This window comes from Triticum urartu, chromosome 1 (assembly GCF_003073215.2).
Source record: "Triticum urartu cultivar G1812 chromosome 1, Tu2.1, whole genome shotgun sequence".
Taxonomy (NCBI): domain Eukaryota; kingdom Viridiplantae; phylum Streptophyta; class Magnoliopsida; order Poales; family Poaceae; genus Triticum; species Triticum urartu.
The window spans coordinates 47,677,793-47,821,971 of record NC_053022.1 but is presented as its reverse complement, the minus strand read 5'-3'; the positions used below and the strand labels follow the sequence as shown (position 1 = coordinate 47,821,971).

At 44.0% G+C, this 144,179-nt stretch overlaps 5 protein-coding genes, 2 long non-coding RNA genes and 1 other non-coding gene across 16 annotated transcripts; 3 read left to right on the top strand and 5 right to left on the bottom strand.

Annotated features, from left to right (window-relative positions):
* Positions 1 to 38,427: 38,427 nt before the first annotated feature.
* Positions 38,428 to 42,312, top strand: LOC125546028 (importin subunit beta-1-like). Of its 2 annotated transcripts, none has more exons than XM_048710137.1 (3): positions 38,428 to 38,718; positions 39,421 to 41,845; positions 41,932 to 42,312. In XM_048710137.1, the coding sequence occupies exons 2-3, from the start codon at positions 39,432 to 39,434 to the stop codon at positions 42,125 to 42,127; spliced, it is 2,610 nt and encodes an 869-aa protein (XP_048566094.1). In that variant the 5' UTR covers positions 38,428 to 38,718; positions 39,421 to 39,431; the 3' UTR covers positions 42,128 to 42,312. The 2 variants fall into 2 exon arrangements, with proteins under 2 accessions (XP_048566094.1, XP_048566083.1); XM_048710126.1 differs by having other exon boundaries at positions 39,416 to 41,845.
* Positions 42,313 to 43,144: 832 nt separating this feature from the next.
* Positions 43,145 to 49,467, bottom strand: LOC125546032 (rRNA/tRNA 2'-O-methyltransferase fibrillarin-like protein 1). 7 transcript variants are annotated; one of them, XM_048710171.1, is made up of 7 exons: positions 48,878 to 49,462; positions 48,530 to 48,565; positions 46,275 to 46,341; positions 45,061 to 45,100; positions 44,618 to 44,693; positions 44,457 to 44,536; positions 43,171 to 44,103 (listed from the first exon to the last, which is right to left on the bottom strand). In XM_048710171.1, the coding sequence occupies exons 1-6, from the start codon at positions 49,114 to 49,116 to the stop codon at positions 44,521 to 44,523; spliced, it is 474 nt and encodes a 157-aa protein (XP_048566128.1). In that variant the 5' UTR covers positions 49,117 to 49,462; the 3' UTR covers positions 43,171 to 44,103; positions 44,457 to 44,520. The 7 variants fall into 7 exon arrangements, 5 of the variants coding, with proteins under 5 accessions (XP_048566128.1, XP_048566121.1, XP_048566113.1 ...); XM_048710164.1 differs by having other exon boundaries at positions 44,468 to 44,536; positions 48,878 to 49,458; XM_048710178.1 differs by lacking the exon at positions 43,171 to 44,103 and adding an exon at positions 45,553 to 45,590 and having other exon boundaries at positions 44,517 to 44,536; positions 48,878 to 49,467.
* Positions 49,468 to 52,631: 3,164 nt separating this feature from the next.
* Positions 52,632 to 54,117, top strand: LOC125553567 (polygalacturonase ADPG1-like). The gene has a single exon (XM_048717362.1). It carries the CDS (start codon positions 52,789 to 52,791, stop codon positions 54,115 to 54,117), a length of 1,329 nt encoding a protein of 442 aa, XP_048573319.1. The 5' UTR covers positions 52,632 to 52,788.
* Positions 54,118 to 73,734: 19,617 nt separating this feature from the next.
* TRNAK-CUU lies at positions 73,735 to 73,807 on the bottom strand. The gene has a single exon. It is a non-coding gene; the product is annotated as a tRNA-Lys (tRNA).
* A 608-nt stretch (positions 73,808 to 74,415) lies between these two features.
* Positions 74,416 to 74,961, top strand: LOC125546027. Its single transcript, XM_048710109.1, has one exon. The coding sequence runs from the start codon at positions 74,523 to 74,525 to the stop codon at positions 74,760 to 74,762; it is 240 nt and encodes a 79-aa protein (XP_048566066.1). The 5' UTR covers positions 74,416 to 74,522; the 3' UTR covers positions 74,763 to 74,961.
* A 77-nt stretch (positions 74,962 to 75,038) lies between these two features.
* LOC125546011 (nuclear pore complex protein NUP98A-like) lies at positions 75,039 to 81,270 on the bottom strand. Of its 2 annotated transcripts, XM_048710096.1 has the most exons (10): positions 81,105 to 81,270; positions 80,174 to 80,266; positions 79,775 to 80,065; positions 78,638 to 78,712; positions 77,856 to 78,011; positions 77,098 to 77,447; positions 76,880 to 77,002; positions 76,692 to 76,805; positions 76,354 to 76,474; positions 75,039 to 75,680 (listed from the first exon to the last, which is right to left on the bottom strand). In XM_048710096.1, the coding sequence occupies exons 2-10, from the start codon at positions 80,262 to 80,264 to the stop codon at positions 75,124 to 75,126; spliced, it is 1,878 nt and encodes a 625-aa protein (XP_048566053.1). In that variant the 5' UTR covers positions 80,265 to 80,266; positions 81,105 to 81,270; the 3' UTR covers positions 75,039 to 75,123. The 2 variants fall into 2 exon arrangements, with proteins under 2 accessions (XP_048566053.1, XP_048566045.1); XM_048710088.1 differs by having other exon boundaries at positions 79,775 to 80,266.
* Positions 81,271 to 107,149: 25,879 nt separating this feature from the next.
* LOC125553503 lies at positions 107,150 to 119,563 on the bottom strand. The gene is made up of 2 exons (XR_007304103.1): positions 119,134 to 119,563; positions 107,150 to 107,448 (listed from the first exon to the last, which is right to left on the bottom strand). It is a non-coding gene; the product is annotated as an uncharacterized LOC125553503 (long non-coding RNA).
* A 1,315-nt stretch (positions 119,564 to 120,878) lies between these two features.
* On the bottom strand, positions 120,879 to 121,613 carry LOC125553438. The gene is made up of 3 exons (XR_007304070.1): positions 121,524 to 121,613; positions 121,057 to 121,149; positions 120,879 to 120,946 (listed from the first exon to the last, which is right to left on the bottom strand). It is a non-coding gene; the product is annotated as an uncharacterized LOC125553438 (long non-coding RNA).
* Positions 121,614 to 144,179: the final 22,566 nt, after the last annotated feature.

Genomic DNA, 144,179 nt, shown 5'->3' with positions numbered 1-144,179 from the left:
ACTCACATATATTCATGAAAACATAATAGGTTCAGATCTGAAATCATGGCACTCGGGCCCTAGTGACAAGCATTAAGCATAGAAAAGTCATAGCAACATCAATCTCAGAACATAGTGGATACTAGGGATCAAACCCTAACAAAACTAACTCAATTACATGATAAATCTCATCCAACCCATCACCGTCCAGCAAGCCTACGATAGAATTACTCACGCACGGCAGTGAGCATCATGAAATTGGTGATGGAGGATGGTTGATGATGACGACGACAGCGACGGATTCCCCTCTCCAGAGCCCCGAACGGACTCCAGATCAGCCCTCCCGATGGGTTTTAGGGCTTGGCGGCGGCTCCGTATCGTAAAACGCGATGAATCTTCCTCCTTGATTTTTTCTCCCCGAAAGTGAATATATAGAGTTGGAGTTGAGGTCGGAGGAGCTCCAGGGGGCCCATGAGGTAGGGGCCCGCCCAGGGGGGCAGGCGCGCCCCCACCCTCGTGGCTAGGGTGTGGGCCCCCTGGTCTTGATCTTTTGCCAGTATTTTTTATTATTTCCAAAAATACGCTCTGTGAAGTTTCAGGTCATTCCGAGAACTTTTGTTTCTGCACATAAATAACACCATGGCAATTCTGCTGAAAACAGCGTCAGTCCAGGTTAGTTCCATTCAAATCATGCAAGTTAGAGTCCAAAACAAGGGCAAAAGTGTTTGGAAAAGTAGATACGACGGAGACGTATCAACTCCCCCAAGCTTAAACCTTTGCTTGTCCTCAAGCAATTCAGTTGACAAACTGAAAGTGATAAAGAAAAACTTTTACAAACTCTGTTTTCTCTTGTTGTTGTAAATATGTAAAGCCAGCATTCAAGTTTTCAGCAAATATTATAGACTAACCATATTCACAATAACACATAGGTCTCATTTTTACTCATATCAATGGCATAATCAACTAGCAAGGAATAATAATAAATCTCGGATGACAACACTTTCTCAAAACAATCATAATATGATATAACAAGATGGTATCTCGCTAGCCCTTTCTGAGACCGCAAAACATAAATGCAGAGCGCCTTTAAAGATCAAGGACTGACTAGACATTGTAATTCATGGTAAAAGAGATCCAGTCAAGTCATACTCAATGTAAACTAACAGTAACGAATGCAAATGACAGTGGTGCTCTCCAACTGGTGCTTTTTAATAAGAGGGTGATGACTCAACATAAAAGTAAATAGATAGGCCCTTCGCAGAGGGAAGCAGGGATTTATAGAGGTGCCAGAGCTTGGTTTTGAAATAGAGATGAATAATATTTTGAGCAGTATACTTTCATTGTCAACATAACAACCAAGAGATGGCGATATCTTCCATGCTACACACATTATAGGCGGTTCCCAAACAGAATGGTAAAGTTTATACTCCCCCTCCACCAACAAGCATCAATCCATGGCTTGCTCGAAACAACGAGTGCCTCCAACTAACAAGAGTCCCAGGGGGAGTTTTGTTTGCAATTATTTTGATTTAGTTTGCATAAAGCATGGGACTAGGCATCCCGGTGACCAGCCATTTTCTCGTGAGTGAGGAGCGGAGTCCACTCCTCTTGAGAATAACCCGCCTAACATGGAAGATACGGACAGCCCTAGTTGACACATGACCTATTCAAGCATACAAAACAGGATATTTATTTGAAGGTTTAGAGTTTGGCACATACAAATTTACTTGGAACGGCAGGTAGATACCGTATATAGGTAGGTATGGTGGACTCATATGGAACAACTTTGGGGTTTATGGGATTGGATGCACAAGCAGTATTCCCGCTTAGTACAAGTGAAGGCTAGCAAAAGACTGGGAAGCGGCCAGCTAGAGAGCGACAACAGTCATGAACATGCATTAAAATTAATCAACACTGAATGCAAGCATGAGTAGGATATAATGCACCATGAACATAAATATCATAGAGGCTATGTTGATTTTGTTTCAACTACATGCGTGAACATGTGCCAAGTCAAGCCACTCGAATCGTTCAAAAGAGGATACCACCCTATCATACCACATCACGACCATTTTAATAGCATGTTGGCACGCTAGGTAAACTATTATAAGCTCCTAGCTAATTAAGCATGGCACAAGAAACTATGATCTCTAGTTGTCATTGCAAACATGTTTATTCATAATAGGCTGAATCAGGAATGATGAACTAATCATATTTACAAAAACAAGAGAGGTCGAGTTCATACCAGCTTTTCTCATCTCAATCAGTCCATCATATATCATCATAATTGCCTTTCACTTGCACGACCGAATGATGTGAATAATAATAATAGTGCATGTGCATTGGACTAAGCTGGAATCTGCAAGCATTCAATAAACAGGAGAAGACAAGGCAATATGGACTCTTGGTTGAATCAACAATAATGCATATAAGAGCCACTTCAACAATTTAATTATGGTCTTCTCCTATCGACCCCCAAAGAAAAGAAAAGAAATAAAACTATTTACACGGGAAAGCTCCCAACAAGCAAAAAGAAGAATAGGAAATCTTTTTGGGTTTTCTTTTTAATTACTACTACAAGCATGGAAATTAAAACTAGCTAAAAGCTACAACTAATTTTTTTGGTTTTTCTTAAGGTTTATTAAACACACAAGAAGAAAGCATAAGAAAAGAAAATGAACTAGCATGGATGATACAATGAAAAAGTATGAGCACCGACATCTAGCAATGAGTGTGTGAACATAAATGTAATGTCGGTGAGAAATACGTACTCCCCCAAGCTTAGGCTTTTGGCCTAAGTTGGTCTAATGCCACGGATGGCCTGGCGGATATCCAAAGTTGTAACGGGGGTCGTACTGTGATGCAGTAGTCATTGCATCGTGGGCTGCAGCTTGGAGGCGAGCTATCTCAGCTCTCCTCTTATACTCTTCCGCCTCCTCTCTAGTTATAGAATATCTCCCTTTTGCCTGAAAGTCAAAGAAAGTAGAAGCAGGGAGAGCGACGTGATAGGTGCGTCGTCTGTCAAAGATTAGTCGGTACTGGAGGAACTGATCGTTCCTCTCAACAAACTGATGACGAACCATAGCCTCATAATCCAAATAAGCAGGGGGCAACTCAATATCATCCTCACGTATGGTTATACCAAGAAAATTAGCTATGCGGGTTGCATCAATTCCACCGAAGAAATCTCCATCAAATCTATTAAGATGCAACCTGCGTGCAACAATGGCTCCCAAATTATAAGATTTATCTCCTAACACAGCACTCCTAAGAATACCGAGGTCAGGGACACACATGTGACATGCTTCATCTTTACCGTTAATGCATCTACCTATGAAGAGAGCAAAATAATGTATAGCAGGAAAATGAATGCTCCCTATGGTAGCTCGTGCTATATCTCTAGATTCCCCCACAGTTATACTAGCAAGAAAATCTCTAAATTCATATTTGCGAGGTTCACTAGTACTACCCCATTGTGGAAGTTTGCAAGAAGTGGTAAAGTCCTCTCGGTCCATAGTGTAAGAATTTTCATAAAGATCAAACAGGACAGTTTGAGAATTATGTGAAGATGAAAATTCAAACCTCCTCACAAAGGAGCTAGTGTGACGCCCCCGATTTGATCATACACTAATCATGCACGCAAATGTGTACGATCAAGATCAAGGACTCACGGGAAGATATCACAGCACAACTCTACAAATAAAATAAGTCATACAAGCATCATATTACAAGCCAGGGGCCTCGAAGGCTCGAATACAAGAGCTCGATCATAGACAAGTCAGCGGAAGCAACAATATCTGAGTACAGACATAAGTTAAACAAGTCTGCCTTAAGAAGGCTAGCACAAACTGGGATACAGATCGAAAGAGACGCAGGCCTCCTGCCTGGGATCCTCCTAACTACTCCTGGTCGTCGTCAGCGGGCATCACGTAGTAGTAGGCACCTCCGGTGTAGTAGGAGTCGTCGTCGAAGGTGGCATCTGGCTCCTGGGCTCCAACATCTGGTTGCGACAACCAGGTAGAAGGGATAGGGGGAAAAGAGGGAGAAAGCAACCGTGAGTACTCATCCAAAGTACTCGCAAGCAAGAAGCTACACTACATATGCATGGGTATCAAATGGAATAAGGGTATCATATGTGGACTGAACTGCAGAATGCCAGAATAAGAGGGGGATAACTAATCCTGTCGAAGACTACGCTTCTGGCAGCCTCCGTCTTGCAGCATGTAGAAGAGAGTAGACTGAAGTCCTCCAAGTAGCATCGCATAGCATAATCCTAACCGATGATCCTCCCCTCGTCGCCCTGTGAGAGAGCGACCACCGGTTGTATCTGGCACTTGGAAGGGTGTGTTTTATTAAGTATCCGGTTCTACTTGTCATAAGGTCAAGGTACAACTCCAAGTCGTCCTGTTACCGAAGATCACGGCTATTCGAATAGATTAACTTCCCTGCAGGGGTGCACCACATAACCCAACATGCTCGATCCCATTTGGCCGGACACACTTTCCTGGGTCATGCCCGGCCTCGAAAGATCAACACGTCGCAGCCCCACCTAGACCAACAGAGAGGTCAGCACGCCGGTCTAAACCTAAGTGCCCAGGGGTCTGGGCCCATCGCCCTTAGCACACCTGCACGTTGCGTGGGCGGCCGGAAGCATACCTAGCCTAGTAGGCGTTCCAGTCCAATCCAGCGCGCGCCGCTCCGTTGCTGACGTCACGAAGGCTTCGGCTGATACCACGACGTCGAGTGCCCATAACTGTCCCCGCGTAGATGGTTAGTGCGTATAGGCCAGTAGCCAGACTCAGATCAAATACCAAGATCTCGTTAAACGTGTTAAGTATCCGCGAACGCCGACCAGGGCCAGGCCCACCTCTCTCCTAGGTGGTCTCAACCTGCCCTGTCGCTCCGCCTCAAAGTAACAGTCGGGGGCCGTCGGGAACCCAGGCCCACCTCTACCGGGATGGAGCCACCTGCCCCTTCAGCCCCCATCTCCGAACAGTATCCCAGGTAAGGTAACTGTGTAAAGTATATTGTATATGCCCGTGGTCACCTCCCGAAGTGATCACGGCCCAGTAGTATAGCATGGCAGACGGACAAGAGTGTAGGGCCACTGATGGAACACTAGCATCCTATACTAAGCAGTAGGATAGCAGGTAATGGTAACAATAGTAGTAGCAAGGATAGGCTATGCATCAGGATAGGAATAACGGAAAGCAGTAACATGCTACACTACTCTAATGCAAGCAGTATAGAGAAGAGTAGGCGATATCTGGTGATCAAAGGGGGGGCTTGCCTGGTTGCTCTGGCAAGAGAGAGTGGTCGTCAACACCGTAGTCGTACTGGGTAGCAGCGGCGTCGGTCTCGGTGTCTAGCGAGAGAAGAGGGGGAAGAAACAATAAATATAATGCAAACAAATGCATGACGATGCATGACATGACAAAGTGTGATGCTAGGTGTGCCCTAACGTGGTACGAGGTGGTACCGATGAAGGAGGAAAACATCCGGGAAAGTATCCCCGGTGTTTCGCGTTTTCGGGCAGAGGAGCCGGAGGGGGAAAGTTGCGTGTTTGCTATACTAGGGATGCATGGCGGACGAACGGGCTGCGTATCCGGGTTCGTCTCGTCGTTCTGAGCAACTTTCATGTACAAAGTATTTTCATCCGGGTTACGGTTTATTTTATATTAATTTTAAAAGGTTTAAATCATTTTTTTAGGATTTATTTAATTACTTAATTCTAACATTATCCAGAACAGTACATGCTGATGTCATCATGACATCAGCATGTACTGTTCTGGATAATGTTAGAATTAAGTAATTAAATAAATCCTAAAAAATGATTTAAACCTTTTAAAATTAATGACATCAGCAGTCAACAAAGGTGTTGACTGGGTCACTGGCGTGTGGGTCCCACATGTCATAGGTATAATAACCAAATTAACCTATTAATAAGTTTAATTAGTTAACTAGGTACCTAATGTTTAATTAGTTTAATTAAACAGGATTAATTAAGTTAATTAATTTAGTTAATTAATTAATTAATTAACATTTTTATTTACTTATTACTAATTTATTTATTTTTAATTAATTATATATATTTTTATAAATCATTTTCGTTCTGGGTCTAGGCCCACCTGTCATTGGCACATGGGGGTGGGGCCTAGCTGTCATAGGCCCAGCGGCCTTAACGGGCGCTGGGTAGACGGGTTTCAGGCGCTGGGGCTGACGCCCATCCCGTTTGGGCGCGGTTGGGGAGCGGCGGCCACGATGGGGCGGACGGGGCTCCGGCGAGCCACCGAAGAGGCGGCGACTGGCGCTGGGGTGAAGGGCAACGGCCCTGTGGGCACCGACGGTCGCGGCCGCAGCCGGAGCAGGGCGGCGCGGGTAGCGGAGAGGGCCGTCACGGCAGATGGCACACGGCAGCGGAGCAGCAGTAGCTGCAGGCAGTGGTGGCGAGGCGAGTTGCAGGGCGAGGGCGAGGCCAAGGCGGACAAGGCGCGGGAGGGGGAGAGGCGACAGCGCGTCGCACGGGGAAGGAGCAGCAGGGGCGGGGAGCGCCGTGGGACGACACGCAGCAGGCGCCGGTCAGGGACGCAGAGCGCGGTGGCTGCGCGGTGGTGCGGGCGGAGCCGCGCCGGAGCAGCAACGAGCAGGGGGGAGGCGCACGAGGCTCGCGACAAGGAGGCCAGCGGAGTACGCGGGACGGCGCGTGCGGGGTAAGGCAGCAAGGGCGCAGCAAGGGCGGGGCGCGAGGCGCGGCCCCGAGCGGCATGCACGGCGATGCAGTGCGGGGTGGGGCATAGGAGGAGGGAGGGCCTCACGTCGGGTGTAGGGTCTAGGCAGCGGGGCTCGTGGGGGAGGACGGGGACGTCGTTGGCGTCGAGGAGGCAGGCCGGTGGGGGGGGAGCGCCGGCGAGGCCCAGGCTGGGAGGGGGCGACGGCGTTCGGCGGCGACATCGGGCGTCGAGGGCGCGGTCACCCCGATCCCGATCTGGATCGGGGGAGCGAGGGGGCAGAGAGAGTGGGGGCGAGTGGGGGAGTGGGGCGTCGTGCGCTAGGGTTTGGGGGCGTGGGGGCTAAGTGGTGCGGGGGTGGGCCGATTGGGGCCAGTTGGGCTGGCCAGCAGCTGGGTCGGCCTTTTGTTTCCCTTTTTTGTATTTAATTGTTTTCTATTTATTAGTTTTCTATTTTATTTTCTATATATTTTTGTTTTATAAAATATACAAGTAGTACCTAAATTAGTGTTACAAAATACCCCAATGCCACAAAAAGTTTGGTGACAAAATAAAATAGTTTAGTAATTTATTAATTGAAAAAGGAATTTAATTAATTGTTTTTGCTACTGTTTAAACCCTTATAGTTCATTTAAGCATTTTTTTAAAAGCTTGGTTTCTCCACCATAATTGCTTACGATTTATTTGAAACAACCCGAACATTTTAGTTTTGATTTTTGTTGCTTTTGTTGCTTGCTTTTCTTTTGAATTTGAATTTGAATCGATTTCGAACTAACGCGAGATTAGCAACCGTAATCGAGGTGACGTGGCATTATTAGCAGAGGTTACTGTAGCTTGATTATCCGGGCGTCACAGCTAGTGAGATAGTGGTACTGGCGGCATTTTTCTTCCTCGAAGCTCACAAGATCAGTGTTACGCAAATATGCGTTAAATTATTCCTTAATTCCTGCTCGATCCATGAAGTCCTCTGAAGGCCATTCACAAGGCCGCACTGGAGCGTCCCTTGGTGGCTCATCATCAGCATCACGCATTGCAAGCCTGGGTTCTTGTTTCCTTGAAGAACCACCTTGGTACATTTTCCTAAACATATTTCCTCCGCTGAAAAATTTCTGAAATTTTTAGTAACTTCAAATAAAAGTGAACCAAACTCAACAAAATTGATAGCAACTACTCCTACAAGTGCCTAGAGCCTATATCATGCATCAAAACTACTTGGAACCACATAAATTTGACATGCAAGCTCAAGAATAGGGTCACCTAAGCAGAAAAAATATGCAATGAATAAAGCACTAGAACAAAAACTAATTGGACCAATGGAGGAGTCACATACCAAGGAACAATCCCCCCAAGCAGTTTTGTGAGAGGTGCTTTGAGCAAGGAGATCGAAAATGGCAGCAAAATGAGCTTGGACTCGGGTTTGAACTAGATAATGGTGTTTGTGGGAGGAAGAAGGAGTGTGTGGGTGCAGGAATAAGTGGAGGAGGTCCACCGTGGGCCCATGAGGCAGGGGGTGCACCCAGGGGGGTAGGGTGTGCCCTCCACCCTCATGGCCAGGTGGATGCCCCCTGCTGTGTTCTCAGTGCCAAATATTCTCAAATATTCCAGAAAAATCATATTTAAATTTCAGGGCATTTGGAGAACTTTTATTTTCGGGGTATTTTTATATTGCACTGATAATTCAGATAACAGACAGAAAACACTATTTTTACTTTATTTAATATAAATAATAGAAAGTAAAAAGAGGGTATAGAGAGTTGTGTTTTCTAACTTCATCCATCTCATGATCATCAAAAGGAATCCATTAAGAAGGTTGATCAAGTCTTGTTAACAAACTCATTCCGAATAACATAGAACTGGAGAATTTTTGAATAACACTAGGTTACCTCAACGGGGATATGCACATCCCCAACAATAAGAATATCATATTTCTTCTTGACAGTAGGAAGAGGAAATTCAAAACCTCCAAAAATAATTGATGGAATTTTTCCAATAGAATTAATACTGTGGACTTGAGGTTGTTTCCTCGGAAAGTGTACCGTATGCTCATTACCATTAATATGAAAAGTGACATTGCCTTTGTTGCAATCAATAACAGTCCCTGCAGTATTCAAAAAGGGTCTTCCAAGAATAATAGACATACTATCGTCCTCGGGAATATCAAGAATAACAAAGTCTGGTAAATAGTAACGTTTGCAACCACAACAGGCACATCCTCACAAATACCGACAGGTACAGCAGTTGATTTATCATCCATTTGCAAAGATATTTCAGTAGGTGTCAACTTATTCAAATCAAGTCTACGATATAAAGAGAGAGGCATAACACTAACACCGGCTCCAAGATCACATAAAGCAGTTTTAACATAGTTTCTTTTAATGGAGCATGGTATAGTGGGTACTCCTGGATCTCCAAGTTTCTTTGGTATTCCACCTTTAAAAGTATAATTAGCAAGCATGGTGGAAATTTCAGCTTCCGGTATCTTTCTTTTATTAGTAACAATTTCTTTCATGTACTTAGCATAAGGATTCATTTTAAGCATATCAGTTAATCGCATACGCAAAAAGATATGTCTAATCATTTCAGCAAAGCGCTCAAAATCCACATCATCCTTTTTCTTGGATGGTTTGGGAGGAAAAGGTATGGGTTTCTGAACCCATGGTTCTCTTTCTTTACCATGTTTCCTAGCAACAAAGTCTCTCTTATCATAACGTTGATTCTTTGATTGTGGGTTATCAAGATCAACATCAGGTTCAATTTCTATATCATTATCATTGCTAGGTTGGGCATCAACATGAACATATCATTAACATTATCACTAGTTTCGGGTTCATTACCAGATTGTGTTTCAGCATCAGAAATAGAAATATCATTTGGATTCTCAGGTGTTTCAGTAATAGGTTCACTAGAAGCATGCAAAGTCCTATCATTTTTCTTTTTCTTCCTTTTAGAAGGACTAGGTGCATCTATATTATTTCTCTGAGAATCTTGCTCAATTCTCTTAGGGTGGCCTTCAAGATACAAAGGTTCCTGAGTCATTTTACCAGTTCTAGTAGCCACTCTAACAGCAAAATCATTATTCTTACTATTCAATTCATTGAGCAAATCATTTTGAGCTTTAAGTACTTGTTCTACTTGAGTGGTAACCATAGAAGCATGTTTACTAATAAGTTTAAGTTCACCTTTGACATTAGCCATATAATCACCCAAGTGTTCAAGCATATCAGCACTGCATTTTAATTCTCTACCAAAATAAGCATTGAAGTCTTCTTGCTTAACCATAAAGTTATCAAACTCATCTAAGCATGGGCTAGCAAACTTAGTAAATGGGATTTCAGCTTTATCATATCTGTAGAGAGAATTTACCTTTAATACCTGTGTCGGGTTATCAAGACCATGTATTTCTTCAATAGGTGATGGATTAAAACCATATATTTCTTCAACAGGCAGTAAATTAAGACCATGTATTTCTTCAATAGGAGGTAAATTCTTAACATCTTCAGCTTTAATACCCTTTTCTCTCATGAATTTCTTTGCCTCTTGCATATCTTCAGGACTGAGAAATAGAACACCCCTTTTCTTCGGAGTTGGTTTAGGAATAGGCTCAAGAGTTGGCTCAGGAACTGGCTCAGGAAGTGTCCAATTATTTTTATTTGTCAACATATTATTCAATAGAATTTTAGCTTCATCCGGTGTTCTTTCCCTGAAAACAGAACCAGCACAACTATCCAGGTAATCTCTGGAAGCATCGGTTAGTCCATTACAAAAGATATCAAGTATTTCATTTTTCTTAAGAGGGTGATCAGGAAAAGCATTAAGTAATTGGAGAAGCCTCCCCCAAGCTTGTGGGAGACTCTCTTCTTCAATTTGCACAAAATTATATATATATCCCTTAAAGCAGCTTGTTTCTTATGAGTAGGGAAATATTTAGCAGAGAAGTAATAAATCATATCATGGGGACTACGCACACAACCAAGATCTAAAGAATTAAACCATATCTTAGCATCACCCTTTAATGAGAACAGAAATATTTTAAGGATATAAAAGTAGCGAGTTCTCTCATCATTAGTGAACAGGGTAGCTATATCATTTAATTTAGTAAGATGTGCCACAAGAGTTTCAGATTCATAGCCATAAAAAGGATCAGATTCAACCAAAGTAATTGTATCAGGATCAACAGAGAATTCATAATCCTTATCAGTAACATAGATAGGTGAAGTAGCAAAAGCAGGGTCAGGTTTCATTCTAGCATTAAGGGATTACTGCTTCCATTTAGCTAATAACCTCTTTAGATCATATCTATCATTGCAAGCAAGAATAGCTCTAGCAGATTCTTCATCCAGAACATAACCCTCAGGAACAACATGCAATTCATATTTATTAGGGGGAGAGTCTTCATCATCACTTTCATCAATATTATCAGTTTCAATAATTTCATTCTCTCTAGCCCTAGCAAGTTGTTCATCAAGAAATTCACCAAGTGGCATAGTAGTATCAAACATAGAAGTAGTTTCATCATAAGTATCATGCATAGCAGAAGTGGCATCATCAAAAACATGCGACATATCAGAATGAATGGCAGAAGCAGGTTTAGGTGCCGCAAGCTTACTCAAAACAGAAGGTGAATCAAGTGCAGAGCTAGATGGCAGTTCCTGACCTCCCCTCATAGTTGAGGAATAAATCTTGGTTCTTGGATCTTTCAAGTTCTTCATAATGATAAGCAGATATAAATCTCAAGTGGCTCAAAGAATAGAGCTATGCTCCCCGGCAACGGCGCCAGAAAATAGTCTTGATATCCCACAGGTATAGGGGATCGCAATAGTTTTCGAGGGTAGAGTATTCAACCCAAATTTATTGATTCGACACAAGGGGAGCCAAAGAATATTCTGAAGTATTAGCAGCTGAGTTATCAATTTAACCACACCTGGAAACTTAATATCTACAGCAAAGTATTTAGTAGCAAAGTAATATGATAGTAGTGGTAATGGTAGCAAAAGGTAATGATACCAAAAGTAATGTTTTTTGGTATTTTGTAGTGATTGTAACAATAGCAACGGAAAAGTAATTAAGCGGAGAACAATATATGGAAAGCTCATAGGCAAAGGATCGGTGATAGAGAATTATGCCGGACGCGGTTCATCATGTAACAGTCATAACCTAGGGTGACACAGAACTAGCTCCAATTCATCAATGTAATGTAGGCATGTATTCCGAATATAGTCATACGTGCTTATGGAAAAGAACTTGCATGACATCTTTTGTCCTACCCTCCCGTGGTAGCGGGTCCTAGCGGAAACTAAGGGATATTAAGGCCTCCTTTTAATAGAGTACCGGACCAAAGCATTAAGACATAGTGAATACATGAACTCCTCAAACTACGGTCATCACCGGGAGTGGTCCCGATTATTGTCACTTCAGGGTTGCCGGATCATAACATATAGTAGGTGACTATAGACTTGCAAGATAGGATCAAGAACTCACATATATTCATGAAAACATAATAGGTTCAGATCTGAAATCATGGCACTCGGGCCCTAGTGACAAGCATTAAGCATAGCAAAGTCATAGCAACATCAATCTCAGAACATAGTGGATACTAGGGATCAAACCCTAACAAAACTAACTCGATTACATAATAAATCTCATCCAACCCACCACCGTCCAGCAAGCCTACGATGGAATTACTCACGCACGGTGGTGAGCATCATGAAATTGGTGATGGAGGATGGTTGGTGATGACGACGGTGACGGATTCCCCTCTCCGGAGCCCCGAACGGACTCTAGATCAGCCCTCCCGAGAGGTTTTAGGGCTTGGGGGTGGCTCCGTATCGTAAAACGTGATGAATCTTTCTTCTTGATTTTTTTTCTCTCCAAAAGTGAATATATAGAGTTGGAGTTGAGGTCGGAGGAGCTCCAGGGGGGCCACGAGGTAGGGGCGCGCCCAGGGGGCAGGCGCGCCTTCCACCCTCGTGGCTAGGGTGTCGGCCCCCTAGTCTTGATCTTTTGCCAGTATTTTTTATTATTTCCAAAAATATGCTCCGTGAAGTTTCAGGTCATTCCGAGAACTTTTGTTTCTGCACATAAATAACACCATGGCAATTCTGCTGAAAACAGCGTCAGTCCGGGTTAGTTCCATTCAAATCATGCAAGTTAGAGTCCAAAACAAGGGCAAAAGTGTTTGGAAAAGTAGATACGACGGAGACGTATCATAGGACAGTAGCAATTTTCCCTCAAGTGGATGACCTAAGGTTTATCAATCTGTGAGAGGTGTAGGATGAAGATGGTCTCTCTCAAACGACCCTGCAACCAAATATAAGAAATCTCTTATGTCCCCAACACACCCAATACAATGGCAAATTGTAAAGGTGCACTAGTTCGGCCAAGAGATGGTGATAAAAGTGTAATATGGATGGTATAAATATATTTTGATAATCTGAATAAATAATAACAGCAAGGTAGAAAATAGTAAACGGGCACAAAAACGGTATTTCAATGCTTAAAAACAGGGCCTAGGGTCTGTACTTTCACTAGTGCAATCTCTCAACAATGCTAACATAGTTGGATCATATGATTATCCCTCAAAGTGCAACGAAGAATCACTCCCGAGTTCCTATTAGCAGAGAACAAAAGATAGAAATTGTTTGTAGGGTACGAAACCACCTCAAAGCTATTCTTTCCGTTCGATCTATTCAAGAGTTCGTATTAAAATAACACAAAGCTATTGTTTCCATCGATCTATCCTAGAGTTCATACTAGAATAACGCCAAACCAAATTCATATTCATAATACTCAATCCACACAAAGAACTATAAAGAGACCCCAAAGTTTCTGTCGTAGAAAAGATGATAAAAACATGCATCAACCCCTATGCATAGATTACCCCAATATCACTACGGGAATCCGCGAGTTGAATGCCATAACATATATCAAGTGAATCAATAAGATACCCCAATTGTCACCTCAAGTATTCATACCGCAAGGCATATATCATGTGTTCTCATCTCTAAATATTCAATCCGACAAGACAAAACTTCAAAGGGTAAAGATTCAATTCATCACAACAAGAGTATAGAGGGGAGAAACATCATATGATCCGACTATATTAACAAAGCCCATGATATAGATCATGAGAGAGAGAGAGAGATTAATCACATAGCTACTGGTACAAACCCTCAGCCCCGAGGGTGGACTACTCCCTCCTCATCATGGTGGTCGCTGGGGTGATGAAGATGGCCACCGAAGATGATTCCCCCCTCCAGCAGGGTGCCGGAACGGGTCTAGATTGGTTTTCGGTTGCTACAGAGCCCTGCGGCGATGAAACTTCTGATCTAGGTTAACCCCGAAGGGTTTTAGAATATTTGGGAATTTATAGTCCAAAGAAGGGGTGTGGGAGGCGACCGAGGTGGGCACAACCCACCTGGGCGCGCCAGGGGGCCCTGGCGTGCCCTGGTAGGTTGTGCCCCTCTCGAGGCGCCCCCCAGGTGTAGCTCTGGCCCATTGGGTTCCTCCTGGTCCATAAAAAATCCACAAAATGTTTTGCTGTGTTTGGACTCCATTTAATATTGATTTTCTGTGATGTAAAAAACAAGCAAAAAACAGTAACTGGCACTGGGCACTAGGTCAATAGGTTAGTCCCAAAAAATGATATAAAAGTTGTTATAAAATGATTGTAAAACACCCAAGAATGATAAAATAATAGCATGAATACTTCATAAATTATAGATACATTGGAGACGTATCAGGCACATCCTCACAGATACCGATAGGTATGGCCGTTGATCTATCAGTAGGAGTGAGCTTATTCAAATCAAGTCTTCTATATAAAGAGAAAGTCATAACACTAACACCAGCTCCTAAATCACACAAAACAGTTTTCACATAATTCTTTTTGATGGAGCAAGGTATAGTTGGTATTCCCGGATCTCCAAGTTTTTTAGGTACTCCATCTTTAAAAGTATAATTAGCAAGCATAGTTGAGATTTTAGCTTCCGGTTTTTTTCTCTTATTAGTGATGATGTCTTTCATATACTTTTCATAAGGAGGCATCTTCAAGATATCAGTCAAGCAAGTATGCAAAAATACTGGCCTCAGCACTTCAGCAAAGCGTTCAAATTCTTCATCATCTTTCTTTTTAGTTGACTTGGGTGGAAAAGGCATAGGTTTTTGAACCCACGGTTCTCTTTCTTTACCGTGTTTTCTAGCAATGAAGTCTCTTTTGTCATATCTTTTATTCTTAGGTTGTGGGTTATCAAGATCAACAAGTGGTTCTATCTCAACATCATTGTCTGGTTCTTTTTCATTGTTTGGTTGAGAGTCTTCATGAACCTCATCATTATCTATTTCATTATCACTAGGTGAGTGTTCATTACCTGATTGAGTTTCAGCATCAAAGATAGAAGTTTCATTATCATTATCAGGAGGTTTTTCTATTTCAGGTTCACTAGAAGCATGCAAAGTCCTATCATTTTTCTTCTTCTTTTTCTTTCTAGAAGGACTAGGTGCATCAGTGTTAACTATTTGTGCATCCTGTTCTATTCTTTTAGGGTGTCCCTTAGGATAAAGTGGTTCCTGGGTCATTTTACCTCCTCTAGTTGCAACTCTAACATCAAAGTCATGTATATTATGATTCATTTCATCAAGCAATTCTCTTTGAGATTTAACAACTTGTTCTAATTGGGTTTGAACCATAGAAGCATGTTTTCCGACACCTCTAACATCATTTGAGATTCTAAATAACAAGTCACTCAAGCGAGCAATCATATCAGAATTGTATTTCAATTGTTTCATAACATTTGCATTGAAGTGATCTTGTTTTCTAAAGTAGTTTTCAAACTCATAAAGGCATTGACTAGGATGCATATTGTGAGGATTGTCATTATCACTGAACTTCATTAGAGAATTTACCTCTACCACCTTAGGCAGTGGTGGTGTATTAAGCCCATGTATTTCTTCAATAGGAGGTACATTTTTAACATCCTCGGCTTTAATACTTTTTTCCTTCATAGATTTCTTTGCCTCTTGCATATCTTCAAGACTGAGATATAATATACCCCTCTTCTTCAAAGTGGGTTTAGCCGGTGGTTCAAGAAGAGTCGAATCATCATAGCTTTTCAATATGTTATTCAATAATTCCTCAGCTTGCCCAACAACTCGTTCCCTGAAAACACAACCAGCACAACTATCTAGGAAATCCCTAGAAGCATCGATTAGTCCATTATAGAAGATATCAAGTATTTCATTTTTCTTAAGAGGGTGATCAAGCAAAGCATTAAGTGATTGGCAAAGCCTCCCCCAAGCTTGTGGGAGACTCTCTTCTTTAGTTCGCACAAAGTTAAATATTTCCTGTAAGGCAGCTTGTTTCTTATGAGCAGGGAAATATTTTTTAGAGAAGTAATAAATCATATCCTGGGGACTACGCACACAACCAGGAGCAAGAGTATTGTACCAAGCTTTAGCATCACCCTTTAATGAGAAAGGAAATAATTTGAGAATAAAGTAGTAGCGAGTTTTCTCATCATGAGTAAAAAGGCTGGATATGTCATTCAACTTAGTAAGATGTGCCACAACAGTTTCAGTTTCATAACCATGGAAAGGATTAGATTCAACCAAAGTAATTAACTCAGGGTCGACAGCGAATTCATAATCCTTATCATCAATAAAGATAGGTGAAGTAGCAAACTTAGGATCACATTTCATTCTAGCATTCAGAGATTTTTCTTTATACTTTCCTAATAATTTCTCTAAATCATCTCTATCTCTGCAAGCAAGAATATCTCTAGTTGTCTCCTCAATCATAACATAACCTTCTGGTACCTTAGGCATTCATATCTGGGAAGGCTAGTTCTAGCAGGTGTTTCAGGAGATTTAGTTTCAAGCTCATCATCAGATTCAACAACATCATGTTGTATTACTCTAGCAATTTGTTTATCAAGAAATTCACCAAGTGGCACATCATCATTAAGCAAGGTACTAGCATCATCACACTACTAGGGAAAAGCTTATAGGCAGACGCTTACTAGTAGCGCGGGTTTATACCCCTCGCTACTGCTATTTACTAGTAGCACGGGTTTATAACCCTCGCTACTACTAAGTTGATAGTAGTAGCGCGGGTTTATAACCCTCGCTACTACTGAGTGGTCTCTACCGTGCCCCTGGGACAATGCCATACTAGTAGCGAGGGGTATAAACCCGCGCTACTACTAAGTTGAGTAGTAGAGCGGGTTTATACCCCTCGCTACTACTAAGTACAGGGTTTTTTAACATCCCTGAAATACCCATCTCCTCCCCCAAATCCCTCCTCTCTTCCTCCACTCTCTCCATAAGCTCTCACATTGTCCTCTTGCCCATGCGCTCCTCCTCCTCCATGGCGTCGAAAGAGGCCGCCACCTCGCGCCACAGATGTCTAGGAGCTCCCAGGTCTTCCACCGGCGTCTAGGAGGCCGCCGCCTCACGCAACCATGCCAGAACACCTCACCACCGGTGACCAGCCCCGCTGCTCCCTCCATCTCCTTCCTCTCTCCCTCGGTTTTCTTTTTCACTCTCTCCCTCTAGTTTGATTCACCCTCCCATGTGAAGGAAATATTCCCTAGAGGCAATAACAAAGTTATTATTTATTTTCTTATATCATGATAAATGTTTATTATTCATGCTAGAATTGTATTAATCGGAAACTTAGTACATGTGTGAATACATAGACAAACATAGTGTCACTAGTATGCCTCTACTTGACTAGCTCGTTGAATCAAAGATGGTTAAGTTTCCTAGCCATACACATGAGTTGTCATTTGATTAACGGGAACACATCATTAGAGAATGATGTGATTGACTTGACCCATTCCGTTAGCTTAGCACGTTGATCGTTTTAGTTTACTGCTGTTGCTTTCTTCATGACTTATAGATGTTCCTATGACTATGAGATTATGCAACTCCCGATTACCGGAGGAACACTTTGTGTGCTACCAAACATCACAATGTAACTAGGTGATTATAAAGGTGCTCTACAGGTGTCTCCGATGGTACTTGCTGAGTTGGCATAGATCGAGATTAGGATTTGTAACTCCGATTGTCGGAGAGGTATCTTTGGGCCCTCTTAGTAATGCACATCACTATAAGCCTTGCAAGCATTGTAACTAATGAGTTGGTTGCGGGATGATGTATTACAGAACGAGTAAAGAGACTTGCCGGTAACGAGATTGAACTAGGTATTGAGATACCGACGATCGAATCTCGGGCAAGTAACATACCGATGACAAAGGGAACAACGTATGTTGTTATGCGGTTTGACCGATAAAGATCTTCGTAGAATATGTAGGAACCAATATGAGCATCCAGGTTCCGCTATTGGTTATTGACTGGAGACGTGTCTCGATCATGTCTACATAGTTCTCGAACCCGTAGGGTCCACACGCTTAAAGTTCTGTGACGATCGGTATTATGAGTTTTTGTGTTTTGATGTACCGAAGGTAGTTCAGAGTCGCGGATATGATCACGGACATGACGAGGAGTCTCGACATGGTCGAGACATAAAGATCGATATATTGGACGACTATGTTCGGACACCAGAAGTGTTTCGGGAGGTTTCGGACATATACCGGAGTACCGGGGGGTTACCGGAACCCCCCGGGGAGTATATTGGGCCTAATGGGCCTTAGTGGGAGAAGAGGAGGGGCGGCCAGGGCAGCCGCGCGCCCCCTCCCCCTCTAGTCCGAATTGGACAAGGAGGGGGGGCGGCGCCCCCCTTTCCTTCTCTTCTTCTCTCCCTTCCTCTCCTACTCCTACTCCTACTTGGAAGGGGGAGTCCTCTTGGGAGTAGGACTCCTAATGGGGCGCGCCATAGGAGGCCGGCCCCCTGCCCCTCCTCCACTCCTTTATATATGGGGAGGAGGGCACCCCTTGGAGACACAACAATTGATCATTGATCTTTTAGCCGTGTGCGATGCCCCCCTCCACCATAATCCACCTCGGTCATACCGTAGCGGTGCTTAGGCGAAGCCCTGCGTCAGTAACTTCATCAACACCATCACCACGCCGTCGTGCTGACGAAGCTCTTCCCGGAAGCTCTACTGGATCGTGAGATCGTGAGACGTCACCGAGCTGAACGTGTGCTGAACGCGGAGGTGTCGTACGTTCGATACTGAGGATCGATTGAGTGTGCGTAGACGACACTCTCCCCTCTCATTGCTATGCATCACCATGATCTTGCGTGTGCGTAGGATTTTTTTGAAATTACTACGTTCCCCAACAGTGGCATCCGAGACAGGTTTATGCATAGATGTTATATGCACGAGTAGAACACAAGTAAGTTGTGGGTGATACAAGTCATACTGCTTACCAGCATGTCGTACTTTGGTTCAGCGGTACTGTTGGATGAAGCGGTCTGGACCGACATTACTTACGCGGGACTGGTTCTACCGACGTGCTTTGCACACAGGTGGCTGGCGGGTGTCAATTTCTCCAACTTTAGTTGAACTGAGTGTGACTGCGCCCGGTACTTGTTGAAGGTTAAAACAACACTAACTTGGTGAACTATCGTTGTGGTTTTGATGCGTAGGTAAGAACGGTTCTTGCTCAGCCCGTAGCAGCCACATAAAACTTGCAACAACAAAGTAGAGGACGTCTAACTTGTTTTTGCAGGGCATGTTGTGATGTGATATGGTCAAGGCATGATGCTATATTTTATTGTATGAGATGATCATGTTTTGTAACGGAGTTATCGGCAACTGGCAGGAGCGATATGGTTGTCGCTTTATTGTATGAAATGCAATCGCCATGTAATTGCTTTACTTTATCACCAAGCGGTAGCGATAGTCGTAGAAGCAATAGTTGGCGAGATGACAACGATGTTACGATGGAGATCAAGGTGTCGTGCCAGTGACGATGGTGATCATGACGGTGCTTTGGAGATGGAGATCAAAGGCACAAGATGATGATGGCCATATCATATCAATTATATTGATTACATGTGATGTTTATCCTTTATGCATCTTATTCTGCTTTGATTGACGGTAGCACTATAAGACGATCTCTCACTAAAAATTTCAAGGTACAAGTGTACTCCCTGAGTATGCACTATTGCAAAAGATCGTCGTGCCGAGACACCACGTGATGATCGGGTGTGATAAGCTCAACGTTCTTATACAACGGGTGCAAGCCAGTTTTGCACATGCATAATACTTGGGCTAAACTTGACGAGCCTAGCATATGCAGATATGGCCTCGGAACACTAAGACCGAAAGGTCTAGCGTGAATCATATAGTAGATATGATCAACATAGTGATGTTCACCATTGAAAACTACTCCATTTCACATGATGATCGGTTATGGTTTAGTTGATTTGGATCACGTGATCACTTAGATGATTAGAGGGATGTCTATCTAAGTTGGATTTCATAAAGTAATATGATTAATTGAACTTAAATTTATCATGGACTTAGTACCTGATAGTATTTTGCTTGTCTATGTTGTTGTAGATAGATGGCACGTGCTGTTGTTCCGTTGAATTTTAATGTGTTCCTTGAGAAAACTAAGTTCAAAGATGTTAGTAGCAATCATGTGGATTGGATCCGTGATCTGAGGATTATCCTCATTGCTGCACAGAAGAATTATGTCCTTGATGCACCGCTAGGTGACAGACCGATTGCAGGAGCAGATGCAGATGTTATAAATGTTTGGCGAGCTCGATATGATGACTACTTGATAGTTTAGTGCACCATGCTTTACGGCTTAGAATCGGGGCTTCAAAGACATTTTGAACGCCATGGAGCATATGAGATGTTCCAATAGTTGAAATTAGTATTTCAGACTCATGCCCATGTCGAAAGGTATGAGACCTTTGACAGGCACTTTGCCTACAAGATGGAGGAGAATAGCTCAGCTAGTGAGCATGTGCTCAGAATTTCTGAGTACTAAAATCACTTGAATCAAGTGGGAGTTAATCTTCCAGATAAGATAGTGATTGACAGAGTTCTCTAATCACTATCACCAAGTTACTGGAACTTCGTGATGAACTATAATATGCAAGGGATAACGGAAATGATTCCCAAGCTCTTCGTGATGCTGAAATCGACGAAGGTAGAAATCAAGAAAAGCATCAAGTGTTGATGGTTGACAAGACCACTAGTTTGAAGAAAAGGGTAAAGGGAAGAAGGGGAACTTCAAGAAGAACGGCAAGCAAGTTGCTGCTCAAGTGAAGAAGCCCAAACCTAGACCTAAGCCTGAGACTAAGTGCTTCTACTGGAAAGGGACCGGTCACTGGAAGCAGAACTGCCCCAAGTATTTGGCGGATAAGAAGGATGGCAAAGTGAACAAAGGTATATTTGATATACATGTTATTGATGTGTACTTTACTAGTGTTTATAGAAACCCCTCAGTATTTGATACTAGTTCAGTTGCTGAGATTAGTAACTCGAAACGGGAGTTGCAGAATGAACAGAGACTAGTTAAGGGTGAAGTGACGATGTGTGTTGGAAGTGGTTCCAAGATTGATATGATCATCATCACACACTCCCTATACTTTCGGGATTAGTGTTGAACCTAAATAAATGTTATTTGGTGTTTGCGTTAAGCATGAATATGATTTGATCATGTTTATTGCAATACAGTTATTCATTTAAAGTCAGAGAATAATTGTTGTTCTGTTTACATGAATAAAACCTTCAATGGTCATACACCCAAGGTGAATGGTTTATTGAATATCGATCGTAGTGATACACATATTCATAATATTGAAGCCAAAAGATGCAAAGTTAATAATGATAGTGCAACTTATTTGTGGCACTATCGTTTAGGTCATATTGGTGTAAAGGGCATGAAGAAAATCCATGCTGATGGGCTTTTGGAATCACTTGATTATGAATCAGTTGATGCTTGCGAACCATGCCTCATGGGAAAGATGACTAAGACTCCGTTCTCCGGAACAATGGATCGAGCAACAAACTTGTTGGAAATAATACATACTGATGTATGCAGTCCGATGAGTGTTGAGGCTCGCGGCAGGTATCGTTATTTTCTGACCTTCACAGATGATTTGAGTAAGATATGGGTATATCTTCTTGATGAAACATAAATCTGAAACATTTGAAAAGTTCAAATAATTTCAGAGTGAAGTGGAAAATCATCGTAACAAGAAAATAAAGTTTCTACGATCTGATCGTGGAGGAGAATATTTGAGTTACGAGTTTGGTCTTCATTTGAAACAATGCGGAATAGTTTCGCAACTCACGCCACCTGGAACACCATAGCGTAATGGTGTGTCCGAACATCGTAATAGTACTTTATTAGATATGGTGCAATCTATGATGTCTCTTACCGATTTACCACTATCATTTTGGGGTTATGCATTAGAGACAGATGCATTCACGTTAAATAGGGCACCATCTAAATCCGTTGAGATGACGCCATATGAATTGTGGTTTGGCAAGAAACCAAAGTTGTCATTTCTTAAAGTTTGGGGTTGCGATGCTTATGTGAAAAAATTTCATCCTGGTAAGCTCAAACCCAAATCGAAGAAATGTGTCTTCATAGGATACCCAAAGGAGACAGTTAGGTACACCTTCTATCATAGATCCGAAGGCAAGACATTCGTTGCTAAGAATGGATCCTTTCTAGAGAAGGAGTTTCTCTCGAAAGAAGTGAGTGGGAGGAAAGTAGAACTTGATGAGGTAACTATACCTGCTCCCTTATTGGATAGTAGTTCATCACAGAAATCTGTTCTTGTGACTCCTACACCAATTAGTGAGGAAGCTAATGATGATGATCATGTAACTATAGATCAAGTTACTACCAAACCTCTGTTGGAAATATGCCCTAGAGGCAATAATAAATTAGTTATTATTATATTTCCTTGTTCATGATAATTGTCTTTATTCATGCTATAACTGTATTATCCGGAAATCGTAATACACGTGTGAATACATAGACCATAATATGTCCCTAGTAAGCCTCTAGTTGACTAGCTCGTTGATCAATAGATGGTTACGGTTTCCTAACCATGGACATTGGATGTCGTTGATAACGGGATCACATCATTAGGAGAATGATGTGATGGACAAGACCCAATCCTAAGCCTAGCACAAAGATCGTACAGTTCGTATGCTAAAGCTTTTCTAATGTCAAGTATCATTTCCTTAGACCATGAGATTGTGCAACTCCCGGATACCGTAGGAGTGCTTTGGGTGTATCAAACGTCACAACGTAACTGGGTGACTATAAAGGTGCATTACAGGTATCTCCGAAAGTGTCTGTTGGGTTGGCACGAATCGAGACTGGGATTTGTCACTCCGTGTAAGCGGAGAGGTATCTCTGGGCCCACTCGGTAGGACATCATCATATGCGCAATGTGACCAAGGAGTTGATCACGGGATGATGTGTTACGGAACGAGTAAAGAGACTTGCCGGTAACGAGATTGAACAAGGTATAAGGATACCGACGATCGAATCTCGGGCAAGTAACATACCGCTAGACAAAGGGAATTGTATACGGGATTGATTAAGTCCTTGACATCGTGGTTCATCCGATGAGATCATCGTGGAACATGTGGGAGCCATCATGGGTATCCAGATCCCGCTGTTGGTTATTGACCGGAGAACGTCTCGGTCATGTCTGCATGTCTCCCGAACCCGTAGGGTCTACACACTTAAGGTTCGGTGACGCTAGGGTTATGAAGATATTGTGTATGCAGTAACCCGAATATTGTTCGGAGTCCCGGATGAGATCCCGGACGTCACGAGGAGTTCCGGAATGGTCCGGAGGTAAAGAATTATATATAGGAAGTGCTGTTTCGGCCATCGGGACAAGTTTCGGGGTTATCGGTATTGTACCGGGACCACCGGAAGGGTCCCGGGGGCCCACCGGGTGGGGCCACCTGTCCCGGGGGGCCACATGGGCTGTAAGGGGTGCGCCTTGGCCTATATGGGCCAAGGGCACCAGCCCCTATAGGCCCATGCGCCTAGGGTTTCCATATGGGAGGAGTCCCACTAGTGGAAGGCACCTCTAGGTGCCTTGGGGGGGAGGGAAACCTCCCTTGGGCAGCCGCACCTAGGAGATTGGATCTCCTAGGCTGGCGCACCACCCCCCTTGGCCCTCCTATATATAGTGGGGGAGAGGAGGAACTTCATACACCAGCCCCTGGCGCCTCCCTCTCTCCCCGTTACGTCTCTCCTCGTAGTATAGGCGAAGCCCTGCTACTGTGACGCCCTGCATCCACCACCACGCCGTCGTGCTGCTGGATCTTCATCAACCTCTCCCTTCCTCCTTGCTGGATCAAGGCGATGGGAGACGTCTCCGTCGTACGTGTGTTGAACGCGGAGTGCCGTTCCGTTCGGCACTAGGATCATCGGTGATTTGAATCACGACGAGTACGACTCCATCAACCCCGTTCACTTGAACGCTTCCGCTTAGCGATCTACAAGGGTATGTAGATGCACTCTCCTTCCCCTCGTTGCTAGTCTTCTCCATAGATTAGATCTTGGTGACAACGTAGGAAAATTTTGAATTTGCTACGTTCCCCAAACAGTGGCATCATGAGCTAGGTCTATTGCGTAGATTCTATGCACGAGTAGAACACAAAGTAGTTGTGGGCGTTGATTTTGTTCAATATGCTTGCCGTTACTAGTCTTATCTTGATTCGGCGGCATCGTGGGATGAAGCGGCCCGGACCAACCTTACACGTACTCTTACGTGAGACCGGTTCCACCGACAAACATGCACTAGTTGCATAAGGTGGCTGGCGGGTGTCTGTCTCTCCCACTTTAGTCGGATCGGATTCGATGAACAGGGTCCTTATGAAGGGTAAATAGCAATTGGCATATCACGTTGTGGTTTTTGCGTAGGTAAGAAACGTTCTTGCTAGAAACCCATAGCAGCCACGTAAAACATGCAAACAACAATTAGAGGACGTCTAACTTGTTTTTGCAGGGTATGCTATGTGATGTGATATGGCCAAAGGATGTGATGAATGATATATGTGATGTATGAGATTGATCATGTTCTTGTAATAGGAATCACGACTTGCATGTCGATGACGAGACAACTTCAAGAAGACACGATGATGGAGATCATGATGATGGAGATCATGGTGTCATACCGGTGACAAGATGATCATGGAGCCCCAAGATGGAGATCAAAGGAGCTATATGATATTGGCCATATCATGTCACTATTATTTGATTGCATATGATGTTTATCATATTTATACATCTTATTTGCTTAGTACGACGGTAGTAAATAAGATGATCCCTCATTAAAATTTCAAGAAGTGTTCTCCCCTAACTGTGCACCGTTGCTACAGTTCGTCGCTTCGAAGCATCACGTGTTAATCGGGTGTGATAGATCCTTTTCGTTCACATACAACGGGTGTAAGCAAGATTTACACATGCAAAAACATTAGGGTTAACTTGACGAGCCTAGCATGTGAAGACATGGCCTCGGAACACAGAGACCGAAAGGTCGAGCATGAGTCGTATAGAAGATACGATCAACATGAAGATGTTCACCGACGTTGACTAGTCCGTCTCACGTGTTAATCGGACACGGCCTAGTTCACTCGGATCATGTAATCACTTAGATGACTAGAGGGATGTCTATCTAAGTGGGAGTTCATAAGATGAACTTAATTATCCTGAACATAGTCAAAAGGATTTTGCAAATTATGTCGTAATCTCACGCTTTAGTTCTACTGTTTAGTTATGATCCTAGAGAAAAAAATTAGTTGAAAGTTGATAGTAGCAATTATGCGGACTAGGTCCGTAAACTGAGGATTGTCCTCATTGCTTCTTAGAAGGCTTATGTCCTTAATGCACCGCTCAGTGTGCTGAACCTCGAACGTTGTCTGTGGATGTTGCGAACATCTGACATACACGTTTTGATAACTACGTGATAGTTCAGTTAAATGGTTTAGAATTGAGGCACCAAAGATGTTTTTTGAAATGTCACAAAACATATGAGATGTTTTGAGGGCTGAAATTGGAATTTCAGGCTCGTGCCCACGTCAAGAGGTATAAGACCTCCGACGATTTTCTTAACCTGCAAACTAAGGAGAAAAGCTCAATTGTTGAGCTTGTGCTCGGATTGTCTGAGTACAACAATCATTTGAATCAAGTGGGAGTTGATCTTCCAGATAAGATAGTGATGTTTCTCCGAAGTCATTACCACCAAGTTGCTAGAGCTTCGTGATGAACTATAATATATCGGGGACATATATGATGATCCTTGAGATATTCGCGATGTTTGACACCACAAAAGTAGAAATCAAGAAGGAGCATCAATTGTTGATGGTTGGTGAAACCACTAGTTTCAAGAAGGGCAAGGGCACGAAGGGATACTTCATAAAACGGCAATTCAGCTGCTGCTCTAGTGAAGAAACCCAAGGTTAAACCCAAACCCGAGACTAAGTGCTTCTGTAATAAAGGGAACAGCCATTGGAGCAGAATTACCCTAGATACTTGGTAGATAAGAAGGCTGGTTAGGTCGATAGAAGTATATTGGATATACATTGTGTTGATGTGTACTTTACTAGTACTCCTAGGAGCACCAGGGTATTAGATACCGGTTCGGTTGCTAAGTGTTAGTAACTCGAAATAAAAGCTACGGAATAAACGGAGACTAGCTAAAGGTGAGATGACGATATGTGTTGGAAGTATTTCCAAGGTTGATCAAATATCGTACGCTCCCTCTACCATCGAGATTGGTGTTTGCGTTGAGCATAGACATGATTGGATTATGTCTATCGCAATACGGTTATTCATTTAAGGAGAATAATGGTTACTCTGTTTATTTGAATAATACCTTCAATGGTCTTACACCTAAACTGAATGGTTTATTGAATCTCGATCGTAGTGATACACATGTTCATGCCAAAAGATAGTAATGATAGTACCACCTACTTGTGGCACTGCCACGTAAGTCATATCGGTATAAAATGCATGAAGAAGCTCCATGTTGATGGATCTTTGGGCTCACTCATTTTTGAAAAGTTTGAGACATGCGAACCATGTCTATTGGTGTATGTGCATGAAGAAACTCCATGCAAATGGACCGTTTTGTACTCGCTTGATTTTGAATCACTTGAGACATGCAAATCATGCCACATGGGCAAGATGACTGAAAGCCCCGGTTTCAGTAAAATGGAACAAGAAAGCAACTTGTTGGAAGTAATACATTTTTGATGTGTGCAGTCCAATGAGTGCTGAGGCATGTAGTGGATATCGTTATGTTCTTACTTCACAGATGATTTGAGTAGATGTTGAGTATATTTACTTGATGAATCATGAGTCTGAATTATTGAAAGGTTCAAATAATTTCAGTGTGAAGTTGAAAGATCGTCGTGACAAGAGGATAAAAGATCTATGATATGATCATAGAGATGAATATCTGAATTACGAGTTTGGCACAGAATTAAGACATTGTGGAAATTGTTTCACAACTAATACAGCCTGGAACACCATAGTGTGATGGTGTGTCCGAACATCATAACTGCACCCTATTGGATATGATGCATACCATGATGTCTCTTATCGAATTACCACAATAGTTTATGGGTTAGGCATTAGAGACAACCACATTCACTTTAAATAGGGCACCACGTAATTTCGATGATATGACACCGTATGAACTATGGTTTAGAGAAACCTAAGCTGTCATTTCTTAAAAGTTTGGGGCTGCGACGCTTATGTGAAAAAGTTTCAGGCTGATAAGCTCGAACCCAAAGCGGATAAATGCATCTTCATAGGACACCCAAAACAGTTGGGTATACCTCCTGTCTCAGATCCGAAAGCAATAAGGGATTGTTTCTGGAATCGGGTCCTTTCTCGAGGAAAAGTTTCTCTCGAAAGAATTGAGTGGGAGGATGGTGGAGACTTGATGAGGTTATTAAACCGTTGCTTCAACTAGTGTATAGCAGGGCACAAAGAGTTGTTCCTGCGGCACCTACACCAATTGAAGTGGAAGCTTATGATAGTGATCATGAAACTTCAGATCAAGTCACTACCAAACCTCGTAGGATGACAAGGGTGCGTACTACTTCAAAGTGGTACGTAACCCTGTCTTGGAAGTCATGTTGCTAGACAACAATGAACCTACGAGCTATGGAGAAGCGATGGTGGGCCTGGATTCCGATAAATGGCTCGAGGCCATATAATCCGAGAGAGGATCCATATATGAAAACAAAGTGTAGACTTTGGAAGAACTACTTGATGGTCGTAAGGTTGTTGAGTACAGATGGATTTTAAAAGGAAGACGGACAATGATGGTAAATGTCACCATTAAGAAAGCTCGACTTGTCATTAAGATGTTTTTCGACAAGTTCAAAGAGTTGAATACGATGAGACTTTCTCACTCGTAGCGGTGCTAAGAGTCTGTTGGAATTATATTAGCGATTACTGCATTATTTATGAAATCTTGCAGATAGGATGTCAAAACATTGTTTCCTCGACGATTTTCTTGAGGAAAGGTTGTATGTGATACAACCGGAAGGTTTTGTCAATCCTGAAAGATGCTAATAAGTATGCAAAGCTCCAGCAATCCTTCTGAGGACTGGACTAAGCATCTCGGAGTTGGAATGTATGCTTTGATGAGATGATCAAAGATTTTGGGTGTATACAAAGTTTATGAGAAACTTGTATTTCCAAAGAAGTGAGTGGGAGCACTGTAGAATTTCTGATTAGTATATGTTGTTGACATATTGTTGATCAGAAATGACATAGAATTTCTGGAAAGCATATAGGGTTATTTGGAAAGTGTTTTTCAATGGAAAGCCTGGATTAAGCTACTTGAGCATTGTGCATCAAGATCTATAAGGATAGATCAAAACGCTTAATAGTACTTTCAAATGAGCACATGCCTTGACGTGATCTTGAAGGTGTTCAAGATGGATCAGTCAAAGAAGGAGTTCTTGCCTGAGTTGTAAGGTATGAAGTTAAGACTTAAAGCTCGACCGCGGCAGAATAGAGAGAAAGGACGAAGGTCGTCCCCTATGCTTAAGACATAGGCTCTACAGTATGCTATGCTGTGTACCGCACCTGAAGTGTGCCTTGCCATGAGTCAGTCAAGGGGTACAAGAGTGATCCAAGAATGGATCACGGGACAGCGGTCAAAGTTATCCTTAGTAACTAGTGGACTAAGGAATTTTCTCGATTATGGAGGTGGTAAAAGAGTTCGTCGTAAAGAGTTACGTCGATGCAAGCTTAACACCTATCCGGATAGCTCTGAGTAGAGATACCGGATGCATATAATGGAGCAACAATTTAGAATAGCTCCAAGTAGAACAGTTATTTGGAATAGCTCCAAATAGAGCATGGTAGCTACATCTAGGAGATGACATAGAGATTTGTAAAGCACACACGGATCTGAAAGGTTCGGACCCGTTGACTAAAACCTCTCTCACAAGCAACATGATCAAACCTAAAACTCATTGAGTGTTAATCACATAGTGATGTGAACTAGACTACTAACTCTAGTAAACTCTTGGGTGTTAGTCACATGGCGATGTGACCTGTGAGTGTTAATCACATGGCGATGTGAACTAGATTATTGACTCTAGTGCAAGTGGGAGACTGTTGGAAATATGCCCTAGAGGCAATAATAAATTAGTTATTATTATATTTCCTTGTTCATGATAATTGTCTTTATTCATGCTATAACTGTATTATCCAGAAATCGTAATACACGTGTGAATACATAGACCATAATATGTCCCTAGTAAGCCTCTAGTTGACTAGCTCGTTGATCAATAGATGGTTACGGTTTCCTAACCATGGACATTGGATGTCGTTGATAACGGGATCACATCATTAGGAGAATGATGTGATGGACAAGACCCAATCCTAAGCCTAGCACAAAGATCGTACAGTTCGTATGCTAAAGCTTTTCTAATGTCAAGTATCATTTCCTTAGACCATGAGATTGTGCAACTCCCGGATACCGTAGGAGTGCTTTGGGTGTATCAAACGTCACAACGTAACTGGGTGACTATAAAGGTGCATTACAGGTATCTCCGAAAGTGTCTGTTGGGTTGGCACGAATCGAGACTGGGATTTGTCACTCCGTGTAAGCGGAGAGGTATCTCTGGGCCCACTCGGTAGGACATCATCATATGCGCAATGTGACCAAGGAGTTGATCACGGGATGATGTGTTACGGAACTAGTAAAGAGACTTGCCGGTAACGAGATTGAACAAGGTATAAGGATACCGACGATCGAATCTCGGGCAAGTAACATACCGCTAGACAAAGGGAATTGTATACGGGATTGATTAAGTCCTTGACATCGTGGTTCATCCGATGAGATCATCGTGGAACATGTGGGAGCCATCATGGGTATCCAGATCCCGCTGTTGGTTATTGACCGGAGAACGTCTCGGTCATGTCTGCATGTCTCCCGAACCCGTAGGGTCTACACACTTAAGGTTCGGTGACGCTAGGGTTATGAAGATATATGTGTATGCAGTAAACCGACCCGAATATTGTTCGGAGTCCCGGATGAGATCCCGGACGTCACGAGGAGTTCCGGAATGGTCCGGAGGTAAAGAATTATATATAGGAAGTGCTGTTTCGGCCATCGGGACAAGTTTCGGGGTTCGGTATTGTACCGGGACCACCGGAAGGGTCCCGGGGGCCCACCGGGTGGGGCCACCTGTCCCGGGGGGCCACATGGGCTGTAAGGGGTGCGCCTTGGCCTATATGGGCCAAGGGCACCAGCCCCTATAGGCCCATGCGCCTAGGGTTTCCATATGGGAGGAGTCCCACTAGTGGAAGGCACCTCTAGGTGCCTTGGGGGGGAGGGAAACCTCCCTTGGGCAGCCGCACCTAGGAGATTGGATCTCCTAGGCTGGCGCACCACCCCCTTGGCCCTCCTATATATAGTGGGGGAGAGGAGGAACTTCATACACCAGCCCCTGGCGCCTCCCTCTCTCCCCGTTACGTCTCTCTCGTAGTATAGGCGAAGCCCTGCTACTGTGACGCCCTGCATCCACCACCACGCCGTCGTGTGCTGGATCTTCATCAACCTCTCCCTCTCCTTGCTGGATCAAGGCATGGGAGACGTCTCCGTTCCGTACGTGTGTTGAACGCGGAGGTGCCGTCGCGTTCGGCACTAGGATCATCGGTGATTTGAATCACGACGAGTACGACTCCATCAACCCCGTTCACTTGAACGCTTCCGCTTAGCGATCTACAAGGGTATGTAGATGCACTCTCCTTCCCCTCGTTGCTAGTCTCTCCATAGATAGATCTTGGTGACACGTAGGAAAATTTTGAATTTCTGCTACGTTCCCCAACAGTCCAACCTCGTAGGTCAACCAGAGTGAGATCCGCACCAGAGTGGTACGGTAATCCTGTTCTGGATGTCATGTTACTTGACCATGACGAACCTACAAACTATGATGAAGCGATGATGAGTCCAGATTCCACGAAATGGCTTGAGGCCATGAAATCTGAGATGGGATCCATGTATGAGAACAAAGTATGGACTTTGATTGACTTGCCCGATGATCGGTGAGTCATTAAGAAAAAATGGATCTTCAAGAGGAAGACGGACGCTGGTAGTAGTGTTACTATCTACAAAGCTCGAATTGCCGCAAAATGTTTTCGACAAGTTCAAGGTGTTGACTACCATGAGATTTTCTCACTCGTATCGATGCTTAAAAGTCTGTCCGAATCATGTCAGCAGTTGCCGCATTTTATGAAATCTGGCAAATGGATGTCAAAACTGTATTCCTTCATGGATTTCTTAAAAGAAGAGTTGTATATGATGCAACCAGAAGGTTTTGTCGATCCTAAACGTGCTAACAAAGTGAGCAAGTTCAAGCGGTCCATTTATGGACTGGTGCAAGCATCTCGGAGTTGGAATATATGATTTGATAAAGTGATCAAAGCATATGGTTTTATACAGACTTGCAGTGAAGCCTGTATTTACAAGAAAGTGAGTGGGAGCACTACTGCATTTCTAATAAGTATATGTGAATGACATATTGTTGATCGGAAATAATGTAGAATTTTCTGGAAAGCATAAAGGAGTGTTTGAAAAGAGTTTTTCAAAGAAAGACATCGGTGAAGCTACTTACATATTGAGCATCAAGATCTATAGAGATAGATCAAGACGCTTGATATATTTTCAATGAGTACATACCTTGACAAGATTTTGAAGTAGTTCAAAATGGAACAGTCAAATAAGGAGTTCTTGCCTGTGTTGCAAGGTGTGAAGTTGAGTAAAGACTCAAAACCCGACCACAGCAGAAAATAGAAAGAGAATGAAAAGTCATTCCCTATGCATCAGTCATAGGTTCTATAAACTATGCTATGCTGTTTACCAGTCCTATTGTATACCTTAGCATCTTTCTGGCAAGAGAGTACAATAGTGATCTAGGAGTAGATCACTAGACAGCGGTCAAAATTATCCTTAGAGGACTAAGGAAATATTTCTCGGTAATGGAGGTGATAAAAGAGTTCGTCGTAAAGAGTTACGTCGATGCAAGTTTTTTACATCGATCTAGATGACTCTAAGTCTCGATCTGGATACATATTGAAAGTGGGAGCAATTAGCTAGAGTAACTCCGTGCAGGGCATTGTAGACATAGAAATTTGCGAAATACGTACGGATCTGAATGTTGCAGACCCGTAGGCTAAACTTCTCTCACAAGAAAAACACGATCACTCTTTGGGTGTTAATCACATAGCGATGTGAACTAGATTATTGACTCTAGTAAACCTTTTGGGTATTAGTCACATGGAGATGTGAACTAATCACATAAAGATGTGAACTAGATTATTGACTCTACTGCAAGTGGGAGACTGAAGGAAATATGCCCTAGAGGCAATAATAAAGTTATTATTTATTTCCTTATATCATGATAAATGTTTATTATTCATGCTAGAATTGTATTAACCGGAAACTTAGTACATGTGCGAATACATAGACAAACATAGTGTCACTAGTATGCCTCTACTTGACTAGCTCGTTGAATCAAAGATGGTTAAGTTTCCTAGCCATACACATGAGTTGTCATTTGACTAACAGGACCACATCATTAGAGAATGATGTGATTGACTTGACCCATTTCGTTAGCTTAGCACGTTGATCATTTTAGTTTACTGCTATTGCTTTCTTCATGACTTATACATGTTCCTATGACTATGAGATTATGCAACTCCCGATTACCGGAGGAACACTTTGTGTGATACCAAACGTCACAATGTAACTGGGTGATTATAAACGTGCTCTACAGGTGTCTCTGATGGTACTTGTTGAGTTGGCATAGATCGAGATTAGGATTTGTCACTCCGATTGTCGGAGAGGTATCTCTGGGCCCTCTCGATAATGCACATCACTATAAGCCTTGTAAGCATTGTATCTAATGAGTTGGTTGCGGGATGATGTATTACAGAACGAGTAAAGAGACTTGTCGGTAACGAGATTGAACTAGGTATTGAGATACCGACGATCGAATCTCGGGCAAGTAACATACCGATGACAAAGGGAACAACATATGTTGTTATGCGGTTTGACCGATAAAGATCTTCGTAGAATATGTAGGAACCAATATGAGCATCTAGTTTCCGCTATTGGTTATTAACCGGAGACGTGTCTCGGTCATGTCTACATAGTTCTCGAACCCGTAGGGTCCGCACGCTTAAAGTTCTGTGACAATCGGTATTATGAGTTTTTGTGTTTTGATGTACCGAAGGTAGTTTGGAGTCACGGATATGATCATGGACATGACGAGGAGTCTCGAAATGATTGAGACGTAAAGATCGATATATTGGACGACTATGTTCGGACACCGGAAGTATTTCGGGAGGTTTCGGACATATACCAGAGTACCGGGGGGTTACCGGAACCCCCCGGGGAGTATATTGGGCCTAATGGGCCTTAGTGGGAGAAGAGGAGGGGCGGCCAGGGCAGTCGCGCGCCCCCTCCCCCTCTAGTCTGAATTGGACAAGGAGGGGGGCGGCGCCCCCCTTTCCTTCTCTTCTTCTCTCCCTTCCTCTCCTACTCCTACTCCTACTTGGAAGGGGGGAGTCCTACTCCCGGTGGGAGTAGGACTCCTCATTGGAGCGCGCCATAGGAGGCCGGCCCCCTCCCCCTCCTCCACTCCTTTATATATGGGGAGGGGGCACCCCTTGGAGACACAATAATTGATCATTGATCTTTTAGCCGTGTGCGGTGCCCCCCTCCGCCATAGTCCACTTCGGTCATATCGTAGCGGTGCTTAGGCGAAGCCCTGCGTCGGTAACTTCATCAACACCGTCACCACGCCATCATGCTGACAAAGCTCTTCCCGGAAGCTCTACTGGATCGTGAGATCGCGGAACGTCACCGAGCTGAACGTGTGCTGGACGCGAAGGTGCCATTCGTTCGGTACTGAGGATCGGTCGATCGTGAAGACGTACGACTACATCAACCGCATTGTCATAACGCTTCCGCTTATGGTCTACGAGGGTATGTAGACGACACTCTCCCCTCTCATTGCTATGCATAACCATGATATTGCGTGTGCATAGATTTTTTTTTGAAATTACTACGTTCCCCAACACCATGTCCATCCCCGTGCAGGTCGTCGCCATGGACGACCAGGAGCTATCTGAGATGGTCGGGAATAGGTGCCCCATGCCGCTGCCTTGCTCTTCCATAGAAATGGGCCCTCTCCAACAGCCACCGCCGGATCTGGTCTGCCGTTGCCCGTTCATGCCTCCGGCGACCCCAACCATCGCTGGATCGAACCACTGCTGCCATTGACAACACGCACGGGATCGAGATTTTTTTAAAGTAATAGTAGTAGTGCGGGGTATAAGACCCGCTACAGATAATTAGTAGTAGCGCGGGTGGCACCAGCGCTACTATTACAAGTTAGTTGTAGCGTTGTAGTAGTAGCGCGGGCACATGCGCTACTACTAGCTATTTATCCCGCGCTACTACTAGGCTTTTCCCTAGTAGTTTCATAAGCATTATCCATAGCAGAGGTAGCATCATCAATAACTTGCGACATATCAGAATTAATAGCATGTGGTGGTGGTGCAAGTTTACTCATAACAGAAGGTGAATCTAAAGCAGAACTGGATGGCAGTTCCTTACCTCCTCTCATCTTTGAAGGATAAATTTTAGTCTTAGGATCCTTCAGATTCTTCATAGTGATAAATTGGTAATAATCCCAAGTGACTCAACAAATATAGCTATGCTCCCCGGTAACGGCGCCAGAAAAAGGTCTTGATAACCCACAAGTATAGGGGATCGCAACAGTTTTCGAGGGTAGAGTATTCAACCCAAATTTATAGATCCGACACAAAGGGGAGCCAAAGAATATTTGAAGGTATTAGCAACTGAGTTATTAATTCAACCACACCTGAAGATTAATTATCTGCATCAAAGTGATCAGTAGCAAAGTAGTATGATAGTTTTGATAATAGTAGCAGCAGTAATGATAACGGTAACAATGATAGCAGTAATTTTGTAGCAAGTGTAACAGTGATGATAGCAGTAGTAACTTAGCAAGAACAATATAGGATAAATTCGTAGGCATTGGATCGGTGACTTGTTGGATGATATTCATCATGAGACAGTCATAACCTAGGGCGATACGGCACTAGCTCCAGTTCGTCAATATAATGTAGGCATGTGTTCCGTAAATAGTCATACGTGCTTATGGAAAGAACTTGCATGACATCTTTTGTCCTACCCTCCCGTGGCAGCGGGGTCCATATTGAAAACTAAGGGATATTAAGGCCTCCTTTTAATAGAGAAACGGAACAAAGCATTAACACATAGTGAATACATGAACTCCTCAAACTACGGTCATCACCGGGAATGGTCCCGACTATTGTCACTTTGGGGTTGCCGGATCATAACACGTAGTAGGTGACTATAACTTGTAAGATAGGATCGAGAACATGGATATAATGGTGATAACATAAACGGTTCAGATATGAAATCATGGCACCGGGCCCAAAGTGACAAGCATTAAGCATGGCAAAGTCATAGCAACATCAATCTAAGAACATAGTGGATACTAGGGATCAAGCCCTAACAAAACTAACTCGATTACATGATGAATCTCATCCAACTCCTCACCGACCAGCGAGCCTACGACGGAATTACTCACTCCTGGTGGCGAGCATCATGTAATTGGCGATGGAGAAGGGTTGGTGATGATGAAGAACGAAGATCCCCCTCTCCGAAGCCCCAAACGGACTCCAGATCTACCCTCCCAATGAAGAACAGGAGGTGACGGCGACTCCGTCTCGTGGATCGCGATAATTCTTTCTCACTGATTTTTTCTAGAAAAATAGGATTTTATAGCGTTGGTTTCAGGGTCTGTGGGGCCACCAGGTGGGGACAACCCACCTGGGCGCTCCAGGAGAGGAGGGCGCGCCCTGGTGGGTTGTGCCCACCCAGGTGCCCCTCTCCGGTAGGTCTTGGCTCCAGAAATTCTTATTTATTATATAAAAATTCCTCGCAAAGTTTCGTTCCATTCCGAGAACTTTTATTTCTGCACAAAAACAACACCATGATAGTTCTTCTGAAAACAGCTTCAGTCCGGGGTTAGGTTCATTCAAATCATGCAAATTAGAGTCCAAAACAAGAGGAAAAGCGTTAGGAAAAGTAGATACGTTGAAGACGTATCAGAAAGAAATAGCAATAAAACTGAACGATCATTATGCTAAGCTAACGAATGGGTCTTGTCCATCACATCATTCTCCTAATGATGTGGTCATGTTATCAAATGACAACACATGTCCATGGTTAGGAACATTAACCATCTTTGCTCAACGAGCTAGTCTAGTAGAGGCTAACTAGGGACATGGTTTTTGTTTATCTATTCACACATGTATTTAGATTTCCGATCAATACAATTCTAGTATGAATAATAAACATTTATCATGAATAAGGAAATATTAAATAACAACTTTATTATTGCCTTTAGGGCATATTTCCTTCAGATTGAACCCATTACAAATCACCTCTCTCATTGCAAGAAAAATCAATCTAGTTGGCCAAACCAAATCAATAGACCCGAGAGAAATACAAAGCTATGTTAATCATGCATAAAAGAGTTCAAGCAAGACTCAAATAATATTCATAGATAATCTGATCATAAACCCACAATTCATCGGATATCAAATAGATCTCCAAGAATACCGAGGAGAACATTGTATGAAAGATCAAAGAGAGAGAGAAGAAGCCATCTAGCTACTAGCTATGGACTTGTAGGTCTGTGGTAAACTACTCACACATCATCGGAAGGGCAGCAAGGTTGATGTAGAAGCTCTCCGTGGTCGAATCCCCCTCTGGCAGAGTACCGAAAAAGGTCTCAAGATGGGATCTCACGAAGACAGAAACTTGCGGCGGCGAAAAATATTTTTGATGTGCTCTCTAGTCTACGGGGAATATTGGGTATTTATAGAAGAAAAATTAGGGTTGGAAGTAACACGGGGGGCCCACAAGCTTGTGGGGCGCGCCCTACGAGCTTGTGGCCATCCCGTGCCCTTTCTGGCCTTCTCCGAAGCTTCCAGGGTGTTTTGTGATCCAAAAAAATCATCAAAAAGTTTCGTTTCGTTTGGACTTCGCTTAGTATTGATTTTTCGTGAAGATAAAAACAAGGAAAAAACAACAACTGACATCGAGCACTAGGTTAATATGTTAGTCTCAAAAAATAATATAAAATAGTGTAATAATGCATATAAAATATCCAAGATTGATACGTTGGAGACGTATCATCCTTGTCGCGTCGTATGCATGATCTTGTTCGCCGAGAGCCTCGATGCTCAAACCTCGCTTGGGCATTCAAAGTTTGTAGTGGCTCTTTCAGTATCTTGTACCTTTGTTTTTGTGTGTGTCTCTTTGTTTGTTTGTTTTACTTTTGAACTTGGATTTGTTGCTCGATGTTGTGGTGGTTACTTTATACTTCCTCCGTTCCTTTATGTAAGATGTATTATTTTTAGCACGGTGACCAAGGAACATAATCGTAAACATGTTTCGACGAAATTACCTTTGGCAAATTTGTTGGTTAGTGGCAAGTAAATCAATTAGTCCAAGAAAGTAAGAGATACATGCAATCGAGAGAGAGATATTTTTCTTCTTCTGCTACAAGGAGAGATATAGAAAATTAGGAGAGAGATAGTTTCCCTTTTTCTGGAGGGCTAACAAGAGAATTATGAGGAATTAGAAGAAATGCACCTTACATTTTGGATTTTTATCAAAAAAACAAATACACCTTATATAAAGGAACGAAGGGAGTAATATAAAGTAGGGTAACCCTTTTTCATAAAATCTATGCAAGGGTTCAACGACGATGACCGCGGCTCTAGAGAGCTGATCGTTACTTCGTTAGGGGCACGTGCATGAAGACTTCCTGACTATCAACAACAAGGTCAAGCCAGCTCAGGTAGAGGGGCGCGCTACAACGGTGCGTCAGCGGCTCGATTTGACCGCAGTATTGGTCATTCGGTGGTCTCGGAATCTCGATGTAATTTTTATTATGTTTGAGATGTTTTGTACATCTGTTAAACTTTTATAATAGATCTCATTCTTTAAAAAAACTGAAGCAATTATTCTTTTTTTGAGACAAAAGCAATTATTCTTGTGAATGAATGAATAAAGGAGGTTTGGACTGTAAAATAATGGTGCGTTTTAGCCTGACGGGTTAGATGGGCCGGGATGGTTTGGCCCATCTCATGAGCCAGTCCCTCGGTTGCGCCAGTTGTTGTCCACGGCCCACAGGCGAAACCACAGCCGACCGCCGCCCCTCCCGCATCGTTGAACCAACCGAGCTCCAAAGTAAACCCCGCGCCCAAAATCCCCAAACCCTAACCGCTACACCACCCGACCCCACCCCACCCGGCGGAGCGGCAGCTCCCCGGCCGCCCGGCGGTAATCAGCGCCGGCGAGGGAAGGTGCCGGGAAGTCGGCGGCGACCTGCGGGATACCGGGACAGGCGGCACACGGTCGCTGAAGAGCGAGCGCGCGAGCTGCCGAGGAGCAGTGAAGCCCCCGCCACAGCCCCCAACGAGACTCGCTACAGACAACACGGTAAGGCGCCTATCGCCGAATGGCCGCTTCTCCATTGCTTGCTCAATCTGTCAGACATCGAGCATTCTTGTGAAAATCGATTTTTTTTCAGAAAAGTCAAAGATTTTGGAATTTTGGTTGTGTAGCAAAACCTACCAGTTATAATGTTTTCAAGTAGCTCGATAAGAGAAGATAGCTTAATCAGGACGCACCCGCTTGGAGACTAATGATAGGCCGGGTCAAACTGGCCCTTAAGGACCGTTTGACTGAAGCAGACGACCTAAGTTTCGTCAGTTGGGTAAAATGCAAAGGCTGTGGACTACTATACTGTAGCTTTCAAAATAATAAGAGGCAGAGGAACTGGGGTTCACAAGTCTTGTGTGCAGTGGCGGAGCCAGGAATTAAGGATCAGGGGGGCCAAATGACTCAAACTTTTGATAACAGGGGCCAAACAATACTAATACATGTATTTTTGTATAAATTACACACTGTTCATCTACTAATTAGCAGCAAATCAGTGATCTTAGTGGGGGGGGGGGGGGGGGGGGGGGGGAGGCTGCTGGTCCCCCCTGTCTCCGCCACTACTTGTGTGTGCTAAAACCTAAAAGTGCTAGCTGCTACCGGGGAGTGTTGATGGGTGCCAATTTTAGTTTAATTTAATTCGTATGTAATTCCATTTTCTGAGAATGTTAAAATATGTTTGTTTGATGTTTGTTAGGACAGTTGATACAGCCATGGATATCACTCAGATTCTCCTAGCTGCGCAATCTCCGGACGGTAACCTTCGGTCCGTAGCAGAAAGCAGCCTTAAGCTGTTTCAGGAGCAGAATCTTCCCAGGTTCCTGCTGTCCTTATCAGTGGAGCTCTCGAATGACGGAAGGCCGCCAGAGTCTAGAAGACTTGCTGGCATTATCCTTAAGAATTCGTTGGATGCTAAGGATTGTTCAAGGAAGGAGCTACTTGGTCAGCAATGGGTCAGCCTGGACTTGTCGATCAAATCGAGGATTAAGGAATCGTTGCTGCTAACGCTAGGATCTTCGGTGCCTGATGCAAGGCAGGTCTCATCACAGGTTATTGCAAAGGTCGCCTCCATTGAGATGCCCCGTCGTGAATGGCCAGACCTCATTGCCAAGTTATTGGGAAACATAACGCAGCAGGGTGCATCTGCGCCACTGAAGCAAGCAACTCTAGAGGCGCTGGGGTATGTCTGCGAGGAGATTTCTCCTGAGCACTTGGAGCAGGATCAAGTCAATGCTGTTCTGACCGCTGTGGTCCAGGGAATGAACCAGGCAGAGCTAAGTGTTGAAGTCCGTCTTGCAGCAGTTAAAGCTCTATATAACGCTCTTTATTTTGCTGATAGCAACTTTGCAAATGATATGGAGAGGAATTATATAGTGAAGGTAATTTGCGAGACTGCTGTATCTAATGGAGTGGAGATCAGACAGGCAGCTTTTGAATGCCTTGTTGCAATTGCATCCATATATTATATGCACTTGGAACCTTATATGCAAACTGTATTTAACCTGACGTCTAACGCTGTCAAAGGAGATGAAGAATCAGTTGCACTTCAAGCTATTGAGTTCTGGAGCACAATTTGTGATGAAGAGATTCAACTCCAAGAAGAATATGAGGGATATGACAATGCCGACTCTAGTGCAAATTTTCGCTTTATAGAAAAGGCACTCCCTTCACTTGTTCCAATGCTGCTCGAAACTCTGTTGAAGCAAGAGGAAGAGCAAGAGCAAGATGATAATGTCTGGAACATTTCCATGAGTAGCGGGACGTGCCTCGGACTCATTGCTAAAGCTGTTGGTGATGCGATTGTCCCTCTTGTCATGCCATTTGTTGAGGCTAACATCACAAATCCAGATTGGCATTGTCGTGAGGCAGCTACTTTTGCATTTGGTTCTATCCTTGACGGTCCTTCTCTTCCGAAACTTGCTCCACTGGTACATGCTGGACTCGATTTCTTGCTCAATGCAATGAAAGATCCCAACAGCCAGGTAAAAGACACCACTGCATGGACTCTTGGGCGTGTGTTTGAATTTTTGCATTCTCCAACAAGTGTGAATCCAATTGTAACAAGTGGAAACCTTATGCATATCATGACAGTGTTGCTCGAGAGTAGTAAGGATGCTCCAAATGTGGCTGAGAAAGTCTGTGGAGCTATATACTTTCTTGCCCAAGGTTATGAAAATACAGCAGATTCAGTTTCTTCTGTGCTTACACCTTATCTTCCTAGTGTCATCACCACTCTCCTTTCTGCTTCGGACTGTGCTGACACGACCCATTTTAGGCTTCGTTCATCTGCTTATGAAGCATTGAATGAGATTGTGAGAGTCAGCAACATAGATGAAACTTCAAGCATTATAGGCCAGTTATTGCTGGAGGTCATGAGAAGATTGAAGTTGACATTTGATCTGGAAATATTTTCATCAGGCGACAAGGAGAACCAGAGTGACCTGCAGGCTTTGCTGTGCGGTGTACTGCAGGTCATCGTCCCGAAACTGAGCAACTCAGATGCGGAGCCCATTATCACCCAGAATGCTGATCAGTTGATGTTTCTGTTTCTCCGTGTCTTTGCTTGCCACGGTTCTACTGTACATGAAGAAGCAATGCTTGCTATTGGTGTTCTTGCGGATGCTATCGGTCCAGATTTTGTAAAATACATGCCGGAGTTTTTCAAGTACCTTGAAGCAGGCTTGCAGAATCATGAAGAATACCAAGTATGCTCCATTTCTGTTGGAGTGGTGGGTGACATTTGCCGTACACTAGAAGATAAAGTGTTGCCATTCTGTGATGGAATTATGACTGTTCTCCTCAAGGATCTTTCAAATCCAATGCTCAACCGGTCTGTCAAACCTCCCATTTTCTCATGCTTTGGAGACATTGCTCTTGCTATTGGCGAGAATTTTGAGAAATACCTGCCATATGCCATGCCAATGCTTCAAGGAGCTGCTGAGCTTGTTGTTGTTTTAGATCAAAGTGACGATGATATGGTTCACTATGGTAATCAGCTCAGACGGGGAATATTTGAGGCTTACTCTGGCATATTACAGGGTATAAAAGGTCCAAAAGCTCAGCTGATGGTACCTTATGCAACCCACCTGTTGCAGTTCACCGAAGCTGTCTACAAGGATGGGAGCAGGTGCACATCATTTTCATTGTCATTTCTTCTAGTTATATGAGTGACTGTTCCGTTTCTTAGCAGTATATGCATATGTCTGCTTTCAGGGATGAGAGTGTGACAAAGGCTGCAGTTGCAGTCCTTGGTGATCTCGCGGATACACTTGGCCCAATATCAAAAGATCTGTTCAGGAACCACCTCTTCCATGTCGAATTCTTTAGGGAGTGCCTTGATTCGGACGAAGAGGTCAGGGAGACTGCATCGTGGGCGCAGGGAATGATAAACCAAGCAGTGGTTGCTTAATATGCGAAATCATTTTCTGTTGTTGGTTTTGCTGGAGGTTTCTTCTTGTGCATCTGTAAAGTCCATTTGCCACGGATGAATGGAAGAATTCCAATGTATATGTAGTGTCAGTAGTAGGGGATCCTTCAGTGATGTGTTCGACTTGAACTGCTAAACTTACTAATGTGTTTGACTTGTTGCTTATCCATGCTATGTTGTCTATGTTACTTTAGTCTTTTTCTGTCATATGCTTTCATCCTGCCTGATTGGTCCTTGTTGTTGGTATATGTTCTATTGCAGTGCAGTGTTCTTGTTAATATGGTTTCATGCTACCTGATTGATCCTTGTTGTTGCTATATATGACTTGTCACACTATTGGCATGAATTATGGCCATGTCATTTTGTCGGAATTCTTTCAGTGGACTTTATTTTGAACATATGGTGTTGTAACATTGTGCTGGAGAAACATCTTTGCAGAGGGCTTTTCTCAGGTAACTCGTTATATGAGTACTAATGTTGTGCACGGACAGAAGCGGCGCAGGCGCCATTTCATTGTAGGTCCACATCACTGGTCTGCACCTTCTCCACGCCACCGCCATGACTCAACCCAGTTGGCCTGATCTGACCGATCCTTTCTCAGGTTTTTTATTCTCACATTTATTTATTTGTTTGTTTTTGTAACGCTGACTACCTGAAGTTTTAACCAACCTGACCAATCTTCAGACTCGAACTATTTTTGTGTGTGCCTGGAATCTGAATCATGAATGCATGACTGGTTCTCAAAAAGGAATAGATGACTGCTTTTTCTATTTGATTAGATTGAGTTATCCTTCAAATGTGCATGTACTGCTGCTGTTAACGTCCTGGATTAGTTTTGAAAAAGATACGTTTGCTGTTTCTATTTACAGAGCAATATCCTGGCAGCACTCACCTAGTCTCGAACAAAATATTTGTAGTGAAAAAAAGGCATGGTTGGAACTATGTCACTGTGAGTTGTTTTTTTAATAACAGAAGAGTGACACCAATCTGTTAGTGGTATGGTTGTAATCTACATTTGCACTAAATTTTCTTGCATGTATCGGTATTTCATTACTTTAACTATTCCCCAGCCTGATCTCCTTTTGTATCTTCTCTACATTAGATCTAGGCGCACTGGAGCATCTTCTGAATACATCAGTACACAAGCTTACAGGGTACAGCTAAACAGAATTACGTCCTCATTTATTGGTACAAACGTAAGGATGAGCCCAGCTAGCTAAGCCAATCCTGGGAGCTTTCGTGACCTTGTCGCTGGAGTCGACGAACACCTTGACTCGGCCGGTGTTGTAATCCATGGTGACAGAAGGCGTCGGGCGGAACGACGTGGACATAATTCTTCTCGGCGCCGGCGTCGGGCTTGTGCTCTGTGATCTTCTTGGCCTCCTCCGAAGACAGGCCGACCACCTCCGGCCATGAATTCTTCTCGGCGCCGGCGTCGGGCTTGTGCTCTGTGATCTTCTTCTTGGCCTCCTCCAAAGACAGGCCGACCACCTCCGGCCATGAATTCTTCTCGGCGCCGACGCTGGCGGTCGCCCCCGCTGATTCCATTGCCTACTTGCTATTTACTCCCTCCGTTCCGAAATACATGACGCTGGGGTTTTTTCCGACCAGGTGAAAAAGCAGCGAAATGGCCAGGTTACCCTTCAGTTTTGAATTCTCTCCTCGTCTCCACCCAGGTCGTCTTCCAGATCCGCCCGCCTCCGTCGCCCCCCACCTCTGGATCCTCCACCTCCATCGCCCCCGCCTCCGTCGCCCCCCACCCCCAGATCCTCCACCTCCACCTCCATCGCCTCCCATCTCGCCCAACGGATCCCCTCCCATCCTCCCCAACTTCCTAGGCCAGCAGATCCCCCACCTCGTCATCCCAAGGCCAGCGCCCTGCTGCAGATTGCCGCCACCCTCCCAGGGCCTCGCCATCTTCACCTCCAGGTACTGCAGATCACCGCTGACTTCAGGTCCTGGTCGTTCAACAGGTCCAAAAAGGGGCAATTCAGTTGCAAATTTAGGATGACAAAATTCAGTACTGGAGCATGATGTTGGGAGGATTCAAAAAATCAGTACTGCATTGGAGTAAAAGTGCAGTACTCCAATGATGTTGGAGTATCATTAACAAAAAATCAGTACTACTGAAACAATTGCATGATGTTGGAGTATCATTAACAAAATAGCATGATGTTGGAGTACAGTTGCATGATGAAGTACTACAGGGGCAGAATCACTTTTACAACGTCATGCAACATCATTTTCATGACAACAGTACTATTGCATGATGTTGGAGTACTATAGTGCTTGATGTTGCATGAACTTATACCGTGGCAGTACCTGAACAGGCTCCAGGTCCAGCAGGTGGAGCTCCAAGCTCCATTGCACCAACTTCAGAACAGGCAGCAACTGAAAAAGGAAATAGACATAGTCAGGGCAGAGGCATGGATTTTGATCTCAACTGCACTCCAGCCGAAGAAGAAGACATACTCCAAGATGATATGAACATGGAAGAGGAAGAGGGCATCGATCCTGGTCAAGATGCAGTTGGTGAGCTCCAGTACTCCTGCCATGAACAATCAATAGTTCATTTGTACCCCTATAATGGAGTAGCTAGCCAGTGTTGAGCAATTAAAAAATCCATTTGGTATTAACAATGTTTAACAACAAAGTTTGGTATTAAACGTGTGTGAAAATTGATTTTCTAAACCCACACATTCCCTGGGACTTGATGCCATATTCAAGTTCTAAGATCAGGTCATAAATTGTTTCCTACACCATGGCTACCTTGGGACATTGTTTTGGTATCACAACTGTCACAGGATGGCATATCACTTAAAATGACAGGCACATCAAGCAGTCAAAGCAGAGGACATCCCAAATTGATTCAGTCAAACAACAGATCCAACAGCAAGAAGACTGATTATAACTACCTTGGGTAACATCGCCGTGCTGAGAGAACGCGTCCTTGCACTGACAAAAAATGCATTGTGATAGCAAAATCAGCAAGCAGGATAACTCAGAAATTGGATGAAATTTACATTTAGATGAAATTGGACAGAGTGTTTGCACCAAATTTCAATTGACAAAAAATGCATTGTGCTAGCGAAATCAGCAAGCAGGATAACTGAGAAGGAGTACATACGAGGGCATCTTAATAAATAGGTTCACAAATCAGATATCTGGGAGGAAGTCTTGGCAGATCTCAAACGCAGATTCAGGTTCAGGCATCAAACATATTGTCCTTGCACTGAACACCAGGCATCCTCAACCATAAGTCAGCAGTAATCTCGATTTGTTCAATGTTCACATGGATTGCTCCTAACATATACTCCCTCCGTTCCAAATTACTCGTCGACGAGTAATTTGGAACGGAGGGAGTACATTCAGTTAAAACTGCACAAAGTGTTTGCATGAGGCGCCACCTTTCTTCCCCAATTGAGCATCGCCTATGCCACGAACCCTAGAAATAATCCCCAAAATATTAGACCTCTCCGATCCCCTTTCCCAAATCAGATCACCACAAGAAATTTTGACATTGACTAGTAAGAGTAGCTCATTTAACAAGTTTCTGAAAATGAACAGTAACTCTAGTTTCTGAAAATGAACAGTAAGAGTAGCTCATTTAGCAAGTTTCTGAAAATGTAACTCTAGTTTCTGAAAATGAACAGTAAGAGTAGCTCATTTAGCAAGTTTCTGAAAATGAACAGTAACTCTAGTTTCTGAAAATGAACAGTAGCTCATTTATCATTTGAGCATTTGAGCATTTGAGCATTTCATCATTTGATCATTTCTTGTTGTTTTTCATTTGATCATTTGAGCATGGACTAATATATTTTTTCATTGTTTTGTTTCTTGTTGCAGTTGTTGAGCAAGGAGTTAGAAAAAAGAAAACCCTCACTAACGAGCAAAAATATGCTGCTTATGTGGCATTGCATTCAGTGTGCATGAGCAGAGGTGGCAAATTCAAAAGAAATGATAAGAAAGACCTTGCACATTTTTTTAAGGTTGAAGTGAGGAGTATACAAAGAGTTTGGCAGAAGGCGATGGAGCAAATTTCAGAAGGTTTAGAGGTGGATGTTTCCGATCAGAGAAAAGGAAACTCTGGAAGAAAGCCAAAGGACATCAATTTAGAGCAAATACCTACCATCCCACTAAATAAGAGGTCCACTATCAGATCTCTAGCTTGGCAACTCGGATGTAGCCCTACCACACTGCATAGAAAGTTCAAGCTGAGTTTGATAAAGAGACACACAAACTGTGTGAAGCCAGCTCTAAAAGAGAAGAATAAAAAGGATAGGATGGAATTTTGTATGTCAATGCTTGATGAGACAACGATCGAAACTTCAAGGCCTAAATTCAAGACAATGCATAATGTTGTGCACATTGATGAAAAATGGTTCAATATGACAAAGAAAAATAAGACCTACTATCTGCTGGATGGGGAGGAGGAGCCTACGAGGCCTATACATGGCAACTGTATTGGCAAGGTGATGTTTTTAACGGTCGTTGCTAGGCCAAGGTGGGACCGTGAAGGAAACGTGACCTTCTCTGGGAAAATTGGTATCTGGCCATTCGTGAAAGAAGTTCCTGCTCAGAGGAGAAGTGATAACAGGCCCAGAGGTACAATAGAGACAAAGTCAATAAAGGTCGACAGAAAAGTGATGAGGGAGTTCCTGACAGAGAAGGTCTTACCAGCGATACAAGCAGTTTGGCCTGAAAGTGATGCTGGACAGACCATCTACATCCAGCAGGATAACGCTAAGCCCCATATCTTGCCAAATGACCCAGAATTTCTAGCTGCCGTCGCAAAAACTGGACTTGATATCAGAATAATACAGCAACCAGCCAATAGCCCTGATTTGAATGTGCTTGACCTTGGGTTTTTCAACTCGCTGCAATCCCTGACAGATTGTCTGAGTCCTAAAACACTACAAGACCTTATTAATGGTGTTTTGGAGGAATTTGATGGCTATGAGGTTTACAAGCTCAACAGAATTTTCCTAACTCTGCAAACGTGCATGATTGAGATCCTGAACCATGCTGGGGGCAATGGGTATAAAATACCACATGTGAACAAGGAAAGACTTGAGGGTCTTGGGCAGCTACCTCCAAGATTGTCGTGCCCTCAAGAGGTTTACGCAAATGCCCTACACAACTTAGGGCTAATGGCGAGGGTTCAGTGATGGAAGAGGCCTGAATGCTTGTTGTCAAGAGACCTGAGATGAGGCTTGTGGAGTATGCTTGTTGCATCCTTGTTATTATTTGTGTGGAGTATGATTATCATCCATATCTGAGTATGTTTGCAAAGGCTTGTGTGGAGTGGATTTTTTTGCTCCATTTGTATGATCATTTTTACTCCATATGTTTGCATCGGCTTGTGTGGAGTGAATTCTCTTATTTTCTTAGGAGGAAAGGGCTAGGAGAGGAAAGGAGTGGAATAGAAAAGGAGAGGATTAATTTAGATTTAATTAGCAGAAAAATTTTAATTTAGATTTAATTAACAGAAAAGGTTTATTTTAGATTTAATTAACAGGAAAGGTTTTAATTTACAGTTAATTTCCAGATAAGAGAAGAGAAGAGAGGAGAGATAAGAAGAGAGTAAGTAACTGGATTAAGCTATTGGAGTAACTCCATGGAGTACTAACGTCCAGGAGTACTGCAATGCTTTATTAATAAATATACTACTGCTGTCCTACACTATACTCCTACTCCAAGAACTACTCCTACTGCCAAGTACTCCAATTTAGTGGAGTACTGAAGAGAAGAGAAGAGAAGAGAAGAGAAGAGAAGAGAGAGGAGAGGAGAGGAGCAATATACACTAAATTACTCCACTAAACAGCAAAAGATTTCATTTAATTAGTTTAATTAACAGAAAAGGGTTTAAGTTAGTTTAATTAATACTCCAAATCTGAAAGGTTTGAGTTAATTTAAATTAACTGAAAAGAGAAGAGAAGATCTACACTACTCCAAATCTTGAACTCACTTTTTTTATTTGAGAAGAGAAGAGCAGAGCAAGCACTGCTACTGCTCCAAGCTAATATGACAGCAAATCAGAAACTCCAAATCTGATTATTCAGGTACTCCAAATACTGGATCTGCTTGCTACTCCAAATTTTGCAACCACTACTCCAAAACAGTACTGAAACTACATAAACTACAGCACAACAATTGCAGTTTTGAAGTAAAGCTTCAGTTAATTTTAAAGTTTAAATTAAAGTTTCATTTAAAATTGAGAGAAGATGGAGAGAAACTACAGTAAGTACTGTTGGAGTACTCACTAACTACTGTAAGATGAGTACAGTACAGTACTGCTGCAAGAGGAGTACAATACTCCATTAGCTCATTGCAAATTTAACCAAAACTACACTAGCACAGATGTTGGTGAGGAAACAACAGTACTATTGCAAGAGGAGTAGTAAAATCGTCAGCGTCGCCCTGCAAGCACAACAAAGTATTGGAACTCTGAACCGAACGACAACTGAAGCAAAACAATCGACCATCGACAGTAAACCTCTGAAGAAATGTTGGAGTGCTGCTGCTACTTGGTTGATTACAGAGAGCTCGGTAGGCAATTAAGGCCTCACAACTGACATTAGCATCTGTAACATTTGCTAGCACTACTCCTAGCAGTACACAAGATCACAAGAATCTCCATTTGCTAGCACTACTCCTAGCAGTACACAAGAATCTCCATCTGACATTAAGTTTTCACGGAGAAGAGACAGGAAGAGGAAGAGAGAGCAATACCTCAAGGAGTCATCATCCATGGACGCACAGCCGGGCCACCACGTCCATCCACTCGCCACCTGACGCAACGGCTGCTCCTCAAGGAGTCGCTCATGGAGGCCGCGCGCGAGGAGGACGGTGGCGGCCGCGGCGACGACAAGCTGCTGCAGGTGGTGTTCGACCGCATCCTTCGGCGTCAGGTGGTGTACGACGCGCTTGGGCAGGGCGGAGGTGCCGTCGTGGGTCCAGCTGCTCACCATCGCCTACTGCTCCTCGTCACCGCCGCACAGATGCAGCAGCTCCCCACCGCCGCACAGATCCGGCAGCTCCTCACCTCCACAGTTCCTCTTCCCGCAGCTCCTCCGACTCCAGCAGCTCCTCCGGTGGTAAAAATCGAATCTTGGGACGACGAACCAGGGATGACGCGAGAGAAAGAGGGCAGCGGCGACGCGGTTAAGGGAGATGCAGCGAAGCAGGCGAGGGAGATGCGGCTGCTACGCGGGCGAGGGAGATGCGCGGCGACGCGGGCGAGGGAGATGCGGTGGGAGAGAGGCAGAGAGCGATAGGGGCGAGCGAGACAGAGAGACTGAGAGAGAGACTGAGAGCGATGCGGTCGAGGGTAAAAATGGAAAACGCGAATATTTCGTAGCGTTACGAGATTTCAACGTGCAGACGTAAAACGTCATGTATTTCGGAACAGAGGGAGTACAAGATAACTGGTCAAGACTCAAGAGTTACGAACGCTTACAGTGACATAGAACGACCGGAGTAGTACAAGAGGAACCTGAGATTGCTAACCTGTTATGCTTTAGGGCTTCTTTGATTCACAGGGTTTGAGAAGTGTAAGAATAGAAAACATATAGAAACAGGATGTACTGTCAACTGAAATCCTACGTCGGGTAGCAAAACAGAGGATTTTTTCCATGAAGTCCAACCTCATGCTTGTTTTCCTGTGAAAATGAACTAAGAAGTTCCTATAGGATTGGTTCCTGAGGAATGCAATCCAGTGAATCAAACAGCACGTAAAGAAAAACTTCTAGAGGGTGTCAATCCTGTAAAATTCCTATGCAAATCCTATGAATCAAAGAAGGCCTTAGCGCTTTGGTGGTTGCCGATGGTATGTGTGGTTGTGCCTGCGGCGTTAGTGTTTGTATACTTGTGGCTGCTGCGTGGGAGAAGACTCTCAGAAAAGGATGAGGACACAGGTTTTGTTTTCTTAAATTTTGGATAGCTCCAATGGCGCGTTGGAGGCAACGGTCTCGACAGTCGACAGATTGCAGCTCGATGCAGTTCTTCAAAAGTTCATTGCAACACCAAGGACGCGTTTGGTAGCGCGCATCCACCCCAGTCAGGTCCGCGCAGAAAGACAATGACACTTATAAGTTCACACATAGTAGAATTTTTGACAAAGGATGTATTTTATTGGCTTAAAATGAAGCATTACAAGGATACAAATACAAAAAGCACACACCTGGCCTCTGCATAGTTAGCATGCACATAACCAACAACAACACACGCACATAAAAAAAAGCCAACAAATAGTAAAATTATATAAGACCAAAGCTATGTGTAGGCAAGAGAAAAAAAACCCAAAGATGATCGATAAGCAAACTACAATTATGACCATATTCACACCCATCATCTCATGACACCACATGAACGACCATATTCTTCAACAGCGACACCTTCAGAAAGGGAGATACGCTCGAACGCCGTCGTCACCGGATCCAACCACCCAAGGTAGAATCTAAGGTTTCACCCTGAAGAACCAGTCTGAGAATATCCGGGCAATGCCTTCAATAAGGTAACGACGTAAAAACATCGCCATTGGCAGGTATAATCGTCACCGGTTAGACCTCGGCTTTCACCCCGGAGCTCGAGTAACACCACCATCGATGTCAATTATGTTGTCGCCACCACTTTACTCGTTCCGTAATGCATCATCCCGTAACTAACTCATTAGTCACATTGCTTGCAAGGCTTATAGTGATGTGCATTACCGAGAGGGCCCAGAGATATCTCTCCGATACACGGAGTGATAAATCCTAATTTTGATCTATGCCAACCCAACAAATACCTTCGGAGACACCTGTAGAGCATCTTTATAATCACCCAATTACGTTGTGACGTTTGATAGCACACAAGGTGTTCCTCCGGTATTTGGGAGTTGCATAATCTCATAGTCAAAGGAATATGTATAAGTCATGAAGAAAGCAATAGTAATAAAACTTGACGATCATTATGCCAAGCTAACGTATGGGTCTTGTCCATCACACCATTCTCCTAATGATGTGATCCCGTTCATCAAATGACAACACATGTCTATGGTTAGGAAACTTAACCATCTTTGATTAACGAGCTAGTCAAGTAGAGGCATACTAGGGACACTTTGTTTTATCTATGTATTCACCCATGTACTCCCTCTGTTTTTATTTACTCTGCATATTAGAGTTGAGTGAAGTCAAACTTCGTAAAGTTTGACCAAGTTTATAGAAAACAATATAGACATTTATCATAATAAATCTATACGATGTGAAAGTACATTTAATAATAAATCTAATATTGTTGATTTGTTATTGTATATCTTAATATTTTTGTATACAAACTTGGTCAAAGTTTGTAAAGCTTGACTTTGACCAAAGCTAATATGCGAACTAAATAAAAACGGATGGAGTATTAAGTTTCCGGTTAATACAATTCTAGCATGAATAATAAACATTTATCATGATATAAGTAAATATAAATAACAACTTTACTTGCCTTTAGGGCATATTTTCTTCAAATACACGGTTTAAAGTGTCTAGGGATGCACCGTTGGAGGAGATCAAAGTAGGGATGCATATTGGATTCGGATGAAGGAGCACCTTGATTTACACAACAATAGTGGAATTGACCGCACGGAAAGATCTCTTCGCTCCTGGTGATCGACAATCAACAAAGACTGTGGCATGATTTTGAACATGGATGGACGATGATGTGGCATGATCGTTGATATGCCGTACATTTGAAGTATGCTATGTCTTTTTTTTATGTTTGAAATGTCATCATATTGTCAAAATGAACATGTTGCAAGCGTCGGCTGCTGGCGCGCGCTGAAAAGTTTAGCGCGTCTGTTGGAGTGGCGCGCGCAATTTTTTGCAGCGGCCGCTAGAACCAGCGCTCTGCGTCGTGCAAAAAGTTTCTAGTTCGGCGCTGTGAACGTGTTTTAACGCGTCGCGTGGTTGCGCGCTTGTTGAAGATGCTCTTAGAAAGCGAGGACGAGAGTAGCAGGGTTGCACCTCCCTCAACGGAGTCTCGGGCTGTCGGCGGCGTGCTCCTCTGTCTAGTGTTGGTCGTCAAAAGTTAATCCTTTTGAAGGACGGCTTGTCCGGCGAGTAGATGGGCGTGCTCGGGAGGAGGGCGCGCAACTCGCGGGCTGGGGCTGGGGCACGGTTGCTTGGCTCGGAGTTGAGGCTGAGCATGTCGGTAGTAGACGAGGAAGAGACGAAGCTACGAGAGTTGGAGTCTCTCTCGGCGACGGCGTGCTCCTCTGTTTTGGATTCGGACTCAGACGCCTAACGTACATCCATATTCTACTGCCGCCGGACTGAGTGCCCGAGTCGGTGCCCGACTTTGAACGACCTGCCAAAGCTTTGTAGGCCATGAAAGCACAAGCAACGCAAACGCAACGAAAGGCAAGAGATACAAGCTCGCAACGCACAAGAAGCAGAAAAAGATAGCTAGCTAGCTACCTTCCATATACCAAAGGAGGCATGTCGTCGTCCTTCCGCCGCCGTGCGCTGGTAGTGCTGGCGGCAGTTCTCATCCTCGGGCTGCTATTGCTCCTCCTCGTGCCGGCCATTGCTCACGCAGACAGCATCGCCGCCGCCGCCACCGGCGGTAGACGTACCAGCAGCAACGACGTTCGTCCCAACCTAAGACGGAAGAAGCTCATGCCTACTCAGACCCTCGACCTACGCGGCTACCACAGAGCAGTTGCTGCCGGGCGCCACCGCAAGCTACTCGAGCCTTCTCCCGGGCCTTCTCCCGAGCCTTCCCCCGCGCCCTCTCCCGCACCTTCTCCCGCGCCTTCTCCCGAGCCTTCTCAGAGTGGTGAAAGCGCCGTCGCCGAGGTCGACGTGGCGAGCTACGGAGCCGTCGGCGACGGCCAACACGACGACACGCCGGCGTTCCGGGAAGCATGGGCCGCGGTTTGCTCCTCGCCTCAGCCGGCCACCCTCGTGGTCCCCAGGGAGAAGACATACCTCGTGAAGCAGACCACCTTCTCGGGCAAGTGCAGGTCCCCGGTCACCTTCAGGCTGGACGGCAAGCTGGTTGCGCCCGCCAGCCGGTCGGCATGGCCCGAGGAGAACATGAGGTGGTGGATCATGTTCCGCAACGTCGACGGGCTCACCGTGACCGGCGACGGGACCATCGACGGCAACGGCGAGGCGTGGTGGAAGACCTCTTGCCGGGTGGACAAGAAGCTCAAGTGCAGCAACGCCCCGATGGCGCTGCTGCTCAGCAGGTGTATCAACCTCACGGTGGAGAACATCCGGCTCCTCAACAGCCAGCAGATCCACATGTCGGTCGAGGACTGCCAGGACGTGCTCCTCAAGGGCATCACCATCACCGCCCCCGGCGACAGCCCCATGAACGACGGGATCCACATTGCTCGCACCAAGGACATCCAGGTCCTGGATTGCGACATTAAAACAGGGGACGACTGCATGTCCATCGAGACCGGAACCGAAAACCTCTACGCTTCGAGGATAACCTGTGGCCCGGGACACGGGATCAGCATCGGGAGCTTAGGCGACGACAACTCGGAGGCCCGAGTCTCCAACATAACAATCTACAAGGCGCACCTCTCCGGCACGACCAACGGCGCGCGCATGAAGTCGTGGCAGGGAGGAAAAGGGTACGCCAAGGACGTCACCTTCGAGGACATAACCATGGAGGAGGTCCATAACCCCATAATCATCGACCAGAACTACTGCACATCGGCCGATCCCGCCAACCCTAAGCCGTGCAAGAAACAAACTTCGGCGGTGGAGTTCAGCAACATTCGGTTCAAGAACATACGGGGCACCAGCGCGACGAAAGAAGCTATCAAGCTGGACTGCAGCGACACCGTCCCATGCCGCGATATATTGTTGCAAGACGTGAAGCTTACATTTCATGACCGTGGGCACAAGCACAGGCACGCTTCCGCGACAAGTGTATGCAACAACGCCAAGCTAACCGAATCTGGCACCAATGTAGATCCCAAGACCTGCTGAGACAACAACAACAACAACAACAACAACAACAACAACAAGACATGCATGGTTGTTGTACGTACAACTCTTGATTTTTTGTACATGCAAAGTAAATAGTATAATCTTGTGGATATGGATTCGACATTTATGTACTGCAAATATTTGTATCTATACAAATCATACACCTTGTGTCATTTATATGATCACCTTATGAGAACTGAGTTTGTAAGGCGTACAACTAATTTCCTGGATAAACAAGATACTGAGTTGATCAAAGATTTGATGCGTGGGTGGTGTGAATTTCTTCGGGGGTCATGATCCCTATGTTCATGAGGCAATCGCCCGGTGACTCGGTTTTGAGCACTCTTGATCTTTGTTGTGGTTGCCAGTGACAACTTTTGGTATGGTGCTTCAGTCCATCGAGCTTATATCCACGTGTTGTGCTAGGTCTAGGTTAGCTAGGCATCCTTTGTTGGTTGGTTGTTTACTCGAGGATATTGAAGCAAGACATGGCTCTAGATGTTGTTACGCCAACTAATATGCTCATAATTTCACAGTTAACCCAAGAAAGGTTGATTGAGTTACGAGAATGTTTTCATGTTCATTTGACAAATTTGAATTTTTTGCTTATATTTGGTTAAAATGTACTACTAGTATCTTTTCAGAGCTCAGCAAGCCATCTAGGCTTGAGCCGAGCTTGCCTACCGGCTACTGGGCCAAGCTAAAATTGAGGGGGGGTTTTTTGCGGATGAAGCTAAAATTAACTAAGCATACGGTTATATAAACAGTAAACAATTACAAAGGAAATGTTGATGGGCCACACAACACCAACATGTACTTTATGATTTGCTATTTATATGTTTTGCTCATAGAAGCTCAAGCCAAGGCCTACGATGGTCAACACGACGACTCCATAGGCATTGTTATGTGTGCCCTTTCCGTCAACTTTCGCTTTGCCCAATTCGGCCAATTCGATTGCAGGTTCTAGTTACTGCTTACCCCTATCTTCTGTAGTTTCGCTCTAGAAAAAGCACTATTGTTGGATGCAATACTCTTTTTGTAAATCTGTGTATATTTTGTCCGTTCAATCATCTTTGAGGTATTTTCTTGATGAAAATTGCATGCTTCCAAGAATGTTCAAGAAAAAAAATTCAATTCTACATTGGACCAAACTCTTACGTATGAAGTAATTTGCCTTTGTAACATAAAATTAATTTTCGGAGTTCTAAGATCAAATCAAATACGCAAATACACAAGAACATTGAGGTGTATAGTACATATCTATAAAGTTTCAAGATCAAATAAGCTTTGGTGTGATCCGTATAAAAAGCAAAATCATGGACTTTTATAGTGAATAGTACATGTGTTAGAGTATCATTAATTTATTTTGTGTGTGTACCTTAACCAAAACATATTTCATAATGAAAATTTATGTACATGTTATATACATCCCTAGGCTCATTTGTATTTTCTTTCAGAAAATTTGGAACTTCAAAATATATTTTCTGCCTTTTAAAAAATATGGGCTTTGATGCAATGCTCTTTTTGTAAATCTGTGTATATTTTGTTCGTTCAATCATCTTTGAGGTATTTTCTTGATGAAAATTACATGCTTCCAAGCGTGTTCAAGAAAAAAAACAATTCTTCATTGGACCAAACTCTTACGTATGAAGTAATTTGGCTTTGTAACATAACATTAATTTTCGGAGTTTTATCCAATATGCAATACACAAGAACATTGAGGTGTATAGTACATATCTATGAAGTTTCAAGATCATGGACTTTTATAGTGAATAGTACACGTGTTAGAGTGATATTATTATTTCTGTGTGTGTGTGTACCTTGAACCAAAACATATTTTCATAATGAAAATTTACGGAGATGTTGTATACGTCCCTAGGTTCATTTGTATTCTCTTTCAGAGAATTTGGAACTTGAAAACACATTTCTGCCTGATCTAAAAAATATAGAGCGCCCATTTGTATTCTCTTTCAGAGAATTTGGAACTTCAAAATACATTTCTGCCTTTTCCAAAAACATGGGCTCTGATTAAAAAAAAAAGCAAATCGCCCACCGTGGGGCTCGAACCTTTTTCATAATGAAAATTTACGCAGAAAGTGCGAACTCGCTCCCGTGAGGCTAGGCGACCGCTCGCTCCTGCGCCGCCGGCCACTCCGGCCACGGCGGCCAACGGCTGTAGGCTAGGTCCCGGCTCGCTCCTGCGCCGTCGGCCACGGCGGCCACTGGCTGTAGGCTCTATGCCCAAGGGACCCCCTCTGCCTCGCAAGGACGTGCTTCAGTTTGCCGACGCATGCAGGGTCAGCGAACTCGACCTCAACAAGGTGGCCCCGACCAACGTCGATGTGTGACACAGTCATGTTATCCTGTGGTTCCATCCCTGGATGCTCTCGGCCTCTCGCTAATCATGAACTAGACTCCCATCTTAGTTTTAGCCTTAGTTTCTTTGGAGGGCATCTAGCGATCTACCTGCTCCCCCTAGTTATTTCTTTCCTCTTCTCTTTTTTAGGTTGTTGTTATCTGCCTGCGCTAGGCTCGCTGGCCACTAGGGCCGGCCTCTATTTGGTGTCTATCTCTTCTTTTTGCCTCAGGCCCTCGCTCTTTGCTCGGTTGTATCCGGCTGTTCCCAATGAATAGACACCTACGAATTCTATCTTGGAACGTCCGTGGTTTGGGTCGCCCGGACAAATGTAATGATGTGAAATCGGCCTTGTTAAGCAATCCCTCTGCGGTTATTTGTTTGCAAGAGACCAAGCTCCAGGTCATAGACACTTTTAAAGCCACCACCTTTCTTCCGCCTATGTCTAGGAATTTTCACTTCTGTCCATCTCTTGGAGCCTCGGGCGGACTGCTCACTTCTTGGGATGGCGACTCCATCATTTGCACTAAAAACCACTCTGACATCTTCTCTCTAACTTGCTGGTTCGAGTTCAGGGCGACTGACCTATCCTGTGTGGTAACTAATGTCTACGACCCTTGTGATCACTCGCTAAAACCTGCTTTTCTCAACTCCTTATCTACTCTCAAGACGATGATCTCCGGCCCCTGGACTATCATCGGCGACTTTAACTTGACCCTCCGCCCTTCCAAGAGATTGAACGCGAACTTTAATCATGCCGAGGCAACAATGTTTTCTTCCTCGATTCAATCATTGCAGCTGCAAGATCTCCCTCTACTCGATCGCCTCTACACTTGGTCCAATCAACAAGACAATCCCATTTTGGTTAAGCTAGACCGTGCCTTAGTCAACGTTCCTTGGTCCCAAACATTCCCGGACTCCTCGCTAATTTCTTGCTCTCGGACTACCTCCGACCAAACATTCCCAAACATTCCTGTCGGCATCCACGTTGATTCCTAAGTCTAGAGTGCTCCGCTTGAACAACAACTTACTACGCCATCCCCTTTTCCAAGACTTGGTGAAGAGGAACTGGTCTAGCGTCACACACAGCCATCTGGACCCTGCGGGCAAGATTTGCCTTAAAATTAAGAGGACTCGATGTATGGCTAAGAAATGGGCTTTCAACGCTAAATCTCCCAAAACCATTGCAAAAAACTGCACAACCACCATCAATTTTCTAGACAAACTAGAGGAGTCGCGTTGTTTATCTCCGCTAGAGCTTCAACTTCGCGTAGCGGCTAAGCTCTCCCTTCACCGTCACAATAAAATTTTGGCCATCTATTGGAGTCAGCGCGCAAAAGTTAGAGAGTGCACTCTTGGCGACGAAAACTCCGCTTACCTACACGCCCGCGCCTCTGTCCGATTCCGCAAGAATTAGATCAAGTCCCTATTGGTGGAGGGATCGAACTTCTATTCCCACCATCAGAAAGAAAAAATCCTTCTAAACTTCTTCAAAAACCTGGTGGGAACCCCTGCTGCATCCTCTATCAACTTTGATCTACCTAGTCTAGTGGCCTCGTCTTCCCTCTCCTCCCTTGATGCGGTCAGTCTCATCCGGCCTTTCTCTCTATGCGAAATTAAAACCGCTCTTTGGGGCATGAATGACAACGCCAGCCCGGGACCGGATGGCTTTGGCCCTGTCTTCTTTAAAGCCAACTGGGATTTGGTTAAAAATGACCTTCTCAGTCTGCTGCACGGGTTCCACAGCTGCTCCGCGGATCTTAAACGGATCAACAAAGCTTTCATAGTTCTAATCCCCAAGAAAATTGGCGCCAATGAACCAGGGAGCTACCGCCCTGTGTCCCTGCAAAATTGCGCTATAAAAATCACCTCCAAATGCCTCTCTAATCGGACTCAACCTTTCATCAATCATATGATCCATCATGACCAATCTGGTTTTGTCCGGGGTAGAGGGATCGCAGACAATTTCACGCATGCTGCAGATATCGTCCAGTCTTGCTTCAAGCACAAAAAGGCTGCTATTGTTCTGAAACTAGATTTCCAAAAAGCCTTTGATTCAATATCTTGGGAGGCTATCACGGCCGTCTTGCAGGCAAAAGGTTTCCCCCCTCTTTGGTGCTCCTAGATAGATCAACTAAACAGATCGAGCCAGTCCTCTGTGCTCCTAAACGGGACCCCTGGGCCCTGGTTTCACTGCAAAAAAGGACTGCGCCAGGGCGACTCCATGTCCCCGTACCTATTTATCCTCATCGCCGACATTCTTCAGCGTCCTATTCTGCACGCTTCGGCTTCGGGGCTCCTTCTACATCCTCTAGACAGCTCTCTCCCATGCCCAGTCCTTCAGTATGCTGATGATACTCTAATTATCCTTCAGGCTAGCTTGGAGCAATTAATTCACCTCAAATCAATTCTACTAGAATTCTCGGCCGCCACCGGGCTACAGATAAATTTTCACAAGAGCACCTTCGCCCCTATTCATGTGGATGATGCTCTCGCCTCCTCTATGGCTGCGGTGCTGGGCTGCCCTGTGGCCTCCTTCCCTCAAAGCTATCTGGGCCTACCTCTATCCACCCACAAGCTTAACCTATCGGTTTTTTTCTTCATCATAGACAAAGTGGATCGGAGACTCGCTGGGTGGCGGGGCCTGCTCCTTTCCTTAGCCGGCAGGGCCATCCTAGTGTGGGCGGTCGTACGTGCCCTCCCACTCTATGCGATGTCTGCCCTTCTGCTTCCTCTAGGTACAATCCAGGCCATCGATAGTCGCTACCGGGCTTTCTTCTGGGCAGGACAGGATACGATCTCTGGGGGTCAATGTAAAGTTGCGTGGGATGCGGTCTGTGCCCCCTTCTCTCGTGGGGGTCTTGGGTTTCTGTCGTTGCATCAGTTCAATCAGTGTCTTCTCCTCAAACATTTGCTCAAAATTCACTCACACTGCATAACCTCTGAGCCAAACCACCTGGCCTCCACATATGGTTGGAGCCACCACCGTGACCTCGGCGACCCAGCGCGTCTTGACACTGTCATCTGGCGCGACATAGTATAGGGTCTCCCTCTGCTCCGTGCCATCACCAGGGTAATCCTTTGTGACGCCCCCGATTTGACCGTACACTAATCATGCACGCAAATGTGTATGATCAAGATCAAGGACTCACGGGAAGATATCACAACACAACTCTACAATTAAAATAAGTCATACAAGCATCATATTACAAGCCAGGGGCCTCGAGGGCTCGAATACAAGAGCTCGATCATAGACGAGTCAGCGGAAGCAACAATATCTGAGTACAGACATAAGTTAAACAAGTTTGCCTTAAGAAGGCTAGCACAAACTGGGATACAGATCGAAAGAGGCGCAGGCCTCCTGCCTGGGATCCTCCTAACTACTCCTGGTCGTCGTCAGCGGGCATCCGTCTGGCTCCTGGGCTCCAACATCTGGTTGCGACAACCAGGAAGAAAGGAAAGGGGGAAAAAGGGGGAGAAAGCAACCGTGAGTACTCATCCAAAGTACTCGCAAGCAAGGAGCTACACTACATATGTATGCATTGGTATCAACTGAAATAAGGCTAATATATGTGGGCTGGACTGCAGAAAGCCGGAATAAGAGGGGGATAGCTAGTCCTTTCGAAGACTACGCTTCTGGCAGCCTCCGTCTTGCAGCATGTAGAAGAGAGTAGACTGAAGACCTCCAAGTAGCATCGTATAGCATAATCCTAACCGATGATCCTCCCCTCGTCGCCCTGTGAGAGAGCGACCACTGGTTGTATCTGGCACTTGGAAGGGTGTGTTTTATTAAGTATCCGGTTCTAGTTGTCATAAGGTCAAGGTACAACTCCAAATCGTCCTGTTACCGAAAATCACGGCTATTCGAATAGATTAACTTCCCTGCAGGGGTGCACCACATACCCCAACACGCTAGATCCCATTTGGCCGGACACACTTTCCTGGGTCATGCCCGGCCTCGGAAGATCAACACGTCGCAGCCCTACCTAGACCAACAGAGAGGCCAGCACGCCGGTCTAAACCTAAGCGCCCAGGGGTCTGGGCCCATCGCCCTTAGCACACCTGCACGTTGCGAACGCGGCCGAAAGCAGACCTAGCCTAGTGGCCTTCCAGTCCAATCCGGCGCGCGCCACTCAGTCGCTGACGTCACGAAGGCTTCGGCTGATACCACGACGCCGGGATACCCATAACTACTCCCGCGTAGATGGTTAGTGTGTATAGACCAAATGGCCAGACTCAGATCAAATACCCAGATCTCGTTAAGCGTGTTAAGTATCCGCGAACGCCGACCAGGGCCAGGCCCACCTCTCTCCTAGGTGGTCGGAACCTGCCCTGCCGCTCCGCCTCAAAACTCCACTCGCGGGTGCTCCTCAAGCCGACCCGTCTTTAGTCACCACATGTATCATGTATAAAGTATATAGTATATACCCGTGATCACCTCCCGAGTGATCACGGCCCGATAGTATAGCATGGCAGACGGACAAGGATGTAGGGCCACTGATGATAAACTAGCATCCTATACTAAGCATTAGGATTGCAGGTAAAGGTAACAACAGTAGTAGCAAGGACAGGCTATGCATCAGTATAGGATTAACGGGAAGCAGTAACATGCTACGCTACTCTAATGCAAGCAGTATAGAGAAGAGTAGGCGATATCTGGTGATCAAAGGGGGGGCTTGCCTGGTTGCTCTGGCAAGAGAGAGGGGTCGTCAACTCCGTAGTCGTACTGGGTAGCAGCGACGTCGGTCTCGGTGTCTAGCGGAAGAAGAGGGGGGAAGAAACAATAAATATAATGCAAACAGATGCATAACGATGCATGACAAGGCAAGTAACGGTGCTAGGGGTGCCCTAACGCGGTATTAGGTGATACCGGTGAAGGGGGATAACATCCGGGAAAGTATCCCCGGTGTTTCGCGTTTTCAGACAGATGAACCGGAGGTGAAATGTTGCAGGTTCACTATGCTAGGGACACGTGGCGGACGAACGGGCTGCGTATCCGAATTCGTCTCGTCGTTCTGAGCAACTTTCATGTACAAAGTTTTTCCATCCGAGCTACGGTTTATTTTATATTAATTCTAAAAGATTTAAATCACTTTTAGGATTTATTTATTTAATTTAATCAACATTATCCAGAATAGTGTCTGCTGACGTCAGCATGACGTCAGTAGTTGACTTGGTCAACCTGACAGGTGGGTCCCGATCGTCATACTCTGTTTTAATTAACTAACAGTTAATTAGGTTAATTAGTGATTAGGTTAATCTAATTATAATTAATTAACCTAATTAATTCCTTAATTAATTAATTAATTAGTTATTTATTTTTCCTTTTTTTTATTAAACGTTCTGGGGCTCAGCCCCACTTGTCATAGGGCCAGTGGGGGCCTTAGCGGGCGTGCGGTCACGGGCGCATGCGCCTGGGCATGGCCGAACCCAACAGAGCGCTGCGCGGCGCCGGGGGCCACGGCGCTGGTCAGGCGGCCGGAGCGGCGGACGCCGGGGCGAGAGGCGGCGCGGGGTCACATCGACGGTGGTCAGCGGGGAAAAGCGGCAGGGTGGAGCTGGCGGGGAGAGGGGGGGCCAGCAGCGGCAAGTAGCAGCCATGGCAGCAGGCGGTGGTGCGCGCCAGCGAGCGTGGGGGCGAGGCAAGGCGGAGGGCCACGGGTGCAGGGCAAGGCACGCACGAGGCGTGGCCATGGGTGCGACGCGGCAGCAGAGCTAGCGGGCAGCGGCGCGGCCGCGGGCGCGCGGCTGTGCGTGCGGGCGAGCGCGGGGAGGGGAAGCGGTGAGGCGCGCGGCCCAGGCGCGGCGCGGGGAAGGTGGCCACGGCCCCGGGTTGGCAGCGGGGCGCTGGATGCGCGAGCGGCGGGAACAGGGAGAGAGGGAGAGGCCGGGGCCTCACCGTACGGTGTAGGGGAGTGGCAGCGGCTCGAGGAGGCGGAAGTCGAGAACGTCGCGGCGGAGGGGAAGCAGGCCGGCGGGGTGGCGTCTTGGTGTGGGGCGGGGTCGGCGAGCTCCGAGGCGCCCGCGTGCGGTCGTCGCCGCGAGCGAGGGTGACGGGGTCGGAGACGGGTGGCGCTGGCTTCAGGTGGGGGGGGGAAGGGTCGCGCGAGGGAGGGGGGGCGAGAAGGCAACGGCGACGGAGATCCGGGGCGGTGGCGTCGCAAGGTGGGGGGGAGCGGGCTCGTCCCCGATCCAGATCGGATCGGGAAGGGGAGAAGAGGGAGTGGCGGCATGGGGGGATTAGGGTTAGTGGGGGGTGGGGTGGCCTAATAGGCCTGGGGAGGTGCGGGGTGGGCCGGCTGGGCCGGCGTGGTCGGCTGGGCCAAGGGGCCCAGTGGTGGGGGGGGGGCTTGTGGCCTGCTGGGCCGAAGCCCAGGGGGCAAGGGGGGGTTCTCCTTTTCTTTTTCTTTTTTTGGTTTTGTTTTCTGTTTTTTTTGTGTTTTCTTTCTCTTATTTATTTTATGTTCTGTTTTATCTCATTTTCAATCATTTAGACATTCTATAAAATATGTTTGCTGCACTATAATTACCTATGCCATTTTGGCACAGCCCGAACATTTTAGTTTAATATTTTGAAAACTTTTATAACTTAACTTTATTTTAAATGTTTGAATTTGACTCGGTTTCGAACTAACGCGAGATTAGCAACGGTAACCGCGGTGACGCGGCATCATTAACGGAGGTTTACTGTAGCTTAATTATCCGGGCGTCACAATTCTCCTCCACTACAAGAAATCTCGTCCCGAGATTTAAGCGGTGGAGTAAGGGGCGAAGGTGTTGGTAGCGAAAAACCTAACGAGTCTTCTTGGTCTTGGCTGCCCGTTCGAAGAGGTTGATCCCTTTCGTTGATGTCTTCATTTCACTGCTTCAAGTCACCATGATCAATTTGTCATCCTTTCTTCGGGATCTCCATCGTACTTACGAATAGGTAAGGGGCAGCTCTACAACGATAGGATGTTACAAGGGAAAATCTTCTGGGGGTTTCCCAAGTATGAACATATGAGTATCTCTCGAGTTGAACAAATGAAACACATCGAGAGCAAAGTAAGACGGTGCAATAAGAAGTTTCAAGCGGATAGGCAATCATTTATTGCCTGAAACGAAGTGTGAAAGGGGTTCAGAGCAATGGGAATAAGTATTGCATCTGATACCAGATTGATGATCTCATCGGAAGGTGGCTCGTGAATTACACACGAGGCCACGCGTGAGGAATAACTTTGGGAACAGGGGGTGTACAGGAGAGTCAGGTTTCGATCCTGTGGAACTGTGGGTTATGGGCCCACCATGTGGGTTAAAAATAGGAGCGGTGACATTTCGCACGGTCACAATAGCAAGGCATGTCAGAGGGTAGCCTATCAGTTATGTCGGCACAATGTCGGTACCAGGGGCGAGGGACGAAGAGAACCATTTTCCTGCTCGTTGAACGAGGCGGACCAATAGGCAAAGTTCTCGTCCATCGGTGGTGACCGGAATGCTATCGACAATTTCAACAGGGTCTTACTAACACGGTTGTACACCAAGGTGTTTACATAAATAGGAGAATATTACTGCTTAGATCATATATTTCACCAATAAGGTTAAACAAAACAATGGAAAGGAAAAGGTGATCATCAGATTTAAACAGAACAATGGAAAGGAAAATGTGATTATACACATATTTCAAGGGTATATTCTCCCCAAGGACAAGCAGAACATATTATCCATGACAGGATAAAATGTAGAAAACTCCTTAGGTAGGGGAGAGAAATTTCATGACATTACCTGTACATCGGTGTTTGGATAATTGAGCAGGAAACATTTAGCATTGGGCTTCAAATGGTCTTGTTGAAAATTCAAGTACCATAGGCATGCTCCGAGAAAGCATTGACATGGTCATCAGTTGAAGATCAGACTTTGGAAACACAAAGGATCCATCAGGAATAACTTGTAGAATAAGTCTTACAATTTCCTCATGGAAGAATGGATAACCTTGCTGAAAAGGAATCTATAACAATATGGCCAACCGGCCAGGTGTGCTAGGCACGACACCACATTACCGGGTCACATAAGACCAATGTTATAACTCTTGGAAATATGTTCCAACCATCATATCTGACCGAGATTCAGATCTGATTGGTGTCAGGATAACTCAGACTCAGGAGGCCCGAGGAGAAAATGTGCGACACAAATTGTCAAGATGACATTGTAAGATTCTCGGGAATTGAACTGTGGAAGCAAGTTCCGAACCATGAGTTCATTATTAAATCAAGGATAGAATGAGGTGGCTGATGAACTCAGCGACAATTCATCGAGATTTCCAAAAGATGGATTTCCACAATTAAGTGAACAAGGAGATAACATTTGTCAGATCAAATGATATAAGGAAGTATGCTCACGGAAAACATACACAATTGAACATTGGTAGAAAGGTGCGCCCAAAATATGGGTTGGGTTGCATGACCAATGTCAGAATGGTGATTCAATAATCAATAGTCTAAGAACGAACGGCCGACCATTAACTTCAAAGCAATAGGGTTGCTAGAAGGGCAGAATCCAAACAGCACCGTTCACCTGTTGGTATCCCGGTTAGATCCAACACGGGGACCAAGAAAGAATGGCGATGGTGATAAGTATTACCTGTATCAAGAATTCTTAGGAGGTGGTGAAATTCTCACGACATTCCTGACATAAAAGATGGTAATACTCCAAGGTATCGAAGAATAATTGTTGGATAGCACGGGTCTCCAGGTATAACACAAAACACGAACAAGTTTGTGTTGGAGGGAAAGCAATAATGTTGTCGGTGATAACACAAATCATCGAGGGACAAGGATGGTTACATGTCATTATACATTTGGTTGATATTCTAGAAGGAATCAAAATGTTGTTTGATGACCACGACAATTTTAGTTGAGAGGCTCCACGAAGATGTAATCGATCGGCGATGACATCAAGTGAAAGGAATGATGAAGCGAATGGTTATTGGAACCATGGGTATGACACAAACTCGAAATCAAGTTTGCTGTTTAGGGAGAAATGATATGATGAGGAAAATCGACGTAAGCTTAGCTCATCGTCGAGAATTGTGCTCCGTGAAGGACCAGGTAGCACAGTTAAAATTTAGCACAATGATGATATAGCCGATCAGGCTAGGAATGACTTAAATGAATATTAACTCGTAAGCAACAACATTTACTTAAGAGTTATTGAATCAGAGTGCGGACTCGATTCACTTATTCGATGTTCTCGGTTGACGACAACCCAGAACCTAGGATCAATTGGATCCGGCGGGTGATAATGGTTTATGAAGAACCCATAAGTTATGATGTCCCATGATATTCCCGAGATACCAGGGTGTAATACTCGACAGTAGATCAAAGTAAAGGTTGGACTGGTGTATTGGTCCACACAAGACAAGTGCTTAAACCTGCCCGAGAAATGGGGTCAAAGAAGAACATATGGTCGGAACCACGATTGCAAGGATCAATTCACAGATACCAAATGATATTATAACAAGGAGGATAGTTATTATTGCAAGAAGCTTCCACGATAGGATATACATCGTGTCCATGGGCATGAACACAAGTTCAAGGTCGACTCCCACTTCTTCAATGCATAACCTTTCATTCACCGCTCTAAATAAAACTGATTTCAGTGTCAAAACCTACCTGGTGAATTATCAGAGGAGTATGACCCGTGAAAACTTTCGAGTTCACACAGTTTTAGAGAAGGCATATGTTCAACCCATAGGGGCTTCTTAGAAACATATACCACAAGTTTCATGAGTAAATATTACCAGCTCGAAAGCAGAGCATGGTTGGCAAAAGGAGAGGATACAAATTACTAAAGGCATTATGTATCGGAGAAAGAACTCACAAGGTGATTAATTATGAAGGACATTGTCGGATAATAATCCAACAGTGGATATGGTGACCCACAATGGAGCTGATGTGAGTATCGATACCCAATCAGAGGAAGAAAGAATGCAAATGCATCGTTTTACAGAATATCTGAATAATTCAACGTTTAAATAACAAAGGAATTATGATTTTCAAATCAAGGGATCAGGAGCAAACGCTCTAATCAAGGACGGACAAGTTGAATAGACTTAGGGGTACAATCGATGGCAATCTGATTGGCCGAGGACCAGCTCACGTTTTAAATGACATCTGAGCTGGAAGGATGAATTCTATGATCTGAGTGAGGATTGCGAGCATTCGCAACATATTGAGTCAATGGACTCAAAATGATATTGACAAAGGTTGCCAATAAGATTACTATACTTATGGGATTAACCATAATGCAAGCAAGCAAGAATTTCAGGAGCAATAGGTTGCTGAGGATCTTCGAAAGACCGAATGGTATTTCGAAGAATTTTGTGAACTGCATGAATATCTGGGGATGAGCGGATACTCGATAAATGCGAGTAATTATCCGTAGTGGTATGCATGTGGCAAAGAACTGCAAGGCAGTAGGCACAAAGTATTCTCGGGGTATCTTATAATAACAAGATCGACTGGAAATAAAAGTAAGCACGACAGGTCTAAATACTTGTCCAAAGGGATATTTCGGTGGTAGGGAATTGCAAAAGCAACGGCATAAGGTTTCGGGAGAACATCAGAGAGTATTGTCAGAATCTTCTGTTGAAGCAGTCGATCATCTGGCCTGAATGGGGCTCTCCGGGAGGAAGTATTTTCGAGAACCTAAAGTTAGATTTTAGTCAAATCATTTAACCCGAATAGAAGAGAGATCAGAGTCCCAGAGTAAGGATCGAGGAGTAAAAGATCCTAATACCACCCGGATGGCGACGTGGGCCCGTAAGGCACACAGCCAAGTTAGTAAAAGTTTTTGCAATGTCTAGACTCGACTTCGGCCAAGGAGTGTGGAAGGGGAATTCCTACAGGCAGTCGGCTCTGATACCAACTTGTGACGCCCCCGATTTGACCGTACACTAATCATGCACGCAAATGTGTACGATCAAGATCAAGGGACTCACGGGAAGATATCACAACACAACTCTACAAATAAAATAAGTCATACAAGCATCATATTACAAGCCAGGGGCCTCGAAGGCTTGAATACAAGAGCTCGATCATAGACGAGTCAGCGGAAGCAACAATATCTGAGTACAGACATAAGTTAAACAAGTTTGCCTTAAGAAGGCTAGCACAAACTGGGATACAGACCGAAAGAGGCGCAGGCCTCCTGCCTGGGATCCTTCTAAACTACTCCTGGTTGCCGTCGGCGGCCTGCATGTAGTAGTAGGAACCTCCCGAGTAGTAGTAGTCGTCTTCAACGGTGGCGTCTGGCTCCTGGACTCCAGCATCTGGTTGCGACAACCAGGAAGAAAGGAAAGGGGGAAAAAGGGGGAGAAAGCAACCGTGAGTACTCATCCAAAGTACTCGCAAGCAAGGAGCTACACTACATATGTATGCATTGGTATCAACTGGAATAAGGCATTATATGTGGACTGGACTGCAAAGAATGCCGGAATAAGAGGGGGATAGCTAGTCCTTTCGAAGACTACGCTTCTGGCAGCCTCCGTCTTGCAGCATGTAGAAGAGAGTAGACTGAAGTCCTCCAAGTAGCATCGCATAGCATAATCCTAACCGATGATCCTCCCCTCGTCGCCCTGTGAGAGAGCGACCACCGGTTGTATCTGGCACTTGGAAGGGTGTGTTTTATTAAGTATCCGGTTCTAGTTGTCATAAGGTCAAGGTACAACTCCCAAATCGTCCTGTTACCGAAGATCACGGCTATTCGAATAGATTAACTTCCCTGCAGGGGTGCACCACATACCCCAACACGCTCGATCCCATTTGGCCGGACACACTTTCCTGGGTCATGCCCGGCCTCGGAAGATCAACACGTCGCAGCCCCACCTAGACCAACAGAGAGGCCAGCACGCCGGTCTAAACCTAAGCGCCCAGGGGTCTGGGCCCATCGCCCTTAGCACACCTGCACGTTGCGAACGCGGCCAAGCAGACCTAGCCTAGTGGCCTTCCAGTCCAATCCGGCGCGCGCCACTCAGTCGCTGACGTCACGAAGGCTTCGGCTGATACCACGACGCCGGGATACCCATAACTACTCCCGCGTAGATGGTTAGTGCGTATAGACCAAATGGCCAGACTCAGATCAAATACCCAGATCTCGTTAAGCGTGTTAAGTATCGCGAACGCGAATCGCCGACCAGGGCCAGGCCCACCTCTCTCCTAGGTGGTCGGAACCTGCCCTGCCGCTCCGCCTCAAAGACTCCACTCGCGGGTGCTCCTCAAGCCGACCCGTCTTTAGTCACCATATCATGTAATCATGTATAATTGATAGGTGTTGGTGTACGTCACCTCGGCGGTGGGGGGGAGTCACGGGCCCGATATGTATATGCATTTGTCTATGACGCGACAAGGATGTGGGAGGCGGTCACGATTATCGAAATCTAGTCAGCGTCGAGGTACTGGCAGAGCGAGTGGAGGATGGCGAGGTTATATATGTTGGGGTATCGAAAGTGGAGGAGCAATGGGACATTGCGTAGTCTAGTGCTGAGTAATAGGGAGGAACGGGATAGCAGTAGGACATTGCTACTCGTACTGGGCAGGTTAGGCACATGCAGGATAGTGAGAGGAAGGAGTTAGGCGGATAATCTGGGATGGTCAAAGTGGGGGGCCTTGGGGCCTGTTGCGCGCGGCACATTAGGAGGAGGAGGTCGCTGCGAAGCTCTTGTCCGATAGCGTATTGTGTTAGTCGGCGAGCGGAGGCGTTCGGGTGCCGAGATGTGCACGGGACGGTGTTCTTAGCGAGATAGTACGAGGAGGGGTAAGAGACACTAAAGATAGAATGCGATAACACGATATGCTGAGAGAGATAGCAGGTTGGAATAAGTTTGCACAGTGTTAGATCGGCTTACGGGGATGCGTGCTAGTTGAGCTTGCTGGATGTTATGGAGTATGCATTGGTTGACAGGCGGGGGAATGATCTATTGCTCGGGTTGGGAGAAGTTATCGGTATGATGTTGTTATAGAGTTGGAGTTGGCGTCTGTGCTCGTGATTGGTCGGGCTCGTGTGGCAGACAGTGATGTGGAGAGTGCTCGAGGTTAAGGATGTTGCTATGGTTCTACTAGCTAGGGGAGCATGGTGCGGCTGATCGGGTCGGACAAGCGGGCTGTCGGTGATCCGATTAGTTGCGTTCGCGCTCGTCTGAGAAGCTTTCTTGAGCAGGAGATAGTTTTTTTTCCGAGTCCGGAGCGGAGCGGTTTACTTGAGTTGGTAGTTCTAGATGGATTTAACGAGTCATCGATTTGGAGTTGATTTGATGTGAATTATATGCACATGTATCATGGGTGGCGAGAAAAGAGTCGCTGCTGATCGGTCAAGCATTGTACGCATAGTGAGCGTGTGGTCAAATCCCTGACAGGGTGGGTCCCGATCGTCAATAACTCAGTTTTAATGTTAAGTCTAATGGAGTTAAGTGAGGGTAAGGTGCTGTGATTAGGTAATTCTAATTATAATCTATAAACTGCTTAATTATATTGTCCTTGTAATATATTAATTAATTATTATTGTATTTTCCGTTTATAAACCGTTGCGGGGGCTGTGTCAGCCGCGCACTATGTGTCATAGGCCTAGTGGGTGGCTCTTTAGCAGGAGTGGCGGTCAAACGGGCAGCAGCGCCTGGGGGCAGGGAGTGGCCTGAATCCCGACAAGGGCTGCGTGGGTCCGCCGGGGGCCACGACGCTGGGTCAGGTTCTTGGGGGTTTGGCGGTTGCCGGAGCGGCGACGCCGGGTCGGAGCGAGAAGTCGGCGCGGGGGTTCAGCGACGGATCAGGGGTCAGCGGGAAAAGTCGGCAGGGTGGGAGACTGGCCGGGAGAAGCGGGGGCGGGTCTGCCGGAAGGCACGCAAGTACGTCAGCGCCATGCGGCAGCGAGAGTGCGGGTGGTGCGCGCGCAGGATGCCGTAGGCTGGGGGCGGGGCCAGAGTTGCGTAGGGCCACTTGGTGAGGGGGTAATGGCACGGCATCCGAGATGGCGTGGTCGATTCGGGTAGGGGGCGACGCGCGCAGAGAGCGTAGGGGCGAGGGTACGCGCGCGCTGCGGGGGGCGCGTGGGCGCGCTGGTGGCGGTGCGAGGTTTTGGCGGGAGTGCGCTTGGGGAGGAGAGGGAAGCTGGTGAGAGCGCGCGTCAGGGCGCCGGCGTGTGTGTCGGGGGAAGGGTGCCAGCGGCCGGGTTTTACCGGGTTGCGCGCCGGGGCGCTGAATGCGTGAGCGGCGATAAGCAGGAGTTCGGGAAACAGTGGGTAGGATGGGAGAGTCGTCGCATCGGAGGGGCCTCGACCGGACGGTGTTATGGTTAGGGGAGTAGTGCAGCGGCTCAGGAGGAAAGCGGAAGATCTGAGTATATCGCGCGGCCCGCGATAGTCAGTGCCGGCGGGGGGGCGTCTTAGGGTTGGGCGGGTGCTGTGACCTCTCGCAGAGGCGCAGGGCCGGGACGATTGTGGTGTGGTGATCTTGTGAGTTGGTGGTATCGCCCGGGGTATCGGGGTTCGCTTGCGAGCATTGGGAGGTACGGGGTCGGAGTACGGGTTGGCGCCTGGCGCTCAGGGTTGGCGGCGGGAGGTTTTTGGATGGCGTGTTGTGTATGTTTGTGGTTATTTTTTATAGAGTGTGGACTTTTGGCGTGGTTGGGAGTTGTGCTTGTAGAGAGTTAGGATTTGTGGCTTTTCTATGATGTGTTGGATAGGTGATTTCCGTTGTGGTTTTGTCTTTGTTCTGAAATCCTGGGCGGGTGGAGCTGGAGGGCGGGAGAGGTGGGGGCGGGAAGGCAACGGCGACGAAGGATGTCCGGGGGAGTGGCGTGCGCGAGGTGGGGGTAACGGCTCGAGCCCTCAGATGACGCAGTGACGGGACGAGATCTCGGAAGGGGAGTAAGAGGTGGAAGTGCGCGTGGGGGGGAAGTTTAGGGTAGTTGGAGGGGGGTGGTGTGGCCCACAGTAGGAACTCTTAGGGATGATGTTCGTGCGGCCGCGTAGCGCCGGCGGGGGGTACGCGCGATTGGAGTTCGCGCTGGGATCCAATTGGGCCCAGTTGGTGGCGGGGGCTGGGTGGCACTGCTAGGCTCTGAGCCAGGGGGGTCATGGGGGGGGGTCTCTCGTTTCGTTTTCAGTTTTTTTGTTTTGTGTTTTTTTTTGTGTTTTCTTTCTCTTATTTATTTTATGTTCTGTTTTATCTCATTTTCAATCATTTAGACATTCTATAAAATATGTTTGCTACACTATAATTACCTATGCCATTTTGGCACAGCCCGAACATTTTAGTTTAATATTTTGAAAACTTTTATAATTTAACTTTATTTTAAATGTTTGACTTTGACTCGGTTTCGAACTAACGCGAGATTAGCAACGGTAACCGCGGTGACACGGCATCATTAACGGAGGTTTACTGTAGCTTAATTATCCGGGCGTCACATCCTTGCCCCCTGGCGATGGTCGCTCCACGGCATTCTGGCTAGACTTATGGATCCCTAACCACACCACCACTCTAGCGGCTCAGTTCCCGGCCATTTTTTCCCACACTCTTAGACCTAACGCTTCCGTTGCAGCTGTTCTAGCCCACCCACAACTAAACACCTACCTCGCCCCTCGACTCTCGCATGCTGCAGAGAGAGACCTCGAATCTATCCGCTCTATTCTTGCCATGTTTTCCTTGAATGAACAGGTACCTAACCGAAGAATCAGCAGGCTCGAAGGTAAACCTCTGACCACGTCCTTCGCTTACGGGGCTCTATGGATGGACCGGCCGATGGATCCGATGGCGCCTGCAATCTGGAAGAACTATGCGCCAAACAAGTGCCGGCTATTCCTATGGCTAGCGCACAAAGACAGGCTCTACACCAACGATCGAAGATTCAGGAGGGGCATTGCGTCCACGGCCTCTTGCCCCTTCTGTAACAACTCCGAGTCTATCAACCACCTGCTTTTCACGTGTGCTCAAACTCGTCAGATTTGGGCTGAGCTCAACTCTCTCTATCATATTACGCCCAACTCCATTGCAACATGTTGGGGCTCACTGGTGAATGACAAAGTCCGATCTACGGTGATCATCGCTATCCTGTGGAATATCTGGAAGCGAAGAAATGCTAAAGTATTCAGAGCTGAAACACAGGATGCGTACAAGTTGCTCCGCGCCTGCGCGGACGATCTCATGCTATGGTCTAATAGATGCTCCTCCGAGCTAAAGAAGTCTCTTCTCCTAGAGTGGAGATCAATGGTGTTGCTCTTAGCTGGGAGAATGTAACTTTTTTGTTTTTTTCCCCATCACCTTCCCCCCTTCTCTCACCTTGTACCTCCTCTTCACCTGGTTGTAAGTTTCACGTTGATTAATATATACGTTCAAGCCGGCGTAAGCCCGCCGTTGCAGCGTCAAAAGAAAAAAAATTACGGAGATGTTGTATACGTCCCTAGGTTCATTTGTATTCTCTTTCAGAGAATTTGGAACTTGAAAACACATTTCTGCCTGATCTAAAAAATATAGAGCGCCCATTTGCATTCTCTTTCAGAGAATTTGGAACTTCAAAATACATTTCTACCTTTTCCAAAAACATGAGCTCTGATAAGAAAAAAGCAAATCGCCCACCGCAGCGTCAAAAGAAAGAAAATTTACGGAGATGTTGTATACGTCCCTAGGTTCATTTGTATTCTCTTTCAGAGAATTTGGAACTTGAAAACACATTTCTGCCTGATCTAAAAAATATAGAGCGTCCATTTGTATTCTCTTTCAGAGAATTTGGAACTTCAAAATACATTTCTACCTTTTCCAAAAACATGGGCTCTGATAAAAAAAAAGCAAATCGCCCACCGCAGCGTCAAAAGAAAGAAAATTTACGGAGATGTTATATACGTCCCTAGGTTCATTTGTATTCTCTTTCAGAGAATTTGGAACTTGAAAACACATTTCTGCCTGATCTAAAAAATATAGAGCGTCCATTTGTATTCTCTTTCAGAGAATTTGGAACTTCAAAATACATTTCTACCTTTTCCAAAAACATGGGCTCTGATAAAAAAAAAGCAAATCGCCCACCGCAGCGTCAAAAGAAAGAAAATTTACGAAGATGTTATATACGTCCCTAGGTTCATTTGTATTCTCTTTCAGAGAATTTGGAACTTGAAAACACATTTCTGCCTGATCTAAAAAATATAGAGCGCCCATTTGTATTCTCTTTCAGAGAATTTGGAACTTCAAAATACATTTCTGCCTTTTTCAAAAACATGGGCTCTGATAAAAAAAAAAGTAAATCGCCCACCGTGGGGCTCGAACCCACGACCACAAGGTTAAGAGCCTTGCGCTCTACCAACTGAGCTAGACGGGCTTTGTGCCACTTGCTTCATTCGTCTCTATATATCCAAAATAGAACAAAAGCCCTCCTCCACCTACTCAGCAGAATGATTACCTTTTTTTAAGCTGGAAATATCTTTCCATTCCTTGACCTCGCTCAGCGCTCAGCAGAATCACCAAAGCATACATGGAGTCAGGGACTCGTTCCTTTCCATCAGGATATCATTAGCTCGACGGAATCATTCATGCATTATTATGCTAGACACATATAGACGCCTCAGTGGTCAGTGGGAAGTCGCAAAGGCAACATCGAAACTTGTCGCGCAGAGGCACAAACGGCGAAAGGTGGGCAGCCTTGCCGCCAGCCCACCAGGAACACAAAACCGTATGCTTGTGCCCACAGGTAGTGCCAATAATTCCACAACCGTTTCCCGCAGCCAGCAGCGTCTGCGATTGCAACCCTACGAAAAAGGCAGGCGCTGTTTGTGATTGCTTCCGAATCATCTCCCTCTGGTGACACCTACCGCCTACCACCACCAGAGGAGATACTCCTAACAGATAAGTCCACACCGGATATCATCAAGAAACTCGGTGCCCCGCCCCCAATAATTGCAGCCCTCGCATATAAATACGCCCGGCCGTATCCATATGTATGCACACACACAGACATCTCACACGATCCAATTATATCCTGCTTAAAGAGGAAGGTAGCTAGCTAGGCTGCATCTTTCAGCTGCGCCTGGTCAAACATGGCTTCCATGGGGTTTAGCTATGCGCAGGTACATGTGCGGCAGGAGAAGGTCCGGCAGAGGATCAGCCAACAAGAAGCCGCCAACAACTCGACCGTGAAGAACAAGAACAAGAGTATCGGTGAAGAAGACAAGATCAACAAGAGAAACTGCGACTCATGGGCCGCCGCCGGCAGGGTGCATCCGTGCGCATCTTCCACGGCGGCGGCGGCGGCGGCTGGGCCGGTGCCGGAGAGGTGAGGCTGGCTGGCGATGAGTTTTCTCTTCAGGCCACAAGAGGCTTGATTCGAGAGTTTAGTTTGTGTTTGTGACTAGTCTTAGCTTCTCTCAATATTTCCTCAAGGGAATAAAGATGTATGCTAGTATGTTTGCTTGTCTCAATAGTGCCAATATTTCAACGACCAACAATCAAATATACTTCAGCCACAGTTATCTGATAGCTCGAAATCCCCACCTAAAATTGTTTCTGACAGGCCTGCCTGTCGACTAACAAAGAGACTCACTAGAAGATGCAGGACAGAGTATTTTTACATAGCCAGAGCCATGGTATCACCCTGTCTTCCAACTGGAATCTTACTACTGCGAAGAACCTAGCTACTGACTAAAAGTGCTTGATCCTGAACTTCCACTCCCCCTTCACGGCATCAAACGCCACGAATTCAGCGCCATTCTTCTCGGTCCATTGCGCCAGAATCTCCTTATACCTGTCGACTTCTGGACCTTCCGTCAACTGCAACCCGGTCTTCTTATCGACGCATTTCACATTCAGGAGGGTGATCTCTGCAGGCTTGTTGAGCTCCTGCCCCACAGGAGGTCTCTTGCTCTCATCTGTGTAGACCAGGATCTCGCGGTCCTTGAACTCTACGATGGAAGCGATGTCGAGCTTCCTCACATCGGTTTCTCCATCAAACTTGATGCTGCCATAGCCATGCCTGCCGACCGTGAAGTCCTTCACATGTGAGCAACAACCTGGCTCGTTGCTTTCTCGTGCAGCAAGCTCTGCGATAGACGGCGAGGTGTAATAGTCTGCCTTATAGAGCCGAGGAAGCACACTTTCACTCACAGGGGCACCACCAAATGGAGTTATCACAGGATCAAATGGATTACTCCTAGCCAGGACAGCACCGTTGATATACCCTTTCTGTTCCCCAGCGGATCCTGATGATGGTGAACAAGATGTCAGTAACTCAATGCATATATCGTATGGCAACACACAAAGCATGAAGTAGCTTTGGTTCTGAGATATCAAATATTTTGACATTTGGGCTCCACAAGTGCTAATGGAGAACTTGGGTTTGCTCCTAGGATTCTTCCTTGTAACGTGCCAGTGAAGAATTTCTTGAATAAAGTATTGCTAGAATGAAACAGTAAAAGCTTATTTGAATAAAATACTCCTAGGAATCTTCACTCTGACGATGCTAGTAAATTCGTTTGCTTATTAAAAATTATTAGCATGAAGCAACAAAAGCTTATTTCAATAAGTTTTCCCATGGGATAACAAAAGCCAAGTAGAACATGACAGTGGATCCATTTTATAGCAACAAAAGTATCTACAGTTAATGAGGAAAACAAAATATTGTTTACTCTGCTTGAACCTGCATCGACTCAAGTTTGTGATGCAATGTGAAATAGAAAAGACAAAAACACATCATGCTTATCAGAAGTCTCAAGAAAATCCGAGCCATATGAAAATTACTGCTACAAAAACATTGCAGTATCAAAAGTCTAGGAAAAATAATGTAGCATCAACCTATCAGAAGTCTACAGAACACACTAGTACCGAAAGCTAAGAAACTGATACGATACCACTGATAAGTTCTGGAGTATCTACCTGTTGAACTAGATGGTTTCCTGTCATGCTGCTCCACTGATTGGATAGTTAGCTCTTGGTTCTCTCCAGGATAGATACAGAAAGACACTGGTGTTGCTGAAGCTTTAACATTATGATGAACCTATGCAAAAGGACATGTGGATTTCATTTATGGGGTACCCAAAATGGACAGATTCAATTTTTTTGGATGCAATAAAAAGCGACTGGGAGCATTTTATCTGAATATTCATGAGCCCAAACGTGTGAGCATATACGGCTTGAAACATGTTTGAAGAGGTCCACAAGATTTCATCTTACTGTGCAACACAATTCTGGGCTATGGAGATTTATTGCCATACCTCTGTAGCACGACTGCCAGTATCATCATTCCTTGGAGAAAATCTAATCCTTACAGTAGTAATGTCAACTGGTAGTACCAACTCCACAGTTTTCTCAGCTTGATCAATATTTATCTGGAAAGGACGACAATAATAAATCAGATAAAGAAACAAAAAGCCAGGAAATATAGCCATTCAGTGACACCTACAGTAGTGGAATGACCGTTTGGCAATGGAGCTGGTGCTGAATGGGCGACCGAAGAGCTGAGTAAACTTCCTCCAGATTGAGTAGATTTTGAAGGGAACAAATTTTGGCTAAACATATGGCCTTGCTGCTTCCATCAGAACAATTAATCAATGAGAACACATACCAACTCCTATGAATGAAATGCATCATGAAAGAATAATCTTCTTTAGGAATACTTACAGCAGAAGATGTATCTGCAGGAGCTGTACATGCTGCTGTGTTATTGGATACGTTTTCCCAACATGTAGTAGATGGTGCACAAGATGAGCTTGAAAACCATGATGGCTTGTGGATTGGCTCGGGAGGGTATGAGAATAATGGTGACTGGGGTCCTGGAGGGCGCAGCCAAAATGGGTTGGTGGTACCATGTGCTGAGGATTGCAGTCCCACAGGTGCTGAGGATGGCTCAGGAGAGTATGAAAACAATGATGGCTTGACAGGATTTGCGAAGGCATTCACTGGGGCCTGGGGCTGGGGCTGCGAGGAATGATAAGCCCAAGGAACTCTGCCCTCCTGTAAGTTGAAACCACCTGGGGAACACACAAAACTAGATTAGTAATAAGAACCACATAAACTAATAAAATAAGTACATAATGAAAAAACACAAGATTCAACAGTTATTAACCATCAGTTATCATATAAGGTCCACACACGTTCTTTGGCCCCAGATTGCAGCCAGGGCACCAAGAGCAGTACCGTGTTGCTTTAATAGAACTAGTCAAGTCCTTGCACATTAGGTTAGGTCTCTAGAGGATTGAAGATAAATTAGGAAGAAAATTAATTAAGTATTAGAGTAAATAGTACTCCCCCTCCATTTCTAAATATAAGCCTTTTTAGTGATCTTGACCATCACAGCAACCTGCCGAGACCTCATAGAACTTATCAAAAATGTAAACAGGACAAAAAAGTCTAAGTGTTGGAAATACTCAATATCTTACCTTTGTCTCCTTTCTTATAATCTGCATGTCGAAGCTCCTCATGAGATTTGCTCTTGAATACTGGCATTGCTGAAATAGATACATAGTAATTACGTTCAGGATCATCACCAGGAGTCCTGGTATAAGCAGAAACCCTGCTGCCTTTTTTAGACACTCCTACATAAATAAGATGTGAAAAAAGAAACAGTGAGATAACATATAAAATCTCATAATAAGTCAACTCAAAGAAAGAAAATTTTACATCAAATTGAAAAAAAAGGTACCAATAAGTCAACTAAACCTTGAACCAGCCGTATTCAAAGAAAAAGGTCAGACTCATTTGACCAGCGGTTTTCCCCAGTTTTAAAACTCTTATTTCAAAATAAGCTAACTACTTCAATTACTAATCACCATTGAAGGTGTATTGTTATTGTATAGAAGGCACTACTGCCCATAACAAATAGACCAAGTAGATCATGTAGAGACTTGCATGAATATTAGGATCAGATTACTGCATCACGTTTTGAGTCAATAGATCAAGAAATAGTAAGAAAAAAAATGGTATTTAAAAGTGCGTTGACAAATTACAATGCACAGCCAAGTTTACATATTCAACTACTCCCTCCGATCCAAAACAAGTGACATGGTTTTAGTACAAATTTGAACTAAAACCACAAAAATTATTTTGGATCGGAGGGAGCATGTTTAATGATAGCAGCTGAAAATGTAAGAGACTGGGTCAGCTATAATTTGTGAATACATGATGAACTAAATGAAAAGCACAAAGAAACCACAAAACTTACGGCCAAAGGGCCCAAATGAAGGCTCAGATTGCACCCCAAAGGTAGGAACATGTGAATAATGTTGGCCTGTTGTAGCTGTACAAAGCAATATGAAATTAGTTTAGTCAAATCAGCTGTGCTGAGTAAACTTATGAGTAATGAAACCGTAGAAACCAAGGTTATGTTTGGGATTATATCTACTGCTGGAAATAGTGAAAGCAACATAGAAAACAGTGGCATTGCCAAATAGTTCAGAGAAGAAAAAAATACCCTAATGGTTTCACAAAGGAATATGACCACTGCATGCAGCAAACAATTTTGATTATGACAATTAATTTATTGATAAAATATCAGAATTGACTACATACATGCTCATGAATGGGTAGTTTTGTAAAAGAATATTCCTGTAGACTGTCATGGCTCTTGTGAATATGTCATGAAGAAAATAACGATCCAAAGAACATCATGGAGACCATGAACCAAAATGGCGTGCTCCTGGGAACAGAGTAGCACTTGCAGCCTACTATAGCTGTTTATATAGCGTCCATCTCCATTAAAAAACAGATCTTCCAAGAACTTACAAAACACCCTGTAGTATCACCATACTGGTTTGGTTGACCTTATTACTGTCATACTGGATTGATTAGCCTCAGTATACATAGTTTCAAATTAGAGAAAATCAAAAGTCAATGCTAAATGAATACTTCCTACTATATATCAATCATAAGTCACGAGGAAAGAAAAAGATCAACTGTTAACCAAAAACGTCAAAAACCACCAATGGTGCTTCAGTAGTCAGAGTTAAATCTTAAATGCATCCTAGTATCGTATTGGAATTGTAATACTTGCACAATCTTGTTGTGCAAGACATTTGGCTAACAAATATCTTGGGTTATGAACTCAAGGAAAATTGTGTTCTCAGTTACACCATAAATATTTCACGTATTCATGAACTTACTCATGGATGCTACTTGATGGCATCGCCAGAAATTTTACTGTTCATCCAACACATGCACAGTCAAACAGGGGAAGACACTGCTAACAAATAGAATTCACATCTACCATTGTATTGAAAGAACCCATCCAATCTACTTCAGGATAACCAAATAGCAGACGATTAAAATAAAATAGAGAATTGGTGGACAGAAGGCTACTTACAGCCAAATGGTGTGTTGGATGAAAAAGGTGCCTGATGGGGCATGGGGTGCCCGAAGGCGTTAGGGGATCGCCCAAATGCTGGGCCACACCAAGATGAATAGGAGCCCATGGCAGCACCAGAGGCTGGCGTGAAACCAGACGAGGATGGAAAAAAGCCCGTGGCTACCGGCGTGGAACCAAACGAGGATGAAGAAGGGCCCATGGCAGCACCAGAGGCTGGCATGATACCAAACGAGTATGGAGAAAAGCCCGTGGCTACCGGCGTGAACGAGGATGAAGGAGGGCCCATGGCTGCACCAGAGGTCGGCATTACACCAAACGAGTATGGAGAAGAGCCCGTGGCTGCACCAGATGCCGGCGTGAAACAAAACAAGGATGGAGAAGAGCCCATGGCCGCACCAGAGGTCGGCGTGGAGAACAATGATGATGAAGAGCCCTTGACTGGCCCAAAGGCTGGCGGAGGGGTAGACCAAGATGAAGAACCCATCATAACTGCAGAAAACAAAGATCAAATTGAATTGGATGAATGACAAGTTAATAATCTTAATCCCTAATTAACGCCTAAGCATGGAAGATAAAACTGCATCAGTCACACAAGACACTAATTGCTAGGTACCAGAAAATGAAGGCACGCGATCAACTCCTTGCCAAAATTGCAAACATATTCACTGAAACAAAACACATCCGTCTATCCTGGCAGTTATATTCACTGAGCGGGTGCATTTTCTCATACGCCGTGCTACATTCAGAAACCATAAAGTAATTCTTCACCTCCGGATTGGAGGCCTGCTAAATTTGTTAACTCTTACTGACTTCCCATTAGTTTAATGATTAATCTAGCCCGCCAACCCCGTGGTAAACTGGAATCTAGGCAGCAAATGCAGCGTAATAAATAGTTAAATAACTAATAAGAAAACCCAACAAACGAACCCCCCGAATCAAACCACATAGAGAACAGCGCTTCTAACAGAAGAGGAACAAGTGCAAATAAAGTGGGACCGTCGCGTGCCCAGTTCGCTCATTCATCCAACGACAATATGTACAGAAGAAAACGAAAAATCGTGCGTGCGTGCGTGCGCCCGTCACACAAACCGACGAGAAAACGCACGCGGTTGCCCCGGCGGGCGGCAGCCGAGTAGAGCTCCTAATCAAAATCGACCCACCCGAAGAACCCTAGCCCGGGATTGGGGACAGAGCTGAACCGTCAGGTAGGCAATGCGGCCACCGCGACCTAGCGTCGGACCTGACCTACGAGCGAATCGCGAGTAGGTTCGCCGGGGTTCCGGTCGCATTGAGGCGGGGAGGAGGGTGAGGAGGAGGGGAGGCTTACAGGGAGGAAGGAAGGCGGCGGTCCGATCGAAGGGGCGGCGCGGGGTCCTCCGCCGTCTGGGGTGGAGGGAGGGAGAAGAGGTGGCGCGGGTGGGCTCCCCGGTGCGGTGCCGGCGCGGTTTATATACTACAGCGGCGGTTGGGCTCGGGGGACGGACGACTTCCGGGTCGCGGGTAGCGTAGGAGTGGTACAGTACCTTACATATCAAGCCACAAGAGTAAAATATGACTTGTCAGCTTTCTTCCAACGCCACCTTTTTTTTTCGTTTTTTATTAAGTCTTCTTCGGTAGCCACTTCTCGGCAAGGGAGGTGGAACATGAAAGATGTACCGAATGTTCTCTCCGATCTAAAAGTGCCGTGGTTATTTTATTTGAGGAAAAGCCACCATAACGCATTTTACTGATCATGGCTAGCAAAAAGGGCCCATGTGTTGTAACTCGAAAAAGAAAATCATAATCTCAAATGGGCATGACCATATTTTGCTGCATCGCCGAGATACACTATCACTCTCATTTTCGTGAAATGGTGAACAATTTTTTTAAAAATAAAATAAAACTCGTGAACATTTTTAAAATACGTGAACATTATTTACAGATTTTCTAACGTTTTCGAAAACCATGACAATTTTTTAATTCGTGAACATTTTATACTATTTGCAAAAAAAATAGAAAAAATTGTGAACATTTAAAAAAAATTCTTAAATAGGAGAAAATTTCTAGAATCGACGACCATTTTTTAAAATCACAAACATTTTATGAATCCACAAACTTTTATGAATTATTAAACATTTTATTTAATTTTTTTTATTTTTAGACATTTTTGAAGTCTCAAATTATTTAAAGTAGAAAAAACAAAGACGGAAAACAATAACGAAAAATGAAAAACCAGGCCGCCCGGACATGGGTCAGCCCATACAGGCATGCTGTGTCTTCTTCTAGCAGGCAGAGCGCAGTATAGACAGACGGGGATTCCCTGTGTGAAACCTTTTTTTATTACTTATAGATGGCATCAATGGGTAATATTTTGCAACTTTGAAAACAATTTTGATGACGTACTATCAAAAGCAATAACCTTTTTTATTACTTGTTATAGATGGCATCAATGGGTAATATTTTGTAATTTTGGAAGCAATTTTGATGATGTACTGTCATAAGCAATAACCTTTTATTATTAGGCATAGATTAAAATACTGATACATCATTCACGAGACTACTAAAAATAAGGGACGCGTCTAGCGAGCAAATGTTACCCGATAACGCTCCCGAGCACCCCGCCAATTAAGCAAGTTCTTGTATCACGTTCTGATTATAGAAAAACTCAAACAAATATAATCTCACCTTGTCCCCGCATGAGTTATTAGCACCGCCAATTAAGCAAGTTCTTGCATCACGTTCTGATTATAGAAAAACTCAAACAAATATAATCTCACGTTGTCCCCGCGTGAGTTATTAGCATCTAGTCCCATGTGCGTTAGTTGCATGTACGCATGTGTCTTTAGTCCTACATAGTCCAACCGGCATATAAGATGGAGGGTGTTGTCTTAGTGTGTCTTTAATTCCGTCTTAGAAAATTCAAAAAGCTATAACTGTCACATTGAGTGTCAAAATTCAAATTCATTTTCACCCTTTGAAACCATGGTGACATATTTTTCAAAACCAGATCTCGTGTAAGTATATTTTGATGGAATTTTGTGTGTGTGCAATTTAGTCCTCGTTTGGTGCGACTCCCTAGTAGTAGATGTGCAACTTTCTCTCTATTCGTGGACGTGCAATTTAACTTATGTGAACATGTGTAAACGTATTTAATTTGGGTTTTCATTTTTCTAAATAAGTCATAACTTTTGAACCGAACATCGGTTATTAAGGGGTTGTTTGGTTCCCTTCCTGGGAAGGATGCCTGACAAATTCCAGTGCCTGGCTTCGGCCTGGAGAACTGCTGCTTTTGTGCCTGGCCAGGCAGCTTTTGGCCAATATTATTTGGTTCGTGACCACACCTACTTGGTACTTGCGTACGTCCAATCAAGAGAAAATGTGTCTTAGGTACGTCACATCAAGCCAATGCTTGTATTTTTTATTCTCCCATACATGATTAGCAGCCCCAGGCTGGTTTCAGGCGTCCCTTTCTAGTTGCCTGGGCCAGGCTAATTGTGGTCTCGGGTTTCCAGCCTAGGCTAATGACGTCGTGAGCTTTCTAGGCCAAGCTAGCACCACACTTTTCAGGGCATGAACCAAACAAGATCCAGGCAAATCTCAGGGAGGCACCAAGCTAGGAACCAAACAGGCTCTAAGACCCGCTTTCACAGTAGGAGTCTTCTCGACAAGCTCTTCAAAACTAGAACCCGCATGGGTATGTTTCAGTGAGCTTTTCTTTTATGTATTTTAGTCCTTGTTAGGTGCAACTGCCTAGCAATCAATGTGCAACTACCTAACCGTCAATGTGCAACTTTTCTACCTACCCGTGAACATGCAGTTTTCACGGATGGCACCTCCACCCAAAACTATCCTCTATCACTGAGATGTGCAATTTTTATCTGCTGCCATGGCCAACTGCCAGTAGTTGAACTTTCCCGCTACTCGTGGATGTGCAGTTTTCATTGTTTGTTACCTCAGCCAACTTCCTAGTAGTGGATGTGCAACTTCGGATGCAGCCCTGGCCAACTATCTAATAGTGATGTGCAACTTTCCCCCATATTCCTTGGAGGTGTAGTTTTCACTACTAACACCCCTCCAACCACCCCTGCTAGTGAAACGTGCAATTTTAGCGTCGCGCCTATATGCAACTTTTCTCTCCCCCTCATGGATGTGCATCTTTCATCATCCAAAGATCTCTGCTAGTAAGACGTGCAACTTCGTCCGTTGTCCTGGCTAACTATGCCAACGAGAGCGTGCAATTCCTATAATTGTGATTATGCAACTATGTCACTGAGCGTGTGCAACTCTCGCAATCGTGATTGTGCGACTATACTGCCACGCGTATGCAACTCCTGCAGTCGTGCACAAGCTAGTATCCGACGAGAGTATGCAACCCCACAGTCCGTGCATAAGCAACTATGCTACCAGGGTGTGCAACTCCGTAGTCGCGCATGTGCAACTATGCCGACAAGAGCATGCAACTTCGTTGTCGTGCGTGTGCAACTATGTCGACGAGAGCATACAACTCTATGGTCATGCGTGTGCGACTATGCCGATGAAAGTGGCGTGTGCAACTCCCGATGCCGTGCATGAGCTACTACCCGACAAGGGTGCGCAACCGCGCATACCGTGCTTAAGCAACTATGCCGATCCGGGTGTGCAACTCTGCAGCCGTGCGTGTGCGACTATGTCGGCAGGAGCATGCAACTCTATGGTCATGTGTGTGTGACTACGCCGATAAAAATGTGCAACTCTACGACTGTGTGTGTGACTATGACGCCACGCGTGTGTAACTTCTGTGCCGTGATTGTGCAACTATGTCATCGCCCGTGTGCAAACTCATGTAGCCATGTGCGAGCTACTACCCGACGAAGAGTGTGCAACCCCGTAGACCATGCGTAAGCAACTATGCCGATGAGAACATGTGACTCCGCAATGGTGTGCGAGCGACTATGGTGACAAGAGCGTGTGCAGCCGTGGGTGAGCTAATATATCAACGAGAATGTTTCTATCCTAAAAGTAGTACTGAAGTTGGTTTAAAAAAATTGCATTCCGAAATATGAAAGTTGCACCGTATGGAACAAAAAGAAGGCATCGAGAAAAAGTTCATTGAAATGTATTCACCCAAGACCTAATTTTGAAGAGCACGTCAGAAGGATTTTAACAGTGAAACCAAAATTTAATTCGATGTACGGTTCAAAGTTAAGTTTTTTTGAATTTCTTAACATGAAAATAGTTGCCCACAAATTCAGCAAAATAGCTTGGAGCTTGGTTTTCGCACCACGTCCCACATTACTAAGTGACCGGCGTATGCGTCGGCTGGAGTCACGTGCGCTTCGAATTTTGATGCATCTAACGCGCACACACTTTAAAGAATTTGGGAATAATTTTTGGCCCGGTAGGTGCAACACGTACGTCTCCATCTTTCCAGGCATCGTGTATATATTTACTCTATCTTTACTTTTACACATACTAGAAAAGGGGTCAGTGTGTGGCAATGATTTTTTTTATAATTTCTAATGGCCATGATCACATTTTGCTACATCATCGAGATACACTATCACTCTCATGAACAATTTTCGAAATCATAAACATTTTTAAACTCGTGAACATATTCGATATCGTGAGCATTTTTCAAATTCGTGAACACTTTTAAATTTTCAAACATTTTCTCAAATGAATTCGGAAACATTTTATACTATTTACAAATATTCTTTAAAAAATTATGAACATTTTTTACAAAATTTTCTTGAAACCGCAAAAATATATCTAAAATTCACGAACATTTTTTCTGAAATTGATGGAACAATTTTGGACATTCACGAACACTATTTTGCTTTAACGAATATTTTTTAAATGCATCATCATTTTTTAACCAGCATACATTTTATAAATGGATAAACTATTTTGTAAGTCACGAATAGTTTTGGAGTTTTTAGAATATTTTTTCATTTATGAATTCACGAAATTTTGTTTAATTTCACTAAAATTCTTTAATACATGAACTTTTTGGAAAATCCTGAACATTTTTTATTTCCCAAAAATTTATTTTCAAAATTTCAAACATTTCTTTAATAACAAACATTCTTTTACAAAATTGTGAATATTTTTTGAAAATCAAAAATATTTTATGATTTACTAAAAATTATTTAAAAATTATCATATTTTAGACCTTTTTTGAAGCCTGAAATTATTTAAAGTTGCAAAAAATGAAAACGACAATTTTTTTTTAAAAAAAATAGCCGCCCAAACATGTGCCGGCCCAAACAGGCGTGCTACATCTTCTCCCAGCGCGCCGAGCGCAGTATAGAAGGTCCCTACTACATGGACCGGCTCAGGTGGGGGGATTCCCCTATGTAAAATGTTTTTTTATCACTTATAGATGCCATTGATGGGTGATGTTTTGCAACTTTAAGGGTAATTTTCGTTATTTACCATCAGAAGAATAGCCTTTTTATTATTAGATATAGATATAGAATAGATGGGTGATGGTGGCTAGTGTGCTATGCTTCAATGAGTTTGGCCTGTGTTCAAATCACAACCTAGATAATTTATTTTTGTACGCTGGGCGCCAGTGAGGGTGACGGACAAAAAAAAACATACCACCTTGGATAATACAAGATCCTAAAAATTCAAATCAATTCTGTATCTCTCTGTACCTTCTTCTAATCTAATAATAGTAAAGTAAGGTACGTTTCTTTGTTTTTTTGTTTGTTTACCTCAACTTTTATTTCATCTACTATACTTGAGATGGTACTAATTCTGTAATAAATTAATTTGCAGTGAAAAAACTCTGTTGGGCCTTGCCTGTAATCTAATGAGCCAGTTGTACCCAAATTTCGAAAAGAAAATAAAGCTTGCAATGTCAATACGAAATCACTAATTAAGGAGTACTCGTTGCAAAGAACACTCCACTTTCCCAGGTCGCGACAAGTGGCGCACATGCAGCGCGCCACTTTCGCAACCTGTGAGTTTTTCCTTTTTTTCATAGATCCGTTTATTTAAAACGTTTTATCTCTTAAACTGTGCGTCCAAATCTCGAACCGTTTTCACCATTGGATTTCTTGCGTCGAGATCTTCAAAACAAGATCTCATGTTGATAGGTTTTGACGAACTTTTTTTTTCACAAAAAAACCGGACGGAAAAAACCGAGTGAAAAAACCGAACCGGGAGCACGGTTTTTTTCTTTTTCCGAAAGAGGCACGCCCGTGCCTCTCGCAAAATCACAACCGTGCCTCTCGTGGAAGCAAAAACGTGACTCTCGTGTAAGGAAAAAAAACAAAAAACATGTTTTTTTTTCCGTTTCCGAGAGGCACGACCGTGACTCTCGCGAAAGCACAACCGTGCCTTTCGCGAAAGCAAAACCGTGACTCTCGTGAAAGAAAAAAAAATAGAAAACGCGTATTTTTTTCCTTTTCCGAGAGGCACGGCCGTGACTTCCGTGTAAGCACAACCGTGCCTCTCGCGGAAGCAAAACCGTAACTCTCATGAACGAAAAAAAAACAGAAAACATGTTTTGTTTTTCCCTTTCCGAGAGGCACGGCCGTGACTCTCGCGAAAGCACAACCGTGTCTCTTGCGAAAGCAAAATCGTGACTCTCGCGAAAGAAAAAAAAACAGAAAACGCGTTTTTTTTCGTTTCTGAGAGGCACGGTCGTGACTCTCGCTAAAGCACAACCGTGGCTCTCGCGGAAGAAAAACCATGACTTTCACGAGTGTTGCGTTCAGTCTCTTTAAGAATAGCAACTGGGTGCTCACGATAAGAGAGATCTTCTTGGAGCTCAATGTCCTCGAAGTTGACGGTGCGGTCAGGAGTCTTGAAGCACTTTCGAAGCTGAGAGACATGGAACACATCATGAACATTTGCAAAGTTTGAAGGAAGCTCGAGTTGATAGGCGAGGTCGCCTCTCTTGCTGACAATCTTGAAAGGTCCCACGTATCTAGGGGCAAGCTTCCCTTTGATACCGAAGCGACGAGTACCTTTCATAGGAGAGACACGGAGGTAAACATGATCTCCGATCTCGAAAGCCAAATCACGGTGCTTACTATCATAGTAGCTCTTCTGGCGGGATTGGGCTGCTTTGAGGTTATCACGAATGACTTTACACATTTCTTCTGCTTCTGTGATTAAGTCATTACCCAGCAGCTGACGTTCACCGATTTCAGACCAGTTGAGAGGGGTACGGCACTTCCTGCCATACAGAATTTCAAAAGGGGCCTTGCCCGAACTTGCTTGAAAACTGTTGTTGTATGAGAATTCAGCATAAGGAAGACAATCCTCCCACTTCATGCCGAAGGAGATCACACAAGTCCTGAGCATATCTTCAAGAATCTGGTTGACACGCTCGACTTGACCGCTTGTTTGAGGATGGAAAGCAGTGCTGAAGCGGATGTTGGTGCCCATGGCCTTCTGGAAAGAATCCCAAAACTTCGAGGTAAAGATGCTGCCACGATCTGAAGATATCACTTGAGGAATACCGTGCAGAGAGACAATGCGGGAGGTATAGAGTTCCGCCAATTGAGCTGCAGTGATCGACTATTTGATAGGCAGAAAATGAGCCACTTTGGTGAGCTTGTCGATGACGACGAATATAGCATCATTGCCACGCTTGGACTTTGGAAACCCAGTCACGAAGTCCATTTCAATGTGGTCAAACTTCCATTCTGGAATGGCAAGAGGTTGGAGGAGACCAGCTGGCCTTTGGTGTTCTGCCTTCACTCTTCTGCAGACATCACATTTATTCACGAATTGAGCGATCTCGCGCTTCATTCGAGTCCACCAATAAGCTTGCTTGAGGTCCTGATACATCTTCGTGCTCCCAGGGTGGATGGAGAGGAGAGAATTGTGAGCCTCGTTCATGATCACATTACGAAGTTCACCTTTGGGCACAACAATACGATCCTCGAAGAAGAGAGTGTCCTTGTCATCAAGGCGGTAGCACTTGTACTTGGACTGACTCTTGGCAATCCCAATCTTCACCTTTTTCACCATAGCATCAAGAAGTTGGGCTTGGCGAATCTGGTCTTCTAAGGTAGGAGAGACTTGAAGGTTGGCAAGGAAACCTTGAGAAACAACTTGCAGATTAAGCTTGCGGAAAGCCTCACAAAGCTCGGGTTGATAAGGCTTGAGAATCAGACTGTTGCAGTAGGCCTTTCTGCTCAAAGCGTCAGCAATCACATTGGCCTTGCCTGGAGTATACTCAATACTCGGATTATACTCTTGAATCATTTCGACCCATCGAGTTTGCCTTAGGTTGAGATTAGGCTGAGTGAAGATGTACTTGAGACTCTTGTAATCAGTGAAAATGTCCACTTTTCTTCCCAATAGAAGATGTCTCCAAGTCAAAAGAGCATGCACAACTGCCGCCAACTCGAGATCATGAGTGGGGTAGTTCTTCTCATTAGGCTTCAACTGGCGAGATGTATAAGCAACAACTTTCTTCTCTTGCATCAAAACTGCGCCAAGACCTTGGAGAGAGGCATCACAAAAAACCTCGTACGGCTTGGATTCATCAGGCGAAGTCAGAACTGGAGCAGTGATCAACTTCTCTTTCAAAGTGTTGAAAGCAATATCACACTCCGGAGACCAAACATACTTGACGTGCTTCTGAAGAAGATTTGAGAGAGGCTTCGCGATCTTAGAAAAGTTTTCAACGAATCTTCGGCAATAGCTTGCGAGACCGAGAAAACTGCGGAGTTGCTTCACATTCTGAGGAGGTTCCCAATTCACAATCGCGGAAACCTTCTCGGGATTCACGGAAATGCCCTTGGCAGAGATGATATGACCAAGATAAAGAACCTCATCGAGCCAAAATTCACACTTGGAGAACTTGGCATAGAACTGATGTTCCCTGAGCTTATCAAGAACCAAACGCAAGTGCTTGGCATGATCTTCCTTGTTCTTGGAGAAAACCAGAATGTCATCGAGATAGACCAAAACGAAGTCATTGGTGTAGGCATTGAAGATGAAGTTCATCATGCGAGAGAACGTCGGAGGAGCGTTGACGAGGCCAAAAGACATGACAGTGTATTCATATGAACCAAAGCTTGTTCTGAATGCTGTCTTGGGAATATCTTCTTCACGAATGCGAATCTGGTGATAGCCCATACGGAGATCAAGCTTGGAGAATACTTGGGCACCTTTGAGTTGTTCGAACAGCTCATTGATGTTGGGAAGTGGGTATTTGTTCTTGATGGTCTTCTTGTTCACTGGACGGTAATCAACACAAAGTCGGTCCGTTCCATCCTTCTTCTTCACAAAAAGAACACCACAACCCCACGGAGAAGTACTAGGCCGGATGAGACCCAATCTTTCTTGCTCATCGAGTTGCTTCTTCAACTCCTTCAATTCTTCAGGTCCGAGCTTGTAAGGGCGTTTGCACACAGGTTCTGTGCCAGGCTCAAGTTCAATAACGAATTCAACTGGCCGGTGCGGAGGCATTCCTGGGAGCTCTTCTGGAAAGACGTCTTGATATTCGCAAACGACTGGAATTTGCGAGATGGCATCCAATTCACCCTTCTCATTGAGAGAAAACAGACGAATGGTATTATCCCGAGCGGCAAAGATAATTGCATCCTCAGACAAATGAGTCAATAGAATCTGCCTGGCTGCACAATCAAGATGTGCCTTGTGCTTAGAAAGCCAATCCATTCCGAGAATAAGATCAATATCTGAGTTACCAAGCACCATAGGAGAAGAAAGAAACTTGTAGTCACCCAATGTGATAGAAACATCCGGAGCCATCATTTTGGTGTTCATGAACAAACCCGGAGAAGAAACCGCTATCGGCTTAGGCAAATCAATAGTATGAACATCATGCATGGATGCAAAAGGCTTCGACAAAAATGATAAAAATGCACCAGTATCAAAAAGAACTCTTGCGGGAATGTCATTAACAGGAAGGTTACCCATGATCACATCTGGTGATTCCTCTGCCTGAGCTGCATTCAGCAAGTTGACCTTGGCGGACTTGGGGTTATGCTTGACCACAACTGTACTTGCCGATCTGACAGGAGGAGGAGGAGGAAGACGCCTCTGGTTGAAACACTTGTTGGCATAGTGACCCTTCTTTTGGCACTTGTTGCACGTGACCTCTAAAAGCGGACGGTGATACGAAGCACTCGATCTTGGAGCTTGAGATGAAGTCTTGTTCTGAAAGCCTGGGTTGGGTGGGTGGGAAGAACCACTGCCACCTTTGCTCTTCTGCTGATACGGCTGACGGAACGAAGGAGGAGGAAGCCAGAACTTCTGCTGCTTGGCCACTTGAGTAGAGGAAGAAGGAGTAACATCTCTGACTCGCTTCCTGGAAGCATCACACCTCAACTGAGCAGCCTCTTGCTTCAGTGCCATGTTGTAGAACTCATCGTATCTCAAGGGCTCGAAGAGGACAAGAGCGAGCTGAATATCTTCCCTGAGACCACCCCTGAACTGATAAATCATGCTCTTCTCATCAGGCACGTCCTGCTTGGCAAAGCGGGCAAGCTTCTGGAACAATTTGTTGTAGTCATAGACAGACAAAGAGCCTTGCTTCAGATTGCGGAATTCCTCACGCTTGCTTTCAACCATGCTCTGCGAAATGTGATGAGCTCGGAAATCTCGACGGAAATCATCCCAAGTGATAACACGTCCACCTCTGGAGTCCTTGTACTGCTGGAACCATTCTGCAGCTTGATCTTTGAGTTGGAAGGAAGCGAACTTGACAAAGTCCTCAGGCCTGATGTTGCTGCACTCGAAATGCTTACACAGATCCACAAGCCAATCGTCAGCATCAGTTGCCCCAACACAATTACTGAAAGTCTTTGGCCCGTTAGCAAGGAACTGGTTGAGTGTAGCAAAGTGACTCTGATTGCTGCCTTGATTCCCTTGACTGCCTTGATTGCGCTCTTGAAGAATTTGCATGATCAGCTGAGTGTTTGCATTGGTTGCGGCCATCACAGCTTGCCATGCCTCTGGAGGAGGTGGAGGCGGTGGCGGATCAGGATTCGGAGTCGTGCGCGTTGGAGGAGCCATCCTGAAGAGGTTGACCACCATTAGCACATTGACAGATAAATATTGAAGCTGAATCCAACGGAATGAAAAATTGCAACATATAGTCTTCACATCCGAACAAAATGAACGAATGTATTCCTCTTCAAATGGTCACATATCCATAAATTGAGAAGCCACGTAGAATTAAGATAGAGAAATAAATCAACAAGGTACGGATCAAGAACGAATAATCGGTAAGAAATCCCAATCTCAAACCAATATCCGTGGAAGAAGAACTAGAGCTACTAGAATTCCCACCTATGAAACTCCCGAACCTTTCCGGTTATGCAATCAGGTGTTGGGGATACAGGGGAAGCATAATATCTCACCCAAACTAGCAAATCCTACATCCAGCTGTATCCATCCTTCAACACATAACCAAGAAAACTTCGGAAACCATCTACCTCAACCTTCGAAAAGCATCCGTTATACAAGTTATGGCGATACTCCCGAACTCCCGCCCCAGTACTAGGTGGCGTCGAGGTTATCTCACCAACGAACTGCATAAAAGAGATTTTCGATGTCGGCGAACATATCTCAAGTATTCCAGAATTGCAACGATAAAATTATGATGACAACACCTCAGAGCTCAACTCCCCGGGACACTTCCACTAAACCCCTGACAGGAGGCACCAAGACAGTATTCTCATCATAAGCCATCGGAACAAATCCAAGATACTCGCGTGATCCTAAATTTTTTTTAGTGAAATTTGAGAAGAGAAGAGTCAAAACTCTACGTCAGGATGCCTTACCAGAGCGATGAGGAGACTGGGAAGTAAAAAGAATTCCTAAGCTCTCCGATATATAATTCCTAAGTGACTCAAAACATTTTTCTAGACACAACTCGGCTGCTAAAAACGATCAAGCAATGGGGCTCCTAAGGTCGGGGAAGGCTCTGATACCAACTTGTAACGCCCTCGATGCGGCTATAGCTCCCACGTGTCGAGGCACGACTTAGAGACATAACCGCATTGAAAGCAATGTCGCAAGTCAGGCAATCATTACAACAACCCATGTAATATGTAATAAAAGGGGAAGATCATAATTGGCTTACACTCGCCACGTCACATCAGAATACATAAATAACATCCATCAAACAGACACTCATGGCCCGACTACGGCGCCAAAATAGAAAAGAACCCAATATGCGACAAGGCCCTGAATCAAACCCCAACTAGACACCACTACTGATCATCGGGAAAGGAAACATAATAACGCTGAGAGTCCTCGTCGAACTCCCACTTGAGCTCGTACTCGTCACCTGGAGCGGAATCACCTGGACCTGCATCTGGAGTTATAGTATCTGTGAGCCATGGGGACTCAGCAATCTCGCACCCTCGCGATCAAAACTATTTAAGCTTATTGGAATGGATAAGGCGAATATATGTGGAGCTGCAGCAAGCGACTAGCATATGTGGTGGCTAACTTATACGCAAAAGAGAGCGAGAAGAGGAGGCAAGGCGCGAGCGAGAATCTAGAGGAACAACCTGCGCAAGCATTACTCCAACACCGTGTCCACTTCCCGGACTCCGCCGAGAAGAGGCCATCACGGTAACACACTCAGTTGATTCATTTTAATTAATTAAGGTTTAAGTTATCTACAACCGGACATTAACAAATTCCCATCTGCCCATAACCGCGGGCACGGCTTTTGAAAGTTCAATCCCTACAGGGGAGTCCCAACTTAGCCCATGACAAGCTCTCACGGTCAACGAAGGAATAGACCTCCTCCCAAGACGTTCCGATCAGACTCGGTATCTCGGTAACTCAAGACACTTCGACAGGGTAAAACAAGACCAGCAACACCGCTCGAATGTGCCGACAAATCCCGATAGGAGCTGCACATATCTCTTTCTCAGGGCATACTCAGATGAGCAAGATGACGGGTAGGCCAGCCCAGAGTTGCCCCTGGTAGCCCCAGACATCGCTCGTTTGGACCAACACTCAGAGGAGCACTGGCCCGGGGGGGGGGGGGGTAAAATAAGATGACCCTTGAGTCTGCAGAACCCAAGGGAAAGAAAAGGCTAGGTGGCAAATGGTAAAACCAAGGTTGGGCATTGCTGGGCAAGCTTTAATCAAGGCGAAATATCAAGGGGTTCCCATTATAACCCAACCGCGGAAGGAACGCAAAAGTCCGGGAACATAACACCGATATGACGGAAACTATGGCGGCAAGGGTGGAACAAAACACTAGGCGAGAGGCCGAGCCTTCCACCCTTTACCAAGTATATAGATGCATTAAGATAACATGGCAATATAATGATATCCCCAACAAGTAAATAAATGATGTTCCCACAAGGAACGGCTCCAATCTTCACCTGCAACTAGCAACGCTATAAGAAGGGCTGAGCAAAGCGGTAACATAGCCAATCAACGGTTTGCTAGGACAAGGTGGGTTAGAGGTTCAACATGGCAATTGGGAGGCTGACAAGCAAAAGTTAGGCATCGTAGCATTGGCATAGCAAGAGCGAGCAAACTAGCATAGCAAAGATAGTAGTGATTTCGAGGGTATGATCATCTTGCCTGCACAGTTGTCAGAGTTGACTGGATCCTCACAAGCAAACTCAACGGGCTCCTCGGTAACGAACTCGTCTCCCGGCTCTACCCAACAAGACAAACAAGCAATAAGGATACAATCAACCACGTGCAAGACCAAGCAATATGATGAAATGATGATATGCTATGCGGGATGCGATGCGGGATGTAAAATGCCAGATATGACAGGAAATGCATGAACCTGGCCTCAACTTGGAATTCCAAGGGTGCCACTGGATAGAGGGGATGAAATCGCTTGAAAACGATATAAAGATCATTGGAATCGGAGTTACGGTTTGGAAATGGCAAGCGTTTTAAGATATGACACCGGTCTGTGATTTACAGCAAGTAGGCATCTAAATGCAACGAAATGAACATGCTACAGCCACCAAACATGACAACAAAATACATGGCAGGGATGCACACAAGATGCTTAACAAAAGACTAGCACTGAGCCACGGCCAAATCATCCATTATGAGGTTCAAACAAGCATGGCAAAAACGCAAATGCAAAACAGATTCCAGACTTGATGAAATTAACACTAGTCTGAAATTTCAGATCACGATGCTCTCTTCGGAGCAGCAAAACAACATGATAAATGACCTGAACATGACAAGTAAGAACATGGCATGGAGCTAATCAACAAGCTTAACAAAAGTCCCAAAGTGACCTGGGGCCAAAAGGGATCACAAAATATATTAACGGGCACACGAACATAGCTAAAACACAATCAGTTTTCAGACTTAGTGAAAACTGAGACATGCTCAAATATAACTCACGAAGGCATGTAAACGAGCTCGATGCACTCACCACGGTGCAAGTAATGGCAAGGCAGCCATACATCCATTAAGAAGGCACAAAATACAAGATAGAAATGGCAAGAACAATGGCATAGCATGCACAGATCAACTATAACAACGCCGGCAAAATCGCAAACGAGTTGACGATCTGCCCAGATTCACCATGAAGCAAAAGTAGAGCTCGATTGACTCAAGCTAGAGTGCTCCATAATTGCAAACAAAGACATGGATGTATAGAGCATAACATGAATAACAAAAGTCCCTTACTGATCATCCTCAAAAGAGGTACGGATCATTAGGAAACAAGCTGAACATATGGCATCATGAACTAAAATATCCCAGACTTAGTGAAAACAACTAAGTCCCTGAAAACAGATTTACCGGGTGCCTCACTTTGTAAGCTTGCACAAGTCACCACACACATCCTAAAAATGCATGGGTTGCACCTCTGGAAAGAAGACAAAATGCTTAACAAAACATATGAAGGACTCACAGGCATAGCATGCACACAATAATCATGGCAAAAATGACAAAAGTCTAAGATGAACTAGCAGATCTGACAATTAACTCACGAAGCCTCCTTCTAACAGCATTTTGGGCACCAAGATGAACTCAAATGAAAATTATGCAATGTAATGAAATGATGTACTCGTCGAGGCGAACATTTTGATATATTATATGCCCAAATCGGAGCTACGGATGCAAAGTTACGGGCGGTCAAAGTAGGCATAAAAAATTAGGGTTAGGGACGAAAAAGTCAACCGAGAACTCAGATCCAGATCGGGATCTCGCGGGTACTGTTCACGACACTGTTCACGGCGCGTTCTTCGAGGTTCGTTGGCGCCGCTCGCCGGACTTGGAGCTCGCCGGGGACGCGGGAGGAGGCCGGAGCAGCGGGGGAGTGGTAGGAGAGGCCGAGGACGGGGCCGCGGCGGCGCGCCGGCGGCGAAGGGCGGCGCCGGCTCGGGCGGCGACCCGAGGCGAGGCAGGCGGCGGCGGGGCGCGGCTCGCGCATCGGCGAGTTGCGGCGGTCGCCGGCCGGCGATGGTGGCCGCGGGCGGTGGTCGGGCGCGGGGAAGAAGACAGGCGGCGGCGGGCGGCGGAGTTGGGCTCGGGGGCCGGCTTCGGGCCTCCCGGGCCGGCGGCGAAGCGGTCCCGCGGGGGACACGTGGCGGCGGACGGTTGGTGCGGGCAGAGGCGGCGGACGTTGTCCGGCCGGGACGGACACGTCCGTCGGCGCGGATCTGGAGTTTTTTTTAGACTAGGGTTTGGACGGGGAAGAAGATCCGAATGGAGGGGGTATAAATAGGCATAAGTAGAGCTAGGAGAGTCCAAATGAGGTGTGGTTTTCGGCCACGCGATCGTGATCGAACGCTCTAGGACATGGAGCAGAGTTTGGTGGGTTTTGGGCCAAATTTGAGGGGTGTTGGGCTGCAACACACACGAGGCCTTTTCGGTCCCTCGGTTAACCGTTGGAGTATCAAACGAAGTCCAAATGATACGAAACTTGACAGGCGGTCTACCGGTAGTAAACCAAGGCCGCATGGCAAGTCTCGGTCCAATCCGGAAATGTTTAATCCCCACACACGAAAGAAAGCTAGAAATGACCACCGGAGGAGAACGAAGCGCCGGAATGCAAAACGGACAACGGGGAAAAAGCTCGAATGCATGAGATGAACACGTATGCAAATGCAATGCACATGATGACATGATATGAGATGCATGAAAACGAAAACAACACACGGAGACAAAGACCCGAACCCTAGGAAATAAATATAACTTAACGCCGGAAACGGCAAGAGTTGGAGTACAAATTGGGAAAGTTATATCTGGGGCGTTACATTGGACTAGGAAAGGGGGAAACCTACTCCTACTAGGAGTAGGATTCCTCCCCCTTGGTGCGCCCCTTGTGGCCGGCCAGCCTCCTCCTCCCCTCCTTTATATACGGGGGAGGGGGCACCCCATAGACACACAAGTTGATCTTTAGCCGTGTGCGGTGCCCCCCTTCACCGTTTTCCACCTCGGTCATATTGTCGTAGTGCTTAGGCAAAACCCTGCGTCAGTAACTTCATCATCACTGTCAACACGCCGTCGTGCTGACGCAACTCACCCTCGGCCTCAGCTGGATCAAGAGTATGAGGGACGTTAGCGAGCTGAACGTGTGCAGATCGCGGAGATGCCGTGCGTTCGGTACTTGATCGGTTGGATCACGAAGACGTTCGACTACATCAACCGTGTTACTTAACGCTTCCGCTTTCGGTCTACGAGGGTACATAGACACACTCTACCCTCTCATTGCTATGCATCTCCTAGATAGATCTTGCGTGATCATAGGAATTTTTTTGAAATACTGCGTTCCCCAACAGTGGCATCCGAGCCAGGTCTATGCGTAGATGTTATATGCACGAGTAGAACACAAAGAGTTGTGGGTGATAATAGTCATACTACTTATCAGCATGTCATACTTTGATTCGGTGGTATTATTGGAAGCGGCCCAGACCAACATTACATGACCGTGTTCATGAGACTGGTTCTACCGACGTGCTTCGCACACAGGTGGCTAGTGGGTGTCTGTTTCTCCAGTTTTAGTTGAATCAAGTGTAACTATGCCCGGTCCTTGTTGAAGGTTAAAACAACACACTTGATGAAAAATCGTTGTGGTTTTTGATGCGTAGGTAAGAACGGTTCTTGCTAAGCCCGTAGCAGCCACGTAAAATTTGCAACAACAAAGTAGAGGATGTCTAACTTGTTTTTGCAGGGCATGTTGTGATGTGATATGGTAAGACATGATTATACAAATTGTTGTATGAGATGATCATGTTTTGTAACACAGTTATCAGCAACTGGCAAGAGCCATATGGTTGTCGCTTTTATTGTATGAAATGCAATCGCTATGTAATTGCTTTACTTTATCACTAAGCAGTAGCGATAGTCATAGAAGCAATAGTTGGCGAGACGAAAATGATGCTACGATGGAGATCAAGGTGTCAAGCCAGTGATGATGGTGATCATGACGGTGCTTTGGAGATGGAGATCAAAGGCACAAGATGATGATGGCCATATCATATCACTTATTTTGATTGCATGTGATGTTTATCCTTTATGCATCTTATTTTGCTTAGTACGGTGGTAGCATTATAAGATGATCTCTCACTAAATTTCAAGGTATAAGTGTTCTCCCTGAGTATGCACCGTTGCTACGGTTCGTCGTGCCGAGACACCACGTGATGATGGGGTGTGATAAGCTCTACGTTCACATACAATGGGTGCAAGCCAGTTTTGCACAAGCAGAATACTTGGGTTAAACTTGACGAGCCTAGCATATGCAGATATGGCCTCGAAACACTGAGACCGAAAGGTCGAGCGTGAATCATATAGTAGATAGGATCAACATAGTGATGTTCACCATTGAAAACTACTCCATCTCACGTGATGATCGGACATGGTTTAGTTGATATGGATCACGTGATCATTTAGATGACTAGAGAGATGTCTATCTAAGTGGGAGTTCTTAAGTAATATGATTAATTGAACTTTAATTTATCATGAACTTAGTACCTGATAGTATTTTGCATGTCTATGTTGTTGTAGATAAATGGCCTGTGCTGTTGTTCTGTTCAATTTTAATGCGTTCCTAGAGAAAGCTAAGTTGAAAGATGATGATAGCAACTACACGGACTGGGTCCGTAACTTGAGGATTATCCTCATTGCTGCACAGAAGAATTACGTCCTGGAAGCACCGCTAGGTGCAAAGCCCGCTGCGGAGCAACACCAAATGTTATGAACGTCTAGCAGAGCAAAGCTGATGACTATTTGATAGTTCAGTGTGCCAAGCTTTACGACTTAGAATCGGGACTTCAACGATGTTTTAAACGTCATGGAGCATATGCGATGTACCAGGAGTAGAAGTTAATATTTCAAGCAAATGCCCGGATTGAGAGATATGAAGTCTCCAATAAGTTCTATAGCTGCAAGATGGAGGAGAATAGTTCTGTCAGTGAACATGTACTCAGAATGTCTGGGTACCACAACCACTTGACTCAACTGGGAGTTAATCTTCCTGATGATAGTGTCATTGACAGAGTTCTTCAATCACTGCCACCAAGCTACAAAAGCTTCGTGATGAACTATAATATGCAAGAGATGGATAGGATAATTCCCGAGCTCTTCGCAATGCTTAAGGCTGCGGAGGTAGAAATCAAAAAGGAGCATCAAGTGTTGATGCTTAACAAGACCACTAGTTTCAAGAAAAAGGGCAAAGGGAAGAAGGGGAACTTCAAGAAGAACGGCAAGCAAGTTGCTGCTCAAGTGAAGAAGCCCAAGTCTGGACCCAAGCCTGAGATTGAGTGCTTCTCCTGCAAAGGGACTGGTCACTAGAAGCGGAACTACCCCAAGTATTTGGCAGATAAGATGGATGGCAAAGTGAAAGGTATATTTGATATACATGTTATTGATGTGTACCTTACTAATGCTCGCAGTAGCGCCTAGGTATTTGATATTGGTTCTGTTGCTAATATTTCCAACTCGAAACAGGGACTACAAATTAAGCGAAGATTGGCTATGGACGAGGTGACAATGCGCGTGGGAAATGGTTCCAAAGTCGATGTGATTGCCGTCGGCACGCTACCTCTACATCTACCTTCGAGATTAGTATTAGACCTGAATAATTGTTATTTGGTGCCAGCGTTAAGCATGAACATTATATCTGGATCTTGTTTGATGCGAGATGGTTATTCATTTAAATCAGAGAATAATGGTTGTTCTATTTATATGAGTAATATCTTTTATGGTCATGCACCCTTAATGAGTGGTCTATTTTTATTTAATATCGATAGTAGTGATACACATATTCATATTATTGAAGCCAAAAGATATAAGTTTAATAATGATAGTGCAACTTATTTGTGGCACTGCCGTTTAGGTCATATTGGTGTAGCATGAAGAAACTCCATGCTGATGGGCTTTTGGAATCACTTGATTCTTGCGAACCATGCCTCATGGGCAAGATGACTAAGACTCCGTTCTCTGGAACAATGGAACGAGCAACAGACTTATTGGAAATAATACATACTGGTGTATGCGGTCTGATGAGTGTTGATGCTCGTGGCGGGTATCGTTATTTTCTGACCTTCACAGGTGATTTGAGCAGATATGGGTATATCTACTTGATGAAACATAAGTCTGAAACATTTGAAAAGTTCAAAGAATTTCAGAGTGAAGTTGAAAATAGTCATAACAAGAAAATTAAGTTTCTATGATCTGATTGTGGAGGTGAATATTTGAGTTATGAGTTTGGTCTTCATTTGAAACAATGCGGAATAGTTTCGCAACTCACGCCACCTGGAACACCACAGCGTAATGGTGTGTCCGAGCGTCGTAACCACACTTTATTAGATATGGTGCGATCTATGATGTCTCTTACTGATTTACTGCTACCATTTTAGGGTTATGCTTTATAGACGGCTGCATTCATGTTAAATAGGGCACCATCAAAATCCGTTGAGACGACACCATATGAACTATGGTTTGGCAAGAAACCCAAGTTGTCGTTTCTTAAAGTTTGGGGCTGCGATGCTTATGTGAAAAAGCTCCAACCCGATAAGCTCGAAACCAAATCGGAGAAATTTGTCTTCATAGGATACCCAAAGGAGATTGTTGGGTACACCTTCTATCACAGATCCGAAGGCAGGATATTCGTTGCTAAGAATGCATCCTTTCTAGAGAAGGAGTTTCTCTCGAAAGAAGTGAGTGGGAGGAAAGTAGAACTTGATGAGTGAGGGATTCCTGGATTAGGGGGTCTCCGGACAGCCAGACTATATCCTTTGGCCGGACTATTGGACTATGAAGATACAAGATTGAAGACTTCGTCCCGTGTCCGGATGGGACTCTCCTTGGCGTGGAAGGCAAGCTAGGCAATACGGATATGTAGATCTCCTCCCTTGTAACCAACTCTGTGTAACCCTAGCCCCCTCCGGTGTCTATATAAACCGGAGGGTTTAGTCCATAGGACAATAGACAATCATACCATAGGCTAGCTTCTAGGGTTTAGCCTCTACGATCTCATGGTAGATCAACTCTTGTAATACTCATATCATCAAGAACAATCAAGCAGGACGTAGGGTATTACCTCCATCAAGAGGGCCCGAACCTGGGTAAACATCGTGTCCCCTGCCTCCTGTTACTATCCGCCTTAGACGCACAGTTTGGGACCCCCTACACGAGATCCGCCGGTTTTGACACCGACAATGAGGTACTGTACCTTCTCCCTTATTGGAAAGTAGTTCATCATAGAAATCAGTTACAGTGATTCCTACACCAATTAGTGAGGAAGCTAATGATGATGATCATGAAACTTTTGATCAAGTTACTACCGAACCTCGTAGGTCAACCACAGTAAGATCTGCTCCAGAGTGGTATGCTAATCCTGTTCTGGAAGTCATGTTCTTGACCATGACGAACCTATGAACTATGAGGAAGCGATGATGAGCCTAGATTCCGCAAAATGGCTTGAGGCCATGAAATCTGAGATGGGATCCATGTATGAGAACAAAGTGTGGACTTTGGTTGACTTGCCCGATGATCGGAAAGCCATAGAGAATAAATGGATCTTCAAGAAGACTGTCGCTGAAGATAATGTTACTGTCTACAAAGCTCGACTTGTTGCGAAAGATTTTCGACAAGTTCAAGGAGTTGACTACGATGAGACCTTCTCACCCGTAGCGATGCTTAAGTCCATCCGAATCATGTTAGCAATTGCTGCATTTTATGATTATGAAATTTGGCAAATGGATGTCAAAACTGCATTCCTTAATGGATATCTTAAAGAAGAGTTGTATATGATGCAACCGGAAGGTTTTGTCAATCCAAAAGGTGCTAACAAAGTGTGCAAGCTCCAGCGATCTATTTATGGACTGGTGCAAGCATCTCGGAGTTGGAATATACGCTTTGATAGTGTGATCAAAGCATATGGTTTTATACAGACTTTTGGAGAAGCATGTATTTACAAGAAAGTGAGTGGGAGTTCTGTAGCATTTATGATATTATATGTGGATGGCATATTGTTGACCGGAAATGATACTGAATTTCTGAATAGCATAAAAGGATACTTGAATAAGAATTTTTCAATGAAGGACCTCGGTGAAGCTGCTTATATATTGGGCATCAAGATCTATAGAGATAGATCATGACGCTTAATTGGACTTTCACAAAGCACATACCTTGATAAAGTTTTGAAGAAGTTCAAAATGGATCAAGCAAAAAAAGGGTTCTTGCATGTGTTACAAGGTGTGAAGTTGAGTCAGACTCAATTCCCGACCACTACAGAAGATAGAGAGAAAATGAAAGTCATTCCCTATGCCTCAGCCATAGGTTCTATCATGTTTGCAATGATGTGTACCATACCTGATGTGTGCCTTCCTATTTTTTTTAAGCCACAAGAGTAAAATATGACTTGTCAGCTTTCTTCCAACGCCACCTTTTTTTTTCGTTTTTTATCAAGTCTTCTTCGGTAGCCACTTCTCGGCAAGGGAGGTGGAACATGAAAGATGTACCGAATGTTCTCTCCGATCTAAAAGTGCCGTGGTTATTTTATTTGAGGAAAAGCCACCATAACGCATTTTACTGATCATCGCTAGCAAAAAGGGCCCATCTGTTGTAACTGGAAAAAAAATCATAATCTTAAATGGGCATGATCATATTTTGCTGCATCGCCGAGATACACTATCACTCTCATTTTCGTGAAATGGTGAACAATTTTTTTTTAAAAAAATTAAAACTCGTGAACATTTTTAAAATACGGAACATTATTTACAGATTTTCTAACATTTTCGAAAACCATGACAATTTTTTTAATTCGTGAACATTTTATACTATTTGCAAAAAAATAGAAAAAATTGTGAACATTAAAAAAAATCTTGAATAGGAGAAAATTTCTAGAATCGACGAACATTTTTTTTAATCACAAACATTTTATGAATCCCGATTTCACCCGGAACACTTCCGATATCCAAATATAGGCTTCCAATATATCAATCTTTATGTCTCGACCATTTCGAGACTCCTCGTCATGTCTGTGATCACATCCGGGACTCCGAACAAACTTCGGTACATCAAAATGCATAAACTCATAATATAACTGTCATCAAAACCTTAAGCGTGCGGACCCTACGGGTTCGAGAACAATGTAGACATGACCGAGACACGTCTCCGGTCAATAACCAATAGCGAAACCTGGATGCTCATATTGGTTCCCACATATTCTACGAAGATCTTTATCGGTTAGACCGCATAACAACATACGTTGTTCCCTTTGTCATCGGTATGTTACTTGCCCGAGATTCGATCGTCGGTATCTCAATACCTAGTTCAATCTCGTTACCGGCAAGTCTCTTTACTCGTTTCGTAATACATTATCTTGCAACTAACTAATTAGTTGTAATGCTTGCAAGGCTTATGTGATGTGCATTACCGAGAGGGCCCAGAGATACCTCTCCGACAATCGGAGTGACAAATCCTAATCTCGAAATACGCCAACCCAACATGTACCTTTGGAGACACCTGTAGAGCTCCTTTATAATCACCCAGTTACGTTGTGACGTTTGGTAGCACACAAAGTGTTCCTCCGGTAAACGGGAGTTGCATAATCTCATAGTCATAGGAACATGTATAAGTCATGAAGAAAGCAATAGCAACATACTAAACGATCGAGTGCTAAGCTAACGGAATGGGTCAAGTCAATCACATCATTCTCCTAATGATGTGATCCCGTTAATCAAATAACAACTCTTTGTCTATGGTTAGGAAACATAACCATCTTTGATTAATGAGCTAGTCAAGTAGAGGCATACTAGTGACACTCTGTTTGTCTATGTATTCACACATGTATTTTGTTTCCGGTTAATACAATTCTAGCATGAATAATAAACATTTATCATGAAATAAGGAAATAAATAATAACTTTATTATTGCCTCTAGGGCATATTTCCTTCAGGATTAACTGTCCGACTCCGCTGCCCGAAGACCAAGAAACCCCACTTCTGACGAAGATGTTGTTTCTGGCACCTTATGATGTGCCGGAGAAGAAGGCCAAGAAAACGGCCAAGGGGGCCCGGGGTGGCCTTCGCCGAAAAGGCGCTTCGGACGTGACGTCCGAAGATGAGACTCACTCTTCGGCCGCCTAAGACGACGAGGAGGAAGAGGAAGAAAGCGACTCCTCCCTGGGGGGGGGAGGAAGAAAAGGGGGGCCTCCCCAAATTTGGAGGCGAAGGTGCCCAAGAGGGGGAAGGGCTCCCTTGCGGATAACTCCGCGTGGGACGTCGATAGCAGTCGGAAGCGAATCCCCAGGACCAAGCCTCAGGCCGCCTCGTAAGTATCAAAAACCTTATGCACGTCCAAATGCCTGGCCTTTCCATTTTGTAATATTAATATGTTTAAATTATGCCATCGCAGTCCGGCCTGCGACAGCTCCCCATGATCCTCGACAGAGGGTTCGCTAGATTCAAAGGAGATGGCTAGGATGTCACGCCGCCCGCTCACTCTGTCTCGGCCAAGGGTGATGACGAGGTGGTGTCCCAAAGGACCTTCCCAGACCGGGGGCAGGTTCCGGAGGCGCCAGAAGGCGAAACCCCCGTCGCCGGACACCAGGGAGAATCAATCCCCATGGAGACTGGTGGGGAGGGTCGTATTCCGTTCGGCCCTCAGCCGGACTCAATTCCGGAGACCGATGCGGCTCCGGAATCCTGCACGCAACCTTCTTCGAAAGAAGGGCGGATGCCTATTCCGCCGGTGACCCCTGTCCAACCAGGGGCATCGGACAATTTGCTGGAAGCGTTGCGAGGCGCTTCTGTTGTGGATGAGCACCGTGTCCTTATGGGCATGGTAATTTAAAGGGTTTAGTCCGCCAAGAGTGGACTAACCGAAGCCTGCAACAGCCTGCTGATAGGTTTTGAGGTAAGCGATGCAAAAAAGAGAAAATCCCAATGTAGACAGTAGCCCCTGAGACACTGTCCGGTGTTCGGCAAGGAAAAGTCGGACAGAGGATCAATCTCCTATTGCAGGAAACTAACTAAATTTTTCTGAAATGTAAACACAGGCGTCGCTGTTGGCTGCAGCCTCGCATACTGCTGAAGTCTCCGGACTGAAGCAGAAACTGGCGGAGGCCGAGGAGGAGCTGGGCCAGGTGAACAGACAGCTCCAGGAAAAACAAGGTAAGTAATAACCTGTTATGTATTCGAAAAAAGGTAAAATGATATGCAGTGACCGAAATTCCATGATGTGTACAAAGGCGACGACCGAGGTCGAGGCCCTGAAAAAGGCCCTGGCCAAAGCCGAAGGGAAGGCTGTCAAGGAGCAGGCCGCTCGGAAGAAGCTCAAGGCCCGAGTCAACAAGGTCCAACAGGAGCTCGAGGACGCGGTGAAGAAGTGCGAGGCCTTGGAGCGCGATGCGTTGGTTCAAGATACCGAACTCGCCAAGGCTCGTCAGAATGCGGAGTGATAACCCACAAGTATAGGGGATCGCAACATCTTTCGAGGGTCAACAGGGGGCCCATGAGGTAGGGGGCGCGCCCTAGGGGGGGGTGCCCCCACCCTCGTGGAAAGGGTGTGGGCCCCCTGGTCTTCATATTTGGCGAGGATTTTTTATTATTTTTTCTAAGACCTCTCGTGGAGTTTCAGGTCATTCCGAGAATATTTGTTTTCTGCACATAAAACAACACCATGGTAATTCTGCTGAAAACAACGTCAGTCCGGGTTAGTTCCATTCAAATCATACAAGATAGAGTCCAAAACAAGGGCAAAAGTGTTTGGAAAAGTAGATACTACGGAGACGTATCAACTCCCCCAAGCTTAAACCCTTGCTTGTCCTCAAGCACTTCAATTGACAAACTGAAAAAAAGAAAGAAAAACTTTTACAAACTCTGTTTGCTCTTGTTGTTGTAACTATGTCAAGCCAGCATTCAAGTTTTCAGCATAGATCATAACTAACCACATTTGCAATAATTCTCAGGTCTCATCATTACTCATATCAATAGCATAATCAGCTAGCAAGTCATAATAATAAATCTTGGATGACAACACTTTCTCAAAACAATCATAATATGATATAACAAGATGGTATCTCGCTAGCCCTTTCTGAGACCGCAAAACATAAATGCAGAGCACCTTTAAAGATCAAGGACTGACTAGACATTGTAATTCATGGTAAAAGAGATCCAATCATAGTCATACCCAATATAAATTAACAGGGATGAATGCAAATGACGGCTGTGCTCTCCAGCTAGTGCTTTTTAATAAGAGGGTGATGACTCAACATAAAAGTAAATGGATAGGCCCTTCGCAGAGGGAAGCAGGGATTTGTAGAGGTGCCAGAGCTCGGTTTTGAAATAGAGATAAATTGTATTTTGAGCGGTATACTTTCATTTTCAACGTAACAACTAAGAGATGGCGATATTTTCCATGCTACACACATTATAGGCGGTTCCCAAATAGAATGGTAAAGTTTATACCCCCCCTCCACACTACAACAAAAACTGCATGTAGAGACGTCATATTCCAAAGCTAGAGACGCGTTATTTCATCTCTAGGCAACCATAGAGTCGACTTAGTAAAGCGTCTTTGGAGCGTCTCCCCACGGACCGTCTCAAAATATATAGACATGCTGGCTAAGCGTCTGTACATGGCATGGGACGCTATATTGGGACGTTGTAAGGCGTCTCTAGATATGACACGCTATATTTGGACGTTCAAAAGCGTCTTTAGACATGTAGAGTCACTGTGCTACGTCCGCTCATACGTCTCTACTAACAGGGCCATTTCAATGGTCATAGGCCCTAGGCCCATTCCTATACACGCTATGTACAGACGTTATATTCGTCTCTAAATATACAAATGAATTTTTTTAACCACGTAATATTTTATTTTAAATAATATATGATTCATTCCAAATTTGTAGTTTGCCATTTCAAATCCAGTAACTTTATCATGCCATATGCTTGTGCAGAATGGTCAACAAGTATTGATATATAAAAGCATCCACCATATCACCAATCACATTCATGAACAACAAATATCATTATATGAAGGGATCCACCCATATCACCAATTGTATCCACAACAATCCCATTCGCACAATTTCAATTAGTAGGAACAAACACTTTTGGTTCACAACTGAATCAAATCAGATCTTCATAAAAAATATGCAAATAATTAAGAAGAGATCATAGAAACTATAACTAAGTTTTCCTACAAATCTAAAATCTTTATATAATACATAATACTTGTCCATCTAAAGACTAATTCTTCTATAGTTGCTCCTGGCTCCTGCAATGCACTCCTTTTCTAAATCTTGAGCTACCCTGAAAAAGAAAGATAACAGAGAAAAATTTAGAACATAGCTTGAAGACTAGTGTGAGAAGAAATGTACTTTGATGATGTACCATACCATTGTTTGGTGGCTTGTTTTGAGGTTGTGCAGGAGTGGTTAATTTTGGTTTTTTTTACCTAAAAATCACAAAAATCCTTCATAAATAAAAAGCCTTAAGCATACACATTGGAACATAGGATGATTGCATGCAAGTGAACTTACATGTGATAGAGGCCATGCAATAACATGACCAATAGCATCCCTTACTGTTTGTAATTGTCCATATGGTCTAACCAGTATCTGATCTCGAAGTTTTGAAGCAGCACAAATAGAAACTGCTACATATTGCTCTCCAAGCATGTTTCCTCCAACCACATATGTTTTATCTCTACTCACTAAAGTTCCTTCGGCCACAAATTTATCTTTGCTTCTCGGGTTCAACGAAACCAAGAAAACTTTCATTTTATCCTATTTTTTCAAGAAATGAAACATTCATTATCACAAACCATGGAAGATTTCACTTTACACATAAAGGGACGATTGCACATGGAATTACACCAACTAACAATTCTAACCATTGTCTATATATATATAGCACATATGCCCGTGCGTTGCAACGTGAGAAAAAAAATTAACGTGTAACTAAATTTGGTGAGAAATAGCTTCTGAACGCTTCTAAATCTAAATACATATAATGTGTTGGAAGTGCCCTTAGACAAATCTGTATTTAATATCTCTATGCACTATTTTTCCTTTCATTAAAATCTAGGAGATTTCATCTTGGCATGTCATGAACTCATGAATCCAGATAATTTTGCCCAAAACCATGCACACAGATTTGATGGCTTTCTGCCTCCATGCCTGTAGCGACCCGACCCGAATGGATCAAGTCTCTGTGCTTACGTGTCATCCCTGGATCGGTATGCTGACACACACAGTACTCGAAGGATTTATAACAGAGGTAAATCACATGTATAAAGTAACATAAATACTATTACCTCAATCCATATAGCGGATGCAACAAGGTTGTGGATTCCCATCAACACCAACGGCAAAGTTGAGTGTAGAAACCGTAACCCTAACGTATCACTTACTCGTCGTAAGAAACCTGCAACATGAGACGTTGCAGCCCGAAACGGGTCAGTACATTGAATGTACTGGCAAATTCACACCATAGAGAGAAATGATGAACAATGGCTACCACTATGTGCATATTTGGCTGGTGGAAAGCTCTATGGTTATAAGGTTTTTGCGTAAAGCCAAATTTTCCCTACTGCAAAGGAATAAGTTTATTTAACTATCATGGTGGTTGTTAAACATTGAGAATGGTTGACAGCATTCTCAATCCCAATTAAAAATAATTAAAACCCAACAACATTAATTAGAAGTAACGTGATGAGATTCACATGATATTCAAGTACTAGATACTCAAGTTGTCCATAACCGGGGACACGGCTAATCATGATTAGTTTGTACACTCTGCAGAGGTTTGCGCACTTTTCCCCACAAGACTCGATCGCCTCCGTTTGGTTTCTCGCACTACATGGTGTTTGAGAAGACGGATGACCGAGACACAGTCTTTCAGAAGCGCTAGCACCTTACATGTGGGGTAGACCGGTACACCTACATCCCCTACATCTGCTAGTCCACCCCGTAAGAGTTCGCACTGCTTAGTCAACTATGCCAGAGCCCATAATGGCTTGTGGCTGCACACGGAAGTTTCTAGCATGAAAGATCTTATGATCCCTTTGAGCCTGGGTGGCGGTCCAAAAACAGGCAAGTCCTGATAGACATCAGGTGCCTCAATCCACCCAGATGTGTGTTTAAGTTGCCACCTTAGATAAACCATTAAATTATCAATCACATCTGTCATGGATATCACTCACCCAATCCACGTCTACTAGCATAACATGGCATAATAAGCAAACGTAGAAGTAACTCATCCCTCAATTAAATTAGATCCTAATCATGCAATATGTGAGGATTGATCTAATGCAATAAAACATGGGTTGTAGAGAAGGTATGATCAAAGTGTGAACTTGCCTGCAATGTTGATGAAGATGATTCGCACTCAAAACTCGTGATAGATCTACTCGTCACACTCCGGTCAATCTATCGTAAGCAAACAATAGTAACCACACAATAAGTACTCATCTAATGCACAAGTAAAACTCGAACGAGAGAACAACCAGAAGGTTCAACTTAAGAACTCCGGTTGCAAAGAAAGAAGAACCGAACAAAGAAACGAAACAAACGGCGGAAGAACAACTCGGTTCTAGCAAGTTGAACTAGGTCAAAATTTTACAGTAGCAAAAACTTGTTTAAGTTGATTAGACGGAACGGCGGTTTCGAGACGAAACTCCAGGCGCTTGAATCACCTGATTCCGATAAACGAGCGAGAAGATAAACTAGAACGAAGATCGGATCTGAGATCGCGATCGCGGAATAAATCCGACGAGAAGAAAAAGAAGAACGGTTAAACGAACGGACGTTCGTTAACCTAGAAGAATCCGGTGATCACGTTCGTTAGGACGAACGGTCCGGCGAACGGTCCAAAGGCAACTAAATCGGAAGAGAAAACGAATCCGATCTAGGGTTTCGGAGAAGAAAACCGAAACGAAAAACCGATCTAGAAAACGAATCAGGAAGAGAAGAAAAGAATCGGAACGATTAGAAGAAAACGATCCGAGGAAAAGAGACGCGGGGCAACCTCCGGCGAGGTCTCCGGCGGGGGCTCCGGCGGCGGCGGCGGCGTGGGCAAGGTGCGGCGGCGCGGTGTGGGGTGGCGCGGTGGCGCGGGCGTGGGTGTGGGGCTTAGTTTGGTTGTGATTTAGAGGGGGGGTTGGGTATTTATATTGGGGAGGGGTACTTGGGGTAGGGGACAAGAAATAGAGGATTAGGAAAAAGGAAAACAAAACAAAGGAAAAAGGGAGGGCTACGACCTAAGTCCTGCTGGGACTTGGCCTCGAGCGACAAGAGGCGAGGCAGCGGCCTGCCTGCGCCTGGCTGGCACCTAGCGCTAGCGCGCGTGCGGCTGGGAGGAGGCCGGCTGGCTGGGCCTTAGGCCCGGCTGGCCTGGCGGGAGCTCTCTTTTTTTATTTTAACTGGTTTTCGCGCGCAGAAAAAAAACAAAAAAGAGACTAAACGAACTCCGAAAAACCTAAAGTAAATTTTCCCCGACTCCTAAAAATGAGCCGAACAAAATGAACTTTTCTCCGGACCTAAAATGCAATTTTCGAAAACGCGCATTTTTCCCTATCCAAATAAAATGCAAATAAACTCCGGAAAACGAAATTTGATCTATTTATTAAATCTTCATTTTTCCTATATTTTGGGAAAGTCATATTATTCCCTCTCTTATATTTTTGATAACGGAAAAATTATTGAAGATGAAATAAATAAATCAAATGATCCTCTTTTCAAATTCGAGAAAACTCTCAAATATGAAAATAACGAAATCTCCAACTCTCTCCGAAGGTCCTTGAGTTGCGTGAAATTTCTAGGATCGACCAAAATGCAAGAAAATAAGATATGCATGATGATCTAATGTATTCCAATTTGAAAAAAATAAATTCAAAAGAAACTTTGAATTTAATTCTTTGAAACTCCCAACTCATATTTCATAATTTGAAGAAGTCATTTTATCTTCTCTCGTGAAAATCATTGAGTTGCTTAAAGTTTCTGAATTGGAAATATTTCCCAATGGAATTCAAATATTTGTCAAACACCCTTTTCATTTTAAATGGAAGAAGTCATGTCATCTTCTCTCTAGGGTTTTGTATTTGAAAAGAATTTGAATTCACGAAGATCAGAAAACAAATATGAAAGTTTGGGAAAGTCCTTTTATTCCCTCTCATTTAACTTTCAAAAAGAATTCGAATTTCACTCAATTTCAGACAATCAATCAAACAATCAGTCAAGTCTATCTATTTATTATAACATTCCAAAATTTAGAATTTTGGGATGTTACAAACCTACCACCCTTAAAAGGAATCTCGTCCTCGAGATTCGGAGAGGCTAGCAAGAAAAGGTTAGGGTTTGGGGGTCTTCTCAAAATCCATCCATCATCACACGGTGTCTGGGGTGCTACCACCCTTAGAATCATGGTTACTGTTCCATCGAAACTCATATACTTCATCCATATTGTTAACAGTGTCGGGCTTCTCAGATCCTCGGGAAAATTCCTTCTCTGAGCTCTTCAGGTAGTGGCATAACCTTTTCCTCAATTTTTCTGTCCTTTTCTTTGGTAAGGTTATTCCGAGATTGGGACTTCTTAGCTGACGGGTCTAGCGCCAAAACTAAACAGCTATCGATATCTCATGGTGGTTAACAATTTATGGCTTCTCCTGCAGGAAATGGGTCTGGGTTGATCCTCACCGTATAACCTACGGTTGGCAAATGCTGCCGTGTACAAGGGAAAAATTCTTATACCATTCTAAGGTTTAACAAGGTTTAATATCGTCGTCTCTCTACTATGGGCAAGTCACTCAGATTTACCATCCCATATAGCAAGGCGAATAATAAGAGTAAGTCGGTATGGTGATCAATCCATCCCGCACCCAAATCATTACCTTGTATACAGTTTAGCGAATCTCGCATTCTAACACTCGGTCATCCTCACAAGCATTGCAGAATTTCTCTCGTCGATGAACCAAGTTCGGAATAATCCATTGATTCTGCAAGCCAAACAACCATCTATCGTTCCTTCACAACTCTCAGGTTTTGCGTTACTCCTATAAGATCGTCTATCGGCAAAATCGTAACTTCCTCCAGGGTTTTTCCTTCAGCAAGAGTGTGCTTGCTTCTTGGAAGGTCTTGTGGCCTGTGGGTTATGGCATATCTCATCACTTGCAAACCTTGAACTCTTCATCGGGGCAGCAAATCTCTAATCCAACATCCAACTTCCAGCTTTCCCAGTATACTTAAATCCATCCAATTGTACTGTCTTCCTTCCTTCTATTGGCTCCAAACTAGGACATGTTTACTCAGACTCATCATGGAGTTCTCCATTGATTCATATTTCCAACATCATACCTCCTTTATATCCAATAGTAATTCATCTCTTCATCCTCGTGGAATATCCCTCATATCGAGATAAAATTTATACTCATGAAGTCCATATTCCACTTCGTGGAACATCATTATCCTTTCCAGGGTCAAGCGTTCTTACAGGGGAATATTGGCCATCTCTGCATGGCACTTCTTCAATTGGGAAACGTGAAACACATCCTGAACTCCTGTCAGTCCTTCGGATAACTCCAACTTGTAGGCCACTTCTCTCATACGCTCCAAAACTCGGTATGGTCCTACAATTCTCGGGGCTAACTGTCCCTTAACTCCAAAGCATTTAACTCCTCGTAGAGGGAACACATGAAGACATGCTCGGTCTCCAATTTCATAGACTACCTCCTTGAGTTTTTGAGTCTACATAACTCTTCTGCCTGGACTGAGCTACCTTCAGTCTATCTCGAATCAACTTAACATTCTCTTCCGACTCCTTTGGTCCAACAACTGTCGGTCTCCAACTTCATCCCACATACTCTTGGGGCATCACACATATCGAGACAAAACTCGTATTCATTTTGTCCGAAATCCATTACAGGGTACTACCACCCTTAAAATGCACAAATCTTCTATAGACCATATTTCTCTTATCCTCAAAAATGGTCAAAATCCTTCTTCATAGAGTAACAACTCATAAAATCCATATCAGTACCAACGATGCTACTTTATTCATTCTCAAATGATTTCAATCTCTCGCTTCTCCATTACATGTCTCAACTCAACACCTCAATATAAAAGAAAATGTTCTCACTTCTACTACTCCATTTCTTTTGTTGCAAACTCAACTATTTATCACAAGTCTCCTTCTCCTTGGGGCATTCTCTGGCAAAGTGCCCTGCTTTATTACAACTAAAACATATTACTTCTGACAAGTATCGAGGTTTTCTTGTGATTATATAGCCTCCTTGGGTTCTTGGCTTCCTTTTTGGGAAACTGTTGTGGTAGTGCCCTGACTCCTTGCACCCATAACAGGTGACATGACTCAGATCCTTCCTGGAATCCAATCTACTTCTCTTTCTGGACTTTTCCATTCCAATCAGGGCTTCTATTTCCTGTGGGTCATACTCTACTTCCTCAGCCCGGAATTCTACTAGATTCCCATTCATACAATTTTGGGAGATGTGTCCTTCTTCTCCACATGAATAGCAAGACTTGGTGCAGGGTTTAATTGGTTCTTCTTTGGGTGTGTCCTCCACATCTTCCTTCATCACAGGTTCTTCTAAACTTTCCATAAGGGCTCCTCTCATTGCTTGTTTCTTCTGCTGGATGGTTCTTTGTACCATGGGGTAAATGTGACACTGAGCAGGGTAGTGGGTAGTCCCTTCACACAAGAAACAAGTAATTTGCCTAGTTGGGCATTCTTCAACTGGGTGACTTCCTTCACAATTTGGGCATTCATCCTTGTGTTCTTTATGGTTGTGTCCTATTTCTCCACAAATCTTGCATGCACAAGGTTTCTTCATGTCTTTTCCATAAGGCTTCAACTTCTGGGACACAAACCGAGACTTTGGCAAAGTCAACTTAAATTCTTTCCAAGTGGTTACTCCTTGCCATCCATTGATGGTTTGGTACATCCTCCACCAAGTAGCAGCACCTCTTTCAAAGCATTGAAGAGCATGCTGGGCCATATCATGTCCAACTATAGGGTTATTCTCCATGTGATCCTCCATGTTCTGAATCCATCGGTCTGCCTCCAACTGACTCATCGGTCCAGAAAATACAAGCTCATCTCCATTCATCCTCTATTGGGTCCATGGGTTTTGGGGTGAGATAAGAGAGATAGAGAGGGATACACACAATACAAACAAAAGTTTTGAAAAGACAGATTTTATTTGTGGCTGTCGGGAAAAACATCAAACAAGTGACAGCTCACAAACGTCGCATCTAACGTAGGTATATAACAGGGGTTTGGTCTTCTAAAGGTCAATAAATCTTCAACGTCTCCAAATTCTTCAAACCTTGTTCATGCCTCCAATGGCTCCTTCCGATCATGCTTGTCTTTCTCAAGTTCTTTTGCTAGATCATCTCTGTTGACGTGAAATCTCTCGTGACATCCTTTAATATTCTGGAGTTGTATTTCAAACTTCTAGGTTTCAACATCCTTCACATGAACCATGGTCTAGTTCCTGACGAATCTCCGGTTTCTCGAGTTTTGCTCCTCTAGCTTGGCTACTTCAGCTCCTTGGTCCTAAGTTCTTCATGAAATACTTCCTTGTCAAATACGGCTTCCTGAAGATACATCAAACTCTTGATGTAATACTCCAACTCCCGATGATACACCAACTAAGGTTAAAATTTCATCTTGCTGAGAGTTGCTCCATCAGCCTTCTTCCATCAAATCCATTCTGAAGACTTGCATCCTTAACTCAGCACGGTGACAATAGCATTAGCGGGGATGACATCACGGATAACCGTGTTTCTGCCCTTGTCATTGCCATGAGCTATCATTCCATAGTTGATATCTCCTGCCTTAGGGTTTTCTTTGACAAAACTTTGAGTTCTCATGCTCCTTGTTTCAGTCTTTCTCCGATACACCTTGATCTAGGGTATTGACCACTTCCATAGTCTGCCAAGTTCCATAAGGGTAGCCTTCCTAGGTCATACAAATCTGGGGATTCTTCAGAGCCTTCAAATTCTCCTAGTCTTTAGAGTCTTCAACAGCTGTAGTTTCCATTATCATAATGTATGGTAAAATCCTCTTCATTCCGAATGGTCTTACTTGTCTGATATCCTGTACTTCTTGGAGTGGTCTCATCAGTCAAATCTTCGTGTGGTCAAAAAGGGAAAAGGGGTATGGTCTCACTAAAAGGAATTTTTTGAATAAGCTCAGAAGAGAAGAGAGGTAAAAGATCTTTTTGAAAGGGAAAGTTGTAGAGAAAAATCTTTGCTATGGGCTTGCCAGTTTCTAGGGTCACGTCCTACAGTCAACATGTGCTCTGATACCATGCCTGTAGCGACCCGACCCGAATGGATCAAGTCTCTGTGCTTACGTGTCATCCCTGGATCGGTATGCTGACACACACAGTACTCGAAGGATTTATAACAGAGGTAAATCACATGTATAAAGTAACGTAAATACTATTACCTCAATCCATATAGCGGAAGCAACAAGGTTGTGGATTCCCATCAACACCAACGACAAAGTTGAGGTAGAAACCGTAACCCTAACGTATCACTTACTCGTCGTAAGAAACCTGCAACATGAGACGTTGCAGCCCGAAACGGGTTAGTACATTGAATGTACTGGCAAATTCACACCATAGAGAAAAATGATGAACAATGGCTACCACTATATGCATATTTGGCTGGTGGAAAGCTCTATGGTTATAAGGTTTTTGCGTAAAGCCAATTTTTCCCTACTGCAAAGGAATAAGTTTATTTAACTATCATGGTGGTTGTTAAACATTGAGAATGGTTGACAGCATTCTCAATCCCAACTAAAAATAATTAAAACCCAACAACATTAATTAGAAGTAACGTGATGAGATTCACATGATATTCAAGTACTAGATACTCAAGTTGTCCATAACCGGGGACACGGCTAATCATGATTAGTTTGTACACTCTGCAGAGGTTTGCGCACTTTTCCCCACAAGACTCGATCGCCTCCGTTGGATTTCTCGCACTACATGGTGTTTGAGAAGACAGATGACCGAGACACAGTCTTTCAGAAGCGCTAGCACCTTACATGTGGGGTAGACCGGTACACCTACATCCCCTACATCTGCTAGTCCACCCCGTAAGAGTTCGCACTGCTTAGTCAACTATGCCAGAGCCCATAATGGCTTGTGGCTGCACACGGAAGTTTCTAGCATGAAAGATCTTATGATCCCTTTGAGCCTGGGTGGCGGTCCAAAAAAAACAGGCAAGTCCTGATAGACATCAGGTGCCTCAATCCACCCAGATGTGTGTTTAAGTTGCCACCTTAGATAAACCATTAAAATTATCAACTCACATCTGTCATGGATATCACTCACCCAATCCACGTCTACTAGCATAACATGGCATAATAAGCAAACGTAGAAGTAACTCCATCCCTCAATTAAATTAGATCCTAATCATGCAATATGTGAGGATTGATCTAATGCAATAAAACATGGGTTGTAGAGAAGGTATGATCAAAGTGTGAACTTGCCTGCAATGTTGATGAAGATGATTCGCACTCAAAACTCGTGATAGATCTACTCGTCACACTCCGGTCAATCTATCGTAAGCAAACAATAGTAACCACACAATAAGTACTCATCTAATGCACAATTAAAACTCGAACGAGAGAACGAACCAGAAGGTTCAACTTAAGAACTCCGGTTGCAAAGAAAGAAGGAACCAAACAAAGAAACCGAAAACAAACGGCGGAAGAACAACTCGGTTCTAGCAAGTTGAACTAGGTCAAAATTTTACAGTAGCAAAAACTTGTTTAAGTTGATTAGACGGAACGATGATTTCGAGACGAAACTCCAGGCGCTTGAATCACCTGATTCCGATAAACGAGCGAGAAGATAAACTAGAACGAAGATCGGATCTGAGATCGCGATCGCGGAATAAATCCGACGAGAAGAAAAAGAAGAACGGTTAAACGAACGGACGTTCGTTAACCTAGAAGAATCCGGTGATCACGTTCGTTAGGACGAACGGTCTGGCGAACGGTCCAAAGGCAACTAAATCGGAAGAGAAAACGAATCCGATCTAGGGTTTTGGAGAAGAAAACCGAAACGAAAAACCGATCTAGAAAACGAATCGGAAGAGAAGAAAAGAATCGGAACGATTAGAAGAAAACGATCCGAGGAAAAGGGACGCGGGGCAACCTCGGCGAGGTCTCCGGCGAGGGGGGGGGGCTCCGGCGGCGGCGTGGGGCGGCGGCGTGGGCAAGGTGCGACGGCGCGGGTGTGGGGTGGCGCGGCGTGGGTGCGGCGTGGGTGTGGTGGAGCTCTAGGCTTTGGGTTTGATGATTTAGAGGGGGGGGGTGCTTGGGTATTTATATTGGGGAGGGGGGGTTTACTTGGGGTAGGGGACAAGAAATAGACTAGGATTAGGAAAAGGAAAAACGAAACAAAGGAAAAAGGGAGGGCTACCGACCTAAGTCCTGCTGGGACTTGGCCTCGAGCGACAAGAGGCGAGGCGGCGGCCTGCCTGCGCCTGGCTGGCGCCTAGCGCTAGCGCGCGTGCGGCTGGGAGGAGGCCGGCTGGCTAGGCCTTAGGCTCGGCTGGCCTGGCGGGAGCTCTCTTTTTTTAATTATTATTAACTGGTTTTTCGTGCGTAGAAAAAAAACAACAAAAGAGATCTAAACGAACTCCGAAAAACCTAAAGTAAATTTTCCCCGACTCCTAAAAATGAGCCGAACAAAATGAACTTTTCTCCGGGCCTAAAATGCAATTTTCGAAAACACGCATTTTCCCCTATCCAAATGAAATGCAAATAAACTCCGGAAAACGAAATTTGATCTATTTATTAAATCTTCATTTTTCCTATATTTTGGGAAAGTCATATTATTCCCTCTCTTATATTTTTGATAACGGAAAAATTATTGAAGATGAAATAAATAAATCAAATGACCCTCTTTTCAAATTCGAGAAAACTCTCAAATATGAAAATAACGAAATCTCCAACTCTCTCCGAAGGTCCTTGAGTTGCGTGAAATTTCTAGGATCGACCAAAAAGCAAGAAAATAAGATATGCATGATGATCTAATGTATTCCAATTTGAAAAAAAATAAATTCAAAAGAACTTTGAATTTAATTCTTTGAAACTCCCAACTCATATTTCATAATTTGAAGAAGTCATTTTATCTTCTCTCGTGAAAATCATTGAGTTGCTTAAAGTTTCTGAATTGGAAATATTTCCCAATGGAATTCAAATATTTTTCAAACACCCTTTTCATTTTAAATGGAAGAAGTCATGTCATCTTCTCTCTAGGGTTTTGTATTTGAAAAGAATTTGAATTCATGAAGATCAGAAAACAAATATGAAAGTTTGGGAAAGTCCTTTTATTCCCTCTCATTTAACTTTCAAAAAGAATTCGAATTTCACTCAATTTCAGACGATCAATCAAACAATCAGTCAAGTCTATCTATTTATTATAACATTCCAAAATTTAGAATTTTGGGATGTTACAATGCCTCCTCATCTGGTTAATGGTTCTCAAATCAGCTTGCTGATTACGTAGCAAGTTAAGACGTATATCAACTGGCACGACTCGATGTAAGAAAGCAAGGTGGGATTATTGATGTTTTCTCAGATAGCGGATTTAGCTAAAACCGAGTTGCCTTCAATCCATCAGCAGGGCTGCTACCGCTAAAAAAAAGGCCTGGTTGCCTCCAATCACAATCGGCTGGGCTACTACCGCTAAAAAAAGGCCTGGTTGCCTCCAATCACAATCGGCTCAGGAAAAAAATAATCTGGGCTGCTGCCGCTAGATGGGCTGCCCGATCGTTGCCTCGTTGCTTGCCTGGTTGGCTTGAGTCGGTTTCCCATTGGTTTAAACTGGGTGAGTAAAGAGGCAGGATAACAAACGACAAACGGAATTTGAAGTAAATAACCAGGGACGAAAATCAAAGCGGCAGACTAAACCAAACCAAGAATGTCACCTCCCTTTAATAGTGGGTATAGATATACCTGCTTAGTGATATGATGAAGTTGTACACTTGGTTCAGGACCACCTTGCTTGGTCTCATTGTTATTTTCAGCATGACCATTCTTTGCTTCAGGACCATCATGTGCTTTCTACAATTGAGGTTCAGTTTAGTTGTAAGTAAATTTATAGAAAACATAGACCTTGTTTGATAACACAACAGAAATTTATGCGCGCATGCACACACTTTAGCAATTGTGTGCTCATGTGGTGAAGATAAACTGGTGCAACCCTCTTTGGTTCTTGCGCAATTGCTAGGATGCAATTCCTAGTTAGTCTTGTTCGGTAAAGTTTATTCTGCACACCCTTGATTTATCCTATCATTTTTTTAGTGTGCGCTTTCTACAGTTGAGGTTTAGTTCAGTTGTAAGTGAACATACACAAAACATAGACATTGTTTGACAAAGAATCAGAAGTTTATGCATACAGAAACACCTTGAAACCATGTGTGGTAAAGATGAACCAGTGCAATCCTCTTTGGTTCTGGAAGAAAAGCTAGGATGCAATTCCTGGGCAGTAATCTGCTTATCCAGCAAAGTTAATTCTGCACTTCCTTCATTGGTGTAACCGTCTTTGGTTGATTCTGCGCGGCCTTGATTGTCCTTATCAAACATTTCAATGCGTGCCTTCTACATTTGAGGTTCAGTTCAATACGACATAAACATACAGAATCATAGGCATTGGTTGATAATGAAGTAAAAAAATATGCGCACACACCTTAGCAACCATGTGTGGTAAAGATAAACCAGTGTAACCCTCTTTGGTTCTCACAGAAAAACTAGGATGCAATTCCTGGGTAGTGATCTGCTTGTCTGGCAAAGTTGATTCTCCACTTCCTTGATTGGCCCTATGAAACTTTTCAATGTGTGCTTTCTACAATTGAGATTCAGTTCAGTTGTAAGTAAACTTATACAAAACATAGGTATTTTTTAATAACAAAGCAGAAATTTATGCACACACCTTAGCAACCATTTTTTCTTGTGGTAACGATAAACCGGTGTAACACTCTTTGGTTCGTGCACAATCACTAGGATGTAGTTCCTACAACTTATGATGAACAATTGTTTAAGTATGAGAATGAAGTAGAATATTTATTAGTGAAGAAACTATTACATCACCTGGATAGCACTCAATGGAGCATATTCTTCAGCTTCGTTATGTGATTCATTTGGGAGGTCACTGCCAACAACTCTTTCGTTGAGATCAACCTGAAACAAGAACATGATAATAGTATATTAATACTCATATTTTTATCTTTGCAGAAAGAGGTGTGGTTTAGATACTAACTTCATCACTTCTCGCGGTTACAAATTCATTTCTCAAATCCTCTGTGGGGAATTTTCGCTTCAGGAACGAACGGATCATAGCCAACTCATCTGTCACATTTTCTACATTATCACCTAGTGCCCGCAGTCTAAATTGAACATTTTCTTCTTTCTCGGGATGCTGAACAAAAGTCAGTCCCTGAGAAACTTTTATTTCGCTCCAATACTTGTCACCATAATACCCTCTTTTTTGCCTCTTCCCCATGCACGCTTTTAAATACTTCTCTATAATCACTAAATGAAAGGTTCCCATTGTTATCTTTCTTTCTTTCTTCCAGTTTCTCCTATTGAAATAAATACAAAACACCTCATTATACTAAGTAGTTTTAAATTAAAGCCTTTACTTTAATCACAAGTAGAAGTATACCATCACTATCTTTGTATTCGCATTTTTGTATTCACCGTCCTTCTTCTGCTTATGAGCTTCATCCCATAGTTCAATCTTGCTAACCTTTCGATTGCTCTTAATTTCCTGTTCAACAAAGTAAATTAGAATGTTTGTTAGTGTTTCTGTTAGAACATGTTCAGTTTTCTTCACTAACAAAACTTTTCTGAGTCATCTTTAGAAAGAAAAAGTTTGACCATCTCTTTTCTGAGCCTAGCATGGCTTTTTCTCCCGGTTGTATGTGGATTCTTCTGCTTCTTTGCACACTCGGTGTTCTTTTCGCATAATTTCTAGGAAAACAACACATCTAGTCAATATTAATGTCACCAAACTAGTTATGTACGCCAGATTAAGTATGAGAATATAACACATTACCATGTGTGAATCCTGGCACCAAAACCCAACAAGAGTATCCCATTGATGTGCATTAACACCTTTGGGAACACCTGCTACAATTTCAGCCAAAGACTTCTTCTCACGCTTGAAATATTTACTTTTCAAACGAGACTTATACACTCTCCATCTTTCGTTAATATTCAATAGGATCCAGTCTCTTGTAAGTTGTCTAGTCTCATTGGGGTAGATAAATTTCTCCTTCAAATATTAAAACTGACAATCAGCAATGTGAAATGAACAGCCTTGAACAGTGCTATAATTTTTTTACCTCCACATCTGTGATCATCTGCCCATGTTTTTGTAGAAACAATTCATTGTCCCATCTTGGAATATGCAATGGTGCAAATGTTGAGTTTTCTGCAAGCCAGGTAAGATGTTGACCTAGAATGGCAGCCGACCTTCCATTTGGAATTCCACTTCCGTCAGTCTCCACAATTATCTTGCCCCCACGTAATTCCGACAAATTTTTACCTCGGAATTCCCCTATAATCTGTCGCACATCTCCATTTGGCCCTGCATGCAAGAGTATCACAATGGCATATAACTGGACCATATACAGCACACTAGATATGTGTTTGAAAAAGAAAATTGAGCTTACAAATTATTTTAATTTGCCGAGTAGATTCAGGAGGCTTTTTTGGTACTAGATCATCAATCTCTGGAGGGCCTTGTAAATTTTCTTCATCTGATTGTACACTTTCAGAAGCTTGCTCTGGGATGTTTAGGCTTCGAAGCCGTCGAGGTATCCTCGACATGATATCTTTACCAAACAATGTTAAAATCATATGTTAAGGTCAAGCATCGAAGCATATGTCAAGGTCATGCATATGATTTCACAAATTTCTTGGAACCAAACAGCCTTACGCACAAACCAAAGAATCAAAATTACTGCATTATGTGTGTGTGTTTCATAAATCAGTTACCAAGTAACTCAATTCTTATGTTTGCCTCACAAAAGATATGTAAGAAAAGTTATCTTCCAAATGCTAATAACATAACACAACACTGCCAACAAACTCACGTAGTTGGTATAGTCCTAAATAGAAACAGCAATGTCACAGACGGCCCAATCCAGTTTATCTTACGTTTGCTAGATAACTAGCCTCTTTCTGCTATACAACTTTTTTAAATAGAAACTAGTTGTAGCAAATGGTATATGTTGGACAAGAGGGGAAGGCAGAGGGTGGACAGGGTGGGCCGCTGCCCACCCTGAGATTTTGGTTTGATCTATATACCATAGGAGAACAGAGATGGATCTGAGAAAAAAATAAAACAGAGCCCAACTAGCAGCTAGCAGACCTAACCAGCGTCGAACTGGACACTGTGGAGACGTGCAGAAGCCGACCGCCCATCCCATTATCTTTAGTACGCACATCCCAATCCCCATTCCCAATATCTAATTGAAATCATTATTAATTAGGAGCTGCTGTGTTTATAAGTATATTTCCCTAAAAAAGTATATTCAACTGAAAAAAATCGGCACTGTATGGCCTATTTGTTGTAAAAATATCCAGCCAAATCTCTGTTTGCATGACATATTTGTTGTCGATTTTTTTTATAGACGGACCACCCTGTTTCGAAATCTTAGATCCGCCACTGTGTTGGACTCCAGTGGAATAAGGTGATCTTGCCGTAAATATGACCCATACACGCATGTAACTGAAAAGGCACCCAAAAATCACTTCAGAACTTACTGTAACACACATAGCAACATACAAACCTGTAACAACAATCTTTTAATGCAAAATCTGAGAGCTGCTGATTGAAACCTCCCTTCAGCTAAGATGCAAGAATCAAAACTAAAAAATAGTGGGACTGCACTAAGATGAGGTAGGAAATAGGACAGACTAAGAATACTACAAAATAGCAGAATACATTGCAGCCTGTGCAACCAAGCACTCATGTTTTATACTCCAGCGGAAATGGAATGTGAGGTTATTTGGCCAATCTATCTAACACCACTTGTACTACTTTTGATTTTTGACATACACATTTTGATTGGACCAAACAGTTGCTCACATATTTTAAAGAAAATCTGTCAGGATTGATTTCTAGGCAAGCAAGCAATTCAACAAACACTTAGAGTGCATTGCCTACATGAAGGAAGTAAGGAGACGAAGGAGAAGAGGATCAAGATTTGAGATGCATAAATGAAGGAGCCACTTCGGTTGATTTAATGGTAAAACTGTTGGGGCAATGGGATTCAAGGGATCACCCGCTTGACGTGGTGGAGGCGAGAGCTGCTTGCTGGGCGGCGTACCGATGGACAAACGGCGCAGCTTTGTGTGAAGGCTGAGATCGGCTCGGATGCGGCTTTGTGGCGGTGAGGACGAAGTCGGGAGGAGCACGGCTTCGTGATGGTGAGGACGACGGATGCCGACGAGGCTCCGACTAGCGACCTTGTTGATGGAGGAAGAAGGGAGTCGTCGGCGGGCGTAGCTAGCGGCGGCGAGCGGAGCTAGTGGCGGAGGGCAGCCCTTCATGATGAGGCTGCCACCGCGCGGTGTGCGGGAATGGCGGCGCGCGGGTTCATGATGCCGGGCAGATTGGAATCGGGAAGTTGGATCATGGGGAGGCGGGGAAGATGGTGGGGAGGAAAAATAGCAGAGACGCGCGAAGTCTTTCCCGCGGTAAAGAAAATATGTGTAGCGCCAAATTTTGTTAAGAAAAAATTATTCCGGGAAGCCTAAATTTAATTAAGTGTGAATAGTTTGGGAGCTCTAAGTAATCACATATATGGATGTGTTAAAAAACACATATATTGATAAATAAATTTTTTAGGTGTATCCTTTATTGGATAATCCTTATGCTTTGTTCATTTTTCAAAAAATATCAAATTTCATTGGGTAATATACGTATCCAAGTAATATCGATATAGCTTAATAAAAACAATAAAGGCAGTGGTAGATCAAAGTTGAGTTTGGCCCTCCTCCTTGCGCTGCCATGTCGACCGCTGACGCCGCACCAGCGTGCCATCCCTTCAACTAGCCCATCTCAGCGACGGAACCGGCGGCACGCAACGACTCCTCCAAGCTGATCTAGACCAGCTGGTCACTGATGTAGTGTCGGCATCTTCGCGGTGTCAGCGTCTGATGTGGCAAACGTGGTCCAAATTGTGCCACTCCTGCCGCTCCTCCTGTGCCACCCTCTTGGCCGACGTCAAGGTGCTGCATGACGATGTGTCGTCGCCATGTCGAGGTAATGGAGGAGGCGCCCGGGAGGGCTCCTCCTCCTTCACGACCTTGTCACACCAGTTGCGACGCAGCGGTGATGCCAGTCGGTTGAAACGGTCAAACGTGTTGCGTGAGGGGGTGGCTCCTCTTTGACGCAACATTCGGTTTGGTCTCAGCAGTTTCATCAGAGGGGAGGGGCTCCTCCTCAACATGTTCCCGTGTTCATTTACGCTTGTAGCTATGATCAACGTAGTACCTCACTTGAAGCACCGCGCTGCCACTCATTTCTAGCATCTCATGCCGCCGGTCGTAGTCCACACCCAACTCCGGTTGGAGCAAATATGCAGTTGGTCCGAAATAAACCTGCCATACCGATTCCTGCAAATCGTGTGGCTGGCTCGAGCGTCCAGCAGGGCCACCGTCACCATTTCCAGCTCTGGGCATCGCCGGTTGCAGCATCTCACGCCATGGTGTTTTTGTTATAAATGATCGGCCCAACTAAGGCACAAGCGCGAACCTCCCTCTTACTCCCGGGTTTCGAGGCCCCCAAAATCTTCCTTGGTTGGGCTGTAGGAAGCATACAGAAGCTCGTCAGATTTTTTAAGTCGGTTATTTTTATCTTGTTTAGGTTTATTTCGGTCAGGTTTACTAAGTTTTCCTGGGTTTTCCTTTTTTCTTTTATCTTTTATTTTTTACCTTTTGTTTTAATTTTTATTTATTTTTCCTTTCTATTTTTTCTATTTCCCTTTCTTTCTTTCTTTTTCAAATTCTTGGAGTTCTTCCAAATTTTTGAACTTTTATTTAGAATTAAAGTTTTTTTAAGTTTGTGAATATTTTTTTCAAACCATGAACATTTTTCAAATTCACAATAATTTCAAGTTCAAAAACATTTCTTGAATTTGTGAACTGTTCTCTAATTAGTGAAAAATTCCATTTTTTCGCAAAAAAGCTTTGAAACCATAAATCATTTTCAAATTCGTGAAACTTTTTCAAATACTCAAACTTTTTAAAGATCATGAATATTTTTTAAATTCATTCTTTTAGTTTGTGATTATATTTCATTGAATTGGTGAACTTTCTTAAAATTCATGAACATTTTCAGAAGGTGTGAACCTTTTTCAAATTCATGTTTTTTTAAGATCGCAAACATTTTTCAAATGTGATCCCCCCCCCCCCCCAAAATTTTAACTTTTTATGAAAGTCAATGGCCATATGTGGCCGTCCCCAGGATTTTAAAAATAACAAAAGAAATGTACTAGTTATTGTAACACTTCACTGATTTCACGAAATATCCCTTACTGCGTTTGATTTTTATGATTTTCCAGTTTCTCCATCTTTATTTAAATTTTTTCTGGTTAACTGGGATGTCAATCGTGCAAAGTCGATGTCATGCACTTGCAAAATATTATTGAAATATTTACTAGACTACTTTCATTTTCTATAAACTAGCACAAAGAAGCATCCAATCAGGACAAATTAACCTGAAGCACACTTCATCAGAAGGTTCCAAAATTTAGCAGTAGTACTGTCAGTGAAAGTTAAAAAACTGTTCAAAGAACTAAACGGACAGACATACAACTCATTCATAACAAAAGGGAACATACACATTAAAAAAAGACCGTAGGCTCGTTCATCACAGAGTAACATACATTCCGAAGAAGATCCACCCAGCTAGAATAATTATGTTGGAGTAATTCTACCTAGGAGCATGGATGACAATTGCTCAACCTATATCTTAGCTGCAGATAAGAAGCTAAAAACACAAAGACTACTCTGTTTCATCACCCATGTCAAAAATATCACGAGGTTTGAATTTCACCATGGTATTCCAATTCTCACTTCTCGGATTTTGGATATAGAAGACCTGGTCCACTTGGGAAGAAAATACAAAAGGTTCATCCTCTAACTTCTCCCCTGTATGTATTTTTTGGGAGAAGTTCACATGAGTGAATCCAAACTCATCTCTTATAATACCAGCTTTGTGATGAACATCATACCAATCACATTTAAAGAAGACCACCTTGTAATCTTTGTATGAAAATTTGAAGATGTCAGATAACCGACCATAATAGGACACGCCATTTTCAGCAAGGTTCACGACACCACTATTTTGTGTCACGTGTCCTGTCTCGCGACTGATAGTATGAAACCTGAAACCATTAATTATATAGCCACTATAGCGCACCCCGCATTTGCTTGGTTTTGCGGCTAATGCTCTTATCTTTTCTGTGATATCCAGTCCATCATCTAGTATAACCTGTATGTAAGAGTGGTTACATTGAGTTCACATGGAACTACAGTTAAGGAACATGCTAAAGGTGAATTATACCTTTTGTTCCAACCAGTCAGCAAAGTGTCTACTAATCAATTCCTCATTGTCATCATCCGTCAAATTTAAGTTACCCGGTTTCCTCTTCTCTTGGTCCAGAAATTCTCTGTAATAATAAGACAAATAACATCATGATTTTTTGCAACTTGTGAAAAATAAAAGAAATAGGAGACAACATTGAAGCACACCTACGAAGATCATCAAGATCATCAGAGTGTCGCAAGACATATCTATGTGCTTGAACTAGAAGCTGATCGTCCAACTGGCCTATAGTGACAGCCTTTCCAATTCGCTCACCAACACTATCAAACATGTACATGCCCTTTGTATTATCTGAAGGATCAGGGTTCCTAGATGTTCTTGTGAAACGTGTGGTTCCTTCTAGAAATCTTGAACAAAAGGTCAAGCATTCTTCAACAGTATATCCTTCAGCAATAGAACCTTCAGGATAAGCTCTATTGCGCACAAGTGACCTTAGCCAAACAAATGATCTGAACATCATAAAACAACAATGTTATATGCATAATGGAAAACAATAAATCAAATCATATACTTAGATGCACTGTGGAAAATAACAAATCAATCAAAGTAGCATACCTCTCTAGAGGGTACATCCACCTGTAATGCACCGGGCCACCAAGTTTAGCTTCTTCAACTAAATGCACCATTAAATGTACCATGACAGTAAAAAACGATGGAAGAAAAACCTTTTCCATATTACAAAGTGTCTTCACAATACTCTCTTGCAGTTTGTCAAGCTCAGAGACATCTAACACTTTGGAGCATAGCTTCTTGAAGAAATTAGCCAGCTCAACAACTATTTTCATGACATCTTTACTGGGATAACAGTGTAAAAATGCCACAGGAAGGATGTCTTGTAGAATAACATGGCATTCGTAGCTTTTGAGGCCAGTCAATGTCAATTCTTTCATGTTCACACACCTCGAAAAGTCTGATGCACAACCATCAGGTGTCCTACAATTCTTAACCACTGTACAAAGAATCTCCTTCTTTTCTTTATACATATTAAAAGGTGCATGCGGCAATTCAGTTTTACCCTTATCACCTTCATGAGGTTGAAGGCTAGATCGAATTCCAATTTCTCCTAAGTCAAGTCATGCATTAAGGCCATCCTTTGTTTTAGAATCAATATCCAGTAAGGTTCCAATTAAATTTTCAAAGACATTTTTCTCAATATGCATTACATCTAGATTGTGCCTTAACTTGTTGTGCTCCCAGTATTCCAAATCAAAGAATATCGACTTCTTTTTGAAACAATCCTCAGGCTTCTTTTCAGGTTTACGTGCGACGTTACCTGATTTCTTGTTAGGCGCTCTTTTACGCTTCTGTTTTTCAGAACCTTCAATTCCTTTTCCACTATCTTTGCCCTTCCTTTTCCCTTTCCCTTTCTTTGCCACAACAACCTTTTTTCCTAAGACAAACACTCTGCCCTACAACATTCTCAAAGCTGAGCTACCACTCATTGTTATAGGTGCAAGTTCCATCTCTTCGGTGTTATCAAACTTCTTCTTTCGTCTCCGAAATACATGATGCTGTGTTAGCCATCGGCGATGACCCATATAACAAAATTTCTTACTCTTCTTTAGCCAATATGATCTTGTGAAAGGACCATAAGACGGGTAAGCATATTTACCGCTCGTGCTCCACCCATAGAGGTAAGCTAATGCTGGAAAATCATTCAAAGTCCATAATAGTGCAGCTCGAAGAGAAAATTTCTCCTGGGTACATGAATCAAAAGTGTCCACACCCTTCCAAAGTTGTTGCAGCTCATCCACCAACGGCTGCAAATATACATCAATATCATTGCCAGGGGAACTTGGTCCAGGAATAATCATTGATAAAATTAGAGATGTTTGCTTCATGCAGATCCAAGGTGGTAGGTTGTATGGAATAAGCATCACTGGCCAAGTACTATGTTTTGCACTCATGAGTCGGAAAGGATTAAAGCCATCAGACCCAACGCCTAGCCGCGTATTACGGGGATCCTCAGTGAATTCAGGATATCTGGCATCAAGATCTTTCCAAGCCTCTCCATCAGCTGGACATCGCAGCAATCCATCTTTTGTACGACCCTCATCATGCCAACGCATGTCAGTTGATGTCTTCTTGGTTGCAAATAACCTTTGGAGCCTTGGAATCAATGGGAAATATCGCAACACCTTGGCTGGTTTCTTCTTCTTCTTCTTCTTCTTTTTAGATTCAGTTGCCGAATCTTTCTTCTCATTTTCATTGGTAACCCAATGAGAGGCACCACACACATGGCAAGACTCCTGGTTAGCTCTTTCGCCTCTAAAAAGCATGCAGTCTCTTGGGCATGCATGAATTTTCTCATAGCCCAGCCCTAATCCGCGTATGATTTTTTTCACCTCATAATATTTCTTGGGTAGGTTTATCTGAGGAAATACAACCGATAATACACCAAGTAGCTGTGTGAATGATTCCTGTGACCATCCATGCAAGACTTTCATGTGATATAAAGTGACAAGAAATGACAACCTCGAATATGTTGCACATCCAGGGTATAAATCTGTGTTTGCTTCCTCGAGGAAACTAGCGTATATGTCTTGTTCTCTCATTACATCATCATCTGCAGATGTTGTATTGACATTCTCAGCCATACCAGGTTCCAAGTTCTCAAATTCAGACTGAACACCATCTAGTTCCCCATCAGATGCGCTTGATAGTGATTGGAAGCTGTCAGCCATGGGGAAAATGGCACTTAAGAGCCCAGAAATGTCATGCAATCTTCTATTACTGCCTTCTACATCAGAATTCACTGGAAAACCCGGAATATGAAAATTGTTGTTGTTATTTGACATGGGAGAAAATGCAAATGACGGTGAATCATACTCTTCTCCATGGCAAACCCATTTTGTATAACCCTGAAGAATACCATCACATCTTAGGTGGGTTTTCACTTTGTTGTAATTCTGCGTTGCCTTATTTCCACAATTTACACAGGGACCGAGAATTTTATCACCGAGTGGAACATCATGGAAGGCAAAAGATAGAAATTGCTCGACACCTTCTTTATAATTAGTAGTTGATCTTGGTTTACTCATCCAACCTCGATCCATTAGCCTTTGCTAGCTGTAGTAATGAAAACAAAATAGATCAGTTTATAATTTTCCATATGCTCTTTTACATTAAGCATAGGTTCATATGAATATTTTAAACTATGCATTGGATACTTAGGTTCAAATTGTATAATATGATATACCGACATCATTCACCTTACATTACAAACATAAATCGAGATGTGTCTTTACTAGAAGAATTTATGTGAAGTACATAAAGAAGTTTTCATCGATGACAAAAAATGGATGTCTCCAATGCTTGATTTTTTTTTCTGCATTCGAGTGACAAACAGCAGAAGGCTAGCTGGGGTAACTAGTTACTAAAAATCTAAGTAATATCCACTAGTTTCGCTTTGTTAAATCAAGCAAAATAGAGATGACACACAACTTAGGTAATTCAAATTTTGCATCACACTGCAGAATTTTCTTTTCTGGCATTCGTAAGCAGTTCCCCTAACCAGATCGACTTAAGAATATTATGTCATAAATGAGTGCCATCTAATAAACAGTACCACTATTTTTAACCACCAAAAAGGTTCAACCACCAAAAAGGTTCACCGATTTTTAACAAAAAATTTCAAATTGCAATAATACAGTGCATCACAGTAAGATAGAAAGGGAAAACACAAGTGATATATCTCAATTCGAGCTATGTTTCACACGATGCAGAGATATAAAAAAAGAAAATAACAACATGCGGGCAATCTTCTGGCAGCAGAGGCGTGTGGGTGAGCTCGTTGCCGAGGTCAGCAGCTGAGGGAGAGGGGCGTTGGCGGGGAGCGGCTTTGTGCCGGGGCCAACCGGCGTCAGGGTCTGATGTACATTGCACAAACATTTCAATTTCCATAGTAAGCAGCAAATGAATCACATAGTAATTAGTAAGCAGCAATCATTTATGAGCATACGCAGCAAATGAATCAAGTTCAATTTAAATTTATAAGAAATCACAGAATAATCTTCAGATTTGTTTAGAAAATAGAAACAGAGGGAAAGAATAGATGCAGTACATTGTGGCTGTTGAGGAACGGAGGCCGGACTGCTGGATGGTGCTGCCGCCGCGCCGGGGAGGCGCGAGGACGGTGGCTGGAGCCTGGAGGGCGCTGCCGGCTGCCGGCTGCCGCCACGCTTGGGAGGCCGGAGGCGGACTAGTGGCCTGGCGCCTGGCGGAACCGCGGAGGAGAGGGCTGGGCGCCGCAGCCCGAGGCAGGGGAGTGAGATGGCCGGATGGAGGGGAGGGGAGGGACCGAGGGAGAGGCAGGAGAGGGCCAGCCGCCGCCGCCGGAGCCTTCAGCTAGCGCTAGGTTGGGGAAAAGGTTGGAATCGAGGAAGGGAAACGACGTGCTCAGGCGGTCGGCTACTCGCGTGCCTGACCTGACACCACGTCGCTCGTGTCTGGTACCGAGCGTGGCTGCCTGGGTGTGTTTGGGCTCATGGGCCAACGGCCTAGTCACTCTTTATATTACCTTATAATACATGTACTATTTTTTTGCACAAAACTCTTTGGTAGTCCACACCTAAAATGAGAAATGGCCGGCTACGAGCTCACCCACACGCTGAAGGATTATAGTCGCATATAAAACGTCTCACAAATCATCTTTAAGTTAATTAAAATTATATACCTATTTTCTAAATGGCCAATTATAAGAAGAAGCTTGTGACACCCTATAAACGTCTTAAGAAGCGTCTTTAGCTTGCTAGTGTTCATGGGCGTAGAGATGAAGACAAATAGCGTCTCGGAAAAAGCGACCATACAAGCCGTTTTTGTTGTAGTGTCCACCAACAGGCATCAATCCATGTCTTGCTCGAAACAACGAGTGCCTCCAACATACATCAGGTCCCCGGGGGAGTTTTGTTTGTAATTAATTTTGATTTAGTTTGTATAAAACATGGGACAGGGCATCCCCGTGACCAGCCATTTTCTCGTGAGTGAGAAGCGGAGTCCACTCCTCTTGAGAATAACCCGCCTAACACGGAAGATAAGGACAGCCTTTGTTGATACATGAGCTATTCGAGCATACAAAACAGAATGTTTATTTGAAGGTTTAGAGTTTAGCACATACAAATTTACTTGGAACGGCAGGTAGATACCGCATATAGGAAGGTATAGTGGACTCATCTGGAATAACTTTGGGGTTTAAGGGATTGGATGCACAAGCAGTATTCCCGCTTAGTACAAGTGAAGGCTAGCAAAAGACTGGGAAGCGACCAACTGGAGAGTGACAACAGCCATGTACATGCATTAAAATTAGTAAACATTGGATGCAAGCATGAGTAGGATATAATCCACCATGAACATAAATATCGTGAAGGCTATGTTGATTTTGTTTCAACTACATGCGTGAACATGTGCCAAGTCAAGTCACGTAAATCATTCAAAGGAGGATACCACCCCATCATACCACATCATAATCATCCCAATAGCATGTTGGCATACAAGGTAAAACATTATAACTCATAGCTAATCAAGCATGGCACAAGCAACTCCGATCTCTAATTGTCATTGCAAACATGTTTATTCATAATACGCTGAATCAAGAACGACGGGCTCATCCTATTTACAAAAACAAAAGAGGTCGAGTTCATACCAGCTTTTCTCATCTCAGTCAGTCCATCATATATCATCATAATTGCCTTTCACTTGCACGACCGAACGGTGTGAATAATAATAAGAGTGCACGTGCATTGGACTAAGCTGGAATCTGCGAGCATTCAATAAACATGAGAAGACAAGGCAATATGGGCTCTGGTTAAATCAACAATAATGCATATAAGAGCCACTTCAACATTTTAATTATGGTCTTCTCCTACTGACCCCCAAATAAAAGAAAAAAAATAAAACTATTTACACGGGAAAGCTCTCAACAAGCAAAAGAAGAATGGGAAATATTTTTGGGTTTTCTTTTTAATTATTACTACTACAGCAGAAAAATAAACTACTACTATTTTTTTAGTTTTTCTTAAGGTTTAACAAGCACACGAGAAGAAAGCAGGAAAAAGAAAATAAACTAGCATGGATATTACAGTGAAAAAGTATGAGCACCGACATCTAGCTATGAGTGTGTGTGAACATAAATGTAATGTCGGTGAGAAATATGTACTCCCCCAAGCTTAGGCTTTTGGCCTAAGTTGGTCTATGGCCACGGCTGGCCTGGCGGATATCAATAATAATAGTTGTTGGGGTAGTACTGTGATGAAGAAGAAGACTCTGACTGCCACTGCTGACAGTCATCTCTGGATTCCAAGAATAAACAGATTGTCGCGGAGGCTCATCCCGTGGTTCCTATTCTGGCTCCTAGACTAGTGCAGGGTTTCGGTAGGCGTGAATAGCCGTCAACGGAACAAGGTACGTGCCTACAGTCAAATCAAACAAAGAAGGAGCAGGCAAGGTAATAGTCTCAGGATGATGTTTATTAAAGAACAATTGATATCTAAGCTCGCCTGTCCTATTCTTAACAATAAAATCATGTGCCACCATACTTTTATGATCTAGATAAACACGGGGTAACACTTTTTCTTCCTTCTCAGCATGCCTAATAGGTATGTTAAAGTGTACAGCTAGGCGTGTGGCATAAATGCCTCCAAAGATGGGGCCCTTAGTATGGTTCATATTTAATCGTCTAGCAATAATAGCGCCCAAACTAAAAGTGTTATCACTATATAAACTTTGGAGCCGAATAATTAAATCAGGGATACTAAGGTTTCCAGAATTTCCGCGTCCAATTGAACAACGACTAGCAAATAATGCAAAGTAACACAAAACAGGAAAATGTAAGCTAGTGATTCGTGCATCGGAAACCTTCCTGGTTTCTCCTACAGTGATATTATCAATAAACCCAGCCACATCGTCGTGATGTGGTTCTTCTGTCTTGCCCCCAAAAGGGACTAAACAAATCTGACAGAAATCATAAAGTGACATCTCCTTAGGCTCATCATATAAATGAAATTCCACCGTAGGTGATGAGTTCCTAGGATGAAAATAAAAGTTTTGCACAAAGGTATTTATGAGTAAGAGATACTGATCGCATTGGTCGTGGAGGAAAGCGGTGAGGCTTGCATTGTGAGCCAATTCATGAAAATCTTCGTAGATACCGGCTGCTCTCAAGAAATCTTCAGAAGGCCATTCACACGCCCGAATCTTCGCGGTGTGTGGCAAATTATACTTAGGCTTAGGTGCCTTTTCCTTTGAGCTTTGGCTTGATGAGCCCTTCAATAATCTCCTCATCATTTTTTTGAAACAATCTGAAATTTTTAGTAACTTCAAAATAAAAGTAAACCAAACTCAACAATATTGATAGCAACTACTCCTACAAGTGCCTAGAGCCTATATCAAGCATTAGAACTACTTGGAACCATATAAATTTGACATGCAAGCTCAAGAACATGGTCACCTATGCAGCACAAATTTTCAATGAATAAAGCACTAGAGCAAAAACTAATTGGACCAATGAAGGAGTCACATACCAAGGAACAATCTCCCCAAGCAGTTTTGAGAGAGGTGCTTTGAGCAAGGAGATCGAAAATCGCAGCAAAAGTGGCTGGAACTCGTGCTTGAGTTGGTTTTTTCGGGTTTGTGTGAGATAGAGGAAGAAGATGGGTGCTGGGATAAGTGGAGGAGGGCCACCATGGGCCCACGAGGCAGGGGGCGCCCCCTATAGGGGGGGGGCGCCCACCACCTTCATGGCCAGGTGGAAGCTCCTCTCGCGGTAATTTTTGCACAGTAAATCCTCAAATATTCCCGAAAAAATCATATTAAATTGGCATGGCATTCTGAGGACTTTTATTTTTGGGATATTTTTATATTGCACGGATAAGTCAGGAAACAGACAGAAAAATACTATTTTAATTTATTTAATATAAATAACAAAAAGTATAAAGAGGGTGCAGAAGTTTGTGCTTCTAGTTTAATCCATCTCATGCTCATAAAAAAGAATCCACTAACAAGGTTGATCAAGTCTTGTTAACAAACTCATTCTGATAATCATGAAACTGGAGAAATTTCGAATAACACTAAGTTACCTCAACGGGGATATGCACATCCCCAATAATAAGAATGTCATATTTCTTCTTGACAGTAGGAAGAGGAAATTCAAAACCTCCAAATATAATCGATGGAATTTTTCCAATAGAGTTGATACTATAAACTTGAGGTTGTTTCCTCGGAAAGTGTACCGTATGCTCATTACCATTAACATGAAAAGTGACATTGCCTTTGTTGCAATCAATAACAGCCCCTGCAGTATTAAGAAAAGGTCTTCCAAGAATAATAGACATACTATCATCCTCGGGAATATCAAGTATAACAAAGTCCATTAAAATAGTAACGTTTGCAACCACAACAGGCACATCCTCACAGATACCGACAGGTATAGCAGTTGATTTATCAGCCATTTGCAAAGATATTTCAGTAGGTGTAAACTTATTCAAATCAAGTCTACGATATAAAGAGAGAGGCATAACACTAACACCGGCTCCAAGATCACATAAAGCAGTTTTAATATAATTCTTTTTAATGGAGCAAGGTATAGTAGGTACTCTAGGGTCTCCAAGTTTCTTTGGTACTCCACCCTTAAAAGTGTAATTAGCAAGTATGGTGGAAATCTTAGCTTCCGTTATCTTTCTTTTATTAGTAATGATATCTTTCATATATTTAGCATAAGGATTTGTCTTGAGCACATCAGTTAATCTCATACGCCAAAAGATAGGCCTAATCATTTCAGCAAAGCGCTCAAAATCCTCGTCATCCTTTTTCTTGGATGGTTTCGGAGGAAAAGGCATGGGTTTTTGAACCCAAGGTTCCCTTTCTTTACCATGTTTCCTAGCAACAAAGTCTCTTTTATCATAACGTTGATTCTTTGATTGTGGGTTATCAAGATCAATAGCATGTTCAATTTCCACATCATTGTCATTACTAGGTTGAGCATCATCATGAACATCATCATTAATATTCTTACTAGGTTCATGTTCATTACCAGATTGTGTTTCAGCATCAGACATAGATATATCATTTGGATTATCAGGTGGTTCAGCAATAGGTTCACTAGAAGTTTGCACAGTTCTATCATTTTTCTTCTTCTTTTTACAAGAACTAGGAACATCAATATTATTTCTTTGAGAATCTTGCTCGATTCTCTTAGGGTGGCCTTCAAGATACAAAGGTTCCTAAGTCATTCTACCAGTTCTAGTAGCCACTCTAACAGCATAATCACTTTTCTTACTATTCATTTCATCAAGCACTTCTTTTTGAGCTTTAAGTACTTGTTCTACTTGAGTGGTAACCATAGAAGCATGTTTGCTAACAAGTTTAAGTTCACCTCTAATATCAGCCATATAATCACCCAAGCGTCTAATCATATAAGCATTTTCTTTTAATTGTCTACCAAAATAAGCATTGAAGTCATCTTGCTTAAACATAAAGTTATCGAACTCATCCAAGCATTGACTAGCAATTTTAGTAGGAGGGACTTCAGCTTTATCATATCTATAGAGAGAATTTACCTTTACTACCTATGTCGGGATATCGGGATCAGGAGGTTCTTCAGTAAATAAATAATTGAGATCATAAGTTTCTTCAACAGGCGGTGAATTAATACCATGTATTTCTTCAATAGGAGGTAAATTCTTAACATCTTCAGCTTTAATACCTTTTTCTTTCATAGATTTCTTTGCCTCTTGCATGTCTTCGGGATTGAGAAATAGAACACCTCTCTTCTTCGGAGTTGGTTTAGGAATAGGCTCAGTAATTGGAGCAGGAGTTGGCTCAGGAGGTGCCCAATTATTTTCATTTGTCAACATATTATTCAACAGAATTTCAGCTTCATCTGGTGTTCTTTCCCTGAAAAGAGAATCAGCACAACTATCCAGGTAATCTCTGGAAGCATCGGTTAGTCCATTATAAAAGATATCAAGTATTTCAGGTTTCTTAAGAGGATTATCAGGCAAAGCATTAAGTAACTTGAGAAGCCTCCCCCAAGCTTGTGGGAGACTCTCTTCTTTAATTTGCACAAAGTTGTATATTTCCCTCAAAGCAGCTTGTTTCTTATGAGCAAGGAAATATTTAGCAGAGAAGTAATATATCATATCCTGGGGACTACGCACACAACCAGGATCAAGAGAATTAAACCATATCTTAGCATCGCCCTTTAACGAGAACGGAAATATTTTGAGTAAATAGAGGTAACGCGATCTCTCATTATTAGTGAATAGGGCAGCTATATCATTTAACTTAGTAAGATGTGCCACAACAGTTTCAGATTCATAGCCATAAAACGGATCAGATTCAACCAAAGTAATTATATCAGGATCAATAGAGAATTCATAATCCTTATGAGGAACACATATAGGTGAAGTAGCAAAAGCAGGGTCGGGTTTTATTTTATCTCTAAGTGATTCCTTGTTCCATTTAATTAATAACCTCTTAAGCTCATATCTATCTCTGCAAGCTAAAATAGCTAAGGAAGCATCCCTATCAAAAAGATAACCTTTAGGAAGAACAGGCATGTTTTCATCATCACTATCATCATCGTATTCAGATTCAATAATTTCTCTTTCTCTAGCACTAGCAATTTGTTCATCAAGAAATTCACAAAGGGGCACCGTAGTATCAGGCATAGAAGCAGTTTCATCATAAGTATCATGCATAGCAGAAGTGGCATCATCAATAACATACGACATATAGGAACAAATAGCAGAATCAGGTGTAGGTGTCGCAAACTTACTCATAACAGAAGGTGAATCAAGTGCAGAGCTAGATGGCAGTTCCTTACCTCCCCTCGTAGTTGAGGGATAGATCTTGGTTTTTGGATCTCTCAAGTTCTTCATAGTGTCCAGCAGATATAAATCCCAAGTGACTCAAAGAATAGAGCTATGCTCCCCGGCAACGGTGCCAGAAATTGGTCTTGATAACCCACAAGTATAGGGGATCGCAACAACTTTCGAGGGTAGAGTATTCAATCCAAATTTATTGATTCGACACAAGGGGAGCCAAAGAATATTCTCAAGTATTAGCAGCTGAGTTGTCAATTCAACCACACCTAGAAACTTAGTATCTGTAGCAAAGTGTTTAGTAGCAAAGTAATATGATAGTGGCGGTAGCGGCAACAAAAGTAAAGATAGCAAAAGTAATGTTTTTGGTATTTTGTAGTGATTGTAACAGTAGCAGCGGGAAAGTAAATAAGCGTAAACCAGTATATGGAAAACTCGTAGACACCGGATCAGTGATGGATAATTATGTCGGATGCGGTTCATCATGTAACAGTCATAACATAGGGTGACACAGAACTAGCTCCAGTTCGTCGATGTAATGTAGGCATGTATTCCGTATATAATCATACGTGCTTATGGAAAAGAACTTGCATGACATCTTTTGTCCTACCCTCCCATGGCAGCGGGGTCCTATTGGAAACTAAGGGATATTAAGGCCTCCTTTTAATAGAGAACCGGAACAAAGCCTTAGCACATAGTGAATACATGAACTCCTCAAACTATGGTCATCACCGGGAGTGGTCCCGATTATTGTCACTTCGGGGTTGCCGGATCATAACACATAGTAGGTGACTATAGATAGGCCTGGGCATTCGGTATAAACCGAAAATTCGGTTTCTACCATTCGATTATTTTGGAAATTCGGTTAGCAAAGATGAAAACCGAAAAAGACATCCCAAAATAGGAAACCGAATATTCGGTTAACCGAGATTTTCGGTTTGGTAATCGGTTTCTACCGTATTAGCCAATTAGCCAATGTGCCAACGAATCAGCTGTGAGGCTATCTTCCATTCCACCTGCGCTCTATATATAGACTAGCTATCCATCTCCATGTGCGTGGCTGGCTGAGGTGGGACTAAACCACTAGCCCGCAGCGCCTCTCGTACGCACGTACAAATTGACTACGTCGGGCACACACAGGAAATGAGATCCAGCTTGGGCCTTGCATGCAGGTCGTCGCTCGCCAGCTTGGCCCAGTATTTTGTTTTGTCACGACTAAAGCACGCGCTCGAGGCCACCTGGCACGGGAACAACTCGTTGTTGCATGCGTCGTAGGCTATATTCGGTTTTTCTGTTCGGTTACCATGCTTATAACGAACCGAATGAATCCAGTTCGGTTAGCAAAGATACTAACCGAATTTTTCTGTAATAACATTAAAAACTAAAATTTCGGTTTTTTCGGTTTCGGTATCGGTTCGGTCTTCGGTTCGTCGGTTTTTATGCCCACCCCTAACTATAGACTTGCAAGATAGGATCTAGAACTCACATATATTCATGAAAACATAATAGGTTCAGATCTGAAATCATGGCACTCGGGCCCTAGTGAGAAGCATTAAGCATAGCAAAGTCATAGCAACATCAATCTCAGAACATAATGGACACTAGGGATCAAACCCTAACAAAACTAACTCGATTACATGATAAATCTCATCCAACCCATCACCGTCTAGCAAGCCTACAATGCAATTACTCATGCACAGCGGTGAGCATCATGAAATTGGTGATGGAGGATGGTTGATGATGACGACGACGACGAATCCCCCTCTCCGGAGCCCCGAACGGACTCCAGATCAGCCCTCCCGAGAGGTTTTAGGGCTTGGCGGCGGCTCCGAAACGTAAAACGCGATGATTTCTTCTCTCTGATTTTTTTCTCTCCGAAAGCAAATATATAGAGTTGGAGTTGGTGTCAGAGGGTCAACAGGGGGCCCACGAGGTAGGGGGCGCGCCCTAGGGGGGGGCGCCCCCCACCCTCGTGGAAAGGTTGTGGGCCCCCTGGTCTTCATATTTGGCGAGGATTTTTTATTATTTTTTCTAAGACCTGACGTGGAGTTTCAGGTCATTCCGAGAATATTTGTTTTCTGCACATAAAACAACACCATGGTAATTCTGCTGAAAACAACGTCAGTCCGGGTTAGTTCCATTCAAATCATACAATATAAAGTCCAAAACAAGGAGAAAAGTGTTTGGAAAAGTAGATACGACGGAGACGTATCACGGAGGCAGCCCGGAATGAGGCCCAGGGCACCCTCCAGGAGATCCAGGAGGCCAGGAAGATCGCGGCGGGTAAGGCATTCAATATGCAAAGCAAGAATGTGAAGATGAAATATTGTTTACTAACCCGGATTCGGAGTTCTCCAGGGGCTTTTACTGATCTGCCACGCAGTGTGGCTGACGTTGCAGAGTTCTTCCGAGCCGAAGAAGGGAGCTCCACGGAGAAGCTGTTCTGGCGCAATATCATAGGGTGACACAGAACTAGCTCCAGTTCGTCGATGTAATGTAGGCATGTATTCCGTATATAGTCATACGTGCTTATGGAAAAGAACTTGCATGACATCTTTTGTCCTACCCTCCCGTGGCAGTGGGGTCCTATAGGAAACTAAGGGATATTAAGGCCTCCTTTTAATAGAGAACCGGAACAAAGCCTTAGCACATAGTGAATACATGAACTCCTCAAACTATGGTCATCACCGGGAGTGGTCCCGATTATTGTCACTTCGGGGTTGCCAGATCATAACACATAGTAGGTGACTATAGACTTGCAAGATAGGATCTAGAACTCACATATATTCATGAAAACATAATAGGTTCAGATCTGAAATCATGGCACTTGGGCCCTAGTGACAAGCATTAAGCATAGCAAAGTCATAGCAACATCAATCTCAGAACATAATGGATACTAGGGATCAAACCCTAACAAAACTAACTCTATTACATGATAAATCTCATCCAACCCATCACCGTCCAGCAAGCCTACGATGCAATTACTCACGCACGGCGGTGAGCATCATGAAATTGGTGATGGAGGATGGTTGATGATGATGACAACGACGAATCCTCCTCCCCGGAGCCCCGAACGGACTCTAGATCAGCCCTCCCGAGAGGTTTTAGGGCTTGGCGGCGGCTCCGTACTTAAAACGCGATGATTTCTTCTCTCTGATTTTTCTCTCCGAAAGCAAATATATAGAGTTGGAGTTGGCGTCAGAGGGTCAACAGGGGGCCCACGAGGTAGGGGGCGCGCCCTAGGGGGGGGCGCCCCCCACCCTCGTGGAAATGGTGTGGGCCCCCTGGTCTTCATATTTGGCGAGGATTTTTTATTCTTTTTTCTAAGACCTCCCGTGGAGTTTTAGGTCATTCCGAGAATATTTGTTTTTTGCACATAAAACAACACCATGGTAATTCTGCTGAAAACAGCGTCAATCCGGGTTAGTTCCATTCAAATCATACAAGATAGAGTCCAAAACAAGGGCAAAAGTGTTTGAAAAAGTAGATACAACGGAGACGTATCACGGAGGCAGCCCAGAATGAGGCCTAGGGCACCCTCCAGGAGATCCAGGAGGCCAGGAAGATCGCGGCGGGTAAGGCATTCAATATGCAAAGCAAGAATGTGAAGATGAAATATTGTTTACTAACCCGGATTCGGAGTTCTCTAGGGGCTTTTACTGATCTGCCACGCAGTGTGGCTGACGCTACAGAGTTCTTCCGAGCCGAAGAAGGGAGCTCCACAGAGAAGCTGTTCTGGCGCAATATCTTGCGCCAGAACATCCGGTGCCCTTCAGCGATCAACTAAAACAGCTGGTCGAGCTGCATAGGGTGGCCGGACTGGCCACGAAGGATTTAATAATCCGGTTGTGGCCAGTCGAAGCTATACCTGGCAGTTACTTCGGCCTCGTGAAGCGACTGGTGAGTGCCTGTCCTTGACTGGACGTCATCAAGCGGTCCGTCTACATCGAGGGCGCACGTCTGGCCTTCTCCTATTGCAAGGTTTGGTGGGCGAAGCTGGACGCTGTCAAATTAGCGACCGAGGGGCCGCCGGAGGGCAAGGAGCACCACACACCGGAGCGGTACTTCGGTGATGTCTTGGAGGGGTCCCGCATTGTTGCGGATCATTGTGCGAAAGACATTATCTTTGAATGAATGTATTCGATCTGCCTCTACCTTGTATGATAAAACAAAGTAATTGTACAATATAATGCTTGTTATGTTTTAAATTTTTTACTTCCTGTGCGGCCGTTGTCGGTGTCAAAACCGGTGGATCTCGGGTAGGGGGTCCCAAACTGTGCGTCTAAGGTCAATGGTAACAGGAGACAAGGGACACGATGTTTACCTAGGTTCGGGCCCTCTCTATGGAGGTAATACCCTACGTCCTGCTTGATTGATATTGATGAATATGAGTATTACAGGAGTTGATCTACCTCTTGATCGTAATGGCTAAACCCTAGCGGTCTAGCTTGTATGTCTATGATAATGAGTATGCCCTATCCGGACTAAGTCCTCCGGTTTATATAGACACCGGGAGGATCTAGGGTTACACAAGGTCGGTTACAAAGAAATGAATCTACATATCCGGTCGCCAACCTTGCCTTCCACGCTAAGGAGAGTCCCATCCGGACACAGGTGCAGTCTTTGGTCTTTATATCTTCACAGCCCATCAGTCCGGCCCATGGCTAACAGGCTAGATGCCCAAGGACCCCTTAGTCCAGGACTCCCTCAGTAGCCCCTGAACCAGGCTTCAATGACGAGGTGTTCGGCACGTAGCCTGTCTTCGACATTGCAAGGTGGGTTCCTCCTCCGACGTCTTCCAAGTAATGTGTTCGGCTTTCAATTCAATGCTGCACCCCTCGGCTTCTATGCATTTTTGACTTCGTCCTCCACGTGTCGGGTGAATGTGGACGGTCAGGGTATTTTTTGCAAATAACACCCTAGCCCTGCAAGAAAGAGTGTCTATTTAAAGAGATTGGATCTCAGATCCTTTCGGCACCACACGGAGAAAATCCTCAGATACTACCAGGCAAAACCATTCCAACATGGCCAACATTCCCAGCTCCTCTTCCCGTTCCAACCTGGAGAGAGGCGAGTGGGAGAGGTGCTCCGTGTCCCACAGCCAATTTGTGAAGCTGCAAACGCAGGGATTTCTCCCTCCTACAGATCTGGTCCCTGTTCGAGCAGGATTGGCCTCCTTCAACGGCAAAACCCAGGTGGAGGATTTCCCCAATCCGTCTGTGGGAGAACGAGTGTGCTTCGTCCCCTATCTGCTGAGGGGCGTGGGATTTCCAATTCACCCGTTCCTCTGAGGGCTTCTGGAGTACTATGGCCTCCAATTGCATAATTTTACCCAGGCCTCCATCCTGCACATTGCGGGTTATGTCGCTTTATGCGAACTATTCCTGGGTTGCGAGGCCCATTTCGATTTGTGGAGAAGACTGTTCTGCCTCATCCCTCTCAATCAAGGTGGGTCAATTTTTGAAGTGGGAGGAGCCGAAGTGTGGCGCATCCCTGGGACCGGATACCTGTTCGACATGCGGAAGAAAGCTCCTGAAGAGTGGCCTTCCGAATGGTTCTACATCGACGACGTCGCTCTACCCTACCCCGTCCGCATGGGCCTCCCCGAGTTTTCAAATGCTCCACTGAAGAAACACCATAGTTGGCGTCCTCGGAGCCTCGAGGAAGAGGATAGTGTGGAGGTCAGCCTGCTGCTGGGCAAGATTAAGGCGCTTGCCCAGTCCGGAGTGTCAATAGTCGAGGTAATGGCGATCTCTATAACACGGGGGGTCCAACCACTCCAATACAGAGGGCTGCCCATGTGGAATTATAACGGGGAAGATGACGCCTCACGCTATGGTCGGAAGGGCCCGAAGACCCCCGCCGCCCTGGCCAAAATACTAACCGAGCTGTATAAAGGGGAGAAGGAGGAGTTCACCCCTCTCCAATATTGAGACAGATTTTCCATGTATAATCCTCCCAGCTGGGTAAGGTTCAGCTTCACTATTTTACTCTTGTCCCTCAATCATTCTAGACAGGCAACATCTTATCTGCTCATAACAGGAATGGAAAAAGGCTGTCGAGGGGATCCATGACCCTGCCCCTCAGCCGAAGAATCGCAACCGGGATCTTGACCCTGTATATGAGGAAGATCCGGACATATTGTGGAGCTTGAGGATGGAATATTCTATCATGAGCTACGATGATACATATGTACCCATTATCGCTGATTACCTCGGCCTCCTTCCCGCTTCACGTGTAAGTACACCGAAGACACCTTATCCAAAAGAGTTTTCTCATTCCTCCTTACCCAGCGCACTGTCCCGTGCTTAGAAGGGGAAGCGTTCGGCGCGCCATGCTGCCCCGGGAGCATCTCCGAAGAGAGCGTCCCCCATACCAGGCAAGCCTTCTAAGAGGAAGTCAAACGAAGATACGGCCGAGCCTTCATCAAAGAGGTATGAATTTGCAAGTATGCACCTTGGCAGTCACATCCAACTGTGACCTTTCCGTTTACCCTGTATCTGGAAAAAGGTGTGTCAGACTATATCCGGGGGTCCGGTCGGTCATACTTCCCGCAGCCAGGA

Excerpts from the sequence above, each read along its gene's own strand:
- LOC125546011 (XM_048710088.1), bottom strand. The coding sequence starts at position 80,264 with ATGATGGGTTCTTCATCTTGGTCTACCCCTCCGCCAGCCTTTGGGCCA. Across the intron at positions 78,713-79,774 it reads ATCCAACACACCATTTGGCT|CTACAACAGGCCAACATTAT; the intron begins GTAAGTAGCCTT and ends TGCTTTGTACAG. Across the intron at positions 75,681-76,353 it reads GAAACCATCTAGTTCAACAG|GATCCGCTGGGGAACAGAAA; the intron begins GTAGATACTCCA and ends CACCATCATCAG.
- LOC125546028 (XM_048710137.1), top strand. The coding sequence starts at position 39,432 with ATGGATATCACTCAGATTCTCCTAGCTGCGCAATCTCCGGACGGTAAC. Across the intron at positions 41,846-41,931 it reads GTCTACAAGGATGGGAGCAG|GGATGAGAGTGTGACAAAGG; the intron begins GTGCACATCATT and ends GTCTGCTTTCAG.
- LOC125546032 (XM_048710156.1), bottom strand. The coding sequence starts at position 44,654 with ATGCCCTCTTCCTCTTCCATGTTCATATCATCTTGGA. Across the intron at positions 44,537-44,617 it reads CATGTTCATATCATCTTGGA|TTGCTGCCTGTTCTGAAGTT; the intron begins GTATGTCTTCTT and ends TTCCTTTTTCAG. Across the intron at positions 44,104-44,467 it reads TGGACCTGGAGCCTGTTCAG|GACCTGAAGTCAGCGGTGAT; the intron begins GTACTGCCACGG and ends TTGAACGACCAG.
- LOC125553567 (XM_048717362.1), top strand. The coding sequence starts at position 52,789 with ATGCCTACTCAGACCCTCGACCTACGCGGCTACCACAGAGCAGTTGCT.
- LOC125546027 (XM_048710109.1), top strand. The coding sequence starts at position 74,523 with ATGGCTTCCATGGGGTTTAGCTATGCGCAGGTACATGTGCGGCAGGAG.